At 46.8% G+C, this 142,281-nt stretch overlaps 2 protein-coding genes across 4 annotated transcripts; one reads left to right on the plus strand and one right to left on the minus strand.

The window, feature by feature from the left end:
* Positions 1–439: 439 nt before the first annotated feature.
* ADCY7 (adenylate cyclase 7) lies at positions 440–41,410 on the plus strand. Its single transcript, XM_060000937.1, has 27 exons — positions 440–524; positions 10,502–10,542; positions 13,202–13,639; positions 14,986–15,189; positions 16,316–16,477; positions 17,333–17,482; positions 17,781–17,929; positions 18,965–19,076; positions 22,518–22,645; positions 24,037–24,195; positions 24,413–24,545; positions 27,679–27,870; positions 28,255–28,289; positions 28,785–28,868; positions 28,985–29,057; positions 30,324–30,421; positions 31,359–31,443; positions 31,839–31,964; positions 32,813–32,911; positions 33,933–34,126; positions 35,014–35,101; positions 35,469–35,624; positions 36,313–36,459; positions 37,044–37,148; positions 37,536–37,650; positions 38,261–38,385; positions 38,566–41,410. Exons 3-27 carry the CDS (start codon positions 13,469–13,471, stop codon positions 38,719–38,721), a joined length of 3,246 nt encoding a protein of 1,081 aa, XP_059856920.1. The 5' UTR covers positions 440–524; positions 10,502–10,542; positions 13,202–13,468; the 3' UTR covers positions 38,722–41,410.
* Positions 41,411–44,285: 2,875 nt separating this feature from the next.
* On the minus strand, positions 44,286–82,676 carry BRD7 (bromodomain containing 7). Of its 3 annotated transcripts, none has more exons than XM_060000766.1 (17): positions 82,365–82,675; positions 81,730–81,938; positions 68,748–68,877; positions 68,341–68,398; positions 65,543–65,687; positions 61,649–61,759; positions 57,003–57,187; positions 55,877–56,000; positions 55,143–55,218; positions 52,550–52,657; positions 51,682–51,817; positions 49,458–49,569; positions 47,822–47,878; positions 45,651–45,765; positions 45,206–45,349; positions 44,848–44,991; positions 44,286–44,523 (listed from the first exon to the last, which is right to left on the minus strand). In XM_060000766.1, the coding sequence occupies exons 1-17, from the start codon at positions 82,411–82,413 to the stop codon at positions 44,468–44,470; spliced, it is 1,959 nt and encodes a 652-aa protein (XP_059856749.1). In that variant the 5' UTR covers positions 82,414–82,675; the 3' UTR covers positions 44,286–44,467. The 3 variants fall into 3 exon arrangements, with proteins under 3 accessions (XP_059856749.1, XP_059856750.1, XP_059856751.1); XM_060000767.1 differs by having other exon boundaries at positions 45,651–45,762; positions 82,365–82,674; XM_060000768.1 differs by lacking the exon at positions 52,550–52,657 and having other exon boundaries at positions 82,365–82,676.
* Between the last annotated feature and the right edge of the window lie 59,605 nt (positions 82,677–142,281).

Consider the following 142,281-nt stretch of genomic DNA (forward strand, 5'->3'; position numbering starts at 1 on the left):
TTCGTCCCCATCGCTCAGGTGAGAAATCGAGGCCTGAGAGGCAGGTGACGTGCCAAAGCTCAAGCGGATGGGACTAGGGACCCCAGGGTTGGGGGCCGGACCCTGCAGTTCAGGGCGGGCTGTATTTGACTCAGTTCGTGAACTTGGGGTTTGAGTGTCCGCTATGTGCCAGGCACTGTTGGGTCCTGAAAGCAGGGCGGCGCGTGGCCAGACATCGGCCTTGGTAGAGGCATCACGTGATTGGGCAGTGACAGGCCAGGGGCCCTGTTCTGTGGTGGGAAGTGCAGGCACTGAGTCAAGGCTGGGCAGCCCTCCTGGAGGAGGTGGCAGCTCAGCCTGGCTCTCAAGGGCCGGTAGGAGTTTGCCAGGCAGAGGGGGTTTGGGGGTGGGGAGGTAGGCAGTGCTTTTAGACTGTCTGAGCCTGGAGACAAAAGGGTGGGGCTTGTTTGGGGAACCGAAATAAGTCAAATCACACAGCCGAGAAGAAGGTCTCAGGAAGCCCTGGAGGAGTTGGTTGGCTGGCGGTGAGCAGGACGGGGCTCGTTGTCTTTGGGGTCGCGGACAGGCGTGGGGAGCCCTGGTGGAAAATCCCAGGGGAGGCTTGGGTTTGGGGGGCATGTGGCTGCCGGAGACTGCGCCTCCATCACGGCGACTTCCTGTGCCCGGCGGAGGCTGGAAGGAAGGGGAGCCCAAGCACAGCCGTGGGGAGGGCTCCCGAGCCCCTGTGTTTGTGGTTCCGGAAGCCGGGCTTTTAGGGGTGCAGGGGAGGTCAGCTGGGGCTGCTTCCCCTGCAGAAGGGCTCTTCCGGGCTCTGGGCTGGGCTTTACCAGGTAGCCCTTCCGCCCCTGTCCCCCATGTGCCCCTTTGACCTCGCACAGTCCCCAGGAAGCCTTGGGGAAGGGGGGTCTTAGCATCTTGGGTTAGGGCCGGGCCCTCTTGGTGGCTGGTGTGGCGGGAGTCCGAGGGAGGACCTCTTGGGGAGGCACTGGCTTTGGGAGCCAGACTAGATAGACAGTGATGCCTCACGGGTGCTGGGGAGGCCACGGCCCCAACAGGGCCGGCTGAGCTCTGCGTGGAGGTGCCTCTCCACGTGCCTTTCCCGCTGCCCTCTCTGTGGCTAGCTTCTCTGGTAGTCTCAGTGAGAAGGGACCTCGCACACCCTGGGGGCCTTCCCTGCCCCGGGGGGAATCAGGCCCAGAGAGGGCGAGAGGCGGAGCGGAGCGGGGCCGGACCTTAGGTCTCTGTCCCCCGTGCTGCTTTGCTTATGGCAGGTGGGGAGACTGAGGCAGGGGGCGCTTCGCAGCCCTGTGCGGGAGAGGCAGGAAGTACAACAGGAGGGTCTTTCCTGGTTGGTATTCAGTGCCTTTTCCCACTTTCTCTTCCCCAGGGCAGATTGCTTCCCCAGTTGAAAACTGCCCTAGGGCAGGGCCTCCTCCAGTCTTCCCGGAATGCTACCCTGAAGGCCAAGGTCAGGGCTGGTCCCTGTGCGCCCACGCAGCCCAGCCCAGGGGAAGGTGGAGGCGGGGGAGTCGGGGCCCAGCTTGAGGGAGCTCCCAGGCTCTCAGAAAAGGGGCAGATCGTGGCCTCTGTGGGCCACAGTTGCCCAGGGAGTCTTCTTGGGGGAGGATCCCTGAGCCGAGTCTTGGAGATGCCAAAGTCAGCATTTCCCCAAGAGGATCCCTTAGAGATTTAATGCAAAAAGGGCCTCGTGAGCCAAAAAGACTGGGAAATGCTTAGCTGTGTTCATTAATTCAGCAGCTTGCTTTCCTGCAGGACTTCTCAGAACCTTGAATTTGCTAATGTGCACAGGGTATCTTTAGAGAAGGAGGAAGAGAATGGGAAGCCCAGCACTGCCTGTGACCAGAAACTGGCGTGCGTGTGGCTTTTCATGGCCCTGCTGTTGGGCAGGGCACACCTCAGGAAATGCAGACGCAGTGTTAGGAAGGAGTCTGGGCCTTGGAGTGGGCAGCTCTGAGTTTGAATCCCAGCCAGGAGGCTTTGGACGAGGAGCTTAGGATCCCAGAGTTGGTTCCCCTGGCTGGAAACAGAGGGAGAGCACCCCTAACCTGCCCTGGGGGTCTGGATGCAAGGACCTTGCCTCTTCCCTGCAGGTGCTTGGAGGCTGATGGCAGGGGCGCCTCCCGTCGGGTTTCCTGCCCTCTGTCTCCCAGTTGGGTTCAGGGTGTGCAGAGTGTGTCTGGAGGGCCGGGCGTTGTGTTTCCTCTCCTCTCCTCTCCACAACCCTAGAGGCCTTGGGGTGAGGACCCCGTGCTGCCTGGAAGCTCTCTCTGGCTCAGGCCCACCTTCCCGCTTTCCTTGAGGAAAGTGGACAGCTGCTCCCTTGAGGTCCAGCTAGGCTCTGTGTGGGCGTGTGAGCCCACGCGATGCTGATGCTGCTTGTACCCCAGAAAGCAGTCCCAAGGTGCTGACGCTGCTGTATCCACCCCAGAGGCGAGGCCACTTCCAGGGCAGGGAGGGGGCCGGGGTGCCTTGACCTCGGTGCTGAGGCTCATGACAGAGTGGGCTGAAGGGGAAGGGGCAGGTTCTGGGCCCGCCCACAGCCCTTGAGGCCCTTTCTGCCAACTTGGTAGTACTTGTCGTCTTGACCTGGCGTGTTGTGCCAGGTGCAGCCCCCTCCCCGCCCCCCGCCACCGTGCTCTGCTTGCATCCCCTCCACTGAATCCCCTCAAAGCCCTGGGTGGTCTGAACGTTATTCTCCCTTTCTTTCAAGTGAGGAAAGTGCGGCTCAAGGAGGATAAGTAACTTTTTCAGGGTCATGCGTCTTAGACCTGATGGACCTGGGGCTCGTTTTCCTTTTCTTCTTCTTTCGTTTATAGGCTCTATTTATTTTTTGTGTGTTCACATACATATTTTATAAATTTTTTTAAAAAGATTATTTATTTATTTTTGGCTGCGGTGGGTCTTTGTTGCTGTGCGCGGACTTTCTCTAGCTGTGGCGAGCGGGGGCTACTTGAGGTGCGCGGGCGTCCCATTGCGGTGGCTTCTCTTGTTGCAGAGCACGGGCTCTAGGCACGCGGGCACTAGAGCGCAGGCTCAGTAGTTGTGGCCTACAGGCTTAGTTGCTCTGCGGCATGTGGGATCTTCCCGGACCAGGGCTCGAACTCGTGTCCCCTGCATTGGCAGTTGGATTCTTAACCACTGTGCCACCAGGGAAGTCCCCAGATACATATTTATATATGTACACACACACACACACACACACACACACACACACACACCCCAACAAACATGCCAGGAACACATCTTTCCATGTTAATAAACTTAGAGCGTCACTTCAATGATCAGTCGCTTTATATTGCCCTTTGGGTTTTTCTATTAGGGTCGTTATTTTTTACTTTATGTATTTATTTAAAAAACCCTTTATTGAGGTATGAGTGACATACAAAAAGCTGTGCATTTTTATTGTATACAACTTCATAAGTGTGGCGATAAGTATACACCCGTGAAACCATCACCACAACCCATGCCATAAACCTGTCCCTCACAGCCTAAATTTTCCTCCCCCCTTTTAGTTTATCATTATTATTTTTAAAATAAGAACACATAAAATTTACCGTCTTGAAAAAATTTTTTTTAAATATATTTTTCTTTAGTTTTGGTTGCATTGGGTTTTTGTTGCTGCATGCGGGCTTTCTCTAGTTGCGGCGAGCTGGGGCTACTCTTGGTTGCGGTGAGTGGGCTTTTCATCGCAGTGGCTTCTCTTGTTGCAGAGCACAGGCTCTAGGCGCGCAGGCTTCAGTAGTTGTGGCACGTGGGCTTCAGTAGTTGTGGCTCTCAGGCTCTAGCGTGCAGGCTCAGTAGTTGTGGCGCACGGGCTTAGTTGCACTGCAGCATGTGGGATCTTCCCGGACCAGGGATTGAACCCGTGTCCCCTGCGTTGGCAGGCGGATTCTCAACCACTGCGCCCAGGGAAGTCTCTTGAAAAAATTTTAAGTATACAATACAGTGTTGTTAAAGATAGGCACTATGTATATGGTCGATCTTGTTTTTTCTACTGAAAACTTTAAAAAAATTGCATAAGCTACATTATAACAATAGAAATAGAAACTGAAAATGAGGAGGAGTAAGATTCGTTCACTCTGACAAAGCAGCAGTTTTGGTGTTTCTGTGTCCTGGTTCAGTCCTAATCCATTCTAGGCGTGACCTTCGCCATGTGGATTTTTCACAGGATGCCCTTCCACAGTATGGTTCAGGCTGCTGCATCTTTTTGATAGCTGCATTGTATTCCACTGTAAGAATGTATTATGATTTATCTTCCCCAGACTGATACACATATTGTTTTCAGTGTTTTGCAGTTACAGATAGTGCTGCAATGAATAATTTTGTACATATGTCAAATTTCACACATGTGAAAGTGTTTATAGGATAAATTACTTGATGTAGGTTTGCTAGGTCAAAAGGTGTGTGTGTGTATTAGTGAGTCTGTTAGATAAGATGAAACTGCCTGCCCCAGACGTTGTGCTGAATCACACGCCCGCCAGGGGTGAGTGTGAGTGTCTGTTTCCCCCCTCCCCCCGGCCTAGCCAACACAGATTTATGAAATGCTCTGATCTTTGCCAATTGGGTAGGTAGAAATGGTTTTCCATAGTAGTTTTAATTTGCATTTCTCTTGTTATGGGTGAGGTCAGCTTCTTTCCAAATATTTAAGAGATTTGTATTGTCTTTCTGTGAACTTTCTGTTCATCCTCTTCTCCCATTTTTCTACTGGGTTATTGTTCTTTTTGATTTGTAGGAACTCTTTACATATTAGGGAGATTAGCTCTTTAGGGAGATAAAAATTGCAAATGTCTCCATAATCTCTTGCTCATCTTTTGATTTTGCTTTTGATAGTTTTTACTATGTAGAAAAAGAATTTTTAATTGTAATCGAATGTATCAGTCTTTTCATTGTGGCTTTTAGGTTTTGTGTCAGGTTAGAAAGGACTTACTCACTACAGCATTATATGAGAATTCTTTCATGGTTTCTTGCTCTTTGGAAATCATCCTGGTATAAATTATGCCTCCAGCTTTCTCTCCCTCCTCTGGGCTCTGCTGACTTTTTAAATAGGCAACTTAGCAGTGCAGAAGTTAAGACTTAAACCTAAATCTTTCTTGCTCTTTCCAGGACAGTGGCTACTCTGGGTTAAATCTTCTGTCACCAGCAGAACCACTGTCTGGGTGGGCCATGGGAAGCCCAGTGTTCTGCCATCTTGGGCAGAAGTCGCACCACATAAGGTCCCTGAAGGCCAGCTAGACTTCCCCTTTCTGTTCTTTGTTATCGAGGGGAAAGGGATCAGGAATGAAACATGGGCATGAAAGTTTTCATTCTAAAGGGGGAGCCTAGTGAAGATAGTGCTTAAAGGAATGAATAACTAATGGTGGAATTTCAGGCAAGAGTTGGGGGAAGATATAGCTGTTCTTTCCAATATGGGAACCTGGTTGTTTAGTTGGTCAGTTAGTAAACATTGTTGCCTGAACACCTCCTGTGTGCAGAGCCATTTGCAGACACCTGGGAGAAGGGGGCACCAAGGTCTCTGCCTTCTGAAAACTTGTGCCTGGAGCTGAGTTTCCTCTTGACACATAGAAGGTGTTAGTGCACGTCTGCTGAAGGAGTGAACGTGTGACTCTGTCAAGATGCGTGAATGAATAGATGAACTCTTCTAGGCAATTACTAACCATCATTAGAGTTGGCACAGGAGATGGCAAACTGGATTTATTATCCTTGGCGGCTGGAGCCTTGTGGGGGAGGGGTGACAAGGTATTTGTGTTTTAGAGGAGAGATTGACTAGGGTAATGCCTAATCCAGAGGAAGAGTGGAAGGGAGGATTTCAGGAGCAAAGAACAATTCCCTACCCCACCCCTGGAATGAGCCCTCTGGGGCCAGATGGCAACACGCAGGCTTTTCAGCTTTTCCTCAGTTCTCTTTGTTTTATGATTTAACCTCCGTTCCTAGCCCAGCCCAGAGCTGGGCCTCACAGGTTTGACATAACCATCTCCTTTGGCAGAGGGAAAACCGAGGCCCGGATCAGGTAGGGGTCACAGAACACGTCAGTGGCAGAGCTGGGACTGGAACACAGGTCTCTAGACCCCAAGACTGAGTGACAGCTTGTGGTCCCTAGAGGCTGGGGTAGAGTCAGCCTGGGAGTTCTTGGGGAGCAGGGCTGCCTGGGGGCATATGCTACTGGGGGCTTCGGCTTCTGCTCCTGCCTCGTGGCTTTGCAGACTGTCGCCAGGAGGTGGGGAGATAAAGTGGAGGGTTGTTAGGGGCTCTGCCCCCTGTGCACCTCTGTCTCTCCTGTTTGGACCTCATGGTTGGGCTTCCTCAGCTCTAGGAATTGAGCCGTCCTTCTGGGTGCATTTGCTATTTTGTCCTCACAAACTTGGCCTGTTGGCCGTGGGACCTGTGCCTCGCTCTCCCCCGAACTTGGGTATCAGCACCTCAGTTTACTGATGAGAAAACTGAGGCCCACTCCTATGGCCAAGGGTAGCAGAGCTGGAATTTGAACCCAGGCCTCCTCCCTCCAGGTACAGCTCACCTGCGGAAAGGTGTGATGCAGCAGGTACTTCCGGTTCTGGGGGAGACTGTTTTGTCTGTTTTCATCATCTTCCGCCCTAATGCCCGCCCCCCAGCCCCCTCACCAAAGCTGCCCTGCCTGCTCTCTGCACCTTTCTGCCTGACTCAGGACTCGAGTTGGTTGGCTCATCCATCTGTCACCCCACAAGCCTCTGCCGGGGCCTCGCTGCAGGACACAGACGTAAATCCCACCGCAATTTGGTGAGGCAGGTGCGGGGATGTTTGATAGACGTCTCAGAAGGCCTCCCGAGGGGCGCAGATGTCCAGGAGAGAATGGTGTGGGGAGGGAGGTTAGGCCTCGGCACGAGCTAAGGCTTGGGGAGGCCCTTAGTCCCATGAGGTTTTCTGGGTGCCCCTAGGTGCCAGGCCGGGGCTGGTGGCTCTCCTTCACAGAGCTCTGGATCTCCTGAGGGAGGTGGCATTAACATGAGGCCCTCAGCAAACAGAATGTCTGCCAGTGACCCAGCCCACCAGGCACTGGGCTGGCCTAGGGGGCAAGACAGTGCTGGTGGGTTCCTGGCTGCAGCAGTACGGTCACCTGGGCAGGGCGTGGGTACAGGGTCCGGCCTGAGGGGCTTGAGTGGGTCCTCTCCTCTCCTCAGGCCTGCCTGCCTGCCCCGCTTCACACCCCGAGGCCCCACTTCCCCTTTCTGGGGCCACCAGGCCCTGTACAGCTCTGGGGCCTGCCAGGGCAGGGCCAGAGGAAGCCAGGCTGGGTTCCTGCCAGTATTGCTTGGGTGAGGAAGTGGGTATCCTGTCTGTGTCTGTGAAAGCTGGGGTGGGCTAGAGCTCCCCCAGGGGTGTGGTAGGGCTGGGGGTGCTGCCAGAGCAGCCAGTTCCGCTGGGGAAGGATTTCCTGAGCACCCCTGAGGGCCCCGTCCTGCAGTCATAATTCGAGGTTCCAGCGCCCTATCTCCAGCAGCTCTTCTAGCTGAGGAACCTGGACCCCGCCTGTCAGTATTTGGCAAGAAGACCCCAGTCCTGTCTTGTTGCAGGGAAGGGAGAAGACGGTGTGTATGGGGTAGTTCAGAGGGCTTCCTGGAGGAAGAGGCCCTCCTGGATCTTGCTGGCTTCGAGGAGGCTCCCTGGCATGGCTGCCTCATCTTGCCCCTGGAAGGCAGAGGGAGGTACCTTGATGGAGTCCACTTTGCCCCCCACCCTCTGTCTGGGGCCTTGAAGGGGGAGGGCAGAAAGGGGCTGACATTTTGAGATGTTATGGGCTCTTTGAATGTCAGCATTGGGAGGGTGACGGGCAGGACCCTGAGTGACCTGTATTCAAATCTCAGCTCTCTTTTACTAGCTTTGTGACCTCAGGCAAGTAACTGAATCTCTCTTTGCCTCAGCTCCCACATCCATAAAACAGACACAGCAGTCTCACCTACAGGGCAGGGGTGCAGATTTAGAGAGACTTCAGTGCTGGGTACACAGCAAGCAGTCAGTAGCTTTTGTGATGGTCTGTCCTGCTCAGTCACAGGCCCTGCGGCTGCGGGGAACTGAGTCCACCAGGATCGCTTGGGGGAAGAGATTGATTCCGCCGGTATCAGTTTCTACCTAAGTACATCCCTCCGCTCCCTAATTCCTCCCGCAGCCTTGGGCCCCCTGCTGCCCTGCTTAGTTTGGGACAGGGTGACAGAGGTATGAGCTGGGGTGGGGATGGTGAAGGGTTCCCCTCGCTGGCCGGCGTCCCTCCAGAGGAGGTCTTAGCCAGGACTGGCTGCGTCTGCAGGGGCCCGCTCTCACCTTTGCACTAACTTCTCCCGACTTGGACTCATCAAGGGGCCACGAGGGCTTTCTGGACACAGCGAACTGGGCAGGAGGCCCAACATGGGCCTTGGGACGCGGTTGCAAGTGCCGGAAGCTCCCCTGGCTTCAGCTGGGAGGGTATTGATTATCCCTTGGAGGAAATATCTGGGGGTTGCCTGAGCCTCAGACAGAGCTGGATCTGGGGGCCCCAGCGGGTATGTTCAGGGCTCTGTCTCTCATCAGTTCTCCGTGTGGGCTTCCTTCTCAGGTGGGCTGTCTACTGTGGTGGCTCAGGTGGTGCCAGCGGCTCCAGGCCGCGGGCAAAGAGAACATCTTTTCCTCGTGGGCCAGCAAATGTCCCAAAGAGTAATGTCACTGACATGGTTTTGGTCACATGTGCATCTTGAAACCAGTCACTGCGGCTTGGGAGAGACTGCGCTGATGAGCCAGACCTGGGTCATGTGGCCCCTGAACCAGGGCTGAGAGAGGGGGAGAGGACCGTGTCCAGCAGAAGCGGGAAACACCCTCCCAACTGGACCCTTGGGGTCCCCCTCCTCCGTGAGATGGGACTGCTCCCCTGCCAGAGTTATTGTGAGGTGTGGGTGACGGTGAGGGAGCCCTGGGAACCCAGCCTCTCCAGGTAAAAGGGCCTCGATGTCTCTGCTCTTGGTGTCTTTGGAGTTCACAGAGGACCCACGGGGTGTGGGTGAGGGAGTGACGGGGAGGCAGGGCCTGGCTTGACCTCAGGTCGGACTTACAGCCCGAGCAGCGCCCAGTGCTGGAGAAGACTGGCCCAAGAGGGGCTGAGCTTCCCATCGCCGAGGCCTGCGAGCTGAGCTTGTGGCAACACTTGCTGGAGACCTGGCAGAGGGGCTCATCCAGGGCCTCATGGGGCCCTCCCAGTTATCAGCTGAGTTGGCAGCTGGCAGAAGAACTGGAGATTGGACAGAGGGGCCTTGAAACCTGCCCTGACAGAGGGGCCTCTGGGTCTCCTCCTGGAGAGGAGCTGGCCTGTGCAGGTGCCTCTCGGTGCTGGGTTGTCTGCAGGAGGGAGAAGTGCGGCCCTTCCTCCCAGCCCTGCCTCGTTCTGCCGGAGCTGGACGGGGTCCCTGGGGGGCCTAGTCTCCGTGCCCAGTATTGCCCGTTGTCTGCCTCCTCTCCCGCCTGCCGTTGCCCAGGAAGTGGCCTAATTAGATCCCCAAGAGGAGTGTTTACCAGGCCTGAGTTCCCAAGACTCTCGGAATCTTCCAACTAATCCCTCTCTCTCCATGCCTGGCTCAGCCCGGCTTTGTGTGCCTGGAAGGGCAGGTTGGCATCTGGGGGTCAAAGGTTCCATGGTGTGTGTGTGTGTGTGTGTGTGTGTGTGTGTGTGTGCGCGCGCGCGCGCGCGCATGCGTGCATGCGTGCACACACGTGCACACTTGTGCATGTCCTGGCCACCCACAGCTCTGCTCTGGGGGCTTTGCCTGGGGGATGGAGCAGCTCTGGGGAGTTGCCTTGGCCCCTTGGAGTTTGGGGTTTCTCAGCCTGGCAGTCCCGGTGCACTGGTGTTTGCACCAGGCCGGAGGGACAGGCAGTGTTGTGTATACTTCTGACAACTGGTTCAGTCACTGGGACCTGCTGCTTCTGGAAGGAGCTCCATGGGGAAGCCTTTCTCATTTCAGTAAGACAGTGAGGCTGGGCCAAGGAGCCCTGGTTTGGTTTGGAAGCTGGCAGACTCAGGTTTGAATCCCAGCCCTTCTACCAGCCAGCTCCAGCTGTGTAATCTTAGGCAAGGCACGCTCCCTCTCCGGGTTCAGTTTTGCATCTGGGAAATGGCTGTAACACCTTGGCCTTAGCAGGTTATGAAGGCGAGAGTGGAGGTGGATGTGCAGGCACCTGGCGTGACAGCATGGCAGCTGTTTTACACGTGCCCTGGAGTGGGAGCTTCTCAGGGCAGGGACCTTACCTTGTTTCGTGACCCCTTTAGCACAGGGCTGGGCATATATGGTTAGTACTCAAAAAATGCCTCTTGTGGAACAAAGACTGGTGAGTATAGCTTTAGAGGTGGCAAACTAGTGGGCTGCGCTATGCAAATTTTATAAATTTTTAAAATTGAAGTAATGTTGATTTACAGTGCTGTGCAGATCTCTGCTGTGCAGCAAAGTGAGTCGGTTACACATATATTTATGTTCTTTTCCATTAGGTTTATCCCAGGAGATTGGATATAGTTCCCCGTGCTATACGGTAGGACCTTGTTGTTTATCCCTTCTAAATGTAATAGTTTGCATCTACCAAGCCCAAACTCCAGTGCATCCCTCTCCCTCCCCTCTCCCCCGGCAGCTACAAGTCTGATCTCTATGTCTCTGAGTCTGTTTCTGTTTTGTAGATACGTTCATTTGTGCCATGTTTTAGATTCCACATATAAGTGATATCATTTGGTATTTGTCTTTGTCTTTCTGACTTACTTCACTTAGCATGGTAATCTCTAGTTGCATCCATGTTGCTGCAGATGACATTATTTCATCCTTTTTTATGGCTGAGTAGTATTCCATTGTACATATGCACCACATCTTCTTCATCCATCCCTCCGTTGATGGACATTCAGGTGTTTCCACGTTTTGGCTGTTGGCACCAAGCACATTTTAGAAATCAGCTGGCAACAGTTGGAAATCAGTATTTCACGTAGAAATCAGATTTGTAGCTTTTGTCCAAACACTTTGCACACTTTGGCGGTCCTGGCCCAACCCCCTCAGGGTTGCCTTGGTTAAACAGGTAGTTGCCGAGGCTTGTAGACACCTGCCTGGGCCCAGAAGGAGCAGAGGGGCCAGGACTCCAGGCAGACAGCCCCTTCCTCCCCCACCAAATATGTGGTTTTTCCATTTTGTTCCTGGGGTTTGAGGAACAGGAGCTCCCAGGTGGACTAGTGCCGCAGGTGACTCCCGATCCAAGGTGGCCCCAGGTTACTCAAGGCAGTTGGCACTCACTGGGGGACTTCACTCAGACTCTGGGATTCTGGGTGCCCTGCTATTTTGCCTTTGGGGGCTCTGGACCAACTTTCCTTCACAGCTTCCACCAGTGGCCATTTGCACCCTTTGTGACTGCCCTGAGCCTTCCCATGTCTTACCACCTCCCTGCCCCCTGCCCTGTCCTGGTTCCTATCGCTGATGCAGGCCTGGAGGATGTTGGGGGCCTGGACTCCTGGTCCAGGGCTGCTCCCTTGACACAAGCTTCCTGCTGGGAATATGTCAGCCACCCCAAGCCCCAGTCGCTGCATCTAGGGATTGCACATTTTTTTGGTAACTTTCTCTCCCTGGAGACTGGGAGCCCTAGGGGGAGAGAGAGCTAGCCTGACACACAGGAGATATAATGGGCTTGGTGTGCCCTAGGCGTGGTTAACGAGCTGTTTGGGAATAAACAAATGGGCAAATAAATGAATGGTGCTGGAGAAAGAGGGAGCCCCTCTGGGCTAAGCATTGCAAGCCTGGGGTCCGCTCTCAACTTTGTCATAAAGGGTCCACCGTGTTCTTCTCTGAGGTGCAGTTTCCTTATCTATGAAGCGGAGCTTGCAAGGTTCTTAAATTCTTGTCAGTGGGCCCTTTTAGAAAAATTCAGTCTTACGTGGAAGCTTAACATAACATGAATGCAAAGGGTATGCTCTGAGTGAAGCTGGCGTTAGTGTCTGAGACACAAGACTCACTGAGAAGTTCCAGTAATCGAGTGAGTGAGGTCTTTGCACAAGAACCATTGGAACAGAAGAAAGCCTGCGAACAGACTTCACATGCATGGCCACCTGACTTAGGACAGAGGTGCGTCCACTAAAACTCTTGAAGGAAGGATGGCGGTTCCACGAAAGGCTGGTGGGGTAATTAGATATCCATTCAGAAAAAAGAAGCTTGGTCCCTGCCTCACACCATACACAAGAGTTCCTTGACATGGATCGGAGACCTACATGTGAAAGTAAACTGTTCAAACTTCTAGAGCAGTGCCTTCCAGTAGAAGTTTCTGGATAATGGAAGGGCTCTATCTCTGTGCTGCCCAGTGTAATAAACGCTAGCTGTGTGTGGCTGTTGAGCGCTTGAAATGTGACTGGTGTGGCTGAGGGGCTGACTTTTTTTTTTTTTTAACTTTCAAAATGTTTTAAATGTAATCATCAAGCTATTACTATACTCAAAAAAATTGTCATTTATTAACTTAATCCCACCTTCAGTTCACATTTAGATTTCACCAGCCGTTTCAACATTTTTTCTGTAGTTGCAGCTTTTAAAAATCAAAATCCAGGTAAAGTCCATTATATCACATTGGGTTCGTAAGCCTTTTAGATTTATTTTATTCTGTAACACCCCCACTCTCTCTCATGGTACTGACTGGTTAATAGTGGGTTATTTGTCCTGTAGGCCAGTAGTTTGCAAAGTGTGGACCAGCAGCTTCAGCAGCTTCTGGGAACATGTGAGAAATGCACGTTTCTTCTCAGGCCCCTTCCAGTCCTACTGACACTGGGGATGCAGCCCAGTGATTTGTGTTTTAACAAGCCCTCCAGGATCTCTCCTGGGTACCACTGTTGTTGACTAGCCCACGTCGTAGATTTGGCCGCCTCCTGCCACCATTTGTCTTCTCCACGTAGCCTCTATATGGGACTGAACTTTTAATTTCACTTTTAATAAACTTAAATTAAATTTTTGATAGTCACATGTGGCTAGTGGCTGCTGCATCAGACCGCGCAGTTCTCGGAAACACAGGAGACCAGCTTTATGACCTTGGGGTGGGCCAAGCTTTAAAGACCTAAAAGTTAGGTTTGGTTAAGGTTGATAAATCAGACCTGGGGCTATGAGGCCTGGCCTTGCTCTCGCCCAATGCCAGCCTTCCCAGTCCAGGTCAAATCTTGGTCTGCTTTGTGTCTCTGCAGAGCTGAGGACCCTGCGTGTCTGTTCATTCGGGCCTGGAGGCAAAAGCAGATGCGGGCTCTGCAGTGAGCGAGGCCTGGCGGCTGGAGCAGTGCAGGTCCCGTGTGTCCATGGAGCTGCTGGCTGAGGGGACTCCTGCCCAGCTCCGCCTGCCAGGCTCGGAGAAACCAGAGGCCTAGGCGCACAGGGGTGGGTGTCGGCAGACAGATGCTCCCCAGGCTGCGGGGTTTCCTGCGTGGACTGCTGGGCGGGTGTGCCAGAGGTGGAGGATGCCGGCCAAGGGGCGCTACTTCCTCAACGAGGGCGAGGAGGGCCCCAACCACGACACGCTCTACGAGAAGTACCGCCTCACCAGCCAGCATGGGCCGCTGCTACTCACACTCCTGTTGGTGGCCATCACTGCCTGCGCCGTCCTCATCATCATCGCCTTCAGCTACGGGGTGAGTGGGGGCAGCCCGTGGGCGTTGGGGGCTTCCCTGGGCTCCAGGTCTCAGCTCTGATGCTTTGTACTTGTGAGGCCTTGGGCAAGTCATTACCTTCTTAAAGCCTGAGTTTCTGCATCTGTAAAGTGCTACAGAGCATATTTAGGCTGGAGGAAGACACATTTTTTATTTTAATTTTTAAGTCTGGGGTGGTTTTAGATGTTACATTAATTTGGCCAAATAAATTACCCTCACTTTTCTCCACAATGGACTTTGATTTTACTGAAGGCCTGTGTATCACCGCTCCCACTTCCAGTACCGTGGCAGACATCATGCATCAATCCCAGCACTCTTTCTCACGGAGCCGGCCGGGGTGGGGGGGTGTGTGTCTCAGAATCCTTCTTAAGACAGCAGGCACCACTGATATTATCTCTGCCTTAGGCCTCGTCCTGCTCTAGCCATTACCTCTGCGTGGCTGTTGAGCCCTTGAAATGTGGCTAGTATGACTGAGGAACTGAATTTTCAATTTTATCTTTAATTGTTGGAAATTTAATTTTGAATAGCCACATGTGGCTAGTGGTGGCTGTATGGGACAGTAAAGTTCTAGAAGAAGACATCAGAGACTACAGGCTGTTAACAGGGTGATATGTGTAAGGTGGCCAGCACCCAGTAGGTGCTCTGCCGGTGCTGCCTGTATCTCTGTGGATGTAAATCCCAGGGCCTTTGTTTTGTCATCCGGCACATAGTTACTGAGCACCCACTGGGTGCTGGCCCCAGATTAGTCTCTGTGCTCATGGAGCTTACGGGCCTCTGGGGGAAACCAGGTGCTGTCCACCTGTGAACGTCTTGCCTGTTACCTTCTCCCCACAGTGCCACACTTCTGTACCTTTCCTTCCGCTCTTCCCCTGTCTGGGATGCCTTTGGTCGTATTTCCTCATAAACATCCATTCATTCTTTATGAGTTAGGAGCACTGGCCTCTCCCCCAGGAGGCTTTGCACAGCTTTGCTCCTGTGCTCTTGTACCTGTGCCCTGCAGGTGTGCACAGAGCTGCTGGGGACCCCGGGGGACGCCTGAGGGGGAGGGGTGGGGAGTGAGAACGTCATAGGGCTGGGCCCCACAGGTGACTGGGGAAAGGTGGTGGTGAAGGCACCCCTAGCAGAGGCAATAGCACAAAGCCTGAGGTAAGAAAGAACTTGATGTTTAGAGGGAGGATGGCCACCACCCACGTGGAGGAAGCAGCCAGTGACCTTGCTTAGGGCAGGCTGGACAGGCTAACCTGGCAGGCTTTCTGGAGGAGGTGGCACCCTGCTGGGGAAAGCTACCGCATTTCTGTGTGTGTTCTCCCCCCGCCCCCTCCCCCCAGGACCCCTCCAGACACCAGGCTGTCCTGGGGACGGCGTTCTTCACGCTTGCTGTGTTTGTGGCTCTCTACGCGCTCGTGTATGTTGAGTGCCTCGTCCGCCGGTGGCTCAGGGCCTCGGCGCTACTCATCTGGGCCTGCCTTGTGACGCTGGGCTACGTGCTGGTGTTTGACTCATGGATGAAGGAGGCCTGTGACTGGGAGCAGGTAACAGGGCAGGGGACCCTGGCGCCCCTGGGGGCTGGGGGCTGCCAGCCAGCTGTGCACTCTGGGCATCAGATCCCTTCTGGAGACCGGCCGCATTGGGTGTGCCAGCCACGGGCCCTCCCTCTCTCCGGGCTGTGGTTCTGTGACTGAGATGGGCCCTGGGCTGGTCTTGTTCTCTAGCCCTGTGCTGATGAGATGGGGGTGAGGTGGGAGAAGAGTGTCCACTGAATGTCTGGCTGCGCTCTTTCTGGAAATGACACATCTCCAGCTCAAAGAGGCACAAAGGCACAAAGTGGCTCACGTGCCGGGAGGGGCCCAGGACTTGGTCTGCGGCTTCAGCAGGGAGGCCGGGTCCCAAGTTCTCCCGGCTCTGCTTGCCTCTGTGCTCTTTCATTCCCTGTCAGGCCACCCCCAGCTCGGGACAGAGGTGCCTGCGGCACCTCCGGGCTGCCCGTCCATCAGCCTACCCAGGCCAGCTGAAAGAGACGGCCGTTTCTCAACCAGCTTGAGCTGCGCTGGCTGGCCTGGGGCATGGGCCCAGCCCTGGACGGTCATTGTCACCGGGGAGGGGGGCGGCTCTGACCACTGGGGCTGGGTCCTGTGACTGGGGTGGGGTGAGGCTCGGGCAAGCCATGCAGGTGGGAAGCTCGGGGGAGGGTGCCGTTCCCAGCAGGGGTGGGAGCGGGCGGGTTGGGCGGGGTGGGGGGGGTGGGGAGCAGCAGGGGCCAGCTCAGAGCATGGGCGGGGCCGGTGAGCTGGGCTGCTGGGGGTGGCAGTAGTTACCATTCCTGCGGAGGGAGGGCCGTGGGCAGTGGGCACCAGGCGAGAGCTCGCTGGGTCACGAGGGCGGCGGAGGCGCAGCCTCAGCCCCAGGTGGTAAATCAGCTTGTAGGGGATGATGCTGGCTGGGCGTCGTTTTCTCCTTCTATCCTGTGTCTGTCGCTGCCTCTCGCCACACAGGGTGGGGAAGGGGCCGACCTGAGGGCCGAGGGCGCGGGGAGGGGGGCGTAGCCTCAGAGTTCAGGCTTCCAGGGCCATCCCTGCGAGCCGGGGCTGCGGAGTGACCCCAGCTGGGCCCCGGGCAGGGGCGGCGTGGTGGCCGCGCTCACGACGCCTCTGTGTGCAGGTGCCCTTCTTCCTGTTCGTGGTCTTCGTGGTGTACACACTGCTGCCCTTCAGCACGCGGGGTGCCGTCGTGGCCGGGGTCGTCTCCAGCACCTCCCACCTCCTGGTGCTCGGCGCTCTGATGGGGGCCTTCACCACGCCCAGCGTCCGGGTAGGGCTGCAGGTGAGGGGCGTGTGGGTCTGGGCGCGCAGGGCCGGCTAAGGCCTTGGGTGGGGCTTTGGTTTGGGCCGAGGGCAGCCAAGGCTGGGGCGGGTGAGTTGGAGGCCTGGGAGACAGAGGTGTTTGCCGACGGGTGGCCTCGAGGCCGGGCTTCGTCCAGGTCGGCAGGTGCCCTGCCCTGAAGCCTTTTCTTTGCTGGCCTGGGGTACCCCGGAGGCTCAGCCCCTCCCTCGAGCCCTGACCCTCGGGCCTCCTTCCTGGGTCCAGCGCACCACTGCTGGGTGAGGCCCTGTTCCCGAGGTTTCGCTCGTTCAGCCCAGAGCCGCATCTGCACAGGGTCGGACGCCGCGTCTGGTGTCCTTTGCGTTGAGTGATTATGAACCATTAGTGGTGACGTGCAGATGTGTTTTCCTCCTGAGCAGGCCTGGTGTCTGGTCTGGGAGGTGGGGGCCAGAGCTCTGGGCAGCCAGCCTGGCCCTGTGCCTTCCGTGGCTGTCCTTGGCTCTCCCTCTGGGCTCCGGGCTCTGTGAGGGGCTGTGCTCCTGCCGCCCTGGAAGCGGCTGGCTGCTCTGGTCTCTGGGGCCTGAGCCCTTCTGCACCAGGGAGTGTCTGGCGGATGCTGAGACAGGCCTGAGTCCTGGTCCTGGGGTCACAGTGACCTACTAGGAGACCAGTGAGTCTAGGAGACCAGTGAGTCTGAACCTGTTTCCCTGCCTGCCCACCCCAGGGAGGCTGCAGCCCGAGTGGGTTGGGAGGCCAGGGATCGGGGAGGGGGTGCCGTCACCAGCCCAGCAAGGGGGTCGGTGTCCTGGGGCACGGGCCAGGCCTGATGCTGAGCCCGCCACGGCCCGCCCGCAGCTGCTGGCCAACGCTGTGGTCTTCCTGTGCGGGAACCTCACGGGCGCCTTCCACAAGCACCAGATGCAGGATGCCTCCCGAGACCTCTTCACCTACACTGTGAAGTGCATTCAGATCCGCCGTAAGCTGCGCATCGAGAAGCGCCAGCAGGTGGGACCCGCCTGGCCCTGCCCGGCCCCCCGGCTGTCCCCCGGGCCCCACGCCCTGCATCCTTTCTCTGAGGATGTGCTCACTGAACGGCACGGTGAGGCGCCTGGGGCACCTGGCCAGACACCTGTGCTGGTGTCATCCCGGGGGCTGCTGGGGACACGGGAGGGTGTGTGCCTGCCGGGTTGGTCGCAGGGTGTAGGCCAGCAGCAATGGGGCACGTGGTGGGCAGAGGGGCAGGAGGGCAGAGAGGATGGAGACCCGGGGCCTGACGCCGCCCTGCCTGTGCCCCACGTGCCAGGAGAACCTGCTGCTGTCCGTGCTGCCTGCCCACATCTCCATGGGCATGAAGCTGGCCATCATCGAGCGGCTCAAGGAGCGCGGGGACCGCCGCTACCTGCCTGACAACAACTTCCACAGCCTCTACGTCAAGCGGCACCAGAACGTCAGGTGGGTGGCTGGCCGGGCCCGTATGCACAGTGTCTCCCAGGGCGGCCCCGGCAGGTGGCCCGCTGCCCTCCTACCTGTAGGCCCAGGTCCCAGCCCGCACGGGGACTGGGGAGAGGTAAATCCAGGCGCCTCCCTGGGCCTCAGTCTCCCACTTGTTCCCCCAGGGGGTGGGGGCAGATTAGATTAGTATTGGGGGAGATCCACTGCCCCCTAAAATTGTGAAACTGCGCACGAACGTGACTGTTGGGAAGAAAGGGGTCTTTTCAGATGATTCTCAAAGGGGCACAGGCCCCCCAAAAGGAGATGAAGCCCCACCCAGGTGACCGCCAGGGACCCCCCCAGTCCTGACACCATCTTTGACTGATTTGAAGGGGCTGCAGAGTCTTACTCAGCGGCGCTGACCTGAGCAAGCACAGATGTGGGCGCTGTGAGCTCCACCCTGGTCCTCCGCCTGCAGGCTCAGCGTTACCCCCGACACTGGCCTGCTGCCTCTGGGTTGTGGACGGTCCAGAACTGTAGACTCAGGAGCGGGGAGATCTGGCGCAAAATGCAGCTCTGGCTTCCCAGCAAGTCTTAACCTCCCTGGGACTCAGTTTGCTCGTCTGTAGAATGGGGTTCCTACAAGGGCAGCGTGAGGACTAGATGTGTGAAAGCGCTGGGTGTGGAGCTCAGCTGGAGGGAGCGTGCAGTCACATCTTACCAGGGCTTTAGCGCTGAAGTCTGCGCAGAGGTGAAATCCAGGTATAGGGAAGGGGAGAAGTTCCCAGGTGCCCGAGAACCCACCTGTAAGGGCTCCGTTCAGGCATCTGTGGTGAGGCTCTAAAGGGGTGGGGGTGCCCGAGGGCCCCTGCAAACTGGGGCTTGTTTCATTTTGCTTTGATGTGAAGCCTCTGGAACTTTAATTCATCCTTATGGCGGGGGGTTTCTCTCCCAATCCCTGGCGGCAGAGGGCTCGCAGGGGTGATTGGGTGCAGGGCTGGCAGATGCTCAGGGGCTCTTGGCCCTGACCCTCCTGCTGGCCCCCCCTACCCCCAGCATCCTCTATGCTGACATCGTGGGCTTCACGCAGCTGGCCAGCGACTGCTCCCCAAAAGAGCTGGTGGTGGTGCTGAACGAGCTCTTCGGAAAGTTCGACCAGATCGCCAAGGTGAGCCCACTGACCTGTGCTGCCTCCCCTCCGCTGATGGTAAAGTCAGGAGCCCTTCCCACCGCATCCACAGCGTGTCCTGTGTCCAGCGCTGTGCTGAGATGGGTGTGGGGAGGCCTGGGCTGAATTTTAGTATTCAGTCAGCAAAGCTTTCAAGTGCCCCATGGTCAAAGTGGATGTTGAGCCAGGATCCTGTCCCCCAGAGTGTGAGGCCTCTGGGGAGACTGTCAGTGCACACTGGGGAATGCACTGGGCTTCAGGAGCTTAGAGGGGGACTCCAGAAGGCTGCCTGGAGGAGGAGACGGCTCCATCCTCACTACGCAAGGTCAGCAGCCTCAGCTTCCCCTGGGAGCATGGGAGGACTGTGGGATGCCAGGCCTCGCCCAGAATCTGCCTCTTGACAAGATCGCAGGGTGAATAGTCTGCACATTAAAGTTTGAGAAACCTAAAAAGAAACTGAAGAGGAAAGGGAACAGTGTTATGGGCAGAGGGAACAGCATATGCAAAAACCTAGAGAAGAAAGAAAGCTCTGTGTGTCCATGCAATGAAAGTGGCTCAGTGTGAGTGGGACAGAGTGTGTTGGCGGGGAACATGGTCACAGGGTCAGACATTCAAGGACTTGAGGGCTGAGTTGAGGAGCGGGATTTGACCTCAGGACCCTGGGGAGCATAGCAGGTGGCAAGCAGGGAGGGCATTGGGCAGGGAGAGCCTCCAGGGTTCGGCCAAGGCAGGAGGGGTCTGGAGACCAAAGAGGGCTGAGCTGAGATCTCACTGTTTTGTCTTCACAAGCAACACCCAGCTCCAGGGGTGTGTGTAGGGGGCTGGGGAGGAGCCTCAGTTATTCATTAATTTACCACCTGGTCCGGGAACCTGCTGAGTAGCAGCCCTGGGCTGCCCTCAAGTTGCTCCCGGGCTACGTGCTATGTGGTTGGAAGAGAGGAGTACAGGGGGCAGGACTTGGGGGTGCTCATTTAGCCCAGCCCCAGGTGGTCAGGAAGGCTTCCTGGAAGTGGTAGCCACTGAGTAGAGACCCAAGTGTAAGATTTAGGGCAGTGGCTCTCCATCCTGGCTGCGTGTTTGAATCACATGAAAAGCTTAAGTAAAACCCCAGTACCCATGCCCGCACCCATGAGAGTTTTTCAGAGCCTCCCGGGTGACTCCATGTGCAGAGAATCGATGGTTTAGAACTTGACGGGAACAAGTTCTGGCCTCGCACTCAATCTTGGGAGGGACTACCTCACCAGGAGCAGGCTCCACCTCAGGAGATGAGCTTCCCGTCACAGGAGGTAACCAAATTACAGTTGGACACCACTGGCCAGGGGTGCTCTGGAGAGCTGTCCCCCCTGGGTACTGTGGACTGTGTGACTCTGAGGGTCTGTTTAGCCGGGAGCCTTCCTTTAGGAGCTTCCTTCCTTCGTGATTTCTCTGGTGGAGGTTCCTAGAGGTTGGGCCTCATGTGGGCCCAGGCTCCATCCTCACTACGCAAAGCCACAGCTGGCTCTTCCCCTGCCACAAAGCCAAGGACCTGCCCTTGCCCTTTTGGACACAGTCCGCTCTCCATGGCAGGCCCAGGAGGCAGCCTCATTTTATAGATGAGAAGAGGGAGGCTATGGCAGGTGCCAGTCTTCAGGCCAGAGTGTCCAGTCCCTGGGCAGACACAGCAGGCAGAGCTGGTCCCAGCCTTTTCTCCTATCAGCAATCAGATTCCAGAACTGTAACCTCCTGGCGAGAGCCAGGGCCTCCTCTCAGAGGTGTCCGCATTGCGTCTGGGCTCAGGCATTTTCTGTCCCAACACACTCACACAACTCCTCCAGTGTGTAAGTCTCAAAGGCGCGGGGCAGAGCAGCCTGGGGAACGTGGCCTCCTGTAAATCCCTGACAGCGGGGCTGGATCCAGACTGTTATCCTGCGCCTGGCTCTGGAGGAGATGAGATAAGGGCAGCGGTGCCCTGAGCCTGTGCCTGGGTGTCCCAGCCCTCGCCAAGCTTCTGCTGCTTTCTAGGAAAGCGCTGTCCTCACCCACCTCCGTTAGGCCATTCAGAACTCAGCACGTACCAGACGGAGCACACCGGGAAGCAGCTGGCACACACTCAGATGGGTCATTGCAGGAGGGCTTAGGAAGGGGACTGCTCACAAAGGCCTGGCGGGTAGGGGACCTCGAGGGAGGCGTGGGGCCTGGCCTGGTCATTGGCACTGGGTGGCCACCCACAGGCCTGGTGGGCATGCCAGGGAGTGGGCACTGGATCTGGAGACAGAGGGTACCCTGGTTCTAGGGGCCAGCCCTCTGGGAAAAGGCAGGAGGGAGCTGGGGCAAGGCTTCACTGGAGCCCAGTAGGCAGCTTCTCCTTCCTGTTCCCTAAAACCCCACCCTCAAGGCCTTGATATGTATGGCCACCTTTGCTAAGGGCTTATGGGGGTCGAGTAGCTGCAGCACCACCTCAGATGGAACCTCAGACAGCCTACCTGGGCCTCCCCTTCCCCTCCAGGGGCATTTTTTTTACGTGACCCCACCCTCTCTCCCCACTCCCATCTTTCCCCCACTCCCCAAACCCTGTATCCCTAGCAGCAGAGTCATCTCTTGGGTCACCTTGACACCTGCTGACCCCATAGCTTATGGCACCTGCTACCTCTGTTTTCATCCCTCCTGCTCTCTCCACTTCACCCACACTGACTGCTGTGCTGTGTCTCAAACACCCTTCTGGCCTCAGGGCCTTTGCACATGCTGCGTCCTTCTGCCCAGATGCTCTTCCTCCAGATCCTGGCATGGCTTGCTCCCTCAGTTCCTTTAGGACTTTGCTTGAATGTTACCTTCACTGGGAGGCCTTTCCTGGCCTCCGGGCTTTTGCACGTGCTGCTTCCTTCTGCCCAGATGCTCTTCCTCCAGATCCTGGCATGGCTTGCTCCCTCAGTTCCTTTAGGACTTTGCTTGAATGTTACCTTCACTGGGAGGCCTTTCCTGGCCTCCTGGGAACTTCCTCTTCCTTCCCATTCCTCATTTTTCTCCATAGCACTTATCATGGGTGTCTGCAGATTTTATTTATGTAGCTTAGTGTCCAGCTCTGCCACTGGCTGCAGGGATTGTTTTCTGTTTTGCTCACTGCTGTGTCCCAGTGTCTGGGGCAGGGCAGGGCACTCCGTAGATGCTCAGACATTGCATAGATGAATGAAACGAAGGTAGCGCCTCCCTAGAGGCCCTCAGGTGGCCGCCCTTGGTAACACTTGCTTTTATCCCTGACACCTGCTTGGGGTTCCTCCTGCAGACCCCCCGTGTTCCCCGTCCTTTTGCCGGGCCCAGAGGCAGCTGCTGGTGGCTGGTGCCCCAGGAGAAAGGCCCTGGCCAGAAGAGAGCCTGGCTGACTCTGGAGGGTGTGGGGAGGTGGCCAGCATGCCTGCTCCCTGGCCCCTGGGCCATCTGCTGACCAGGCCTCCCCTTGCCCTGCAGGCCAATGAATGCATGCGGATCAAGATCCTGGGCGACTGCTACTATTGCGTGTCAGGCTTGCCCGTGTCCCTGCCCAGCCACGCCCGCAACTGTGTGAAGATGGGGCTGGACATGTGTGAGGCCATTAAGTAGGTACCATGCACAAGCCTGGGGCACTGGGGCCTGTTCCCACGGCGGGCCCCTTCTGCTCCCCAAGGCATGCTGGGGAATGCACTGTCCCTGCTTTGCATATGAGGAAAGTGAGGCTCCAGGGGCGCAGGAGGCTTACCTGGACCACTCAGCAGTGTGTTTGCATCCCTCCCTCTGGGCCCACTGGGACTCCGAGTTCCAGAGAGTCTCAGAGCTGAGGGCCATGAGGGCGGGCAGCTGGGCTCCGTTTCTCCGGAGGCTGAGCCTTCGCAGCAGCAGGGGAGCTGGCAGACGCAGGGTTGGGCTCCAGGCCTCCGTCTGCTTCCTGTTCGCCCTGTGAAGACCCTAGAGTTGGGGGACTAGCCCTCAGCCTCCTGCGGCTCCTTGCCACCAACATCCCAGCTCCCCACAAGGCTCTCTGGAGCCCGAGCAGCCGTGGTCTGTGGTGGTGGTCAAGCGGGTGGCGGAGGGCCAGGCGGGCTTGGCCAAACGGCCCAGCGTTCGGGGCAGAGCCGGGCGCGGCTGGGCTGCCGGGCAGCGCACAGCTTCCGCGCAAACCCAGCTCCGGCTTGTCCTCCTGAAGTCTCACCAGAAAAAAACCCGGTCAGGGAGTCGGTCCAGGTCACAGGCTGGCTCTGCGTCACCGCCTGTGTGACCTCGGGCTGGTGCCACAGCCCTGGGGCTTCCTTCCCTCCCTGGAGCATGTGGAGGTTGTGCGGGGCCCTCTGCTCCCACTGGCTTTGACCCCGGCAGGCTCGGTCCATCCCTAGCCCGTTGGCGGACACGTGGCACTGGCTGCTGCCCAGGCCCTCACGCACTTATCAAAGGGACCCGGAGGCCTGCTCGTGTTGGGGGTGACTTGGGCCCCAGGGAACTCTGAAGTTGGGGCTCCTTGTACTAAGTGGTGCTGGCAACCCCCAGTACTCCCGGTTCCCAGAGATGGGGGTGTGTAAGGCCCCCCAGGGCTGGCCCCACGTTCCTTGTTTCTCCTGGGTTTGGGGCAGTGTCTGGATTCCTCTGCAGACTCCAGCTGGGGCTGCCAGGCAGGGGTAACACCCAGTGATAGTGTGTTAGGGCCTCCAGCAGGAGCCACCGTGACCAGTGACAGTTGGAATTCCTCCTCCTTTCAACAGCCTTTGAGCTTGGGGCGGCCACATCCATTTGCACACTCCTAGACATGGGGGGCTCATCCCCTTGCAAGGAGGCAGCCCCCTCAGGCTGAGAACGTTCTCTTCTGTGAGCTGGGCCTGCCCTGTTCCCATACGCTCCCCGCACCCTTGCTTTGCCCCCACCCCGTGCCACACCCCCTACCAGGGACCTTGAGCCTGTTCTAGGGTTCAGGGCCCCCCAGCAGCCCTGGCTGGGGTGGGCTGACGGGCCTCTGCCCCAGGCAGGTGCGGGAGGCCACAGGCGTGGACATCAGCATGCGTGTGGGCATACACTCGGGGAACGTGCTGTGCGGCGTCATCGGGCTGCGCAAGTGGCAGTATGATGTGTGGTCCCATGACGTGTCCCTGGCCAACAGGATGGAGGCAGCTGGAGTCCCTGGGTGAGGCTCAGCTGGATGGCGGTGGGGTCACAGGTCTGGGGCTGACTCTGGGCTGCGGTGGTGGGGTATCAGCATGGGGTCAGAGAGGGAATCAGCGACCTGAAGGTGGGGGGAGCCCGCCCAGGGTCCGGCCTGCTCAGCCCTGCCTGCTCTGCACCCCCGGGTGGGTGTCTGCCCTCGCTGGGCCCTGCTGCTGTCTGACTCTCGTCTCCCCCAGCCGGGTGCACATCACAGAGGCGACGCTGAACCACCTGGACAAGGCGTATGAGGTGGAGGACGGGCACGGGCAGCAGCGGGACCCCTACCTGAAGGAGATGAACATCCGCACCTACCTGGTCATCGACCCCCGGGTACGAGGCTCAGCTGTGGCAGGCTGGGGGGCGGCGCTGGGGCTGTGCTTGGGAGCAGGGCCCATGCCCGGGGCATGGCCCCCGTGGAGGGAGAGGTGGGGCCCGCCCGGGGTAGGAGGCAGTGCCCCGTTACTAGGCATGGTCTAGGCCCCAAGGGACAACTTCTCTGGGCCTCAGTGTTCTGTTCTATGAAACGGGGATAACAACGGCGCCTACCTCAAGAGGAGAAAAAGCTAATCTGAGTGAAGCCCTCCCTGTCAACTGGGTGCGTCATAAATGTTCTAGAAACAATAGTCACTGTTAGTTTATTTTCCATGAGGTTGTCACTAATCGTCCAGATTTTCAAAAGACACGTTTTAAAAACACGCTTTGGATGGGAGTCAGGGAAGCAAGGAATGGCCAGGGGGCCAATAGGCAGGAGCCCCTGTGTGTCCTGGGCTCTTACCCGCCGCGTGCACCCGCCCAGGTTCTCGGTTGGCCCCACTCCCTTCAGGACCCCGTGGTGGGGCAGGCTGTGAGCCTGCTTCTGGGCCGTGGGCCCCAGGCCTGCGCCGGCAGGGGCCTTTCGCTCCCGCCCGTGGGAGGCCAGCTCGTCTGGGCCCTCGGTGAATCATCCTTGGGGCTTGCTCAAGAATGTCAGCAGTGGCTGGCTCCTTCCAGCTCCGTCTCACTCTGGCCTTTGCCGTCCTCGGGGCTGGCCCGCCTGCCAGTCTCTGGGGCAGCCGCGGGCCCGCCTGTGAGCCTCCCCCGACACCCTCGGGCTTCATCCTGCTGACGTTCCCAGTGCGCCCTAGGTGGGTCAGCCATGCTGAGCGAGCATTGGGGGAACCCCTCCTGGTACCTTGGGGCTGCTCCCAGCCCACTATCGTGGAAACCACCCAGCCCCTCGCCCTGTCCCTGCAGCTCTGGGCCCCGCCCACTCCTCTGACACCCCCCCCTTCCCCCCCCCCCCCCCCGCCGGCTTCCTTCCTCCCCTGCCCTGTGCCAGCCTCCTGTCCCTCCACTGCCAGGCTCTTTCCACTGCAGAGCCCTTGTCACTGCTGCCCCCTCCGCCCAGAGCCCTCTGTCCCAAATGCTCCTGTTTATCCTTTTTACTGTTTATTGTCAGTGTGAGCTCCACGGGGGCAGGCTCGGGATGGGGGTCCCTATTCTCCAGGCTTCAACCCCCGGTCCTAGGACAACGCCTGGTACAGAGCAGGGCCCCAGATAGCTTGTGAACGAGTGAAGCAGAGCCCTTGACCCCGAGGTGGTGGCAGGCGTAGTCCTGTAACCCACCCCGCAGGGCTGCCGGATCAGCAGGTATGACCGCGGGCGCCCAGTCAGACTCGTGTTCCGGATGAACAAGGGAGAAGGCTTTAGTACGAGTGTCTCATGCAGGGTTTACTGGGCACCCTGTCTTTTATCTGGCAACGCTACCTTCCCCGATCTTTGTTTAATTTTATTCATTCCCATAGTTGAAAATTCAAAAAGCATGAAGGGTGTGCTATAGAAAGTTTTTCGTGCATCCCTGTTCGCCGCCGGCACGTCCCCCCTGACGGGGACCCGTGTGGTGAGAGGTGTCTGTGCGCATCTAAGTAGAGGGGGAAAGACTCCTCTGGCCTCTCTGCTGAGCTGGCGGTAGCGCCTCCACCAGTGTGAACTTTGCTTCACCAGCGACGTAACTTGGAGACCTTGCCTTCTGCGCACAGAGACCGCCCTCATCTCTTCTCATGACTGTGCTGCACGTGCCGCGCCGAGGCGTGGTGGGGAGGTCCTTTCCCAGCTCTGGCTTCTGTAGGCTTACGTGTGTGTGAGGTGCCCCAAGGGATTAGTGTCCAGAGGTGGCTGGTAGGGGGCCCGTGGCTGGTGCAGGTTGCAGGTGCCCTCCCTGGGCCCTGCTTCTCAACAGATGCGTTTTTGCTCAGAACTGATGGATCATCAGGACCCGTTTAATTTTTGGGGACAGTGTCTGGCTTCCCTGCCCTAAGAGGGAAGTGGCAGTGACCTTGAACTTGAAGAGCTGGCTGCCGTGTAGGCAAGAGTTGCTGACGGTGGAGGGGGAGGCAGAGAAATGTAACCTCCCCAGACGCCCAGGGCAGGTCACTCACCACAAGGCTTAGCTCACTCTCAGGACCCCAGGACTCTCTTCACAAGGACTGAATTCCATGCCATTCCCTCTGGCCTGGCAGACAGACATGGCTCAGAGTTTAAGAATGTTTCTGTCCTAGGAGGAGGCAAGAAGTTTCCAGGAAAGTTGCTGCAAACGAGTGTTTGTGGCAGTAGGTGTCGGTCTGTGTGGGTGTTTGTGGGAGCCGCCAGAGACTGGGACTCCTGCAGGGCAGGGCTGTGAGGGGATGAGGGGGACTCAGCAGGCCTCGAGCTTGTCCCTGGTGGCCTCGGGGGTCTTTCTCTTCCCTCCCCCTTTTCCAGTCCTGTCCGGCCTCGCCAGCTGAGGATGGTCCCAGGCGGGTTGTTGTTCTTGGCGGGGGGTTGGGGGAGAGGGAGGCAGGGCTGGGCCCCTCCTTCAGGGCCTGGCTAAGCCACCGTGTCCCTGGCATGGCTGCGGCAGGCTTGTGGCAGATACTGGACCCATGCTGTGGTTTGGGGGCTGTACGAGTGGAACTCCCTGGAATGCTGCCCCGTGGGGAGCAGCCCTGGGTTGGCCAGCATTCCCCTTCCTCCTGGCTGCTCCCACACGAATGATGTGTGCTGCCGCATGTGGGTGGGCAGGGCAGGATGCCTGTGGCTTCTTCCCTGGGTGCCATCTCCCTGGGGTGCGTCCACCGGGAGGGGCCGATGGGCTTTCAGACCCAGGGAGCTTCAGGGGCCAAGTGGAGCCTTCGGGCTTGGGGCCTGACCCCACCTCTTGCCCTGGGGAGGCAGAGAAGGGCCTGAGGGGCTGTGCACAGTTGTGCCTGTGGCAGGGACAGGACCCCAAGCTGGGGCCTCCCCGGTGCCCGGCCAGGGAGAGCACTGGGCTTCCGCCAGTCCCCGAGGGGCTGCAGACCCAGCAGCTGTTTTGCCATTTTCCCTTTTCGCCAGATGGGCCAGCGTTCTGGGCAGCATCGCGCTTCTGGGGGAGCGGGATGGGGGCGGGCCGTTCCCGTGCTGAGAGGGGAGGGGTGGGACAGGCCGTGTCTGCGTCTGCCCGCAGAGCCAGCAGCCGCCCCCGCCCAGCCTACACCTCACCAAGTCCAAGGGGGACGCGACCCTGAAGATGCGGGCCTCCGTGCGTATGACCCGCTACCTCGAGTCCTGGGGGGCGGCGCGGCCCTTCGCACACCTCAACCAACGCGAGAACGTGAGCAGCAACGAGACCCCTGTGCCCCACGGGCGGAGGCCCAAGGTAGGACCTCTCCTCCCAGAGAGCTGGGAGCAGGGGCCGCGGGCAGGGGCGGGACAGCACATGCTACGGGTGTCCTTCCGCTAAGGGTGTCCTTCCGGCCAAGCCTCACTTTCCGCATCTGCAGGATGGTTGCAGGCTCTGCCCTCCCTCGCTCCCTCCTGGGGCCCTTGGGGAAGTGAAGGCATTTGGAGAATGCTCCAGGGTGGCGGGGGATGTCCCTGGCCTCCTGGTTCTCCAGACCAAGTTCAGTTTCAGTTCTGGGTGCCTGCAGCTTGGACAGTCCTTGCATCCGAGAGTGCCAGAGATGATAGATCCAGTCCGGTGAGGCGCCATCAGGGCCCCGGGTCCTGGAGAATAACCGTCTCTCCCTCCCTTCCCTTCCAGGCTATTCCCCTACGGCGCCACAGGACCCCTGACAGGTTTGTGCCCTGTCTCCTGCCTCCCTGGCCAAGTCCTGCCCCAGTCACCTCCTCCAGGCAGGCTGCCCTGACCAGCCTCTGTCCAGGAGGGCAGCTCCACAAGGCCCAGCCCTGACTATGGGTTTCGCCATGGCTTGGGTCAGAGTGTTTTTAGGAACCAAAACTTCACAATGATCGAGTGGCTGTTGTATACCCACCCTGTAGTGGGGTCAGTGGGGTTGGTGTGATGGAACCCTGGGGTTTAGTGGGAGAGACCTTGGACCGGGGCCTGGGGGGTCTGCCCTTTGCTTCTGGCTGGGTGATGCTGGGCCTTCGCTTGTCCTCTCTGGGCCTCAATGGGACCCGCCTGTCCCTCCTCCATCCTGCACGAGGCTCTGGGACCTCCTGCAGGCACCTGGGAACCCCACTTGGGTGAGCCATCTCGTCCACACCCCTGCCTCTGGGCAAGTAGATGTAGGTTCCTGGGCTGATGCCGTTGCGGGTGTCTGATTCCAGAAGTGCATCCCCCAAGGGGCGGTCAGAGGATGACTCATACGATGATGAGATGCTGTCAGCCATCGAGGGCCTCAGCTCCACGAGGTGAGGCTCCGAGACCTGTGCTCGCCTTGTGCCTCGTGCCCAGTGGCTGTGTCCCCACGCCCTCCCCCCGACTCCTCCAGGCGCCACCTCTCACTGCCTGTGTCTCCACCCCACAGACCCTGCTGCTCCAAGTCTGATGACTTCTACACCTTTGGGTCCATCTTCCTGGAGAAGGGCTTCGAGCGAGAGGTGAGGACCTCTGAGCAGCCCCAGGAACAGGGGCAACAAGGCCTGGGGTGGGGGGCGGGTGCTGGCCACAGGGCAGCCAACACCCCCAGAAGGCCTGCTCAGGGAGGGCGCCGGGGAGGCGCTCCAGCTGCCACTGGGGTGGGGACGGGGCTCAGTGCAGCCTGTTTGGGTTCTCTTCTTGTTGGCCTCGCCCCTGCCCCTGACACCCCCGTTAGTGGTTCCCCGACTTGGGTTTGGGAGACTTCGCTCCCTTCAGATGCCAAGCCTCAGCCAGTGCTGTCAGGGGCCAGCGTGCACCTTTGGCTCTGCACTTTGTAGGAAAAAGCCCCAAACTCAGGATCAGTTTGACGGGGCCTGACCGGTTCCCCCTTTTGGCTGCTGTAACACCATGCTTGTGTCCCGCTAGTGACCATTCACTTATTTTTCGAGAGCCTACTGGTTCTGGCAACGTCCGAGGCACGCGTATGTCATTCTGCCCTCACCTGCAGGCCAAGGTGGGCGACGGTACCCATGTCACGGACCCCAAGGTTTGGGGCGTCTTGGCCTCAGATGTGGCCTGAGAGAGTGACCCAGCCCACGGCCCTCTGGTGCTGGGACCTCTCTGCCGCTTCAGCCTCCAGGACTGGGGGTCTCCCTGAGTTGGGGGCTCCCTGTGTGGGGAGCTTGGGGTCTGGAGGCAGGTGTGGTCACCAGCAGAGCCGCCTGGCGGGCCACCTGCTGGCTGTGAGACCTGGACAGGCTGCCGGGCTCCCTGAGCCTCGGTTTGCTCATCTGCGGCAGGAGCCCCGTGGGCTGAGATCTTGAGGTGGTACCGGGTGTGGCGGGGCGGGCAGCACAGGCCCCCCGCCCGACGGCGTGGGGCTCAGGCCTGGCGGTGCTCCTCGGTTTGGGGTGAGAACAGAAGCCCCATAGCCCCAGTCGCAGCAGCCCCAGAGCTCCCATTTGGTTCTCGCCCACGGACTTGGGCTGCGGGCTTTACAGGGACCTTGGAAATGAAGTCAGAGACCTGGCCGGGGTGGGGGAGGGGAAGGTAGCGCCTCTAAACATAAAAGAGAGACTGCAGAATGGAAACAGATGAAAATTGTTTGTTCGGTGATGATGTAACAGTCAAGGAGGGGAGGAAGTCAAGGAGGGGGTGTAAGGCTTTTCTTAGAGATGATTAACTCGAGCCAGGGTGGAGCCCAGGAAGGGGTCAGAGCAAGGAGCCTGCCCTGCGGGCGGGGCCTCGGCCGCCCGGCCACCCCTCACAGTCTCTGTCGCCCCCAGTACCGCCTGGCACCCATCCCGCGGGCCCGCTACTACTTCGCTTGTGCCAGCCTTGTGTTCATCTGCATCCTGCTCGTCCATGCCCTGCTGATGCCCAGGTCAGTTGGGGGGTGGGCCGGATGGTCAGGCACACTGGGGTCAGGCTAGGAGGGGTGGTGACCTTGCAGATCCCACCAGAAGACCTGCAGGAAGGGGCTGGCTGTTAGAGTTAGTACCTTTAGTCCCTTTAGGCGTCAGAGCCCCAGAAACTGGACCTGGCACCGTGGCCCCCATACCTGGATTTGCCAACGTTTAGTTTTAGTGTTAGTTGAACATGCTTGCGCGCTCAAGCCGCAGGCCTCCCCACTCCCAGATGCCTCTCGCCTTCAAAGTCACCTGTTTTCTGTGTGGCCCTTCAGGCATTTCAGTGTTTTGTGACTGTTGCCTTAGGTGTTTGGAGTCCTAGAAGGGCAGACTCCTAAAACCGTAGCTGCTGCCACCTCCCTCTTAGGTGTGGGAAATTGAGGCCCGGGGGGCTTAATGCCTTATCCAGTGTGTGTGGCCAGTACACAGGAGCCGCTGAGATTCACGCTTCTGCGAAAGGGCTCTGTTGCTGGGGGCGGGGACAGGGGGCTGAGGTCCCAGGGAGGTAGGAAGGTCAGCCAGTTGGAGGCTTCTGGAAGGGTAGTTAGGCCAAAGGATCCACTAGGATCGTGGTTCAGGACGTGCTTAATAAAGATGAAATAGGGAACGCTTTTCGATGGTGCTTGTGTGCCGGGCAAGAGTCTGAAGGCTGTATGATCAGTTATTTCTTGTATACTTGGCCTGGAAAGCGGGGCGTGATGTTGACCTTGGTCCTCGTGTCTCGGCCGGGCCTTGTGTGTTGTTCGTGGGGCAGCTGGACCACGGTGTGCAGTGTGCCCCTTCGGCTGAGTGCAGAGTAGCCGTTCGGGAGGGGGGAGAAGGTGAACTGAGGTGCTGGGGGTGGGGAGCATGCCGGTGGCTTGGCCCCGGGCAGAGGGTCCCCCAGAACTTAGGTTTCTCCTTCCTCTCCAGGATGGCGGCTCTGGGTGTGTCCTTTGGGCTGGTAGCCTGCGTGCTCGGGCTGGTACTAGGCTTGTGCTTTGCCCGTGAGCTCTTGGTGAGTGGGGAGGCCCCTGACTGGGTGGTGGGCAGGCCGGGCCCCCCAGGTGTCGGGACTGTGGTGGTGCGAGCCCCGGCCCCATGACCCCTGCCCCTCCGGCCTGGAGCGCCGTCTGGAGGCTTCTCCCAGGGCTCTCCGTCCTATGTGCTAGTAGTCCGCAAGCGGCTGTGGCTGTCCCCAGCCCCAAGGGTGGGGCTGTCCCTTCTGTCTACGCACCACACGTGTCCTGAGCTCTGGGCCGGGCGGGCACAGCACCCCTGACTCCCCAGCAGAGCTCTCAGAAGCTCTCGCTCTGCTGGGCCCTTGGGCTGTGGGCCCCCGGGCCAGGCCTCCTGCGGGCTCTCCCTGCACCTTGGGTGTGGGTGCTGGGTGATGACACTGTGATTCCACAGAGGTGCTGCCCAGCGCGGGGCGCGCTCCGAGCCATCTCCGAGAGGGTGGAGACGCAGCCCCTGCTGCGGGTGTCCCTGGCCGTCCTGACCATTGGCAGCCTGCTCGCCGTCGCCGTGGTCAACCTGGTGGGTTCTGTGGCGGGGACGGCAGGCCTGGCAAAGACCCCTCGGGCCCTGCATGCTTCCGGGGAGGAGGGAGCAGTCTTTGACCCTGGGGACCTCCGGATTCTAGAATCCTATAATCCTGTTGCCTAAAAGCCCATCTGGTGTGACTGTATCCAGAGCCCTGTGAGGTTCCCATGGCGGCTCTGAGCTCCTCACCCTGTGTTTGTCACATGAGGACTTGGGGGCCCCCAGAGCGTTCATGTGGCCGACCCCACAGGGCCACCACGGCGTCCTGACGTCCCGGTCTTTCTTTCCTGCCCCTGAGGAGGTCCTGTCTCAGCTTCTCTGAGACCCAGTCTCCTCGCTGGGGATGAGCAGCCCTGGGCACAAGCTGGAGGGGACGCCTGGGCCCTGCTTCTCGGGCCGGGCTCGTGTGTTTTGGGCTCAGACAGCACTTGTCCCACCCGGTCCTCCCCCGCTCCGACATTTAGAGCCAGAGTCTCTCCCATCTCCGTGTCCCCTGCACTAGGGACTCTGTGACCACCTCCCTCAGCGTCACCTGAGGAGAAGGGGGCTCACTGAAAACGCTGCTCCCAGCTTCTGCCCCCGCCCCGAGTCAGGCGCTGGGGTGGCATCCCTGTGCCTTCCTTGGGCTCCCTCTTCCCGCAGTGAAGCTGCCAGCTGTGGTGGGACGTCGGGGGCACAGAGGCTCCGGCCAGGCTTAGAGCCAGGCCTGGCAGGAGATGCCCATGGCGCTCTCGGAGGCCCCGGCCCTGCCCTCTGCCCGCTCCAGGTCCCCAGCCCCGCTCAGCCGGGGCAGACCCTGGAGCCCCTGGACCACCCTTCACGGGGACCTGTCTTTTCCGTAGCCGCTGATGCCTTTCCCGGCCCCAGGGCTGCCTGCTGGGAACGAGACGGGCCCGGGGGCCGTGAGCAGCTGGGAGAGGACCCTGTGCAAGCTCCTCCCGGTGAGTGTGTCCCTCGGGGCTCCTGGTGCCCTCACTAGGACTGTCCCTGCGTGCTCAGAACACACTGAGCACCAGAGCCCATGGGCATGGAAGAGCTGAGTCCCCCCCCTCCCAGGCGAGGCGACAGAGCAGGGCCGGGTGGGGCTAAGGGGTCCAGGTGCTGGCGCCTGGGTCCAAGGCGAGAGGGTGGGAGCGCCCTGCGCTGGTGGTTGTCTCCTGACCACACTCGTCATGATCTCCACTTCATGGATGGGGGAGTGGTCGCGGGGAGGCCGATGGATTTGCTTCATAGGCGGCGGAGCCAGGACTGGGCCCAGGTGGGCTGACACCAGAAGCTGTGCCTGAAGCACCCTCCCGGACAGGATGAGGGCTGTGGGACTTGAGGGGGGTGGTGGTGAATTTGAGCTGGTCTCTAAAGGGCACAAAGGTTATGGGACGGGGGTTGGAAGAGGGGACAGCGAAAAAAACCAAGGCAGGTAGTGGGCACAGTAGGTTTCAGGTGGTCGTGTCACGGGGAGGGGGTGGGGGAGGATTGGGAGATGAAGCCAGAGGTAGGTTAGATCCAGCTCCAGTAGAGCATGAGTGCCAGGGTGAAGAGCTTGGTCTTTATTCTGGGGGCAGTAGGGAGCCACAGCATGCTCTTGAGCAGGAGAGTAACGTGGGCAGAGATGCACTTTGGGAGGCACCGGCTCATGGCAGAACTCAGATCACTGCCTGGACCTTGTCACAGCCTCCCCAGCACCTGCATTTTTATTTACTGCGTTTCTTTTTCCTTGAGTTCACTTGCCATAAGTGGAAGTAAAAATATAGTAAGAACAACACAATATAGAAAGTTTTAGATTCCGTTGCCTGCTCTTTGTTAAGGGAGGTCAGTGAGGCAGGAGGGTGGTGCTGAAGACACACTGGATCTTCACGGATTCCTCTGTGGCTAAAGGTGTCCGTCCCTTGGGTGACCTCTGATCCGGGAGGTGCCTCTTGGTGACAGGAGATGGTGGGATGACCGACGTCCCTGTCTCCCCAGTATTACACCTGCAGCTGCATCCTGGCCTTCATCGCCTGCTCTGTCTTCCTGCGGATGAGCTTGGAGCTGAAGGTCGTGCTGTTGACAGTGGCCTTGGTGGCCTACCTGGTGCTCTTCAACATCTCCCCGTGCTGGCAGTGGGACTGCTGTGGCTACAGCCTGGGCAACCTCACCAAGACCAATGGCACCCTCAGGTGGGGCCCAGACCCCACACTGCTGGGACCCCTGCCCACTGCCTGTCTTGACTGTGGCCCATTGTAGCACTTTTTGTCTCGTCTTAGTGTCATTTCAAACTAAGGTGCTTTTGCATTCACAGTCCCCTCTGGACCGGACACCCTGTGGGCTGGACCGGCAGGTGGCATGGTTTCTGCTTTACAGGAGGGGAAGTGATGGGCTCAGGCCCTGGGTCTGCAGCACTCAGAGCTGAGTGTGACTCATGTGCAGGGGGTGTCCCCGGCCCCAGGAGGCCACCTGGGTGATCCTGTCTCTAGGCCAGCCTGGGGGCGGGAGGCGGAGGCTTCAGCTCTAGCCCAGTCCCCTGCTTTGAGCCATGTCCTGGGTCTGCAGAGCCCTGGAGAGAGCAGTTGGCTCTGATCTCTTCCCAGACTGATGCGAGGCGCTGGCGTGTGCGTGGTTCTGGGGGCTCTGGGCCTCAAGTGGATTGAGGAGCGGGGACTGGCTCCCCTTGAACTAAAAGGCAGGAGCCTGGGGACCCAGAACTAGGTGTGCTCCCGTGGATCTGGCCTGCACCTGCACCTTGCTTCTGCCGACCTGCAAGGCCTGTGGCCGCTCCCCTGCCTGCCTAGAGTGCTTTCCTTCAGACTTCGCCATGAATATCCCTTGAGACCCAGGTGTGAGCTCAGATGTCACCTCCCTGTCAACTGTACGTCCCCCTTTTCTTTACAACCTGAAGCGTCCTGTTTGCCAACCCCGAGAATGTGAGCTCCGAGGGCAACGATCTCCCATCTTGTTCACTTTCCCGTGGGCTGGCCCTGCGTCTGGGCCTCGTGCCATCCCCTGAATGTGGGGGACTTTGGGCGGAAGTGGAGATGACGCCTGCCTTTCCCCTCATACCCGGCAGCTCCCCGTCCTGTTCATGGGATCTGAAGACAATGATCAATTTCTACCTGGTCCTGTTTTACACCACCCTCATCATGCTCTCCAGACAGGTACGGCCCAGGAGGCGCCCTCTGCGTCCCTAGCTCTACCTGGCTGCTTGTACCTCTTTCTGGAGAGGCTGGGGGTGGGGCTGGGGCTGCCTCAGATTTGGAGCAGCACACAGGACTGCAGTCTTTCGGGGAGCTCCGGTCCCTGGGTCGGGGTCCTGGGCAAGTGTCCTTACCTCCCATCAGGACACGAGTGACATTTAATCCTGTGGGTCACTTGGCTGACTGGGGAGTGGCTGTTGAGTTGGGGACGTTTGCCAGGGGCACAGGCTGCAGTGCTGATGGGCCGGCTCCGTAGCCCCCAGGGTTACGAGTGCGCTCTGCCCTCGCTCACTGCTGCCGGGACACCGATGTTCCCTTCTGTCTGCAGATTGACTATTACTGCCGCTTGGACTGTCTGTGGAAGAAGAAGTTCAAGAAGGAACACGAGGAGTTTGAAACCATGGAGAATGTGAACCGCCTTCTTCTAGAGAATGTCCTGCCAGCCCATGTGGCCGCCCACTTCATTGGTGACAAGTTAAATGAGGTGTGGGTGAGAGGGGGCTCAGTCACTAGGACAGGGAGACTGAAGGTACAGATGCAGTCCCGTGGAGGGACGCACTATAGCTACAAGGTGCTTTCTGCACTTGGTTTCCATGGCTCTTGGCCTCACTGATGCGCCCAGGAGACCATGTGTGGTGTTAGCTGTAAGAACACAGGCTTTGGATCGGAGACTAGGGTTCAGGTGTGATTGTGGACAAGATCGCTCACTGCCCTGGGCCTTGATTTTCACATCTATAAAATGGGGCCGATAGTACTTGGCTGGCAGGATGGTTGCAAGGATCAGATGTCCAGGTATTTGCAATCTGGACCATCTGTTGATGAAAACATGCATTTTTACCAGTTCTGTGTAGCAGAGTTTTTTATCTGTGGAAACTCAGGCCCAGTGGGCATGGAACCCAGGCCTCCTGTTACCTTCTGCTACCCACGGGTTCTCAAGCCCAGCTGTACAGACCCAGGGTACTTAAAGGAGCCCCAAACCAACCTGAGTCTGACCCTCCCCAACGCATTGATTCAGAATCTCCTATTTTGTAACAGCCCCCACTTGAGTCCCATGTACAGCCAGCATCTGCTCCTGGAGCGCGAGGAATCGCCTCCCGTCTGCTTCCCCCCACCACCCGCCCCAACGAGGTCTGGTGGCCACAGGGTCGTGTTTCTACCCACCCCCAATCCAGGACTGGTACCATCAGTCCTATGACTGCGTGTGTGTCATGTTTGCATCCGTGCCGGACTTCAAAGTATTCTACACGGAGTGCGACGTCAACAAGGAAGGGCTGGAGTGCCTGCGCCTGTTGAACGAGATCATAGCTGACTTTGATGAGGTGAGGCCTCCCTCCACACAGCCTGGAGAGGGCAGGCTGGGGCCGCGGGCACCCTGCGCCCACTGAACACGTGTGCTGCAGCGCCCTTGGGGAGAACACGTGGCACACAAATTATAAGAAGTACCTACACGTTTGCTTGCTTGTCACGATGTAATTTATCTCCTCTGTGAGGGGCAGCTTCCTTAGATTTAGGTTGTAGAACAGTCTGATTTCCTGCCAAGCCCGTGCTAGCAACCTGTTTCAAAGGAAGTCACTCAGTTTGGGCTTAACTCTTGGCTGCAAATAATCGACATTCCTGTGTAGATACTGTCGGGCGGGGTGTTTGCTCCTTCGCAGGCATGAGACCAGATGAGAATGGAAGAGACAGGGAATGTCAGGGAACAGAGACGAGGGAGCAGCAGGGAGAGAACCCAGAGGCTGTGTCCCCACCTGTACGGAGGTGTGAACTCAGGTGGGAAGGGCCCCCGCATGAGAAATGTTTGCATTAGGACTGGTGGTGGGAGAGAATCCTACGCCCTTCTCAGAACCTGGGACAGGCCTGGGCTGCAGCTGTGTTGTATGGCCTGCTTCCTTTCGTCTTATAGCTGCTGTTAAAGCCCAAGTTCAGTGGTGTGGAGAAGATCAAGACCATCGGCAGCACGTACATGGCAGCTGCAGGGCTCAGCATCCCCTCAGGGCACGAGAACCAGGTACCCAGGCAATCTGGTGGTCTCATGTCCCAGCCCCAGATGAGGGGAAATTCAAGACAGCCCCAGACCGACACCTCTCCGTGCCCCCTCCTTTGAGGGAAGGGCAGAGGAGCTCATGGCTCAGCCTGAGGGAGCCTTTTGGTGGAGGGGTTGGGGCAGGCGGCCCCTCACCAGGAGGGGAGCTTAGGTGGGGGAGCAGGTCCTAGACCCTCTGTGGAGGAGCCTGGGTACATCTCTGCCCATCAGTGGTCCCCCATGGGTTTCATGCCCAGGCTGGCACACAGCGCTCAGCAGGTCAGGGTGTTGGAGCGTCCATCTGACAGCCGGTGGAGGCAGGAAGACGGGGTGTGATTGGCCCTGGCCCCAATGGAGTGCTCTGTCCTGCAGGACCTGGAGCGGCAGCACGCCCACATCGGCATCATGGTGGAGTTCAGCACCGCCCTGATGAGCAAGCTGGATGGCATCAACCGGCACTCCTTCAACTCCTTCCGCCTCCGAGTTGGTGAGGCCCTGGGAAGACGGGCTGGGCCTGAGCTCCGGGTGGGACTGTGCAGCTCCCGCCTCCTGGCAAATCCACTCTCAGTCCGGTGTATGTTGTCATCTGCCATGAAAAGTTTTAGAAATCTCTTTCTGATCTTAAAACCCCAGTGACTGGGTAATAAGAATTCTTAGCGTACTATTTATGAAGTTACCTTGGCAAGTTTTAAGTAAACAGGAATATATCACTACGGGGACTGGAAAGCCCAAATCCCTGGCTGTAAAGAGGTGACCTTAAATACACTGAGAACAAAGCAAAATCATTAACCTAAGTAGTCACTGTTAGCTAACAGGGTCAGCGCTCAAAGCCCATTTACTGTTCAAGAGATTAGCAGATACAAGAAGTGTTAACAGTGGACTCAGGTTTCACATCCAGCACAGTCTGAAAAAGAACTGCCCAGGGAGCGCTCTCCTCCCATCGCAAGTACCACCTCCCGTCAGACTCAGGAAGCACCCTTCCAACCTTCATTGCAGTTGTTCTGTCAACGCTTTCTGTGGTTGTCGGGTGGATTCTGTGGCCTTATAAGCCCGAGGCTTTGCCTCTATGATCTGCTAACTGCAAACATGTTCTTTAGGCATAAACCATGGGCCCGTGATTGCTGGAGTGATTGGGGCACGAAAACCTCAGTACGACATCTGGGGAAACACGGTCAATGTTGCCAGTCGAATGGAGAGCACTGGGGAACTTGGGAAAATCCAGGTAAAAGCTCACCTGGGGAAACCTGTGCCCAAGGGGGGAAGAACTTCCCAGAGGTGAGGGAGCCTGGGCATCAGTCAGCTGCTTGAGGGAAACCAGACCCCATTGGCCGATTTCTCTTCATCCCTCCCACAGCAGATTTTCTTTCTGCTTCTGAAGACTTAGGTTTCTTTTCCTTTTCAGGTTACTGAAGAGACATGTACCATCCTCCAGGGACTAGGTTATTCTTGTGAATGCCGTGGACTGATTAACGTCAAAGGCAAAGGCGAACTGCGGACTTACTTTGTCTGTACGGATACTGCCAAGTTTCAAGGGTTGGGGCTGAACGGAGGGCTTTAGGTAGGTGCAGAACGTGCCGGAAGCCGATTTCCTTCCCTGAAGCAAGCCAGGGGGAAGGCTCAGCCCCACGGCGGTCACAAAGGCAGTCCAAGGGTTTGGCCATTACCACCCCTAGCAGGTGGTTGTGCATGGCTTCCTTGAACTGGCACTAGAGGATTTCTCAGCTTGAGGCGACCACCAAGCCTTACACACAGGCAGCCAGAACCTCTGTGCTGTCGGAGTCTGCAGCTCGGCCTCCAGCACAGCAGGGAACGGCTCATTTGTGAGCTTTAGACCCTCATCCCCCCAGCTGCTGTGGATGAGACCTCAGAGCGTGACCTGGAGACCCCTGCTCACCCCTACTCCCCCTTGGCCTGTGAGCTGCACAGGCGAGACTCGTCTTTCTTTTCTTGTCCAGGATGGGTGGAGACTCCTTTCTCCCCAGCAGAACAGCTACAAGAGTCCACGTTTCTCATACAGGCATTCTGGTAAAGAGTTGAAAGCGTGCTTGTTTTAAATCTATAAATGGTTTCAAGCAATTGGGAGAAAACCCCACAGTGGACACTTCTTACTTCTTGTCATCTTTGGTATGTGTCTGTTTTAAATGGATACATTGTTAATGGAGGTATTTCTTATCCTTTAAATGACTTCTGAGATGCTAGACAAATTATCTTCTCTGCAGCGTAGTCTCTGCCTTTGTAACCACTGACACGTAAGTGGGACCACTGTCCAGTGTGAGCATATGAGATCAGCTCAGCTGTGGGATGGAGCTCAGAGGAATGCGGCTCATAGCAGGAAGGCACGAGTGTCACAGCCTTGGCTTTGAATCAAACAACTTTGAAGCCAGAATTTTGAGATTAGGTTTAATATGAGAAAAGCCTAGAAAATTAAGGTATAAGCTCTTAGCCCTTCCTTGACTCCTCATGCATTTTTGAGCACCCGCTGCAACCTTCAACTCTGTCTTAGCTTTATACTGGAAAGGAATGGAGTCTGTGTGGAGAGAAGCTGGACAGCCTGTAGTTCTTTCCTTTCCTTCAGTCCTCATAGCTAGCTCTGAAGAGCTTCAAAACTGAGAGCATCTACTCAGCATGAGCACGTGTAGAGCTTCCTGTATCTGGGAGGCCAGCCCTCTCACAGGTGCTCAGATGTCCTTGTTCTCAACTCAATGAATCAAGGCAAGGGAAAACGCCAGGTCTGTGAGGTGGTGTCTTACAGCACTTTAGCTCTAAAAGAATGGAAAGAAGTCTACCTATGTTGTTTCAAGGTGAGAAATAATAATAACCAAACTGCCCGTTCCTTTTTCTGAACTGACGTCATTGCCTCATAACCACAGTATCCCTGGGGTTTCTGATAAATACAGCTGAATTTCACTATCTAGCAGGAATTCTTAGCCAGAAGTCATCCATGAACTCCCCTGAAATTATACAGAAAATCTTGCATACGTGAGGCTTCAAACGATTACACAGCGTTGCGGACAGGTGACTAAGCAGCCAGGTCTGCCTGGGACGGAGGGCTGTGGGGTGCGCTGGCACCCCAGCCACGGGCAGGGAGGGGACTGCAGCCGAAGCTGCTGCCTGCTGGTGCTGTGTCTTGTTGGGGGCTGGGTGGGCTAGTGGCAGCTCTGATGCTCTGCATGAAACTGGAATAGGTAGGAATCAATCACAAGAACTTGCTGGCCTAAAGGAATTTCATTGTGAAAACGCTGGTAAGGGAAATAAGCCGTACTTAAATTGCCCTTTTTACACACCAATTCTTCATCTAAGTACTATGCTGAAATCTATACCCTTAAAATCAGGAGTGACCAGGGCTGCTCAATAGGGCTCTCCTGGGAAGTCAGGAAGGTTCTGCCACGGATATGGTGTAGACACACATCAGTGTGCTGGGCCTCTCTGAGGTGGGCATACTTCTGCTCTTGCAATATGCAAATTACTTTCTTCCTCTGGCAAAGAAATCCCAGTTGGGAGTTTTAAAAAATAATTGGTTACCATTTATGTATTTTTCTTTCACTGTGCTCAGATAAGAATATTGTTTTGAGGTGTTTTGTTTTGTTTTGTTTTTGCGGTACGCGGGCCTCTCACTGTTGTGGCCTCTCCCGTTGCGGAGCACGGTCTCCGGACGCGCAGGCTCAGCGGCCATGGCTCACGGGCCCAGCCGCTCTGCGGCATGTGGGATCCTCCCAGACTGGGGCACGAAGCCGCGTCCCCTGCATCGGCAGGCGGACTCTCAACCACTGAGCCACCAGAGAAGTCCCTAAGTTTTGAGTTTTTGATGATCAGATCATAGTGTATAACTGACCATAAAAATCACTTATTTTTCAAAAATTTGTTTTCCAATTACCAAGTCATTTCTTCACAGGTGTCATTTTGCTTTATGACAAGTATCTTTCCTAACACTGACCTTCTCTCTATGGGTCAGGGACCTGCTTCAGATTTCTACTGAGGTGGCCTCACTGATGCTAGTGAAAATCACACCTGAAGTTTTCTGGTTTACTTATTAAGAACATTTCCTAACAGACAAGATCATTAACCACTGTATACATTGTGTATATGTACAGAAATATGCTTTGAGAAAGTACATGCAAATGACTAGGGGTTATTCTATATACTGAATATTTATAGACCTGTAACATTTGTTTCAAAATGTTATAATTTCATTTTTATAAAGCACCAGTGTTTCTCCTTTGTTTAGCTTTTCATAGATTAAATTAGCAATTTGGAAAACCTGATGTCCTAAGGTTTTTTTTTTTGTCAGTTTTTTTTTAACATCTTTATTGGAGTATAATTGCTTTACAATGGTGTGTTGGTTTCTGCTTTATAACAAAGTGAATCAGTTATACATATACATATGTTCCCATATCTCTTCCCTCTTGGGTTCCCTCCCCCCCACCCTCCCTATCCCACCCCTCTAGGTGGTCGCAAAACATGGAGCTGATCTCCCTGTGCTATGCGGCTGCTTCCCACTAGCTATCTATTTTACGTTTGGTAGTGTATATATGTCCATGCCACTCTCTCACTTTGTCACAGCTTACCCTTCCCCCTCCCCATATCCTCAAGTCCATTCTCTAGTAGGTCTGTGTCTTTATTCCCGTCTTACCCCTAGGGTCTTCATGACCTTTTTTTCTTCGATTCCATATACATGTGTTAGCATATGGTATTTGTTTTTCTTTCTGACTTACTTCACTCTGTATGAGACTCTAGGTCCATCCACCTCACTACAAATAACTCAATTTCGTTTCTTTTTATGGCTAATATTTCATTGTATATATATGCCACATCATCTTTATCCATTCATCTGATGATGGACACTTAGGTTGCTTCCATGTCCTGGCTATTGTAAATAGAGCTGCAATGAACATTTTGGTACATGACTCTTTTTGAATTATGGTTTTCTCAGGGTATATGCCCAGTAGTGGGATTGCTGGGTCATATGGTAGTTCTTAGTTTTTTAAGGACCCTCCATACTGTTCTCCATAGTGGCTGTATCAATTTACATTCCCACCAGCAGTGCCAGAGTGTTGCCTTTTCTCCATACCTGCTCTAGCATTTACTGTTTCTAGATTTTTTGATGGTGGCCATTTTGTCCGGTGTAAGATGATAGCTCATTGTAGTTTTGATTTGCATTTCTCTAATGATGAATGATGTTGAGCATTCTTTCATGTGTTTGTTGGCAATCTGTATATCTTCTTTGGAGAAATGTCTATTTAGGTCTTCTGCCCATTTTTGGATTGGGTTGTTTGTTTTTTTGATATTGAGCTGCATGAGCTGCTTGTAAAATTTGGAGATTAATCCTCTGTCCGTTGCTTCATTTGCAAATATTTTCCCCCATTGTGAGGGCTGTCTTTTGGTCTTGTTTATGGTTTCCTTTGCTGTGCAAAAGCTTTGAAGTTTCATTAGGTCCCATTTGTTTATTTTTGTTTTTATTTCCATTTCTCTAGGAGGTGGGTCAAAAAGGATCTTGCTGTGGTTTATGTCATAGAGTGTTCTGCCTGTTTTCCTCTAAGAGTTTGATAGTTTCTGGCCTTACATTTAGGTCTTTAATCCATTTTGAGCTTATTTTTGTATATGGTGTTAGGGAGTGTTCTAATTTCATACTTTTACATGTACCTGTCCAGTTTTCCCAGCACCACTTATTGAAGAGGCTCTTTTCTCCACTGTATGTTCTTCCCTCCTTTATCAAAGATAAGGTGACCATATGTGCATGGGTTTATCTCTGGGCTTTCTAAGCTGTTCCACTGATCTATATTTCTGTTTTTGTGGCAGTACCATACTGTCTTGATTACTGTAGCTTTGTAGTATAGTCTGAAGTCAGGGAGCCTGATTCCTAAGGTGTTCTGAATTTAAATGTTTTCTTGGTCTTCGGGAACTTACCTTATTAGCTAAGTAGATCTAAAGTTTGAGTCGGTTACTGCCTGAATTATGTTTGAGAGACAAACTCTAAAAAGACTTGATAAATACATATTTGAACTGATTCTTTAATTCTCTTGGCATATGATTTCAAGTATGTTTTTGAAAGATTAGGTCATCTTAACTCTCTTGAGAGATTCAATTTTCCTTCACCCTACTTGTTAAGTGTTAGTTTTCAAAGTCAAGAAAATAATAAAAGAGCTTCCTGCCTGGATGTTTTATAGAAGGGCTCCATGCAGTCTGAGTAGGGTCTTAAGCTTAATTTGTTCACTGAACTAGGCTACAGTCTAGTGCCTGGTTATAGAAGAGGACCACATCATCGTCTCCTACTTAAGTAATCAGACTGCTCGGGCACTTGACCTTTGCATTTCAGGTAAGAGTAGATGAGTATTAGTTTAGGGCGTACGGCAGAGGCATAGGTAACCTGTGAGAAACAGTAAACAGAAACGTAAACTTTCCTTTAAGCTTGGTGATTTCCTTATCTATTCATGGATGATTTAGTTTGTTATCTTATTTGGCTTATCCTTTTACTGTAGTTCCAAATAACCCTCTGACAAATGGCAAAAACAAACCAAAAAGGAACACTAGACAAGTTAGTACTATGAAACTCCTGATATGTTCTGTTTGTTTTGTTTTGTTTTGTTTTTGTGGTGGTGGGAAGCCCCTAATCCTTCTACATAAGGACATCATTCCCAACAGGTATACAGGGGACACACTAGTAAATTCTAAAGTTATTTTAAGTGTATTTGTTTTCATGGCATAACAATGGAAAATCTCATTGGATGGGGATTTTAAAGAAGAGTTTCTCAGTCATGGTCCTGCCTGTGAAACATAAGGAAGCAGCACTATCACTGCTCTGCAAGAACTTTGCCCAGGTCCACTCCCACCCACTTTCTGCTCAGTATGGCAACAGGTCAAAATCATTCATTCCTCACAAGGCCACTTTTTGAATAAATCATCAAGGTGAAATCTGGTAAGTCAGGAACCATTTGGTTATAATTTCCTTAATGAGAAGTATGGCAATGTGGCAAAATGAGGGATTTCAGTTATTTGGGGAACTTCTTTTAATGGATGGTCATAAAAAGGCTGTTTTATTTTTTGAGCTTTTCTCTATCATTTCATCCTCAGATTCAGCCCCAGGGAAAGGTGAAGGGGTAACTTAGCTGATATGCACAATACAGCTCACAGTCCCAGGTTCAGCTTTATTACCTAATAGAAGTCCAATCTCTGGAACATTAAAATTAATTGCTCCAAAGTTTAATTAAAAACACAATTTACAAATATTTAATATCTTCTGAAAAAGCATTTCCAAGTTAAGAATGAAAAAAATATATACATAATATATAATCAAATACCAGTTAGCTTCAAATCCCATCAGGTCCACACTCAGTAACATCAGTCTTTTTAGGTTCTTCAAAATCTGGAAGAAAAAAACCCCCTTCATTCAGTACTTTTTTCCTTTTAATTAGAAAAGGTATGTGAAGGTAAAAAAAAGGGTGACTTGCTAGCCCTTCTTTACTATGTTCCAGGTTACAGACTAGGTGCATCACTGTGGCTTTTTTTTTTTTTTTTTTTTGGCAAATGTATGAAATCTTTATTCCTTAGACAAGATGGAAAGAAAATAAATAGTTTATATGTTAACAGCAGAAACAAAACCTTTCAGATGTTACTTGGAGGGGGAAGACCAATGTTTACTTTTACTCACACTTAGCCCTCCACTCTCCCGGAGACACAGGGCACGTACCTTCTGTTAAATCTACAAAGGTGTTTTCAACCACCGGGGAGGGGATGGAAATCCCCATTGCTTTTCGGACTCCATACATGCTTACAATATCACCCGGAGTTACTTGCTGTGCAAGTTCTTTAAGGTTATTGGTCACTTGTTCAGCTGGAAAGAAAAATCAACATAAAGACAGTTCAAGGTACTGAAATGTGGCTCCTTTAGATAACTTAAAAAAAAAAAAACAAAAGCCCAATAAATATATAAGTGGCAAAAAATAAACTGTCCATGGTATTCACTTCAGTGTTACTTTATTGTGGTATCACTACTCAGAAATTTTCCCTTTAAGCACCCTTATTCTCCTACCAGAGGTACAACATACCAAGATGCATTTCTCTGTATGAGGGACCCAAGAGACAGATCATGTTGGGAGGGGGTCTGGTGCTCAAACGCTCATTCTGGGCTTCCTGGAGCTCTCTGAGCAGTTTGGTGGTCTCATCAAGTTTCCTCTGGAACACTTCAGCTTCTGTGTGGTAAGAAAAATAACTTACTAAGGACAACATGGACATACTTGTATTTGATCTTGTGCAATAAATTGAGTACTATGCTCTGGGGTTTTGCTATTTATTGGTTAGTTTTCTCTCCTCAAAGGGGTAATCCCCCTCAAATGAAATCAACACCACAGACATGCTTTACTATTCCACTGAAGCATGGCCAGTCAAGATGTTCCTGTAGTGAATGGCTATGTTAATCTGTGCTACTGTGACATTAAATCTTGACTGCCTGTGTCATGAAGTATTTCCTTCAAACCCTCTGGAGACACTTACCTTCCGAGTCAAAAACTTCAACTGGAGCTCCAAAGTTTGCTACTGCTTTCAGTGCTGTAAGCCTGTCTTGATTATTGGAGTCTAAATGCCCTGTTGGTTCGATTTCCGTAATCTGCTTTAAAAAAAAGATTAATTGAGCTTGCTAAGCCCTGACAGTGCTAGAAGGAGAAATTAAGAAGATGGCTTGTGTTTGTAAGCCAAGCTATAGAGTTATAATTCTGATGCCTATAAAAACCTTTAAAATGCCATTCCCAAATCCTGGCAAAAGTGTCCATAAATCACACTTCTTGGTAATGGAATGGTGTGTCTTACACAATCTGCATCACTTGTTTCATCACCACTCTAAAGATAAGCCTTGTTACTGCCGACACTGTGAAGCGCTTTTGGTGACTGTGACAAGGCTGCAGTTTCTGAGGTTCACAGGCAGTGTTTCAGTCTATACACTTGCACTCCCCTGTGGTAGATCTTGAACATAATAAGATACTTCCTGGGTCTCCTCCAGGCCCCAAAGCCAGGCCGTAGTATTGCATGGGAGAAACAAAATCCTAAAAAGGGTGGAATTTTATTTTTGGAATCACAAGACTCGGAGTTTTCCATAACCCCAACACTGCTTTTTAGGAACAGATCAATCCTGACAATGAGTAAACAAAAGTTAATGGTTCCTTTTATACTTTGGTATTGCACTCTCAGCTCGGACAGTCTGAACATCCTATTTCTCTACCGACATACGGGCTAAAAGTGTGTGGCGGAGAAAACCGTATCGGTACATATTGATACTTATGGTTTGCCATTTCGGCTGGGCCCTTACTTCTCTATTCAACAAACTTCTTACCCAGCTTTCTTTCCCATTCTGAAGTTTTCTTTCATTCTTGCCTGCTCACCAAGTACATGACCTTGCTTGGCTCCTCTTTCTTGGAAAATGACAGGATTTTGTCAGTACCATCTACACTACCATCTACATTTGCACCTGTCTTTACTTGATCTCACATCTTCAAGTTTCCTTTCCCTTCAAAGAGCTTACATCTCTCTGATCTTCAATGTCCCAGTTTTCCTCCAGTCATTTAACTCACGGTACCTTTATCTTGTCCCCACCATTTTACTGAAATTACTCTGATTAAGGTTACAAATGACACCTGCTGGTCTCCTCTTACTGGGCTTCTGTGCAGCATCTGACACTGCTGGACTCTTTCCTGCATTAGTCTTCCATGGTTTTCCCACCTTAACTACTGGTCTCTCCAAGGTTCTGTTCTTTGGCCTTTTCCCAGGCTACGTGTTCTGCCTGGACAATCTCAGTCACCTAATACCTACAATAATTCTACCTTGACACCAGTGACTTCCAGATCCACACCTCCATTGATGTCTCAAATCACACTCACCAGCCCCGAAACCAAGTGAAATTTCTTTCCCTGCCAAAGGTGTGCTCCTTTTCCTGTATGTCGAATATGAGCTAACAATACTAATATCTACCTCGTGCAGGTCCTGTCAATTTTAGTTCTACTGTATTTCTCTTTATTGTACATCTTCATTCTCTTCCAATGTATTGTTATCTAAGCAAAAAATTAACTAGCGTAAGTCCCATAGCTTTTCACTGGTCCCCTCCCTCCAGCCCCTCTCTCGCCTCCACATTTGATCACAGCAGTCTAACTTCTAAAATCTCAACTTCTTAAGCACTGCATATATGACTCGTCATCATTTGGTCCTCAATACCTTTCCTCCTCTCTCCAGGTACCCTGTGGTCACTCACTTTCTGGGTGCTCTGCACATGTGCCTTGCCTGCTCAGATCTATTCAGGTCATTACACATGAAGTTCTACCCACTTCACACACCTGGCCCTGTGCTGCAGGAACCCTGTTCATCCTTCTAGACCCAGTTCATCTGGAAGTCCCTCTGTGAGGATCTCCTCAGCTGTCCAAAGCAGCTGGTTTCCCCAACCTGCGTTCCCACAACATGTACATTTATTCTGTACGGTAACTGGCTTTGGCTCCCTTGTTTACGTGCGTGCTTATCTACTGCACTCGCTGCTACTACATTCCCCACAGGCAAAAAAAGTTCTTCGATCTCAGGAGACACTCGATAAATATTTTTCTTTTAAAATAAAAGCTTTATCATTTAGGCTTTTTAGCTTATTCGCCATTTAAATATTTCTTATAAAGAGTAAAAAATATAATCACCTCCATTTCTTTTGCTGTGTCAAGCATCCTAGTTTGGCCTTCATCTTCAGGAGATGACTATAAGGATAAAGAAAAACACTTTATTAAAAGACATATAAAAAGGCAATTATCAAGGAAAATAGAAAAACATCAAGAGTTTCACGGCAAGATAAAAGGAATAAGAATATGTATTATCAAAATATAATTTTTTAAACCAAAAATGAATTAGATATAATTACTAGCATTTTGAGAGTATTTTGTGAGCCCAGAGTACGTATTACTGGTGACTTTAAGACTGACAGTTCTATGACCAATCAAGAAGCAACATACATGTTTAAGAAGATACTTGGTAAATAGCATACAAGGACCTAAATAAATGGAGCCTTATTTTCAGCAATAGGTGGTTGAAATCTCTGACAAAAAGATAGGAGTACTCCAGGGTGTATTCTGCATAAAAAGAGGCAACACTTGCAGACAGCAGAGAATGTAAAATATTCAAATGCTACAGAGAACATGAAAACTTCCCATAATCCTAGTCTTCAGAGATACTGCATATATGAACAATACATGTATCATGCAAAAAAAATCAATCACGATCTGTTATCTTTTCTTGAAAGGTTATACAGTGATTTAACTGATTCCCAGTTTTAAAAAATTATAAACACTGTATTGCTTATATATCACTTCTATCTTAATTTGCTAGTATAAATTCTAAGAGGAACTGCTGGATCAAAGGGCAGAGGAACTTTAAATTTGAAATATATTGCCAAATCAACAAAATGAAAGACATGCAATTTTAGTTCAAGACTTTTAATTAATTCAGGTTAACTGCTGGGAAGGGTATAGTAAAAATATTTGTGAATTGATATAAAGCTGAATGTTTTTTAGGTCATGTGAATGCAGTTTATGTGCTAAGATATAAGACTGTACAGCAGTTCTCACTGAATTTCAAGCGCTGACTCAGCTTTGCAGACAGGTCACCCAAGGACCAGCAGCCACAGGTACAGCGAGGGCAGAGGACAAGGCAACTACAGTCATAGCCACCAGGAAGAGTTATGACCCCCAGGAGATACAGGGTTCCTCTAACTATGGTGACAAGGACATTCTGGAGACCAACTCTCCTCTACACTGAAGGAACACTTTCTGGTTTTAATCTTTGAGCCAGGTCTCTGAATTATCCCAGATTATGAACTATGTCCAACTGAACTGGAGCTAGTTTACAAGTGTTAATACAATACAGCAATGAGGAAGCTTGTTACTTTTTAACTTGAGGCTCCACCACTGTATTATTACTATGTAATAAGGAAAAGGACATTCCCTATCATTTTAGTCAACTTAATGTCAAGCCAGTGAGCAAGACTTCCTTTTTTGTTGGGGCACAGAACACGAGCTGACTTCTGAGTTATAACCCCGTTTTTGATTCCTACGTTTCCAAGATGAGGAGATAAAGACAACCCTCTGGCCCTCACAGACCCTGGTAGCTGAGTTACGCGTTTCCGTTCATTGTCCTCCACCCATGGTCTCCACCCGGGCTGGGCTGTCTTTTCAGCGGAATGGAGTTCAGCTGTCACACTGGTAAATCCCATGGTTTCATAACACTGATGACTAACACCTGAGGGCCAATGATAAATCACTGTTTCTTTAGCAGTATTCTTACCATCTCCAACTCCTGCAGGGTTCTAGAATGTCCTCCTTTTGTTAAAACATCCAGTAAACTATCTGCCATAACATATGGATAATCTTGGCATGTGGCCAAAAACTCATGGATGCTGAAAGAGAGTGTGTTGGGAAAGTCACTTTCATACAAATCATCTCCACTGGCGTAATCTTCCTATCATAGCCAACTGTTTCATTAGATGCCCTTAATTTATACCCCATGATGTGAAACTTTCCATCTGGACACAACACTGTATTTACATATTTACCAGTGATCAAGTTATCATCACAAGAGAATTAAACAATACCAAGAACACCATGAAAAGGAAATGCTCCTGGGGAAAACTTCAAAGAGAAACAAGACCTCAGTGATGGAGGGGATCAGGGCTCAGCCTCTGGAATTCTTTGCTTCTCCCCTTCACTTCCTCCCTAAGGTGATCGTATTCACCTCAGGACTCTCACATATACTAAAAGACTCTAAAAGTCACACCTCCACTTTGGACCACACTCTGGACAGCTCCATTTGGAGGTCTAATAGGCTCAAAATGTCCAAAATTGAGTTGCTGGATCTTCCTCCCGAAGTAGTCCTAAAATCTTCCCCTTCTCAGTAAAGAGCAATGTCATCCTTTTAGGCTTGGTCTAAAACCCTGGAGTCCTCCTTGACTTTGCTCTCTCACACCCCACTTCAGTGAGTCAAGAAATCCTCCTGGCTGACTACTGATCCCTTCTCAGCACCTCAGCCACCACTCCCACGGTCCAGTTCTCATCTGGATTATGACAGCTGTTACTCTGTTTCTTCCCTTGCCCCCCTGCAATCTGTTTTCCACAGAGCAGCCATAGTGCGCCTTTTAAAATTATAAGCCAGACTTGGTCACTACTCTGCTCAAAAGCCACCAATATTTTCCCATCTCACTTAGAATAAAATGCCAAGTCCTTACAAAGATCTACTCCCACCAGTTATTTCCCCTACTCTTCCTGTCCCTTACTGCTCTTCTTGGTCTCTAAATGTGTCAGGCAGGTTCCCACCTCAGGGCTTTCGCACAGCTATTCCACTGGCTGGAATGTTCTTCTTTCAGATGGCAGCAACGCTTGCTTCTTTACTGCCTTCAGTTTTGCTCAATGTTCACTTAGCAAAGCCTTCCTTGACTACCCTATTTAAAACAGCACCCCTCTCCCAATCCTAGCACTATCTTCCTTTACTTCTTTACTTTTCTTCAAAACACCTGTTACCACCTGACAGGAGGGCATGGGTCTTTGTCAGCATTGTTTCCCAGGGGAATCCCCAGTATCTAGACGAATGCCTGGAAAATAAGGCACCTGCAATGCCTGTATGTGGAATGCATGGATGAATAATCCAGAAAGAATTTATTCAAGCTGGTGAGAAGAGGTCTAAAGGATATACAAATGGCTTGATCTTAAACCACAGTCACTGACTAAGGACCCCTGCCTTATAAAAACACTGCCGCCACTACCACCATACATATATAGAAGTGAACAATCCCCCCTTTGTCAGAACACCAGGAGACTGGTTAATCTATTGAGTTAAATTCTTACATATGACGAAGTTAACAAAGTGCCAGGGCCCAGGAGGAATAACCCAAGCTCAGTGTCCCACCCCAAGCCAGAATCCCAGTAAATCAGGACATTTCATTATGTTGATGGGATGCAAAGTACCCAACATCCTAAATAAGAACACAAAGTTATCTTCCCACAGAAACAATAAGGGATAGTTGAGTGTAACTGCAATGGTCTACTGGTACGTGACAGGTCAAACAGGCTTGGATGTGGGTTGCGTTAGGAATCGAATCATGTCCTACCTCTGATCTTGGGGAAAATGGGTTGTGGCTTCCCAAACTGATCAAATTTGGAACAACTCACTGATACACAAAACTGTTACAGTAAAGCAGGTGGCACGTCAACATTTTGAAGCAACAAGCTCCTGAATTTTAGTAAGAATCTTTAAAAAGATATTTTTGTAAGAATTAAAATACTACAGATGCCAACATCAGAAAATATTAGGGAGATACATTCTTTCTTTAAAATATATGGTCTCTATTAAAGAACGATGATAACTAAGGGTCTATTTAATTACTGTCAATTAAAAAAATTACTGAACACATTTTCTACCAATTGAATAACTCTGTAAGTCTATCAATAGATCACTTATGTATATCAGTATTTTAGGACAATGTAGCACTCAGAATACTGACGAACTGGTGACTCACCTGAAATCACTCGGGAGGTCAGAGTCTTCCCCATAGGTTGAATAGATTAAATCAGAATCGTCCTTGCTGATGTTTGCAAATGTGGAGTCATAATGTGGTGCATAAGAACTGTAGGGTCCATAATTCAAGTATAACACTGTTGATAAAAACACACACACACAAAACCACAATACCATTCTTTAACTTGTATGTCAATCTATTTTTTTGTTTATTAAAGATTATTCCCTTCTAACTTTGCTACTTTATTGACTGGCATACAAATTTAGGGTAAACATTTTCTCCAAACATGTATTTGTGAAGTCACAACTCAGGTGAATCTTTGCCCACAAAGCAGAGAGGAAAAAAAAGAAATAACAAAACTCATTTTGAATACTAACACTGATTTTTTCAGGGGCTTCCCTGGTGGCACAGTGGTTAAGAATCCACCTGCCAATGCAGGGGACACGGGTTTGAGCCCTGGTCCAGGAAGATCTCACATGCTGCGGAGCAACTAAGCCCGTGCGCCAGAACTACTGAGCCTGTGCTCTAGAGCCTGCAAGCCACAACTACTGAGCCCACATGCCACAACTACTGAAGCCTACACGTCTAGAGCCCGTGCTCCGCAACAAGAAGCCACCGCAATGAGAAGCCCAGCACCACAACGAAGAGTAGCGCCCGCTCGCTACAACTAGAGAAAGCCCACGCACAGCAACAAAGACCCAACGCAGCCAAAAATAAATAAATTTAGGAAAAAAAATACTGATTTTTCAGTTTCTTAATAAAATAGCTAATTAATGTTGCAAAAATACCATAAAGAGAGTGCTTCTTTTCCTCAGCTCCTTGAGAAAGAGAGAAGAGAAAAAACTTGACTACCATGTGGGAGCCTTACCTGGAGTTACCTTGTTCCTTTTATCTTCTTTGAACCCCTGCAAAGTATTCACTCCAGACTGAAGTCTTCCAGTCGTCATTCCCAGTCTCACAGGGCAGTAGCCTGGTTCTAAAACATAAGAGTGAGCACGGTGGAGGCAGCTCATGTGGCAGTGATCCAGATGGCGCTCTCACTCAGCGTCTGTGCGCACACTGCTTCATGCCATTCACGTGACTCTGGGCAGCCCTTGCTCTACCCATTTTTAACATAAGAAAATCTGAGCTTAGAAAGGCAGGAACGTACGCGGACCAAAATCTGGTCCTTTTCATTATACTCTACTGCATCCTGGAATTCTTTATAATCATGTTGCACTTCACTTTAAAAAACATGTTTAAAGTTTTTTAAACATGGACTTTTAAAAAATTTTTCTTTTGGCCACACCCCGCAGCATGTGGGATCTTAGTTCCCCCACCAGGGATCAAACCTGTGCCCTCTGCATTGGGAGTGTGGAGTCTTAACCACTGGACAGCCAGGGAAGTCCTGAAGGTCGGATCTTTTAATGTTAAGATGATGCAAGTAAACCAGTAGAAAAGGTCAAGTAAAAGACTAAGGGAAAATACATGATTAAAGACAAGAACTCATAATATATTCAGGATAAGTTAATCTGAATTAATCTGAGGCAGACTTGCACTGCAGGGAAGAATAGTCTTTAAAGATGTGATGTCTGTAAACCAGGAACGAACCCCTGTAATGATGCTAGAAATCTGTGATACAAGCATAAGAACTGAGAAGGATGGTATCAGGAGAAAACGTGGTCTCTAACAAATTTCAACAGAAAGGACATTTTCTCTTGAAGAAGAGACAAGATGATTTTTGTAGCAATGACCACCCTGGAATAGAGTCTACTGCCACATGTGATCAGTGTGATAAAATAAACGCACTTGAGAGAAACTTCAAACACCTAAATCAGATCTTCTGGAATTTGGTGTCCTAATTGGTACTAGTGCCTCCAACCAGGAGGATGGAGCTGAGACAGGGACATCTTCTGCCTTAAACCAGTAAACTGGCCTCCTGGGGGAGCTGCTGTGTGTGTGAGGAGTCAGGTCAGCGCTGGCCACATTTGATAATGCCTACAGAAGCAGGAAATCCAGAAAACCAGACCAAGAGCAGAGACCAGACCCCAAGTACAAAGAAAGGGGCAGATCTTAAGGTGTGACCTAAATCAACTTAGCTGCGTCACCACATTTTCATCACGGCTATACTACAGAGAGCAATACTCTCAATCCTGTGGCATTTTCTTTTTTATTTTTCTCCCCTGTGGCATTTTCTTTGACCCAAGACCCTAAAAAGTTCGTATGAAAAGTTCATATAAAAGTAAAAAATGAGTTTTGTTCTGAAAACATAGCACCAGTTCCTTTTCTTCTAAGTAAGGAGGCTATTAATGTTCTCCTTCAGCATTTCAAGAGTGGAATGCAATGCTCAAAGAGAACACTGACAGGCTTGCGTCAAATGCATCAAGCTCTTCTCTGCTTCAAGGTGTTTTTTTTACCTGTTATTCCCCAATCCCTTACCCACCATTTTGGGATCAACCTAAACATCTCTTAAGGAAGCCCTCTCTGACCCCCAGACACGAGACAGATATATCCTGTTACTACTCTGCCGCTCTTTTCCTCTGATGTACTGATTCATGGTGGACAAGTTGCCATCTCTTTACATGATTCTTTTTGTTTGTGTCCTCCTTTCCCCAGTCCACAGAACGTAAGGGGGACTTGTCTCTTCTTGTGTTGCTCCCTTTTTACACCTAGCTCCACCTCAAGCTTCTAAGACAGTGTCTTGCTCATGGCAAACAATAAATAATGGAGACTATTTCCTGAAGTGCAGGAATTTTGTCATTATTCATTTTTGTATCTCCAATTAACTCTCTCCTAATGGTAGTATGAAAACAGATATTTATAAAATATTCTCATGCTTATCACATGATTTTCCCCTCAGATGAATGACATAAATTTCCCATTCTTACATCAAGGTTTAAAATATTCCCTATACTACTTCCATTAAAATATCATTTGAGAAAATGTAAGTATGACTTGAGTTTCTAAAATAGTGATCCCCAACCTTTGTAAACTTTCTATCAACCACAGTGAAAGATATGTCATTAACTATATATTATTCCATTCCCATTAAAGTACTACATGGCATATATATTCATTTGATTCCCTGAAATTAAAAAGTCAAGTTAAATTTATTATGCCATAGTCTGAGGGTTTTGAGATACTTCAAGAAATAACTGAGCCTTTATACCAGAGTCTCTTAAAACCAGGGCTAGAAATGACTGCCTAATATTTTGGCTTTGTTAATGGTGGGTATGATACTCCAGGCACTTTATATTTTAAAGAAAACTTGATCTGTAGTGTACTTATTTGGGATGAAATAAAGTTAGGCTAGCTGTTAGCGTGAAGTACACCATGCCTAGCCAAGTTCTTTACGGATGATGATACAGTTAGGTTTATCGATATTCAGACTTGTTGCTTTAAAATGTTAACCCGGGTTACTGCTCTTTTCCAAATTAGCATCAAGTTCAAAGTTCATGCACAGTCTAATTCTGTGAACTTACCTCCTACAACAGGATCCACAGGATGGAGAAGTCCCAATGTTGTTGTTCCATCTGGTTTCCTCCTTTCAAATTCACACTGCAATGACCCAAAGTATTCAAATGGCATGAACAGTTTTATATACCATATGTACATATGCTGCTCATCAGAAAACCTTACCTTAGTTTAGTCAAGCTAATATTACAGGTAGCGATCATCACTATACTCAGATATCAACTTTCACACCTGTCTCCATGCACACAGGTGTTGATGGGTTAAAGAAATGAAGGTTAGAGAAATCTCAGAATTTTGAAGAGCTGTGTGGGTCCTTAAGGTCACCGAGTTCTGTTCACTCTATTAAAAAAGGATACTGAAGGCCAGGGAAGGGGAGTGACTTGCCCAAAGTCATGTATTAATTCATTTGGTTTTAGAACCAACGTGCTATACAATATGACTTGAAAAGACCAGTACATAAATGTTTTCTTTGTAAGCTTTAAGTCTGTGGTTCATTTTCCAACTTTAGAACACATTAACATCACTTAAAAAAACAAACAAACCCAAATCCCTTTATCCAGTAACAGAGGACAATACTATATACTTTACAAACCAAGTATATTATTACTTTTTCTTTTTGTGAGTGTTCTCCTTAAGAACTCTATGGCAGATATGGATTAAAAGGACACAAGCAACTTAAAAACTGTAAGTTTCAGACAACCCGAATCAGTAGGTAACGAAACGAAAGGAAAAGCTTGATCACCTGACTATTAACGAGCCGCCTGGTCAGCTTTCCTCCAGATTCCTTAACAATGCGGTCAATCTGCTCCTGCTCTCTTTCTACATTATTGCTTTTAAATTTATCTTCAAGTACATCTTTGTCTTTCCTGAAAACACACATTAGTACTAAGTAAAAAAAAAAAAAGATAAGATGAAAACATTAAAATGTAATTCCAAATATGAATACAACTAAAGTGGAGAAATTTGCGCTACTGACACCAATTAAAACTTTGTTCCTTAATGACCTGGTAAGGGGCCCTAATAACACACCAACAGTAAGGCAAACCAAGTAGTTGGCTAGTTCCCTCCCTTTTTGTGTCCAGTGTTACTTGCTCTAAACGTTTTTCTTAGAAGATTCACAAAAATGAAACTCCACCTCAAATATGTTTTAAAAGGGGAGGGGCATACAATTTGTATTTATTAAGTTCAATATTTAAAATTAAAATAAATGTACATTTAAAATGTATAAATCTTAGAAATATAACAAAAACTTGTCACAAGTTTACTTTCTTTGCATTATGACAGCAGAAATCGCACACTGCTAACTAAACCCTTCTCCCAGAGTTGACAGCGAGGTGCTGGGCATCAGAGTAGGCAGTGGTGTGAGCAGGATATACACGACTGCGTCCGGCCATGCCAGCTGCTGCCCAGTAGGACCAGTGGCTCATTACTGCTCCTACCAGCTGACACTGAGTGGAAAACATGCACACATCTCAGCGATAGCCCATCTGTTTAGAAGGTAGCTTTAACTGTGCTTAGGCTTAAGTACGGTCTGAACTCCTTTGTGGAATGAAATAATGAATACACTTTTTTCTTAAACAAATAGTTCTACTAAAATAAACTCACAGACAATTATGAGTCCCTAAAGGTAATTTACTGGTTTTAAAACTACTTTCATACAGAATAGACATTCAGAACTATTTTCTGAACTGTGTTTGGACAATTCCATATAATGCTTTGCATGAGAAGAAGGGTATCAAATCATCAAAATGGACTTTCAGGACAAAACCCAACCAACCATGGACCCAAGGCAGGCCCCCAATCAGTATTTTCTCCCGATACTGGTGTGAAAAAGACACCTTAACCTTAATATTCCAAAGATTCTTTACTTTTTATTTTCCTTATTGGGACTCTTGAAGCCTTGTGCCTCAGTGTCTCCAGAGTCTTCCCTCTCTCTTGGCCAGCAGCCGCTGTCCTCCCCACTCTGCGAGGTGTCTGTTCTATCTTTCTGCTTTCGACTTTTTTGCAAGTCTGCCATGAAGTCTATGCTCTGCTTCAGGCTCTGAATTCTCTCCTAAAAATATTCAAGAATATTCTTATTGAATGTTTGTCATTCATTTTGAAAGTAATGCATTTTTTCCCCCACAAGAGTTTGCACTTATCCTGTTATTAACTAGGGAAGAAAAACAATTGAATGTAATCATACCAACAGAGTAGAATATTTAGGAACCAGGACAATAAAGTCTATTCCTTCAATGCAGATAATTTCCAACATAAGAGAATGCTCTATAACTTTGCTGCATTATCAAAAAGTTCACAGAAGAGAAAGTGTGAATAAATACTAAGTATTCTTTGCAGTACTAAATTTAAAAAGTAAAATTTAGTTTAATAGGATGTTAAAGTTTTATATTTAACAGAATGGTTTTATCTTCTGAAATTTAAGAATTATCAGGTATTTAAAACCTAGAGCATGTGAACATGTGAAGATCCCTTACATTCTGGTATCCTGGGATAATCAATGATGATTCTGGCATTTTTCTCTGTGTGAAAACATGCCTCAAGGAGAATAAAAAGGCTGCTAGCATAGTTTCTTTTTCAGAGTGCATAATGTTCTAACCAAAGAAGTACTGTTTCTGTTTTGTGAAACATGCTGAATTTTCCACTGCATTGATACGCTGTGAAATTTTCATGGTGGTTAAGGACTTGAGGTTTCTGGACAAATGTTAAAGAGGCAGATTTGTTCCCAGTGACTGTTCTGCGTTTTATTTCTGAGTGTTGTCACTGGATAAAATATGGACTGCAGTCTCCTCAGGGCTGCACAGCAACAGCAGGGAAGACTTCTGTGGAATAATAGAAACTAGAACTGGAAGGGACCAGAGGTCATTCAAATAAGAACAGTGTAGCCCAGAAATGCTAAATGACTCACCTAAAGTCACAGAACCAGTGACCAAGACCAGGCCTCTTGTCTCTCACGATGGGGACTTTCCTCATCATACTCTGCTGTATTAGCAGTACAGACTGAGAGCCTCAAGAAATGAACCCTGCTATTTTTACTGGACTATAATTTTAAAATAATCTTAAAACTATTTAAGCAATATATTTTATGGTAGACAAAGACATGGGTAGAGGAGAAAATAAATACCTTGTTAATTTATTATCCGGAGAGGAAAAGTGTTAACAGGTTTAACATTCTAGTATTTTTCTAAGCATTACACATATTAGCAAATCGGAATTATAATGAACATTTTGTAACAAGCAAAGTTTCTTTTTTTTTTCAGTTAATAAACTGCAAGTATCTCCCTTCTGTATCATAAAATATTCTTAACAACTGTATAGTATTTCATCCCAGTGCGTCTCATGGTTTAATTAACGACCCTTACTGGACATTTAGCTTATTTCCAAGTTTCTCCTATTATAAATAAAAGTCTCCAGGAATCTCTATCTCTTTAGAATAAATCCTAGGAGTAAAAATACTAGGTCAAAGGGAATGAGTATTTTTAAGGCTTCTGATGTGTACTACCAAACTGCTTTCTAGAAAAACTGTAACAATTAATAGTATTTGAAAGTTTCACCAGTGTTGGAAATTTTCTCTGAATCCCTGGCAAACTGATTAGTACCATTAAAAAAAAATTACTAATTTGATTTTTAAAAACAGGTTTTATTTTAATACACACTTAAAAAATACTAGTGATTCTTTCTGTGTGCATTTACTGGCCATTCGTGTTTCCCCTTGTGCATGTCACTTAAGCCACTTCTTAACTCATCTATTTCTAGCACCTGAAACGGAGGTTGGCACATAGTAGGCACTCAATAAATGCTGGTTAAATGAATGGGCTTAGATCACAAAGTTCTCAGTAACCTATTTAATTTCCATTCTAGAGTTTTATAAAGCAGAACCTACATTTAATAATGTTTTCAGATTTTTAGAAAAACATAATATGCATAAAATTAAAATAATTCAATTAGAGAAATTTTCTAAATTTCAACACAAGTCATGGAAAAAAATTGAGTTTAATTAATTTTAATTTGAAAGCAATGTCTTTCTTTTTTGGTAACTAAAATGTCTCCAAATCAGCATACTGTTTATTAATTCTCAATTTTACAAATGTCTAAAGGGTTTGATTCTTTGCCATTAATAACAGCTAACACCTACTGAGTGCTCACTCACATAGCGGGTATAATTTTATAAGGTAAGTACTACTGTTATGCCATTTTACGTGATGGGAAAAAGGCTGAGAAAGGTTACATGGCCTGCGTAAGATCACACAGAGTCTCAATAACACAGCCAGGACCTGAACCTTGATTAGTCTGATCCAAAGCCACTATGCTATGAATAGTACTGTTTATACTATAATGCAGCATTTAGTATTTGGGAGATCAAAAGAATTATTCTGCGTATGTCCACTTTTTATAAAAGTAACACATCTAATAGTCACCTAATAGTCACTACTTGTGTGTAACTGAAAAAATGATGAATGACTGCTCTACAATCTTTACACTGAATTCAAAAACAGTTATCTTTGAAAAGACACCATTCACGGAAGGGTGTACTGGGCTCTCTTGGGAGATGTACTATTAAAAGAGTAATTCAGAAGGTCTAAATTTAAACATTTAAAAATCACTACTGTAAGGGTCTCTCCCATCTAGGGTGGAGAGAACAGTCAACAGGAAGCTATAACACAGGATGCGTAGGGCTCCTCAACAGGAAGAGATCTGAAAACAGGGAAGACAACAGAGAGAGAAAAGGGAAAGTGGAAAAGAAAGGTTTTCTTCCTGTGCTTCCAGCCATCCCATCCCCAATAAAATACAAGAGATACTGGAGTCGTTTACATGTTATATTAACTACATTATTTAAAGATGAGAAAACAGTGGTAGATCAAAGTTGAAAATTTTACTTGTATATGTTATGTTTGCGAATTAAACTTTATCCTAAATATTCAATGTACATATTTTGGAGTGACTAAACACTGCATTTGTTGGGTGCACTTTTACTTCAAATACAAAAACAGCAAGTATTTGCAGGTTTTTAAAACTGGAATATGGCTTGGTTCTGGATTCTGAGTTTTTCTGCAAAGAATGGGATAAACATTTTATATTCTCCTTTCCTCTGCATATTTTGCCAAAGATGGGTAACTGGCTTACATTACAGTTTCCCAAGTCTCTAGGAAAGGGTGGGAATTGATGTTGTCTAAATATTAGGAGTGCAAGAATGAACACCAGTCCAAATGTTTTTCTTTCCTCCGTTAAGTGGATACAAGAATCTTTCAGAGCCAAGCACACAGACACTAAGACATCTGCGCACCAAGGCAATTCTTTAAATGTAAAACTGTGATACAAATGATCACATTTGATATAAAAATTGGAAAACCATGTGCATCTACACATGACTCATTTCTACTATTCTCTAATTCCCTTGAATTTGAACCCGAGCCCTTGATTCTGATTTCTTTCTCCTCATACCCACTCATTTCTCTTTGCAAAATCCCCCTCACATCTTGTTCTTCTTGATCTCCTCCTTACTCTAGCTCTTTCTAAAATCAGCACATTAATGCTAGCAATTATCTTTGAGATCTCAGATTAAACCTTCTTCTCTACAGATAAGAACACTGAGGCCCAGGGTGGTTAATGGGCCCAGGGTGGGCCAAGGTTCAAAAGTTAGTGGAAAAGAGCTAAAACTAGAACTCAGTCTTCTGACTTCCCGCTGTGATAAGGTGCCAGGTTTGTCTCAGTTAATTTTCCATCCTATGCAGAGTTGTGAGTAAAACCTCGAAAGACGTGATTTATCTTGTGAGCTCTCCTCTTCTCCCAGCAGATGCACATGATCACCTCAATTTGCCCTTCAAGGTCATTCATCAGCCATCACTCTGAGATGAGACTCCCGTCACTTTCTGCCACTATCTACAGTATCTCTGTTTTGAATAAGTTATCAGATTAAGCTCCCTCATGAAGCTTGATGATGATGATGTGTCTGCGTCTCTGCACACGTTTCTCCCATGTCAAATGCCTTACTATGTGCAACAGTTCTTATCCTTCAAAGGAAAGTCTGCTCCTGTGGGGAAGTGGCTTTGAGACAATTCCAAATTATCGTTCATTTGTGTATTTTGTTTCTTTCTACTCGAAGAAGTTCCTGTGCTTCACCAGAACATTAGATTCCATCCCTACAAAGGGAAATAGAGAGCTTTCCTTCTAAAAGGTCTCATAATTCATGTAATCTATCCTGTCCTGGAATTCATGTTGATGTTTGTTTCACAGCCAATGTAAGTCTATCTGGTGAATACCAACTCAAGAGCCTCTTAAGTAAATAATTACAAGTGACTGCCAATATTTATTTCTATCAATTCCAAATGAGAATCTTCCTGCTTTAATTTTCTTTTCTATGTTAAAAATTTTTTTTCATTTAATATTTCCTACTTTTAATATCATCTGCCTATAAAATAAAACCAGTACTGTATTGGATCTGTATCACTATAACCAAAAAACAAAGGGATATAGATTTTTATAACAATTATTATTTATGACAAAGAATTTCCTTTACCTGGCTAAGAATTTTCATCCCTGAGTGCAATAGCTTCTTTGCAGCTTTATAATAAATGGTCTCTGGTTTGTTGTAAATCATAGCATTAGTACACATTAGTTTGAAGTTATCCTGCAGAGAAAATATTAGGAAGAAATATATTAAAATGAAACAAAGTACCCTCCTGTCCTGTTTGAAATCATGCAGGTCTTCAAGAAATTAAAAACAACCACCACCACCAAAAAAACCCCCCCAAAACAAAAACAAACCAACAAAACCCGCTCCCATCCTTTTACTGTTTACTAAGCAATGTTAACAGCAATTTATTAAGTTTTAAAATTCACTAACAGGGCTTCCCTGGTGGCACAGTGGTTAAGAATCTGCCTGCTAATGCAGGGGACATGGGTTCGAGCCCTGGTACGGGAAGATCCCACATGCCGTGGAGCAACTAAGCCCATGCGCCACAACTACTGAGCCTGCGAGCCACAACTACTGAAGCCCACATACCTAGAGCCCATGCTGTTCAACAAGAGAAGCCACCACAATGAGAAGCCCGCACACGGCAACGAAGAGTAGCCCCTGCTCGCCACAACTAGAGAAAGCCCACACGCAACAAAGACCCAACGCAGCCAAAAAAAAAAAAAAAAAAGAAAGAAAAAACTTAAACTTAAAAAAAAATTAAAAAAATAAAACGCACTAACAAAACGAATACTGCTAAATTAAATATCCTACTTCCTACTACATTCCTTTCCAAATTCTTAAACATTCTATAGTAACTATATAAATTTTAGATCCCGAGATAAAATTTTAAAATCGGTTTCTTCAGTACAATCTTATTGCACAAAAAAAGAATTAGAAGAAAATACTTCTATCTTATATTTAATAATTTTAACTGTGTACTTCATTTAATTAAAAAATATTCTTAGTTTTAAAACAAACATCTTAATTCTCCAGTTATGAGTTAAATGTTTTACTTCAGATCCTGACTGAAAACTGGGACAATATTAAATTATCACAATATTTCCTACCAGATTCAAATTAACTGAGCAAAAATGGCAAAACATTTACACTAATTTTCTTTTAAGTGTTTGGATACTGTTATAAGCTAAACATAATTTGCAGAATGTTGCAAAATCATGCCAACCTGAAATAAACCATACAACCTCAAAGAGTTACAACATGTAACTGCAGTAGGCAAATTACCAAAACTGTACTTTTGGTTTAAATTTCAAAGTATGCACATGTGCTGGGGAACTCAATCCCACTGCATATTTTCATGGTTAAGTAATTTTTACATTGTATAAACGTGAGGGCAATTATGCCAAGGCCTTGCTAAGTTAAAATGATAAAAACCCAACAAAAAATAATCTGAGCCCCAAACTCCTCCTCTGAATTTAAAACGAAACATTCAAGCCCCATTATTTAATAACTAGTGATGACAGCTTAGAACACTTAATGTAATGAAGATAGGTAGACTGAATATTATTTAAAAGCATATGAGAAGACTGTTCAAGGGTCACAATAAATTTGATATTAAATTTAAAGGAGATGAAACGAAGTATATGTGGCTCCTCAGTTCTTGGCCAAGTCTCTAATCAGTTAGGATTTTGCTCGGTCCTGGATCCCTAAGAATCTGATGAAAGCTATGGATCCACTCCTCAAGCACATACAAGTAATACAAAGGTGAACACAAAATTTTCATGTCATTTTATAAGGTTCCTGGTCCCCCTAGAGGCTCATCCATGGCTACCCAAAGGACCCCAGGTTAAGAACCCTTTTACAGATATTCTGAAAAGCTTCCATTCCATTAAGAATTATTAAACATATATTTGGGGGTAGGAGAAGCAAATGAGGGGAGACACTAGATGACTATTACACTAAATGACCATTGGTCTCTAACTGGCAAGAGAGTCCTGGACTATTCTGATTGCAGGTCTGATCTGTTAAGGCAATTTGTAGATTCCATGAATCTTAACTGCCACGTGCTAGGCTTTACTGGACTTTTGTGTAATGGCACTTCATCATTCATAAAGCTGAATGACCTTTCTGCATACTTTTCATGTAATAATAAAAAAAAAACCTTGAACAGCCTAATGAGCTGGATAAGCTAATAAATACTACATTGGGCTATTGAATTTTCCTGAGAAAAAAGTGTAGTAATGTAGAAAACTCCAAAAAGTTAAAAATACTTGTTCACTTCAATTATGATAAATCTTGACCATAGCTCAAAAACACTTAGGGGGCATATTTCTAGTCCCTCATGTCATCATAAGGAAAAGATCCAAGGAAAACTATTCACAAAAAGGAAAAAAAACTGTGAAAAAATTTCCATTAAGCAATATATAAGGTCCGAAATATGCTGAAATAAACAGTTCTAGCCTAATTTTCACCAGATGAAAAGTTGAGAAAAGTTTCCATTTCTTTGAATACAAGAGAATACAATTCAGGTTTTTCAGAGTGAAATATTATCTATACATTCAAGTTGATAGTAAAGACAGAACTAAATGGTAGTGTTATAAATTTCAACCGATCAACGTGGATGAAAAAAAAAAGAGACCAAGTAAACGTTTACTGTCTTATTTTCCTTCTGTAACTGATTAGGGTCTAGCCCTTAGGTCAGGTGAACGCTACAATGTTCAACCAGAAAAAACAAAGATAGAATAGATATTATCTAAACCAGTTAAGTTTGTAATGGTTTGGTGCAGAGCAAATTAAAAAAGAAAACACATGGTTCCTTTTCTTCGGATGACTAAAATGTAAAGTATAACTCTGAAACCAACATATATACCAAGGCTATTTAAAGATGGAAAAAACTTCAACTATAACATTAGGCATATGTATCATCTTGGTAGCTTGTAGGTTCTTTACTTGTAATTTATAAATTTCTCTCTTCTTAAAGTTGAAGAAAATATGCTAAACAAGTATAGCCGAAGTGAACACAGGGAGCAACTGACTTTCATCAAACTAGAGAATGTAATTAAACTTATTTATTTTTTATTTTTATTTTTGGCTGCGATGGGTCTTCATTGCTGCACGCAGGCTCCCTCTAGTTGTGGCGAGCAGGGGCTACTCTTCGTTGCGGTGGCTTGTTGCGGAGCACAGGCTCTAGGCGTGTAGGTTTCAGTAGTTGTGGCACGTGGGTTCAGTAGTCGTGGCTCGTGGGGTCTAGAGCACAGGCTCAGTAGTTGTGGCTCACGGGCTTAGCTGCTCTGCGGCACGTGGGATCTTCCCAGACCAGGGCTTGAACCCGTGTCTTCTGAACTGGCAGGCAGATTCTTAACCACTGCGCCACCAGGGAAGCCCCAAGAAAATGTAATTAAACTTCTGTTTAGTATTTCTAGACAAGCCAATTTATTCTGTATTAGGAAGATGTCTAGAAATAGAAAAAGAAACTACTCTAAATCAACTTCCATTAAAATACTGACTATTCAATATCTTGTTAATAACCTATAATGGAAAATAATCTGAAAAAATATATAACTGAAGCACTTTGCTGTACACCTGAAACTAATACAATATTGTTAATTATACTTTAATTTAAAAAATCCATTTTACCTGCATTGATCTGAAATTAAAAATCAAACATCTTTTCATTTTAAAGGTTGAGAAAATATTTTATAGAATGCATGAAATTAAAAATTTTACCAAAACCCACAAAATAATAAAAGACAGCAGATGGCTTATTTTGTCTGGTTTTTTAATCACCAAGCTCAAAGATGTTTTCTAAGACAAAAAAATACAGATTTTAGGTATTAAAATAAACTTGAGAAAGATTCTGAATACCAGACGTGCAGATTTCTGCCAGGATTTTTGTACATACAGGATCCAAAAGTTTGACTCTCAATTGAATAGGTATGTTACTTTGTAGCACAGCTCAGTCTATTTCTCCAACACGAGGTAAGTAGCTAGAGTTACCTTTAGTTCTTCTATGGACTGGTAATCATTGTTCTTGATCTTTTCTTTCATGGTACTAAAATCCATTGGGTGTTTAATGATCATGGAGTAGCCGGGAGCAATAAAATCAGTCACAGGAAATGAAAAGAAAGCACTTGGGTCTTTCCTGTGAAGACAGGAAAAAGGCAATTTTATTTCTACCACAAACAAATCTACTGGTCAAGGAGCATGAGTCAGAGGAAACCCTTCAGATGTAGAATTTGTAGTAGGCTAATGCGTTTTTCACTGAAAACCGAAGTAACAATTTTAAAGACTACTAACTATTTAATAAGGTTAAGATGCTTTACATATAAATTGTACCCTTAAGACAGAGAATCTTTTAAAATATGCAGCTTAATTAATTCACAGCATCTCCAACACAGGGAAAGATGAAACAAAATAAGAAATCTAGATTAACTAACCAATATCTTGTACTCTGGAAGATTAGTACTATGTATTTTTATCAATCATAGAGGAAAAAGCAGAAACAATAACAATGAATGCACACCTGCAATCTTCCATGTTGGTTTCTAATTAGGCTTGGACTCTTGGGCCACAGAGCTGTTGCCTCCTCACGAGTACAGCTGGCCCTCTGTATCCGTGGGTTTCTCAATGTGGATATGGAGGGCTGACTGTATTCACTGGACTGCTGTCATTTTATATAAGGGACCTGAGCATCCTTGGATTCTGGTATCTACGGGGGCTCCTGGAATCAATCCCCTGTGGATACCAAGGGATGACTATATATATTTTCTTAATCAATGGATACAACTTCTATTGTGTGTGTAGGTGGGGGGGGGGTCTCAAAAAACTGACATTAAAAAGGTCCTCATAATACCCCCATACTTGAGACCCAGTGCTTTCCATCATAGGTTCTTAACTCTGGCTGTGCATGAGAATCATTAGAGGAGCTTTAAAAAAATTCCAGTGGGGTGGGAGGCTTACCCTAGACCCACTATATGAGAATCTCTTATAGGAGGGTGGTCCAGGCAATGGTTTTTCTAGGGTTGAATTTTGATATTTCCAGGACAGACAGGGTTGAGAACCACTGCTCTATAAGATTAGTTCATTAGACTGTTATTTTCCTCTGGAACTCTGGCATATCAAAGCTTTCTTACTCCAAATAATCACATCAATAAAAATGGTTATTATTAAATAAATATATTTATTATTATTTAAAAATAAGAATAGCAACAATTTAAAAGATGTATTTACCACATGCCAGGGCTAGTGGTAGGGAATTGAAGTATTTTATATCTAATCCTCACAAAAGCCATCAAGGAGGTGGTATCCTCACTTAGAGATGAGAATACTGAGGCTCAGAGGTCAAATGATTTGTTCTAGGTCATAAATCTGATAAAATACAGAGATGGAATCTGAATTTAGGTGTGTGTGAATCTGCCTTTGTTCTTCCCAGCAGGACGCCTAAGCAGTGAGATTAAAAAGTACCGAGAATAAGCAAAAAAGTCCAGTCTGGAACTTATACATCCAAATGCATATTATCCATGAAAGCTACTGTGAATAACACCATGAAGCATCTCTGGAGGGCCTCTTCAGAGCAAATTATCTATACCTCCTAAAATCAGTCACTTTAATACAGAGTCCCACTTGGTTTGACCAAAAATGCTATTATTAAACTTGGTCAACTATATTCTTTACCAGCATTTGAGCCTCAAGGATGAAGAATCACTGAGGCTATTCCAAAAAAATGTGGCTCTGGATTCTAATTCCCAAAATGTCCTGAGCAATGTGAACATCCTTAGACTAAGAGAGACCCTGATAAGTAGATTTCTTTTAAGGAGACGTCATTACCCTACATTCCGGTCTTACGTTGTAAGAAACAAAATTAAAAGGTAGCCAAAATGCTTTATAGTCATACATTCTAATTGAGTTGGAATGCTTAATACTTACCTGTTCACTCCTTTGGGACAAGTAATGAATGATTTACTCAAGTGTAAAGACTTGAGATGTAAGTATCTCAATTGTTCTGTAACACCAAAGAGGAAGAGAGACCACTAATTTCTGATTTTCACTGCAAAGCTGAATTGGTGTTGAAAACAGATAGCAGTAGAGGCTTATTTATGATATGTTCTGGGGTTGACATACAAGGCCAACATGGTAAGAAGAAAACTCACTGTGAGAATGCATGCCCTATACCCATGAATCCTCTGCCAATAATGTAAATGTCTTTGAGCTGAGAATTCAAATTCTGAGTAAAGAGAGGTATCAAAACAAATATTTTAATGAAGATCATGTTATTCTTTTCTAAGAACTTATCATTAGTGTTATCAAGATACTGTAATTTTTAGAACAAATTTCTGCATTTAAGAGAGGGTCACAAATCTTATTTATGGCATTTTGTCTCTTCTCCCAGACTTGGGAATTGCTGAATATTGACAGCAGTGATAAGCACTGCACAAACATACAGAAGGTGTGGTTATGCACCAGCACATGGAAATATCTATATTGTTTAATCCTGGTTTAAAGCTTTAACATCAGAAGTTACTTTAGATTAAGGAGAAATTTTCCATTAAGAGTATTAAGTAACACTCTTCAAGCTGCCATTTAAAACAAACCAAATGAGAACATCTAGAAGTCAGCCTCTTGGAGTACTTCTATTGCCAGGCAAAATATTTATCATCCACTTTAAAATCAAGTACATTTGGATACAGGCCATAAAATATGGCTTTAACAAATAATAATAATAAAAAGACGTGGTTTGGATCCTGTATTTCCCATTTCAATTTCCATGTTATAAAAATGTTGGAAAAAACATTCACCTCTGCAGTTGTCTCATCAGTTGATTCAAAGCTTCTTGAAGGGGTGTCTGTTCTACTTCTAAAGTAAAGAAGAAAGGAACAGTGTTTTAAAAAGGAAGATTCTAGAGAGTATTGTTTAGCTTATTTTCTTTCTATATATGACTTATCTCATACCCATCATTAAACATCTCAGAGAAATTCCATTTATCTTTCAAATATGGTAAAGTACGAGAATATCAAGTTTAAAACTGAAGCTAATTTAAAGCTCTTAAGCAGTGATATAAATAAGAAAACTTAAAAGAAAATTTAATTTAACAGCTTTTAAACTTTAACTTAAAAGCTAAAAACCCAGTCACTTTCCCTGGCTACCATCTTTAAAATAATTTCAGCCTCCTCATTCAGAACAGTTAATTCAGAGTTATTCCAACCTTCTTGTTTGGCTAAAGAGCTTGCAAGAGGCTTCTCAGGAGGCAAGTCTAATCCTACAGGGGCCTGACACTGGAGGTCTTTTTCTGCCTCATTGTCCACGCGGTCCCGATCTCGCTTCTTTTTATCTTCCTAAATGGAACAAAGGGAGATAATTTAGAAATACTCCAGAATCAATACCTCTAAAACAAATCATTTTAATTTCAGTGGAAAAAAAGAAGACACCACTGAAAAGATTATTAATAATGAAATCTTAATGTATTTTACTGCCATCTGCTGGAAAATGAGAGAATAATATGTTCATAAAGGGGGGAAAAAAGTGCTTCTATATGGTAGAAACAACCAATTAGAAAAATAATACTATTCACAAAAGCAAGATAATATACCCAGGAGTAAATCTAATAAAAGATGAGCAATACCTTTTAGGAAAAATCATGAAACATTACTGAAAGGCCACTGTGGAAGATCTGAATAAAGGAGATATACCATGTTCATGAACTGAAAGATAGTCAATTTGCTCCAAAGTAATCTATAAATAAAATGTAATGCCTGGGGCTTCCCTGGTGGTGCAGTGGTTGAGAATCTGCCTGCCAATGCAGGGGACACGGGTTCGAGCCCTGGTATGGGAAGATCCCACATGCCGCGGAGCGGCTAGGCCCATGAGCCACAACTACTGAGTCTGTGCGTCTGGAGCTTGTGCTGCACAACAAGAGAGGCCACGACAGTAAGAGGCCTGTGCACCACGATGAAGAGTGACCCCCGCTCACCGCAACTAGAGAAAGACCCAACAAATAAATAAATAAATAAATAAAATTTAAAAAAAAATGTAATGCCTATCAAAATTGTAAGACAGGATTTTTCATGAAATTTGATAAGCCAATTGTATAATCTATCTTGAAGAGTGAGTCATCAAGAATAGAACAGTTTTGAAAAAGGTCACAATAAAATGTCTTATCAGATATTAAGTATTTGTATAAAATGATAATTAAGACAACGTGGGTCTGACACAGGGACAAACGGACCTATAGAACGTATCATAGAGCCCAGAAACAGACCCATGCACATAGAAAAGTCTTTGATGTATCACAGATTGGCATTATAAATCAATGACAAAAGGGTAGTGCTGGGACAACTGGTTATCTACATATAAAAAGAATATGAAATTAGATCTCCACCTCATACCACGTGTAAAAGTAAATTTCAGATAAATTAAAGACTTAATTTTAAAACTTGAGATAAAGTAAAAGAATCTTTATGACTCAAGAGGAGGGATTTTCTTATCTATAAAGCTAAAAGACTAGCCTATTGACTGAGAAACACAAATAACTCAAAGTATTAGCAAAGATTACATAAAGAGCACCTACAGATTCATGTAAAAAGGTAAATAACCCAATAGAAAATGGGTAACGGGTATCATAAGTAATTCCCAGAAAAAAAACTGGAAATGTTAAGAAACATGAAAACTAGCTTCAGGCTTCCTGGAACTCTGGGAATTATGAATTTAAAAACTGGAAGGCATTTCACATCTCTATGATTGGTAAAAATTAAAATGTCTAAAATGTCAAGTTTTGATGAAAATGTGGAGAAATGGGGCTCTCATACCTTGCAGATGGGTGAGTAAATAGGTACAACCATTAGGAGAACAATAAACAATATCTAATGAAGCTGAAGCTACCTTTATCCTGCTTCTCAGCTATTCTACTCCTGGGCATATACCCTAGAGAAACTTCCTTTCACAAGTGTACATGTAGACATGTGCAAGTTTATTACAGGACTCTGTGAAATAGTAAAAAATTGGGATCAACCTACTAAAAGGAATATGGATTAATAAATTATGGCATATTTACATAGCAAGTAAAATTAATAGTCTAAAGTTACACTGTATCAGCATGTATTATATTCAGAAACAATTTCTGGAGGAAAAAGTTGAGAATTATTACAAGATTAGTTATGCAAGTTTTGAAAATATATTAGTGTATTTTACAAACGTATGCAGGAGTAAAATTCTAAGAACAAGTTTTCATGTGATGCACACCAAATTCATGGTCCTCTGTAGGGAATGAGGAAGAGGAATGGATTCTGGCAGGGTACACAGAAAGTTTCATCTGTGTCTGTACTCTAATTTCTTAAAAAAAACAAAACCCAAAAATACGAGCAAAAGGCAAAATGTTACGATTTGTTAAAGCTGAATGGTTGGTATCCAGGTGGTAGTTTTTGTTTTTTTAATTCTCTGTTCTTTGAATTTTAAAAATTAAATTTTATAGTAAAATTGTCCCAAAATGTCTATTTTATGCTCAAGATTCTCAATAGGATCTTAATTTTCTTGGCCCATGTCCAAATTTCTTGTTCTAGTATCTAGAGCAGTGGTTCTCAAAGTGTGGTTCCCAGACCAGCAACATCAGCATCATCTGGGGAATTGCTAGAAATGCAAACTCTGAGGTCTCATTATGGTTCTCAAGCTTCAGTGTGCATCAGAATCACCTGAAGGTCTTGTTAAAACACCAATGACGGGCATCCCTGGTGGCGCAGTGGTTGAGAGTCCACCTGCCGATGCAGGGGACACGGGTTCATGCCCGGGTCCGGGAAGATCCCACATGCCGTGGAGCGGCTGGGCCCGTGAGCCATGGCCACTGAGCCTGCGCGTCTGGAGCCTGTGCTCCGCAACGGGAGAGGCCACAACAGTGAGAGGTCCTTGTACCACCAAAAAACAAACAAACAAAACACCAATGACTAGGCCCTGTCCCCAGAATTACCGATCCAGTAGGTCTAGAGTAGAGCCTCTGAATCTGCATTACTAACAAGTTTCTAGGCTATGTGGGTGTTGCCGATGCAGTGATCACACTTTGAGTATCACTGATACAGAACTTCACATTCGATTCTCAGAGCCCAAAGCATCTAATACAGAATATATGACTGACTGAAGCTCCAGAGAACAATGTTATAAACTGTACTCATTGTGCACTTGATGTCAGTTTCCATTAAGTTGACTGCTATCTTTTTTATGGCCTCATATTTTGGAGCAGCAATTTTTTTTTTTTTTTTTTTTTTTTTGCAGTACGCGGGCCTCTCACTGTTGTGGCCTCTCCCATTGCGGAGCACAGGCTCCGGACGCGCAGGCTCAGCGGCCATGGCTCATGGGCCCAGCCGCTCCGCGGCATGTGGGGTCTTCCCGGACCGGGGCATGAACCCATGTCCCCTGCATCGGCAGGCGGACTCTCAACCACTGCGCCACCAGGGAAGCCCTGAGCAGCAATTTTTGACTCAGGAAAGTTTTGTATCTTTTCCCCAGAAAAACTAGTATGAATCTTTTATAGGTTGGCAGGTTTAGAACAACTGTTCAATGGAAAAAAGACCCTCAGAGACAAGATCTCTTCCTATTAAACATAAATTGTGGATAGAGGACAGCCTGAAAAGGCAGTAAGCACTCTCCTAGGTGGAAAGAACTAAGGCCATAGTACAAGAAGTCTGGAGTAGGGGCTGGCAAACTTTTTTTTTTTTGGTGAACAGCCAGGTAGCATAATTTATGCTTTGTGGTCCATAATGTCTGTCGCAACTACTAACCTTTGCTGGTATAGCAAGAAAGCAGCCACAGACAATATGTAAATGAATGGGTGTGGCTATGTTCTAATAAAACTTTATTTACACAATCAGGTGGTGCTTGCTCTAGTTTGCTGACATATGGTCTAGAGGCTCAAGTTCTTGCTCTAGCTTCATCCTTAACACACTCTGACCTTCTCAGGCACTCATTTACTCTCACTAGGCCTCTTTATCACCTGCAAGATACAGATTCAACTGTTGATTCTTATTTTAGAGTTTATGAGATGGTGAAATGACCATGAAACAGAAAAGCTGAAAAAGTACCAAGGGAAGGTATAATGTGTCTCTGTACTACCCCTATCTGGTAACTTTATCTAGTTAGACTGGTCTACAGTGACCACTTTACTATTTGGTACGGCAAGAGAATACTGCCTTCTGGGCCAGAGTCCAAAAGAAAAAAAGAATATAAAAAACATATACTTGGAAACTACCCTAAAGTGAAAGGAGATATTGTAACATGTTATTGCCAGACTAGATATTAGGAGATCTAGCTTCTAATTTACCAGAATGTAAACCTGAACAAGTTATTCCACTGTTTTAGTCTGTTTCACCTGTAAAACAAGAGGCTCTGATCTCTACAGTTCTCTCTCCACCTAACATTCTGATTCCTACCTTCCAATTTTTTTTTTATGATTTCAAAATACTATAGAACCCTACTGTTAACGCCACTTGTAATAGATACGTAAAACCGGAAGTTAACACAGTTCTGGTTAAGAGCGGTTTATTTTTCTAATTACATAGAGAAAACTGAACAAAAATACTAAAGCCATTTAACTTCAGGTAGGAGGGTTTATAATTTCAGTTTATAAAATGGGTTCAAATTCTGGCTTTGCCACTTATTAGCTATGAGATCATGGATCAAGTGCATAATTTTTGTGGGGGGACTAATTTCCTCATCCCTAAAATAGACACAACAATACCTACCTCAGAAGAGTGTTTTGAGGATTAAAGAAGATAGTGTATCTGAATGTTTAGCACAGTGCCTACCTAGCACATGGTGAATACTCATTCATTCATGCATTCAATAAATAAATGAGGTTCTACTGTGTGGATATTTACTGGTGGATAAACAAACACAGTCCTGCCCTTAGGAAGCCAACAGTGTAAAAAGCCACAGACATCAAACAACTTAGTAAAAGAAACCCAAACAGATTTCAAGGAGAGGATAACTGTTGGGTGAATCTAATTTAGACTGGAGAAGTAAGGGAAGGCTTCTATGAAGAAGTAACATCTGAGTTGAGATCTGAAGGAGAGAAAATTTAGCCAGGTTGAGGGTGGGAACAGAATTCTAGGGAGAGTAAATATCCTGTGTGTATGAAGGTCTGAGGCAGGAGAGAAAAACAGTGGCTATTTCCATAACTACAAACACATTGCATTTATGTCAGACTAGATTCTAATTTATCCATGACTCAACGGCAAGTTATTTTATTAATTCATAACACCTCTGAAGTAAATCTTTGCTCATATTATTAATATTATAACACTCATTGCATGTCATAGACACATTTGCCTCTTTCTGGAGTTCCTGGTGGGCAGAGGCCCAAGTCTTATTCAGCTCTGTACCCCCAAGCTCAATAATACCTAATACATAATATTTGTAGAATTAATTAATCACAAGAGACAGCGTGAAACGGTAACGTGAAAGCATGAGAAGTAACAGCTGAAGTTCTAGGTACTATCCTTCACATTGGTCACTTTTGTAGGAGAGATATATATACATAGGTATCTATGTCTATATTCAAATAATGCTTCCAGTGTACAAAACAATTTCAGAACTTTGCTTTGTTTTAACAGCTGATTTTAGAATTCAAATGAAAATATCAGTTTTATTACTTTGAAGCTACACCTCATCTTTGGCCCTCCGTTGCATCTGCCACATAATTTAGCTCTTACCTCTATGATGCTTTCCCCTACTTCCCCAAGGCATAATGAGAAACACTTTCCTCTGGACTCCCAGAACACTTTATTCATACCTCTATTAGAACTTGCCAGGCCATGAAGTTTATTTATCCTTTTGTGTCTGATTTCCCAGCCCAACTTTGAGCTCCTGCAGAGTAGGAACTATATTTTATTTATCATTTGAGTCCAGTGCATCATAGGTTTCTGGTAGATATTTGCTGAATAAACAAACCAATAAATAATCCTTCTATCAGAGGACCAACACTACTCTTATGCCCTTAGTCAGAGTCCTTTCTTCTCTGGGAAGATCTTCTGTGATTAAGAGGACCACCTCAGAGGGCTTCCCTGGTAGCACAGTGGTTGAGAATCCGCCTGTCAAGGCAGAGGACACGGGTTCGAGCCCTGGTCCGCGAAGATCCCACATGCCGTGGAGCAACTAAGCCTGTGCGCCACAGCTACTGAGCCTGCGCTCTAGAGCCCGCAAGCCACAACTACTGAAGCCCGTGAGCCTAGAGCTGTGCCAGCAACAAGAGAAGCCACCGCAGTGAGAAGCCTGCACACCACAATGAAGAGTAGCCCCTGCTTGCTGCAACTAGAGAAAGTCCGCGCGCAGCAATGAAGACGCAATGCAGCCAAATAAATAAATAAATTTATTAAAAAAAAAAAAAGAAAGAGGACCACCTCAGGAGGGAACAGCAAAATGGGAAAAAGCAGAGAGGATTTTCTGCCAGCCCAAATAAGCCATAGCAGCCCTGAGACCTTGGGTATGGCAGATTCATACAAAAGAAGTCAATGAATTGTGTTTTGAGAGAATTCCCACTTTGCTCAACAATTACAGTCATTCATTTCTCCTCTCTAGTTGTAAGCTACTTTACAGTTAACTCAGCAACAAAATGAGATACTAATAGTACCTACCCCATAAAGCTATTATTAAAATAGTAAATATAAAGAAGCCAGAACAATGCCTAGCATATAGTAAACACTCAAATGTTAGTTTTTATGAGTATGTATGCCCCTTGGGACCTAGTGTAGTGTTTAATAAAAATGGGAATTTATTGTATATGAATAAGTTTTAAATTTTCATTAGAAGTCTTACTTATATTGGGACTTCCCTGGTGTCCAGTGGTTAAGACACCACGCTTCCACTGTAGGGGACGTGGGTTCGATCCCTGGTCGGGGAACTAAGATCCCACATTCCACATGCCGCCTGGCGCGGCCGAAAAAAGTAAATAAATAAAAAATTTTAAAGTTTTACTTAATTTGAAAAGATATATGCACTCCTATGTTCAGTGCAGCATTATTTATAATAGTCAGGATATGGAAACAATCTGAGTGCCTATCAATGGACGAATGGAAAAAAGGATGCATATATACACACACACGTGTGTGTATATATACATATGTATACATACATGATGAAATATTACCCAGCCATAAAAAAAGACGAAATTTTGCCATTTGCAACAACATGGACGGACCTTGAGGATATTATGCTAAGTGAACAAGTCAGACGGAGAAAGACAAATATTGTTATGATTCCACCCATATGTGGAATATAAAAAACAAACAAGAAAACAAAATAAATGAACAAATCAAACAAAAAAACCCTGAACACATAGATACAAAGCACAGAGTAGTGGTTACCAGAGGGGAACGGGAGGAGGGTGAAATGGGTAAAAAGAATCAACTGTATGGTGATGGATGGAAACTAAATTTTTGGTGGTGGGCATGTTGTACTGTATACAAAAGTAGAAATATAATGCTGTTCACGTGAAACTGATATAATGTTATAAACTAATGTTACATCAATAAAAAATAAATTAAAACAAAATTTTACTTAACTCTAGCATTGTGAATAATATCCTATATATTTAATGCTCATGATTTTAAAAAATTTAAAGAAAAACACCTGTCATTTTATTCTGATAACATCCCTAGCAACGGGACTAGCCTAACTTCTTTGAGCATCTAAACCTGAAGCTGACTCGCAAAGCTGTTAAGACAGAATTCGGGTTAGGATTATGCTTTTCTGAAGAACAAGTCTGAGTTTCAATGAAAGAATTTAGACCTCTCATCTGAACTACTTCAATAAAAAGCCTTCTAAGTAGGTCTCCTTACACCCAGTCTCTACTCTCTTCAATATCTGCTAGATACTGTTAACAGATTACCGTTACTAAGGCTCAACATTTTATCATTCTTCCACTCAGAAAGTTTTTGACTCTCTACTGCTTATACATTCAAGTTCAAACTCCCTACTGTGCCATCTCAACTGCCTCTCAGATCTTATCCCATACTCCTCTTCACGTATTCTGTGCTTCAAAAACAGAACTACTTTATGTCCCTTGTACACACCCTCAGATCTACCCACTTTCATGCTATTGTTCTTAGTTCTCCACATGGTGTGCAAGCTTCCTTACTTCTGCAGTAATGTACCATTCTGTTCAGGTATCAGCTTCTCAAGTCAGCATATAAATGAAAAGTGGGTTGTCAGGTTACCTCTGAAAATATCTGAAGTAGCCCATAAAGTATAATACTCATGGCTTTATACATATGATCCTTTATGTTTAATAGTATGATATGAAAAGAATATTTCTACTATACTACAGTAATAGCTCAGAATACATAGTTGACCCCATGTTGACTGTAGTGTTAACATCACTGTACCCTGATTTCTAAAGACTAGAGTTATGCCAGCAGGCAAATTCTTTGCCAACTGCTTGGCATTCAAATGTTTAAAAGAAAAAAAAGCCAACACACTTCGGTGTTGTGCAGATTATGGTCTGATTAAAACTAAAGCATGGGGACTTCCCTGGCAGTCCAGTGGTTAAGACATCACCTTCCAATGCAGGGCGTACGGGTTCGATCCCTGGTTAGGGAGCTAAGATCCCACATGCCTCGTGGCCAAAAAAACAAAACATAAAACAGAAGCAATATTGTAAAAAATTCAATAAAGACGTTAAAAAATGGTCCACATCAAAAAAATCTTAAAAAAACAAAAAACAACCCCCCCCCAAAAAAAAAAACAAAAAACTAAAGCATGGTGTGCTTTTAATGCTATGGTTGGTATTAAATACCACTGCTCTACAGGGAGAAACAATACTGATACTATCTGTTGGGGCATTTTAAACTAGTATAATCAGAGCCTTCCTACTCAAAAGAAGAATATTACTTAACTTTATATGACATCTTTGAGAAATTACAGGGTTTTGTGTTGTAAACATCTGTGCTTTCCTAAAACTTTATCTTCTCCTTATTTTCCTAAGTAAAAGATTCCTGATTTTTATTAGGATTTAATGCCCCCAACCCTTTCCCTAAACTAAAAGACATTTCCCAGCCTCCCTAGCAGCAAGGGTGGCTAAGTGATTAAGTTCTCGCTAATGAAATATAAGCAGAAGTTATGAATGCCTTTTAGAAAAACACTTTAAAAGGGAAAGGGCATGTTTTATCTTTTTCTTGTGCCCTTCCCCCTTCCTGCTACATGAACTAACAGAAGAGTCACCAGTCCCTCAGAACCACACATACTCTAGCCTCTTTCAGGCCCACAGGTGTCACATGGCTGACTTTCCCCAAGAAAAGACCAGAAGCAACTGCTGTTCCTAAAACTCTCTGGAGATCCAGAGTACAGCTCAGAGAAAGGTGTCCTTCTGAAGTCTCCCTAGCAAAGGAACCCCTCTTCCCCCTCCCCAGTCCAGCCTGGAGAAAAGGGATAACCCAAGCAGGCTCTACAGAACCAGTGACACCCCAGAAGTATCCCACAGTCCCTAGCCCTGAGTCCTGGGGAAGTGGGACCTTGGGCAAATTCACTTCAATTCTGAGTTTCCACTTTACCTTCTGTACAATGGAAATCATCCACCTCCCTGCCCTACTTTGGGTGTTATTTCCAAATGAAACTGTGGATAAGAAAGCATGTTAATTTGCAATGAAATAAAAATATATAGGTGGCTAATGATACTTAGAGCCACCGTCAAGAAAGGGCAGAGGGGGAGACTTCCAGGAACCTATCCTGAAGATATCCTTATAAAAGTATACAAAGCGATGTGAACAATGAGGTTCAATGCAGCATTATTTGTAACATTCAAAAGTTATATAAAATAAAATATGGTACAGTAATATAACCAAATACAATGTAGTTAATAAAAAGATGAGATAATTGATAAAACAAGAAATGAGGAGTATGAGTATATCAGCTGGCATAATGGTAGAAACTGCCAGAACTAAACCCAGAAGTGGTTAAAAGGGGTTCAACTTCCAGTTAAACGAGATGATGGTGGGAAAAAAGAGTACAGAAGAGATGACAGTGGGTGAAAGATATCAACACACTTGGGAGATGAAAGGCAAGTGGAGGAGTCTGCAGATCAGAGAAAGCAAGATACCTCCTGCATGCAAGGAGGGAGACACCGCTGAGAAAAGTTCTAACCCCAGAAACCTGGAAAAGCACAAAACTTTGGCGGCTCCCAATCAAAATGATCAGGTCTCTGTTTAGTGATGCCCACAGTGAAGTCCATCAGCTGACAAACTTTGTCTAGGCACAAAGCATATAATCAGCCTTTTTGTGCTTCACATTTAAATACAAATAGATTACAAACACTCAACAGATAACTAAATGATGCTTTTAACACAAAAGGAAGAGACCAAATAAAATGAAGAACTTGAGGGGAAATAGAGACAGTGCAAGGAGCAAAAAAAAACTTAGAAGAAAAATATCAAAAAAACTCATCAATTAATATTTCAGAGAAATAAAAGATCCTGCATGTAAAAACAAGAACAGGATGTTATTAAAACAAGGACAGTTAGAAAACATGAAAAAGTTCTTGGAAATTCAAAATACAAGGTCTGAAATAAACTTCAAGAGCAGAGCCAGAAGACAAAGTTTAGGAACTCTCTTTGAAGGAAGAACACAAAAAACAAAGAGGAAAAAGAGGAGAAAAAAACGTAAGAAAATTAGAGAATCAGTCCAGAAGTCCAACATCTAAATGGCAGGGGTTCTAGAAAGAGAGAAGAGAGAGAACGGAGGGAAGGAAGCTATCACAGAAATACTTCAAGCAAACATCTCAGACCTGAAGGCAAGAATATCCATTGTGCAACAGACTACTGAAGATAAAGGGGAAGATTCTAAGCATTTTGAGAGAGCACATACTGGTCATGTACAAAGGACTAAGAATCAGAAGGCAACAGACTTCTCAACAGCAAATCTAGAAGCCAGAAAACAACACGCAATGCTTTCAAAATTCTTGGAGAAAATAATTTCCAATTTGGAGTTCCATGCTGAGTCAAACCATCAATCTACATGAGGAGAGTATATGGGAGTAAAATAAAGATGTTCAAACATGTAAGAACTTACAAAAATCTACCTCCTATGAATGCTTTCTTAGGAAGTTCGTAGAGTTAAGACTCCACCAGAACAAAGGAGTAAATCAAGAAGAAGACATGGGATCCAGAAAGAATGCAAAGGAGGCCTAGAGAACAACTAGTCCAGATTAGAGCAGGAAGGGACAGAGGGCTGCAAGATGGATGTTTCCAAAAAAGGGGAAGTGTCTGACCATGTGAAAAACAGAAATCAGATGGGTTTTACAAATCTGTTAGAAGTTTGGGAAGAATTAGTACATGATAACTAAACAAATGAAAGCAATTAATTAACTGGTCAAGATCAGATCTGTATTTGTATATTCCATTTGTCTCCAGTGAACAATAATTAGAAATAAACACTGAATATTGAGCTGTATCTACACTGGGAGAATGCAGGAAGGGAAATTGGGGGCGTGGAGCAATATAAGGATGCTAATTTAAATTCTCATCTTTTGCAACATGATGTCAGTAAAAGATGTACACATAAATCAGTAAACAGCAATATAAACCTACATTTAGAAATGGAGATAAACATCCAAAGAAAAAAAAGTTTGGGAAGTAAAACTCCAGGATGGAGCAGGACACCGCTTTTATGTTAAAAGCCTTGTAGTACTCTTGACATTTTTTTTAATATAATTTTTTTCAATTGGAGTATAACTGCTTTACAATGCTGTGTTAGTTTCTGCTGTACAACGAAGTGACTCAGCTATATGTATACATATATCCCCTCCCTCCCCCCTCCCCCCCATCTAGGTCACCACAGAGCAACGAGCTGAGCTCCCTGTACCGCAGGTTCCCACTAGCTATCTATTTCACACATGGTAGTGTATTTATGTCAAACCTACTCATGAATTACCTTACTCCTAACAGTAAATAATTTTAAGAAAACGAAACAAAACTGGTTACCTCTGAAGAGGAAGATTAAATGAGGTACCTGAGTGAGCAAAACTTTTTCCCTTCCATTTTGTTCACTTCTGTATTACTTGAATTTCTTTTAAAAAAAAATCATAGGCATATATGGCTTTTATAGTTTAGGGAATAAAAAATTAGACAGTTCTATATATTGTCACAATCTAGACAAAGGCAATAAACACTGGGGCAGAAAGGCATATAATTAAGAAATTCCAAAAAGAGAATCTCTAAGATTTAGTGACTTACCCATGTGTTTCATCACACGGACTAGAACATTTCTGTTGTGTATATAAATATTAAAAAATTATAAAACTAAACCTACAGAAATCTAGCTTCAAGATCCAGTAACTGATTAAACAAGTCACTTCGTGACAGGTTAAATTTGGGAAGTGCCGAAGAAGCCTAGGACAATTCCAGGTATGTATGTGATCATCCTTGGAAGGAAAGTTAATTATTATTACTATTTATATAAAGATGGCAGCTACTTTCTTTTTTACGTTCTATTAGCTGCAAATGGTTAAGAAAATGCTTATTTTCATCACTGGTGTCATATCCCTTAAAGGTCTCTGATCAAATTATCTCATCAATAGACTCAAACTTTGTTCTAAAATATGAAAGTTGTTCATTATGTATTTGGAATTATAGTATTTATTTCAGAACAAAACTTGAATCCCAATAGATCCCATTTACTTTTTTTTTTTTTTTTTTTTTTTTTTGCGGTACGCGGGCCTCTCACTGTTGTGGCCTCTCCTGTCGCAGAGCACTGGCTCTGGATGCGCAGGCTCCGCGGCCTGTGGGATCTTCCCGGACCGGGGCACGAACCCGTGTCCCCTGTATCGGCAGGTGGACTCCCAACCACTGCGCCACCAGGGAAGCCCCCCATTTACTTTTGAAATGACTATTTTCCACAAACCTCGAACACTGAGGCTTTCTTGAGCATGACTTTTACCTTTCCTAGATGGTAGGAAGCAGCTCCTGAAAATCAGGACTTAGCTGCTCACTCACCTGATGTGTGAGTACAACTAAGACTATAATTAAAGACAGAGCTGTTGAAACTCAGATGATTCATGTTTCTATTCTGCCCTGCTCCTGCTCAAGACAAGTCCGATTTTACAAGCGTTTCAGCACCTCACTAGTCACAAAGAAAATAAAGCAAGGTTGACAGCGGGAGGCGGCAACCCTCAGAAACTGGTACCACCTGCAGAGCTGAAGCAACGCAACGACCTTTACCTTTATTCGTCTCCGTTTTCTCCCCTTTTCCTCCCCTGGAACCTGTTTCTCTCCTTTCTTTCTCTTTTTCCGCTTTCGGTCCTTGTGTTTGTCGTGATCGTTTTTGTCTTCTAAGAGGGTGGAGTCGTGCCCGGAGCTGCCCGTGGAGAGTTCGGTGACTTCGTTCCCTCCCACTTTGAGGACCAGCTTCAAAGGCTTCTCTACATACTCTTAAATGAAAGGAAAGGGCTTCAATTAAAGGAGGCACTCGCGGGGCAGTATCCACAACGAAGAGTGACCGCTGGACGGGAGAGAAGGAGGCGCACAGGCCGAGGCGGCCCGGGGAACGCAGTGGGCGCCCCACGAAGCACCTGTTGAATGACGGGCACTCGCCGAGTGGACGCCCCGAACGTTCCCGGGCCGCCTCACACCCCTCAACAAGAGACCCGCCCGGACCGGGGGTCCCGGGTTCGAATGCCGCCCTAGCCTGGGGTATGCGCGGCTCAGACGGGTCGCGTCCCCTTCGCGGGTCCGGTCCTGCCCGCGGGAGGCGTGGCCCCCGGCCCGCCTCGGACGCTCGAGGGTAGTCTCGAAGGCACGAAAACCCCACCGAGCCGCCGCGGGCTCGCCACCCTCCACCGCGGCCCACTCCTTACCCTCGTAGAGGTGTTTGTCCGACTTGTGCTTCTTGTGCTTCTTGCCCATGTCCGACCGGGCCCCGGTGCCCGCCCCCCGCGCCAGGCCCAGGCCGTGCGGCGCCGCTTCCGGTCCGGGCCAGGCGAGCGGAGGGCGGGAGCGGGGCCCACGAGACCCCGCGCCTCGAGGCAGGGGTACGGCGTGCGCCGAACGGCGCGAGGCCTCGCACGAAGAGACCCAGCAGCGGCCGAGCGCGCGAGACCCAGCCGGAGCCCGAGAGCGGCTGCGGGTCGGCGAGCGGCCGGCGGAGGCGGGAGAGAGGGCCTGCCGCGCGCGCAGAGAGCGGCCGGCTGCGCGTGGCGGCCCCTGGCGGCTGGAGGTAGCGCTGCAGCCTGCGGCCCGGGGGCGGAGTCCGGCCCGGGGGCGGGGCCAGGGTGGGATCCACCACTCAGAAACTCTCTTTTCTCCGTCACTCTCCCTTCCTTCATCTTCATCTCTCTCTCTTCCTTGCCTCCCTTGATGCCTTCCCTCCCTCCCTCCCTCCTCCTCGCCCCCTCCTTCCTTTTTCTTTTCATCACCCTTCCTCCTTTCCTGAATCCTCCCTTTTATCCCACATTCCCTAGCTTCTATCTTCCCTTTAACATTATTTGTTGAACCCTGTACTGGATGCCAGATCCAGCAAATCCAGCACCTTGGTAACTGAAGGATTGTAACTTAAAAAACAACAACAACAGAAAACTTATGTGATGATATGTAAAGGCCTCCAAGACCTTAATTAAAACAACATCAACAAAGTATGGAGCAGAGTGTATTTGGTAAGATGCATGTATGGAAATAAATGTTGTCATCTGGATTAAAAGGCTGTGATGGATACACAAGAACTGTTAACAGTGGTTATCTCAGGTGAATAGGACTGGAGGTGGAATGGATTGGTTTAGTTTATGCTTCTCTGTACGGTTTGAAAAGTTTCTCATGTGCATGTTTAATTTTTTTGAAATAAAAAGAAAGAAAATTTAGAAATTAGATTGAAAAAAATGATGAAAATATATCTGGATCCACACCAAGTGGGGGTCCAGACTAACACTATTGCTCTGTAGATGGATGTCCACTCCTCAATCCTGTTTTAAGCCCTTCTTCTCATTCACTTTTATCCTTAGATGCTGAGCCTTACTGGTGAGATGAATTATTCACATTTTTGCTCACCGGCATTTACCTGAATAAAATGTTAAGGTGTGTTTAAGATAGCACATCCAGGGATTATGGCTGCAGGGAAACAAAATGATGTTGATATTTTTCTACATGACAACCTTGTAAGGTAGGAAGGGCAGAAATATTCTTATTCCCATTTTACAGATGAGGAAATGGATACCCAGAGAAATTAAGTAAATTGCCAGTTAGTGGTAGAGCCAGGCTTCAAATCCAGGTTTTCTGAATCTGAATCATAAGCTTGTGAACCTGATGAAGGAGGTCTTGATTGTCTCTACCTTTAGAGTTACAGTGCCCTGTTTGTTTTCAGATAAACCTATAATCACAGCTTGCTCTCAAGAAAGGAGCTGACATTAATCATTTATACTTGAGTAAGAGTTTGGACCTTGGGATTACTTCTCCCAGGAAAATCTGTAGCTTTAACTTGAACTGCAGTGGTGAAATGGTAGACTTGTAATTCAGAGCCCTATGCTTATGGTTGGAAAATGACAGAAATCCAGTTTGAATTATTTCAAGTAAATAAAAAAGATGTATTGGGTCACATGTCCAGGAAGGACAGGAGTAAAGGTCGCCTGAAGAAAGATGGGAACCAGGGATTTGATGCTGTGACGTCTCTCTCTCTTTCTTTGTGTCATCCCTTGGGCTCCATTTTTTTGGGCTCCAGTTTTTTCCCCCTACATGGCTGAAAACACTGTTACCAGCAGCTGTATCCTGACCAATTGGGAAACGGGTCTCTTTCTTTCCTATCAGCTTCACCCAGGAAAATGTTTCAGGGGAGGGCTCTGTCTGGCTTGGCTTGGGTCACAAGTTTTATAGGCAAGGGAATGGGAGATTGATCCAGCTTGGATACCAAGTGATCCAGCTTGGATACCAAGTCCACCCCTATGGCCAAGAGGAGTTAAGAGTCTATGACTGGCAGTCCCCACCAGACCCCAGTGATTAGTCAGTGAAGATGAGCTTCCTTTAGAGGAGGGGAGCTGCTTTTTCACAAAGGCTAAGAGTTTGTGTCTGTTAGCTCCCTGTAACACGCCTCTCTGGCATCTGTGAGGTGGATGTCAGAGTGAAGCAAGAGAGGTGCTGGCGAAGGGAACCTCTGTTGCTCTGAAATCAAGCCACCAAAGCCCCCTAAGTATAGAGCAAAGCTTGGTTTCAGCTTTTCAACTACTGGCTGTAACTGTTTTTGCTTTAAGGAGAACTGCTATGCCAGCTCCCTCTATGGGTCTGGCCTCACTCCAGGCTGAACCTGTGAGTTTTCCGGCCTTCTCCTCATCACCTAGTATGCTCCCCCAGGGCAGGGTTTGGTCTGGGGAGCACAGGACCTTTGTGTCCTTAGCACCCAGCACAGTGACCACTACTCTGCAAAGCCCCTCAGAACTAGCTCACTGTGTGTGTGTGTGTGTGTGTGTGTGTGTGTGTGTGTGTGTCTTCCCTCTGAGCGCCCTGTGATGGAGGGAAAGGGTCCAGTTAACTCATTTACATTAGGGAGTTAGTAATTTCCCTCCTTTTCTCAACAGAGATCTTACCTAGGTCCCAAAGTATTCCCAGCAGTGTAAGAACCTGAAGCAGAGAACACTTCACAGAAAAAAATTCCTGGGAGATAGAAACCTCAACTCATCTACTTTTTTATTCCCAGCCCAAGGATAGTGCCTGGCGCCTAAAAGGCACCAGAAAATTCTAGTTGAAGTGAACGTTGTAGAGTCAGGCAGAGTCTAAAATGACCCCTCAAAATTCCTGCCTCCTGGTGTCACTTCCTCCAATTGACCATGGACTGGCCTAGAGACTTACTTCCAACCACAGAAAATGGCAAAAGTGATGAGATGTCACTTCTGTGATCTGGTTCCAGAAGATTGTGGCTTTCGTCTTGTTAGCCAACTGTGTTGTCTTCTTGGCTTGCACGCTTCGGGGAAGCAAGCTGCCCTTTTGGATAGGCTCACGTGCAAGGAATGGAGGGCATCCTCTAACCAACACCCCTAAGAGCTGAGGCTGTCAGTCCAGCAGTCCTTGAGCCATTGGTCCTGCCAACAATCACCCGAGCTTCAAAGTGAATCCTTCCTCAGTGGAGCATTCAGATGAGACCTCTGCCCTGGCTCACACCTTGATTACAGACTTGGAGAGACCCCAAAGCAGAAGACCCAGGGAAACTATGCTCAGACTCATGACCCACAGGAACTGTAAGATGATAAACGTATGTTTACTTAAACCACCAAGTCTTAGTGTAATTTGTTATATGGTATTTGTACAAAAAGTTTATACAAATAAGCTTTCTGAGCCTCTTACATATGTCAATAAGAAGGACTGAAATGACAGAAACTGAGCAATTGCCTGTGCAGGGGACTTGGCTGGAGTGTTGCCCACGCTGCCACCCGCTTTTAACCTCTTCTAGGTGGGTGAGAAGAGCACTCTTATCCCTGTCCCACAGGTGAGGAAACTGAGGTCTGGAGAGGTCAGGTGGCTTATGCAAGGTCACACAGCTTGCCTGTCTGGGATCTGAATCCTTGTCTGCCCACCTCCGAACCCCACATTCTCACCATTCGTTCACACTGCTCTTCAAAAAGAGGGTCAGATAATCTCCAAAGTCCCTTCCTGCATGTTTGGAGTAGTGTTAGATGAAAACAAATTCCAGAAGAAGATGCATATACTCACATAAACGTGTAGAAATGGATGTTTGTGCCTTGAAAAGGATCAGAAGGTAAGTTGAAGAATGGAAATAGTTTTGCTGTTATGGAACAAGGGGAAGTTGACCAATAAAAGATGACTGCTTGGGTTTCCCTGGTGGCGCAGTGGTCGAGAGTCCACCTGCTGATGCAGGGGACACGGGTTCGTGCCCCGGTCCGGGAGGATCCCACGTGCCGTGGAGCAGCTGGGTCCGTGAGCCATGGCCGCTGAGCCTGCGCGTCCGGAGCCTGTGCTCCGCAACGGGAGAGGCCACAGCAGTGAGAGGCCCGCGCACCGCAAAAAAAAAAAAAAAAGATGACTGCTTGACTTGATGTACCAGCTCTCTAATGGCCAAACTTCAGTTGTTTTTTCTTTTTTAGTATTTATTTGTTTTTTTGGCTGCATCGGGTCTTAGTTGTGGTATGTGGGCTCTTTCCTTGTGGCGCGAGGGCTTCTGTCTAGTTGTGGCAAACAGGCTCTGGAGCGCGTGGGCTTAGTTGCCCCGCAGCATGTGGGAATCTTAGTTCCCCGACCAGGGATTGAACCCGCGTCCCCTGCATTGGAAGGGGGATGCTTAACCACTGGACCGCCAGGGAAGTCCCCAAACTTCAGGTTTTATGAGACCTGTGTAGGGGTCTGGTTCTGACCTGGGCTGCAAGGGGAGGCTCCTTGCCAGCAGCTGGTCACCCCTCATAAGGAGAGGGAGCTTCTCTCTCGTGCATCCTTATTGGTGGAAAAGGAGGAGCACAGTGGGAGAGGACAAGGCTGGCTCTGTACCTTGCTTAGTCCCACCCAGCACCTTCCTACATCTGTGGGCCTCTGTCAGTTCCCTTGCAGCCTGGTTTGCCGCACCTCTGTCGTGGAGGCTGAATGGATGCTTTCTCTTTCCAAGGTGGACTGGCCTGATGCATTTCACCAGATTCCTAGAACACAGCCCCTGATGCTTTGGGCATGAATAACTGCTGTGACGCCTGTTGAGCATCTGCTGTGCACTCACCAGCCTGGACCCTTCCTCAGTGTCTTCCCTGCAACACCCAGAGGAGGAGATAGCGTGTCCATCTTACAGAGGCAGCATCAGGACCAGACAGGAGCCACCTATGTTACGCAGCTAGAGGGTGGAAGTCAGAATCAAAACACCGAGAGTGAGACCTGGTGTAGAGTAAGTGCTCAGTAAATGTCAGCTGCTAGCATTAATTTTTTAAAATAAATTTATTTATTTACTTTTGGCTGCATTGGGTCTTCATTGCTGCGTGCGGGCTTTCTCTAGTTGCGGCTAGTGGTGGCTATTCTGTTGCGGTGTGCGGGCTTCTCATTGCGGTGGCTTCTCTTGTTGCGGAGCACGGGCTCTAGGCGTGCGGGCTCCAGTAGTTGTGGCCCACAGGCTCAGTAGTTGTGGCTCGCGGGCTCTAGAGTGCAGGCTTCAGTAGTTGTGGCGCACGGGCTCCGTTGCTCCGTGGCCTGTGGGATCTTCCTGGACCAGGGCTCGAACCCATGTCCCCTGCATTGGCAGGCGGATTCTTAACCACTGCGCCACGAGGGAAGTGCTAATTTTAAAATATTCTATGATCCTTTAAAAACGTGATTCAGATAATGTCACTCTCCTGCTCAAAACTGTCTCGTGCCTCTTCATCTTTCTCAGAGTCAAAGCCAAACCCTTACCTTGGCTTTCAGGGCGTGATCTGGCCTCATTATCTCTCCAGCCCCACTTCTTGCCCCTGTCACCGTGGCTGGGCCACACCGGCCTCCTCACTTGTTCTGACACACCCAGGACCACAGCCTCTGCTCTTCCCTGTTCCTGGAATACTCTCCCCTCAGCTCCTGGCCTGGCTCCTGCCCTCGGGCCATCCTGGGCTCCAGAGTGACTGCCTCAGCAGCACTTCTGACTCCTCAGCCCCCGTGGCTTTGCTTCTCTTCATGGAGTTACGTGTCAGTTACCCGTCTGCGTGCGTCTTTGTCCACTCTCTCCACTGGACTCCCAGCTCCTTGGGGACAGGGACTGAGTCTGTCTCCCTTACACTGTGTCCTCTGCACCTAGCACAGTGCCAGGCTCAGCGCAGGCCCTCAAATATTTGTTGGATGAAGGAATGAATAATTACCACTGTTTTGTGAGATGATTCCGCCCTCTCTGTCCTCTCCGAGGGTCTTTTAGTTGGGGACAGGAGGTAACTGGTGGCCTCTGGGAGAATCTGAGAATGAGGAGGGGGAGAAGGGGCACTGGGGAAGGCTGGCCACTGGGGGGTGTGGCATTCCCAGGAAATGGCCTCTGACCGGCTCTCTCAGGCCCAGGCCTCTCTGCAGCTGCCCAGTGGGCCTGAGGCCGGGGCAGGCCAGGCCCTGAGCAGACTCATTACCTTGAGGTGTGCCAGGCTCCCACCACAGCTGGGCCTTCTTTCTGACCTTGGCGCCTCTGTGGAGAGGGCGCCCTGGGACACAGCTGATGTCCCGGACACCTGACCCTGGGATAGAGTGTGGTCTCCCTTGGTTGGGACAGTTCTGGGAGAGCTGGTGGGGACCCTTTACAGGAATCCCCTTATAGCTGCCAGACGAAAAATGCTTACTGGGAGCCGACCCCCTGATCTAGACACACTGAAAGCCCTGAACATCAGGGGCTCCCACGACCTTCCCCTCTGCCCTGCTGTGTTCGCCAAAGCCCCCTAATGCAGCAGAGAGGCAGGACAAAGATCTCCCATCACCTGCTGTCCTCGGGCTACTACTTCTTCTCTAGTCTTCCTTTGTCTGAGCCTCAGTTTTCTCCTGTGAGGAATGGGCAGAACCTGCCCTGTGCATCCTGTGTTGTTGGCATGAGGGTCAGGGTAAGTGAAAAGGCTTCTTGCACAGTGAAAGCCTTCCCAAGTAAATATAATGGAGCAGGAAACTGCTGTTCTCCCAGATGCTCTGGGGGTGCCCTGCACTCTGTCCCCAGGGGTAAAGGGGGAGGTGGCATTTCCCGAGCTCAGACCCCCAGCAGCTGGAGCATGTGCCCCAGTTTGGCAGCAGGGATGGGCCTACCTGGCACCAGCCTGTTTGTGCTGCTGGGAGAGCCCCAGAGGGGGCCGAGGCTGGGTCGATGAACAGCTCTTTGGGGATGCAGCGGCCTGAGGTGATTCGCTGTGACAGGCTGTCGATGGTGCAGCTTCCAGGGCTGTTCATGAGGCCCCAGCCGCCTGCCTCTGTGTGAACAAAAGAGAGGTGGCAGATGACAGCTGTCCATGTAGATATCCTGGGCTGCCTCTGCCCTTGTGGCCCCGGAGCCGCTTGCTCAAGTGCAGTAAGTCCAAGCCACGGTGCCCATTGCAGACAACCGCAAAGTCATTTGGACTCAGATTCTGCCATGATAAAGATAAACCTGGAGCCCTCGATCAAATAGGAAACATGAGTTAATCTTTGCGAAGGGTGTAAGGTTTCTGTCCTGATTCATTTTTTTACATATGGATGTTCAGTTGTTCCAGGACCATTTGTTGAAAAGATTCTTTTCTCCATTATACTGCCTTTACTCCTGTCAGTAGATTATATTTATAGGCAGCTATTTCTGTGTTATCAATTCTGTTCCACCGATCTATTTGTCTGTTCTTTCATCAACACCACACTGTCTTGATTGCTGTGGCTTTATAGTAAGTCTTGAAGTTGAGTAGTGTGTCTTCCAACTATTTTTTTAAAAATATTTATTTATTTATTTTGGCTGTGTTGGGTCTTAGTTGCAGCACGTGGGATCTTTCGTGGCAGCGTTCGGGCTTCTCTCTAGTTGTGGCTTGCGGGTTTTCTCTCTCTCATTGTGACGTGCAGGCTCCAGGGCTCTGTAGTTTTGGCGTGCAGGCTCCAGGGCTCTGTAGTTGTGGAGTGCGGGTTCCAGAGCGTGTGGGCTCTGTAGTTTGCAGCATGCAGGCTCCCTAGTTGAAGCATGTGAGCTCAGTAGTTGTGGCGTGCGGGCTTAGTTGGCCCACAGCATGCGGGATCTTAGTTCCCTGACCAGGGATTGAACCTGCATCTCCTGCATTGGAAGGTGGATTCTGGTCCAGTAGTAACTGGACCACCAGGGAGGTCCCTGTGTGTTTTCCAACTTTGTTCTTCTTTAGTATTGTGTTGGCTACTCTGGGTCTTTTGCCTCTCCATATAAACTTTAGAATCAGTTTGTCAATATCCACAAAATAATTTGCTGCAATGTTGACTGGGATTGCACTGAATCTATACATCAAGTTGGGAACAACTGACATCTTGATAATATTGAGTCTTCCTATCTGTGAACATGGAATATCTCTCCATTTATTTAGTTCTTTTTTGATCCCTTTCATCAGAGTTTTGTAGTTTTCCTCATATGGGTCTTGTACATATTTTGCTAGATTTATACCTAAGTAGTTCATTTTTCTAGGGGCGGTGCTAGTATAAATGGTATTGTGTTTTAAATTTCAAATTCCACTTGTTCATTGATGGTATATAGGAAAAGGATTGCCTTTTATATATTGACCTTAATTCCTGCAACCTGCTATGATCACTTATTAGTTCCAGCTTTTTAAACAATTCTTTCAGATTTTCTACACAGATGATCATGTAATCTGTGAACAAAGACAATTTCTTCTTCCAAATCTGTATTTTCTTGTCTTGTCTTGTTGCATTGGTTAGAATTTCCAGTATAATGTTGAAAAGGAGTGGTGAGAAGGGACATCCTTGCCTCGTACCTGATCTTAGAGGGAAAGCTTCGAGTTTCTCACCATTAGGTATGATGTTAGCTGTAGATTTTTTTGGTAGCTGTTCTTTGGGTTTTTTTTGCAGTACTCGGGCCTCTCACTGTTGTGGCTTCTCCCGTTGCGGAGCACAGGCTCCAGATGTGCAGGCTCAGCAGCCATGGCTCACGGGCCTAGCCGCTCCGTGGCATGTGGGATCTTCCCGGACCGGGGCACGAACCCGTGTCCCCTGCATCGGCAGGCGGACTCTCAACCCCTGAGCACCAGGGAAGCCCCTTATAATGTTTTTGACTGGTGTTGGTATTGGGCTAATGCTGGCCTCATAGAACGAGTTAGGAAATATTCCCTCTGCTTCTATCCTCTAAAAGAGATTATAGAGAATTTGTATATTTTCTTTCTTAAATTTCTGGTAGATTTCAGCAGTGAACCCATTTGGGCCCGATGCTTTCTCTTTTGGAAGGTTATTAATTATTGATTCATTTTCTTTAATAGATATGGACCTATTCAGATGGTCTATTTCTCCTTTTGTGAGTTTGGCAAATTTCATCTTTCAAGCAATTGGTCCATTTCATCCAGGTTATCAGGCTTGTGAGCATACAGTTGTTCATTGTATTCCTTTATTATCCTTTTAATGCCTGTACAAGCTGTAACGATATCCCCTCTTTCATTCCTTTTTTGTTTTTTTAAATTAATTTTTATTGGAGTATAGTTGCTCTACAATGTTATGTTTCTACTGTACAGCAAAATGAATCAGCCATACATATTCATATTCCCCTCTCTTTTGGATTTCCTTCCCATTTAGGTCACCCCAGTGCATTAAGCAGAGTTCCCTGTGCTGTACAGTATGTTCTCATTAGTTGTCTATTTTATACATAGTATCAATAGTGTCTATGTGTCAATCCCGATCTCCCAATTCCTCCCACCCCCTCTTTCATTTCTGACACTAGTAATTTGTGTCTCTTTTTTTCTTAGCCTGACTAGAGGCTTATTGATTTTATTATTTTTTTTCAAAGAACTAGCTTTTGGTTTCATTGATTTTTCTCTATTGATTCCCTATTTAACCAATTTTTACACCTTGGAAACAAACACATTGAAATTTAGGTCGCTGATTATTTTTTTTTAATTTCTTTATTTTTTTATTTATTTACTTTTGGCTGCCTTGGGTCTTCGTTGCTGCGTGCAGGTTTTCTCTAGAGGGGGCTACTCTTTGTTGCGGTGGCTTCTCTTATTGTGGAGCACAAGCTCTAGGCACACAGGCTTCAGTAGTTGTGGCTCGCGGGCTCTAGAGTGCAGGCTCGGTCATTGTGGCACATGGGCTTAGTTGCTCTACGGCATGTGGAATCTTCCCGGACCAGGGCTTGAACCCGTGTCCCCTGCATTGGCAGGCGGATTCTTAACCACTGCGCCACCAGGGAAGCCCCTAGGTCATTGATTATTAAAAAAGTAAATGTTAAAACTTTTAACTTAAAAGATAAGATACATTTGCAGTAAAGAGACACTGCTTTTATTTCTTACACACAAGAGCTCTGCTTAATATTTCATTTGAAATAAGAAGTTGCTAAAAATCTTTGAAAACCACTCAATGATATGATCTCCAGGGATCCTCCCATGGCTCTGTGATTCAGTTAGATTAAATAATGTTGTGGTCAGATGTTTTTGTTTTAAAAATATTTCTTTTAGTAAACCGTAAAACCATACAGATTAGTCAAGTTTGGATATGTGGTTGGATAAAGTCACCTGGAACATGATATAGGGTAAGAGCACCGGACTAGAAATCAGAATGCCTGGTCTTCATCCTTGTATCGTAGCCTTCATGTGAAAGTCAGAATGCTTTTTTTTGACGGTGTCAGAAACCCACCCCTAATGAGGTTGAGCTTTAGGTATGGCTCCATTCAGAAGCTCAAATGATGTCAAAAATTCATGCTTTCTCTATCTCTTGGCTCTGCACTGGTCCTATTCTCAGACAGGCTCTAATGGCCTCCAGCAGCTCCATGCTGACATCCTCAGAGATCCCAATTCAGAGAAAAGAGAATGCTCCTTCCCCCAGGGGTCCAGCAAAAAGTCATGGGGTTATCTGATTGAACTGAGTTAGATCATGTGTCCACTCTGAACCAATTACCATGAAGGGGCGGAGTCAGGGGGGAGGTGGCCCTGAGTGGTGGATTTGAATGACAAGCCAAGTCTAGATGTAAGTCCACCCTGGAACTTGGGTGGGAGGCAGGTGCCACCTAAACCATGTGGCCTAAGTTGAGATCCCCAAGAAAAATTAGGGAGCTGTTACCACAGGATTGGAGAGTGGATGCTGGATAGGCAAAGCCGTTTAGTAGAAACAAAAACAAACCAGTTTCTAAACTCAGTTTCTCTCCCTGCCTTGAGGGGACCACGGTTGTGAGGGTCCAGTGAGAGGAGGATGTGGACAACAGGGAGGACTGGTCCCTGTCCTGAGATGGATGCAGCCTGGAGGCAGGTTGCTGTGCGAACTCGGCTGGCAGGCAATACCTGGTTGAACAGAAGCATACGGTATTTAATGAACACAACAGGCTTCCCAAAATGTGAGCTCTTGGCTCTCATGAGGCTGGTCACCAATGAAGGGCTGGCAGAGAGACTCTTCCTGACTAATCACATTCTGATCGGCTTCGGTGACACTGCCCTGCTCATCCCAGAGGCGAATGTGCCCATTTGCTCAGGGAAATGCAACCAGGGAGGCTTTTTCTGCCTCTCTCTCTCCTGTGATCTTGTCTTTCAGAGGCCAGCGGGGATCAGACTTGGAATTGCTGACGTTGTCAGCCCCAGGACAAAATCTGTGAGGCTCAGCCAGGTCTATTTATGCCAAATTTGATAATGTCATTGGGTTATTCTCACTTGGAACCGCCGATGGTTTGTTATAATTGTTGTTTAATCCTCCGTGTAGGTGATTTGGAAGGTACTTATTGATGAATGCTCGTCTCTTTCTAGTTTCTGAGGCAGAAAAAGGAAAAACAAATTTTCCCTTTATTCAGGAGGAAAAAGCTTGGAAGGGGGAAATGCAGCCTTCTCCTTTGTTCCTGCCTCTTGAGCTTTCACTTGGGGAAAAATGCCCTCCTCAAAGCCCTCCCATATGTCCCCATTAGGAGGGAATAGCCCCCTCATCTATGTGTCCTTGACATTGACTTAGCATGAGCCGCCATGTTTCCCAGCTTCCACTCTGCCTCACTCTCCATCCACTCTCCCCATGACAGCCAGAGTGACCTTACAAACACAGATTAGCTTAGACCATAACCTCACCCTGTTCATAACCCTTCGGTGGCCTTCCCTCACACTCAGATAAAACCTGAACTTTGGGGGAATTCCTGGCGGTCCGGTGGTTAGGACTCTGAGCTTCCACTGGAGCATGGGGCACGGGTTTGATTCCCCGGTTGGGGAACTAAGATCTTGCATGCCACGCAGCACAGCCAAGAAAATAAAAAATAAAATAAAATAAAACCTGAGCTTTTTAAAAATCGAAGTCTAGTTGATTTACAATGTTGTGGCAATCTCTGCTGTGCAGCAAAGTGACTCAGTTATACACGTATAGACATTCTTTTTTTATGTTCTTTTCCATTATGGTTTATCACAGGATATTGGATATAGTTCCCTGTTCTATACGGTAGGACCTTGTTGTTTATCCCTTCTAAATGTAATCGTTTGCATCTACCAACCCCAAACTCCAGTCCATCCCTCTCCCTCCCGCCCGCCTTGGCAACCACAAGCCTGTTCTCTGTATCTATGAGTCTGTTTCTGTTTTGTAGATAGGTTCATTTATGCCATAGTTTAGATTCCACATATAAGTGATATCATTTGGTATTTGTCTTTCTCTTTCTGACTTACTTCACTTGGTATGATAATCTCTAGTTGCATCCATGTTGCTGCAAATGGCATTATTTTGTGCTTTTTTATGGCTGAGTAGTATTCCAGTGTATATATGTACCACATCTTCTTTATCCATTCATCCGTCAATGGACATTTAGGTTGTTTCCGTGTTTTGGCTATTGTGAATAGTGCTGCTATGAACATAGGGGTGCATGTATCTTTGAATTATAAAAACCTGAGCTTTTGTCCTGGGCCCTCCTCTCTGACCCAGTCTTGTGCTGTAATCCATTTTGACCCATTGTACTCCAGATATAATATCCCTAATTTTCTTTTCTTTTTTTTTGTTTTGCGGTACGTGGGCCTCTCACTGCTGTGGCCTCTTCCATTGCGGAGCACAGGCTCCGGACGCGCAGGCTCAGCAGCCATGGCTCACAGGCCCAGCTGCTCCGCGGCATGTGGGATCTTCCCGGACCGGGGCACGAACCCGTGTCCCCTGCATCGGCAGGTGGACTCTCAACCACTGCGCCACCAGGGAAGCCCAAGATCCCTAATTTTAGTCTTAAACATGCCACATGCTTCTAAATGCATGGCCTTCATACATGCTGTTCTCTTATTCTGGAAAGCTGTTCCCACATTCTTCATACAGCAGGTTCCTTGTTATCATTCTCAGAAAGGTAACCCCCTAAACCCTGCTGACATGAGCCTCTTTTATCAATAGTTTCTTTCCTACCACTCTGTGCATTTCCTGTTTCCTTTAAATACATCACATTTGCAACTGCATTTTCCTGTTTCCTTTAAATACATCACATTTGTAACTGCATATTTATTTATTATCAGTCTCCCCATTGGACAGAGAGCTTCATGAGGGCAAGAGCTGTCCTATTTTTCTTTTGTGTTTACTGCTATATCCCCTGCACCTGGCACTTAGCCTCTGCATAATACATTTTTGTTGCCCAAATGAGTAGAGAGCTGGGGTTCTCTCTTAGGGTGGGCAGGACTTCCTCTGTGTTCTTCCTTCTGGCTGCGGTGATTTTTTCTTCCAAGAGGGGACTAGGGATTGTGTCACACTTACTGCTATCTCCCTCAAGCCACTTCCCTGGTGTTTGGCTCACAGCGGGAGCCCAGTGGGGATTGCTGAATGAATTCACATTACCTGTGCTCTTCCCCCGCCCCCTCAACTGCATAGCCAGCAACTCTTGGAAGTGGCAAAGATAGCAACCTACAGGATGAGACTTCAGAGTTGCCAGGCCATTGCAAAATGTAAACCTCTCTCTTCCACTGGTGAGTTGTGGATCCTGAGATTCTGACACAACAGAGCCAGGACAAGCTCTAAGAATCATTGTCCAAGAGACAGCACACCTAGATGAGGTAGTGCCTGAACTAAGCCTAGTGATCTCCTTCAGGGGCAGGGATGAGTGCGGGGGTGGGGGGAGGGGGGGAATGCAGCAACAGCCCCTGAGCCCCTAGGCTCTCACTTTAACAGAATTCATTAAGCAAATAGTGATTGTGTTAGAGTCTGTGGGGCCTCAGACAAGAACAAGACACAGCCCCTGAGCTCAGGAGGCTTAGACTTTAGTAGAACAGATACATGACTTACGCCTTTCTAGTTGTATGACCTTCGACCCATTACTTAACTTTTTCAAAGCCTCAGTTTCCTCATCTGTAGGACGGGGTAATAAATGTACCAACCACATTGGTGATAATTCAGTGAGTTGATGCATGGAAAGTGCTTAGGACAGGGCTGGGCTTAGTAAGGGTTGGCAGTAAGTATTATTATTTGCTATTCTGAGGCAGGGATGGGAGTCACTGGCAGCCCTCTAGTGTTAACCTCCTGTTTACCATTGTCTCCAGGCAGAGCTGCCCTCTGGTGGTAATTGTGCGGCATGACCATCTGTCCTGGGACCTTGCCTATTCTGCCTTCCTCCCAGCCCTGGTTCTCAGCCTGGGACCATTTAGGCATATGTGTGAGGAAACTATCATAAAAACCTTTAATAAGCAGTTCTAATTGAAGATATTCTCAGGAGTAAGGGTTCTGGGACTGGAAATATCTCAAGCTTGGGCAAGTGGGTGGGTGGTAGCAGAAAGAGGTGGTGCTCGCTGGGCTGCCTGTCAGTTTTGAGCAGCATGGAAGCAGAGGTGGGAGGAGTCGACATCTGGGAAAAAGAAGAACCAGGATTCAAAGAAGTTTGCCAGGCAGGGTTGATGGTATCCTGGTTCTGCAGCTACAGACCTGGGGTGGAGTCTTGTTCTGACCATTTAGTAGCTTAACGACCTTGGGCAAGTCACTTGACCTCTCTGAGTGCATTTTCATGGAATGGAAATAGCAGCGATATTACCCCTGATACGTTTGTAGAAAGCATCTAATGGGATAATGCCTGGGAAAAACCCTGTATGAACTATAAAAATATTACTGTAATCCATCAGTTCTAAGATGGGCTTTTTAAACATTTCCTATTTCTGAAATTGGAAGGAATTACAATCCGTGGTGTAACATAATTTAATTGGTGGCTTTTAGTTTTGCTTGGTGGTTCATAAAAACTGTGCAATCAGGGGCATCTCATGAACAGATATGATGAGATGGTAGTTGAAACAGTAGTCATTGTCTTTTCCTCCCCCACTGCTACCCTTGCCCAGGAGCTTTCAGAGAATAGAAGTGACACCTTTTTGTGTGTGCCCCCTCAGAGCCTGGCACAGTGTCTGGCACAAATCAGCACTCAATTAATGCTTTATACTCTGATAAGGGCAAGCGGCCAGCTCAAATGTTCGACCAGAAGGGCTTTTGACAAGCCAAACACAACCTTCTCACCTTCCAATTAACTTGGCGATTGAGGAGTGGTCCTTTGCGTGCTTTGTTTTTCTGGCCACCTAGCATCCATCAACCTTATTGCTGAGGGCTGCTGTGGTCCACCCTCACCCATTTAAATGAAATACAGAGGGAACACCTCCTCACCACCTTCTCATGTCCCTGCCCCCCCCCCCCGACCTCCCCCCTCCCCCCCACCCCATGCCTAATATAATTAGCATAGCACATCACTCTGGCCTCAGTGATTGGTCCAGGGATAAACATATGACCCAATCAGAACCTTTGAGATACAATGAGACTTTTGTCGGTGTAGCTGCTGTCTGTGCCTCCACCATAGCCCCCTGGCATCTGCCATTTCCATGAACGCTGGCTGAACTTCCAACTGCCAGTGTTTGGGACTCTGCCTGAGGGCTCTCTCAGGCTGCTGGAGCCCACTGTGCTCATGCGTGCAGCAGGCCAAAGTACCAGAGTCAGTTCTACCAGGGACCGCCAGGGCTGGGATTCGGGTGAGGAGAGTGGCATGCCTCGGGTGTAAAATGTAAGGAGTCCTAGGCCCAGCCCTGGAGCAGCCCTCAACCGATGGCTGATAGGAGCTGGTAGATAAATGCTACAATTCCCTTTTGGATGCATGCTCTACCCTGTTTCTCACAGCTCCTCAGTAAGATTAGGCTCTGGACGCCTGCAGAGATAACTAGCTCAGTAATACATCCTTTATTGGCTTCTTTTCTCTCCCTGGCTCACTTTCTCATTCCCCAACCAGCATTTCCTGTGATCACTTCCTAATAAATGACTCGTATTCAAATCCTTGTCTCGAGGTCTGCTTCTGGGGGAACCCAAACCAAGACACCTGTTGGTTATGGTTAAGGGATGATGCAGCTCTAGGAGATGCCGCAGCAGCTGTCTTGCCAGCCATGGGGGGCAGACCCTTCAAGAATGGAGCCGACATGGAGGTGAGCAGAACCGAGCTGGCAAGTGAGGTGATTTTTTTTTTTTTTTACATCTTTTTTGGAGTACAATTGCTTTACGATATTGTGTTAGTCTCTGCTGTACAACAAAGTGAATCAGCTATATGTATACATATGTCCCCATCTCCCCTCCCTCTTGAGCCTCCCTCCCACCCCCCCATCCCACCCCTCTAGGTGGTCACAGAGCACTGAGCTCATCTCCCTGTGCTATGCAGCAGCTTCCCACTAGCCATCCATTTTACATTTGGTACTGTATATATGTCCGTGCTACTCAAGTGAGGTGATTTTAATGAAGTTTTGCTATTAGGATCACACACCACAGTTCAGACACTTTATGAAATTCCCCATGAGATCTCTCTGTGCACCGGTATTTTCTCTCCTACAGCCAGCCACCTCCTTTCTTCTCTCTCTGCCTTCTCCAAAAATTCTATTGTCCAGAATGATTGATCTCCGTCTCGCAGCTTTTGCACCCACTCAACAAAATGAGTCTCTTTTGAGATTTACCATTCTGGAAGTTGCTCAAATGTGGGAGGGAATTGTCGAGGAAAAGTAAAAAGGAGTGCGTGAACGTTGGTAGGATGGGGTATGGTGTGTGTGTGTGGTATGTGCACATGTGTGTACTCTTCTTGTGTTTGTGCACATGTGTTTGTGCTTCTTGGCAGGATTCATCTCACAGGCTCCAAAGTCAGGAGTTACGGAACAGATTTGTCTACTGGGATATCACGTGAGAACCCCAAACCGGGGGCTCCCCCCCATCTCTTCCTGTCTCTTAGGAACCTTTTGTTTCTCTCATCTCTGCTGTTCTCAATTTTCTGTATCTTTCTCCTCCTCTCTGTCTTCTTCCTCTGTTCATCAGAGGACCATCGATCCACACGACCTAACAGACTGACCCCAGTTCAAATTCTCCACGGAGAATCTGACAGGCTCTGCTCAACTGTCAATATCTAGCTTCCCTTGGACCAGGTCCCACCTCTTGTCCAATCAGCTGTAGCCTTGGTGCTGGGGGCGAGGCCTTGGAGGTGGGTGGCCAATGAAATATCCCCAACAGCTCCACCCCTTTTAGGTGCCCGCTTCCTGAGCCTCAGGACAGTATCTGGGAGGGAAGACAATGATAATAAGAGTCAGTAGTGACTGAGTACTTCTTTAAATCAGGTACGGGACACATGTTACCTCTTTTTTTTTTTTTTTTTTTTTTGTGGTACGCGGGCCTCTCACTGTTGTGGCCTCTCCCGTTGCGGAGCACAGGCTCCAGACGCGCAGGCCCAGCGGCCATGGCTCATGGGCGCTCCGCGGCACGCGGGATCCTCCCGGACCGGGGCATGAACCCGCGCCCCCCACATCGGCAGGCGGACTCCCAACCACCGCGCCACCAGGGAAGCCCACTTCACCTCTTTCATAATGAAATTTTATCAGAGTATAACAAGTGCACGAATATAAAGCGTACAGCTCAATACGTGTATTATTTCTTGCAATTCTTCTAGCAACTCCATGATTACGGGTGTGATGATTATTATCTTTAATGTACAGGTATGAAAACAGGCTCAGCAAAGTCCATTCACTCGCCTAGAGAGTGGATCTGGGATTTGAACTTAGGCAGTACAACTCTAAAATCGGAGTGCATGACCACTACTGTACACTGCGCATGTCACCAAGTCACCTTCGAGGATAAGCATGACCTGTGGTCCCGGGCAGTGACAGGAAGACAAACAGGTGACATTCATTTACAAAGCGTGTCAGGTGCTGGGTGGAAGAACTGCAGCCCAGCTTTCTCCTCTTGGCCATCCTTCCCCCTCTCCCCCTCGTGGCCACTTGGTACCTTCCTCTGCTTTTCCGGGCAGCACAGCCTCAGCTGGAGACAGCCTCTGGGAACCACCAAGAGGCTTTATGATGTGCAGATGGCGTTTCCGCCGACCCCTCTCTTTTCATGTCGGTGGCCTCTGGGAGCTGGGCCAGCCCAGATGTCCCTGATCTTGAGAAAGGCTCCCGTGGCAAGCCTGGCATAAGATGCCAGCGATGGGGGCCTCGGGCCAGCTCTGGCTGGGATCCTCTGGTGAGGGGCCTTGGCTGGATGCTTGTGAGGCAGACGATTCTGCGTCATTTGTGTCCAGCCCTGTGGATTAGGACGGTGCATCTGCAGAGCCAGGAATATCACTTCTGAGGCTACAGACAAACAGAGACACTGCACAGCTAGCTTTTCAAAGGGACTCTAGATTGATCTCTTCTTTCCATGCATGTTGTTTTATCTGACTCTCAAGCTATCTATGGGCACAGACTGCCTCTCCCATCAGAGGAGGTGCCCTCCTGTGACAGGAACAATCTCATCCCCATCAGTGATACACTGGGCCAAGATTAGGAGCCACGTGTCTCCTGCATCACACTTGGAGTTCTACAGTCCAGGGATAAATATGTCTCTGCCATCGCGGAAAATGAGAGTCTGCTCTCAGCTCTCAGACTAGGGTTCCCCAAGTCAGGAAAATGTGACTCTCTCATCAGATTGGGCGTTTTCAAGGTTGAGAACTATGTATTTGTCTCTTCTATTAGGCTGAAAACTCCCCAGGGATGAAGTGAGTGTCTCCCGCATCGGACCAGGAGCTCCCTGAGAGTGGGGTGATGGCATTTCTTCATCTCTCTCTTCCAAGAGTGTTCAGACAAGAATCTGTCTGCAACGGATGTCTAGTGTCGGAGAAATGTCTGTGGACAATCCTAGTGGGCAGGCAGCTTTCATCCTGGACTCTGCAGGCCTGCCCTTAGCCAACCGCCTGGGAAGGGTGGGACAGCGTCAGCCAAAGTGGGTGCTGGAGATACATGGAGAAGAAGACCAACTGTGAGATTGATGGGCGTCCAGCCAGTGTCTGTCTTGCGACCTGCTGGAGAACCTAGCTTTTGGCTCAGGGCTTGCTCCTTGTCAGGAGCTCAGTGATGATGGCTGAATGATGAATGAATGAATGAATGAAGACCTGGTTTCTGCCCTTGAGATGCTCACCCTCTGCTAGGGAAGGAATGAAGCTCACTTTTCTTGCATACCTGTATGCACTGGACACAATTTCAGGCTCTTTAATGTATATCACCTTATTTAATCCTCAAAACCACCCTAGAGGAAAAGTTTTATTTTCTCCACTTTACAGATGAAGAACTTGGGGCTCAGAGACCTGTCCAAGGTCTCACAGCTGATAAATAAGGGAGTTGAGATTTGAACTGTGGTTCTTTGATTTCCAGACATAGGACCTCTTTGTGGAAAAATTACTGTCATTTAATTTCAGAGCTACCTAAGACAGGTGTGTATGAAGTGGCATGTGAAATGAGGGAGAGAAAGGCTTCAAAGAATGAGTGACATTGGATATGGGTTTTGAAGGATGAGTAGGAGTTCACCAGACAAAGAAGATGGGGAGGCATGGTTAGAAAAGGAGAGATGTTTTGTCTACTTGGAAGACTCCCATATGGGGTTTTTGGGCAGCTGCCCCCTCCCTCATGTGCTCTTCTGTGGCCCTGCCTTTCCGGGAGCTGGACTTCCTCCCTCTTTTCGAGAGGACACACAGCCTAGTCTTATGCTGCCACATCACTGCTGAGATGCCAGGAAGTCTCTGCTGTGAGCCTCCACCCTGGCGCCAGGGCCAGCTGGGCTTCTAGGAAGAAGGAAGGATGGTTGAGGGCCAGCTCTGATGAGAAGTTTCCTCTTGGGTCCTCTGCAAAGGGCAGGGCAGTGGAGGAGGAGCTGGGACCCAAGTCCTGCATCTGGTCAGAAGGAGGAGGTCAAGGAAGATGGGGATGGGCGAGTTGTCCCCCAGACCCGTGACCAGTGGCCCTCTCTTTGTGGTTTCAAAAACAGAGGGCAGTTTATTGCATCCCCCTGTGAGTGTGGCCATCCCTTAGATATCTTTTCTGGAGACAGGCAGGTGCTACATTCTCCTGGGTGGAAGTACAGAGTAGGTCTTCCATAGATTCTTGGTTGTTGATCAATGGTCAGACTTTGCGAATTCATCATTTTTCTAAAACTGGGTAGAATGAAGTGTAGCTCTTAGTTGAGTTCATCAGGGTCCAGTTAGAATCACAGCTTCAAGGAGGTCAGCAGGAAGGAGCGGAGACCCTCTAGATCTGCGCCTTTTAAATTATATGTGTGTTTTTATCAGCAGGACCTTGAAACAAGCCTGGAGATTTTACCGGAAGCCTAATGTGTTGAACAGATAAAAGCAGGGAAGCAGGGACCCAGAGGACTGCCCGCTCAGCTTTCTCTTGACCCCACCTTGGCCCCCTGAGGAATGTTCATAGAACCCCATTCTTCCCCGCACCTGAATGTCTCTGGTGAACTCCAACTCTCAGGTTTTACTAGGATAACCGAGGCACTGAGAGAGGAATGATTTGTCTGAAGTTGCATCAGTAATGGGTATGCGGGGTGATAGCTCCCAAATTCCTGGACTGAAAGTCAGTGTGGATGGGGGTGTCTATTCAGCTGTACTACTGGCTGTGGTACCAGCTCCTCCAGGCTCCCCATCCGGGCCAGTGGAACACCCGTGACCAAGGCTTTGGTCTCTGGGCACTGCTACCCAACAGGATAAGAGAAATTCTGCCTGTGAGGGTAGGCCCTGTCCCTTTTGCAGGAGGGCCATCTGAGATCCCAAGAGGGCCAGCCTCTGGATTACGTGGATGGCAGCCAGGGTGTCAATGCAGCACTGGGTCAGAGTTGCCTTTGGTTCTGTTCCTCCAGATTTTCGTTTGTCCCAGGCTCAGTCAGCCAATGGAGACCCTCCCAAGGGCCCTGGCAGACAGCCATCTGCCCGGGCTTCGCCCAGCCAGGAGCTGTGTGAAGCAGGTTCCGATGTGGAAGCTGCCAGGGCGTTACTAACGGGCTGTCGGTTGCAATTAGGGCAGCGGCCTTTCATCTCCCTGCCACTCCCCTCCTGCTAAGGACAGCCTCGCATCAGCTTCCCGTCCTGTCCTGACCCTGTCTGGCCGGTGGCAGGCGCCCCTCCTGAGGTGGGACACCAGAGGGGGGCCCGGATAAGCAGGTCTAACTGGAAACCATTGCCAGGGCCTGGCTCTGGATCCAACTGTGGAGTCTCCCTGGGGGCGCAGGGCCCACCTCCAGCGGCCTTCCATCCATCCCTCAGTCCCGCCCGGCATGGCCAGGCCCGTCTCTGAGCCTCGGCCTGGAAGGCTCCATCCACTGCAGTCAGGCCTGCCTGAGATTACCTAGGTGTTCTGGTGACTTCTGAGGGCCTCGCATGAAAGATAACGCCCAAATCAACAAATCTGCCATTGTGGCTTTGAAGAGACTGTTTCAATCACTTTATTTTGTCTTTATGTCAGGTTTGCCAGATGGCTTGGGTCTTTCTGAGGTCCTGTACCGAGGGGGCGCAGAGAGAACTGGTGCAGCTTCAAAGCTCCTTTTTAATCTTTAGCAACATCACAGCGGCTGGGAAACTGCCTCGGCTCCCTCAAGTCTCTCCCACAAAAGAGGCGCGGCCGAGGCTCTAATGAAAGCCAGATAAAGGGATGGCTGGAATCAGAAACAGAGGGAAAGGAGCAGTCGTTAGTCTTTCTTGTAGCTGTTTCAAAAGAAATTCTAAGACAAATTATGGCTTTGGGTGTTTTTCTAAAAGGACTGAAGCAAGGAGAGGAGCTGGGGGAGGATGCTTTGACCCCTCAGCACCCTTCCCCTTGCATAAAAGGCAGAGGAGACTGAAAAAAGGCCGCAATACAACAATAAACTTTCCGCGTGCGCGTGGGGATGAAAGCCTGGCTGGCATAATTATGGGCGAGGGTGCGCCGGGCGGGTGCCTTTACCTTGCCGCCAGCGCTGTTAATGATGAAGCTTCCTCCTCTTTCTTCTCTGGAAGGGATGCCTTTGGTTTTTGGGAATGGGGGCGGGGAGCCGTGCCACGTGCCTGACATTTGGCACAGGCTGTGTTGTGTGATGCGTCGTTCCATCACATGAGGGTCCGAGCGCCCTCGCTGGCCGCCAACGCCCGTCATCCGTGAGAAGAAGGCCAAGGTGCCCACGGGCCAGCCTCCCTTCCCGCTCGCCCTTCTTTAAGGTTTCAAGGTCTGTCTCTCAGGACCCGGGGAGGGGTTTTCTGACCTGCGATTCTGCCCGCACACGCTCTCTCAGCTAGGGATCAGCCCTGTTCTAGGCCAGGGGTCCCCAACCCCCGGGCTGCGGACCAGTAGCGGTCCTCGGCCTGTTAGGAACCAGGGAGCCGGGCCGCACAGCAGGAGGTGAGCGGCGGGGAAGCAAGTGAAGCTTCGTCTGCACTCGCCGTCGCTCGCATTGCCGCCCGGACCCCCGCCCCCGACCACCACGTGGAAAAATTGTCTTCCAGGAAACCCGTCCCTGGTGCCAGAAAGGTTGGGGACCGCTGTTCTAGGGGACTCAGAGGGGTGGGGGAGCCTATAGACGTCCTTCCACGGCACGTACTGTCTTAAATGCCCACCATCAGCCTGTCCTGTGCCGCCGCCGTGTTCTCCAGCAGGGGGTGCACCGGGCTACACTCAGCTCCTGCCTCCCCTCCCATTTCCCCACGGGTCATCTTAGCTCCTGTGGGTGGTTGGTCATCTCCTTGGCAAGCCCTGTGGGAATGGGACAGCTAAGATTTGATAGGCGGGGAAGGAAAGAGGCAGAAAACTGGACTGTGTAAGGGGGCTTCCAGGGGAGGGGCCGGGTGGACATTTGGGGGATGCCCTCCTTGTGAAGGCATCACTGGCTTTGAAGGTTGGTGAAGGCCGACAGACTCACAGGCCCCCCAGAATGCCAGCCCTAAAAGGGCCCTCACTGTACAGGTGGCGGACTGAGGTCCTGGGAGGGGAGGGTCTTAATCAAGGTCACACGGCAGGTTAGGGACAAGCAAGCCCTCAAGTCCATGTTCCACAGGAGGACTCAGATATTCTGTGAGAATGAGGGACTTGTGTGGCGTGGGGTCAGAAGGGGGTTCAGAGCCTGATGAGAGAGTTGGACAGGGTCTGGCACGTTCCCTCCACACTGTCCCCCGCCTTCTCCCTTTGCCACTTGGCAGGGCTCAGTGGCCGTGGGCTTTGGCCTCTGGAGCCTTGGCCGAGAGGTGTTCCCGGGGCTCCCTGCGCATCAGGTCCCTTGCTCAGGGTGCGGTCAAGTGAGGGACATCGCCCCGTGGGCGTGTCTTTGCTCACTTCTCCTCTGGAGGCTCTTGCTGTGCATCTGAGACTTGAGGAGAATTGAAACCAGAGAAAAGTAGCCGTGCAACGTTTACCTGCTCATGTTAAAAGGTCTTCCTTTTTCCCCATCTCGTTCTCAGCCCCAGCGAGGGGAGAGTTAGATGTGTGGACAGGTGGACGAGGGAGGCGGTAGTCCCATCTCTTTCTCTTACTTTCTGCCTTTGCTCTTTCCCTGTGTGTCTCCTACTTTGTCTGTCTGTCTGTCTGCCTGTCTCTTCCCCATCCCTCTCCCATGATGTCCGTGGGGCTCTGGTATTTTTTTCTTGGCACTGGGGCCTCTGTAGCCTCCTGTGTCCCCATAACCTCCCAGTACTTCAGGTGCCTCATCTCCCTGCTGTGCCTGTTGCTGAGTGAGGAGCTCGGGGTGCTGAGAGGTGGAGAACCTCTGGATACTGAGGGGTGCAGGCTCGCTGGAGGGGGGAGGGGTGGTGCTGGGGAAAGGGCTGGCATGTCACATCGCTCTTCCTCCCTTGGGGCAGAGCCAGGCAGAAGTGGCCTGCCAGGCCCCTGGGCTATTTTAATGAAGGAGAATTTGGGCAGATTACAGGTTCTAACTGTGTGGGGGTGGATTTCTCCTGCTCTCCTGTGTGTATGGTGCACACCTGACACCACCAAGCTCCCCTTGTGGACAGTAATGCACATTGCGGGGGTCACAGGCTCTGGGACCACATTCCTGAAGTTTGAATCCTGGCTCCTCAACTTCTTAACTGGGGGACCTTGGGAAAATGACTTACCCCTTTTGTGCCTCACTTTTCTTATCTGTAAAATGGGACTACTAAATGTACTTACCTCATAGGGTTGTTATGACGAATAAATGACTTATGACATGTAAAGTGCTTAGACTAGTGCCCACACACTGGTACTCAACAAATCTGAACTACTGTTGTTGTTGTCCCCATCTAAATCTCTTCAGCCATCATTGTCAGCAACAACCCAGTTGGCAATCCACACTGTGAACCAGTTCTCCTGCTTGGGTGTTGTTGGGTTATTGGGGTAAGTCAACTGTCTTCTTTCTCTCTCTCCTTGTCTTCTGACAACAGGCCCTCTTTCCTGGGGGCCTATTCCGTGTAGTTCTAAAGGGGGTGTGGCACCTGCTGGGCCCATGTGACACAGGCCTGGCCAATCAGAGAACCTTACTCCTCAGGCCAGAGTGATCGACTGGCTTAAGGGGGTCATAGGATCCAAACCAGGCAAGAGTCCTCCCCAGAATTTTGCTGCCAGAATTGTCAGGAAAGATGGTTTTCCATCTTCTGAGACCCATGTTCGAAGGATGCTGTAAGCTGGAATCCCTAGAAACCACCTTCTCCAGCTGCATGAAGGAAGCTACAGTAGGAGGAAATGAGGCCATCTGGTCAAGGAAAGGAGAAACAACACATGAAGAGAGGGGAGAGAGAATGAAACCCTGAATCCAGCCATGCAGGTGTCCCCATTTTGCATGTGTGTGTGGCTGAGCCAATTGCTGTTGGCTCTTAAAGCGTTTGACTTGGGTTTCTTGCAACTGAAAGAGTCCTGATCAGTGGCAAGGCTGGCTTGATTGCCTAGGAGGCCTGATCTCACGCTCACGCTACTGTCACTCACAGGAGCTCATAGCTTCCTCAACAGAGAAGCTACACCAGGAGACGAACGCTGAGGAGGACCAGAGGATGAAGGGCTGGGAGTCAGAAGCAAGGGTGGCTGGGCTGGAGAATCGGAGTTGGCATGGATTCAGCAGAATATGGACCCTCCTGATGGGCTTGATTTCAGGGTCTCAGAGAAACGAAGAGGGGAACAGGTGAGCATTCCAGGGGAAGGGCAATGCATGAGCTATAAAGGCTCAGAGGAGAGCAAACATGGATTAGAAGAACAGCAGCTAGTTTGGTTTGGATGAAATGTCAGGTAAGTGGGGAAATGAAACCTGGAGGCAATGAGGCTGGAGAGTTTTGTTGGGGTCAGAGCAGGGAAGGTCTTGAGCTTCAGGTCTAGGGCCTTGGATTTTTTATGGGTTAGACAACAGTGAGCCATTGAAGTGTGTGTTTGTTTTTTTCTTTTGGAGTGAGGTGGAAAGATGCAGAGCTGTGTAGAGGACAGTTAAAATGGGGAGGATGAAATCAGGGACTTGTCCAGAAGACCGGGTGAGAAATGATGGCTGTCTAGAGTTGGCTGGTGACCTAGAATGGATATGGATATCATGGGAATTTGTTGTTTTTATGTTCAGCAATCATTCTTGCTTCTTCTGGTAAGAATGTCCCCATTTTCCTTGGGGAAACCACTCCTCTTCCAAACTCAGTCTGTAGAGTGTGGGTGGGACTGACCTCACACCCAGACCTAGGGCATAGATTGTGACCCTGGCCTAAGCTAACTCATATATCCATCCCGTGATCACAGGAAATGGTTTAAGTATGCCCATTGTCCCAATCTGGGGCAATGAAGTTCAGGCCCACTATTTTTGTGAGTTAGGGAAAGGGAATTCTATCTTCCAGTAGACCTACGGCCGAGGGGAAGTAAGCCTGGAGCTTTGCGGGCCCCCATGAGGCAGAATGGCTCAAGTGGATGACCTTAAGGCAAGTTCCTCTCCATGGCTCAGTTTGCTCATCTAAGAAGTGGACACAATGATGTCTGTCTGGTAAGGTTGAACTTTTCTATAAAGTGCTTGGCACATAGTTGGTGCTCAATAAAGTCTTGTTTTGTTACTGTTATTATTTTTTAAATTATTTATTATTATTTCTCAAGGCATGGAAGCATGGAGGAGCATGAGGGGGTGTGTATTAATCAGTCTTCTTTCAGTTGCAAATAAAAGAAAACCAAATCAGACTGGCTTAAAAAACAAAAGGAAGTTGTTGGCTCACATGAGAGTAAAGTCTAAGGGCGCTAATGAGTTTCAGGCACGGCTTGATCCAGAGGCTCAAATAATATCACCAGGATACTGTCTATCTCTCCATCTTTTGGCTCTGTTTTCCATGGTATAGGTTCCATTCCAGGCGTGTGCTGGAGCCAACTGTAAAACATTCAGGAATTTTGGGCAGTGTTGTTAAATCATTGGTAGCATGAAATTGGCCATGGTGAGAGTATTTATATCATGGAAACTGGCAAATGCTGCAAACCAGGGCTTTCTTTCCTTCTTCTTTTTTCTTTGTGGGAGGAGAGCTAGTTCACAAGCACACAATGGCTCCATTCTCCAGAAGCCACTTCCTTTGTAGTGGCAAGAAGTCTGCCCACAGCAGCTGGTTAACATCCCAGCACCTATGCAACCCCAGTGGGAAGCAAGTACCTCTTTTGCAGGAGTCCCAGAAAATGTCCCAGGGTTGGGTCTCATTGGCCTGGCTTGGATCACATGCGCTTTTGTGAAATAGCAACTGAGGCCAGCGTGCTGGGGCACAGAGTGTACTGATTGGTACCTGTCCTTTCTGGAGCTGGGAGATGGGGTCAACTCTCTCTCCCCCTGAACCACGTGGACTGAGAATGGGTGGGGATGGTTCCCTACCGTATCAAACAACCACAGAACCTGGTAGCCTGCAACAGGAAATGTTTATTTCTCGCATGTCTGTGGTTTGGCTGGAGGCTCTGCTTCAGGCTGGGCTTATCTGAGGCAGTTAGGTGGGATGCCTCTGTTCCCATTCTCTCTTCTTCTCCTCCTGGAACCAGCTGAGCAGCCCAGAATGTCCTCCTCAGGGTGACAGCAAAGTCACAAGATGAGAAACAGTGATCCCTCATAAGGCCTAGGCTTGGACTGGACACACCATCAGTTCTGCCTCATTTCATTGCCCAGAGAAAGTCACAGGACTCTGCCCAGATTCCAGGGGTGGGAATATACACTTTGCTTCTTTAATGAGATAAACTATGAAGTCCGAAGGTGAAGGGTTTAGATGTGGAGAAGGGAAAAGAATTGGGACCATGGAAGCAAATCAGCACCTTCCCTAAAGAAAACCAGGGCACTGTCAGTAGCAGAAAGAGAATGGTTACTGAGTGAGTATAAACAATAGATGTCCACTGAGGGTGTTGGGAGGGAGGGGGCTGGTTGTGGCTGTGCTGGGTGTGTGGGTAGCAGGGAAGGAGGGCCTGCAGGAGAAGAGGCTGGAGTATAATGTAAGGACTGGAAAAAGGCCTCCTGCCTCTGTGACACCACTGTGTGACCCAGATGACCATTCTCGGTCTCCAGATTCAGGGGAGCTGTCTTCATTTTCGTTTCCCCAGGAGCAGATCCTGAGCAAGGGTTTGGGTGCAAGTTAATTTATCTGGGAGGTAATGCCAAGAAACACTGATAGGGGAGCCATGCTGTGCTAGTAACCTGGCTCTCTGGAAAAAAAACAACCACCCTGATTTCCAGCGTCTGCCAATTTTCCTGGTGTAAATGTTTCCACCATGGTTGATTTCAAGCTACTGGCATGATGTACCTGAATGAGGAGCTGGGAAGAGATGGGGGAAATGGGTTCTCATGGGCTGGTCTGAGCTGGCTTCAGCACACCTCTGTAAGTGAGGCAGGGAAGGAAGGTGGCCGGAAGCCAGCTTCCAAGGCGAGCCCCTAGAGCTCGGTACCACTGGGACGGCTGGAAATGGCGTGAAGCACAGGCCTCTGTGTTACCTCATGGGGAGAAGGGCTGGGGTAACCACCCACCAACTCCCCGTCCATTGTTCGGGGGGGGGTATTCCCTAGGGGATGGTAATTCTCTGGCACTTCTGGCCGGGTCTCTGGTTGCACAGGGGCTGGAAGTTGCCAGTTGGGCCACAGCGGATGTGGAAATGGTAAGGTCTGCCATGGGGGCCACTGGAGAATTGCGAGCAAAGAATGCAGCATCCTGTTTTTCTTAAGCTACTCTTAATTTTACAATGACTAGGTGAGCTACACTTCCGCGGCTATAAAATAGAGATTTTCCTCTTTGCAAAGCTAATTGACTGCTGAAGGGTCTAATTTGGCCTCATTAGCATGATAACTGCTTTGTGCCTCGGTTTCCTCATCTGTAGAATGGAAATATTAACTACATCGTAGGATTTCTACGAGGGCTTAAATGAGATAATACAACCTCTTTAGCAATATGTACTCTTCAACATATGGTCCTTAGACAGGTGTCAGTTACTGGTGCACGGGGAGATAAGTATAGCATTAAGAATAAGCATTGAGAAACTTTGCTAGCAATTTGCCAGAGTAATTGTATATCTGTTAAATCTAACAGTTAAAAAAAACCTTGAATTTTGCATTTTTATTTAAAAAATTTCATTTTTCTAAAAATAAAATAAAAAAAAAAGAATTAAGCGTCCAACATGCCAGCCTCCAGGGTCCCCTCACCAGCTTCTGGACCCCGTTCTCCCCCAGCATACTATTCCTTCGTTGAAAGAAACATTACCTGCTTCCCTCGAGCAAGAAATGTAGTAAACATCTTTAACACATTCAATGAAACCATTTTGTTGTTCTCTGGATGTGGAGGTGTTTCTCTGGAATATTTTCAGATGTGTCCCTTCTCTGGGCTTCTGTCTGGCCCTCGATGGGGTGGAAATGGGGTCAATTATATTTATTTCTTGCTTTTTCTTATGCCCTCTTGTATTTCCTTCTTGTGGTTGGGGAGTCTGGAGAAAATGCTCTCCGTAGTTTTTTAAATTTTAAATAGCAAAAATCCATTCATTTATTGGGAACTCACTCATTTTGGTGATTTGCTGCCTGCAGCAGACATGGTGGATGCCCTGCTACTCACAGCTCTCACTTCTGGCTTCTCACCACAAAGAACTGTGCAACTATCTGAGCTCATTCTCTGAATGCCAGAGGGTGAGTGGCCCCACGTGGGACGGGCCCGAAGTGTCCCAGGAGCAGCCTTAGTGGAGGACTGTTGGCAAATGGTGGATGAATCTCTCAGCTTCATTACGCCTTGGGTGGGACACCCCTCAGGCAGGTCCCAGGGTCCTGGTCGGGATGGAACCCATTTCGCCCACAGCAGCAGTCACCTGCTCAGTAACCCCTCTTGTATTGGCTGGCTTCTCCTCTCGTCTCGCTTCCCCACGTCCCTACCGGGGCTTCCTGGGACCACTTCCCTGTTAGTCATATTCTTGTCTCAGGCTCTGCTTCGGGGGAACCCATCCTGGGACACAGTGTGTCATGCCTCTTGGCTTCTGAACGAGACTAATCTGATGGGGTGGGAGTTGTGTCTGATGGTGCTTTTTGATTCCCCTCAGGGCTTGGCACAGTGTGAGGGACTCACCAGGGTTTCAACTTCAAAGTCCAGATCCAAGGAGGCACCATCTAAAGGCTGAAGGGCAGACAGGGACGATGCGGTCTACAGGTGCTGCGTCCTCTTAAATCTGCATGCCCAGGCCCCTGTTTCCTGAGCTCCAGACCCAAGCATCCGACCAGATGCCTCCACCTGGGCCGAAGCTCAAAATGTAATTTATCATCCCTCCCCCGCCTCCCCACCCAGCATGCCTCCTCTCAGGCAACGAAGGCAGACACTGCAGCCAACCCCTCTCTCCCGCGGTCACACAGGGTCTTGTTTTGGTCCTCTGTGCATCCTTCCCAAAGCTCTCCACTTCTCCCCACCTCCCCTGACACCTCTCTGGCCCCTGCCAGCATCACCTCTCATCTCCAGTCTTGTGACCCTGCAACCCCTCCTTCTGAAGCAACCTTGGCCACATCGCTCCCCGCTGAAAGGCCTCGACTGTGGCTCCCCATCTCCGTGAAGAGGAAACTCAAACTCCTTGCTGTGGTCTAACAAGCTCCCCACTGCCCCCATCCCAGGAGCTGGTCCCTGTCCAACCTCCAGGCCCCAGGCTCTCCCCTCCCCTTAATACCTGGAGGCCCATGCCCACGGGGCAGAAGTGCTTTCAGTTCCTTGGACTCACTTTCTTTCACCTGCTAGCCTAACGCTTGCTTTCTCTCTGCCCCCAACACTTCCTCCCACCTCCCCTGGCCAACCTCGATTCATCCTTGAGGTTTAGCTTAGATGCCACTTCCACGGAGCGGGTGCCTCTGGGTCCCTGGTCTGGATTACAGGAGTCTGTTTTCTCAGGAACCCCTGTGGTGATGTAATCCCCTGGATTATAACCTGTTGTTTAATCACGTTACTCTCATGCAAGGTGAACTCTCTTCGAACAGGGGCCGCATCTGATTTGTTCCTGGTCGTGTCCCTGGCCTTTGGGGATGTTGTAGTGTCTGGGGAGTGACTCAGGCAGTGGAAGGGTGACTTTTCTCTGGCCTGGCCCGGAGGAGTGCATCCAGAGAGCTTGGCTTCAGGCTTTCCTGGAGGAGACAACTTTTGCTTGGCGGCCTCTGTGTTCCCCAGGACATCTTATTCAGGTCCTTAACGGGAAGAGAGGGGCTCGAGGAACGGAGAGGAGGAGGGAGGGCAGGAGAAGAAAGGAGGCCCTAATCCGTGGCCCAGAAGAAATGAACATCTCCAAGTTTCCCACATCCCTCATCTAAGTAGGTCACACGGAAGAACTCAGAGTTCCTGTCAAAGTTTCAGGCAAAAACAATAACTTGGTTTTGACCTTGCTCTCTTCAAAAAGCAAGTTGCTGCTGAGCTGCAACATCAAAAAGAATAAATAATTGTTTTTCTTTTTTGTTGTTATGATATGGATCATCTGAGCGGTTAGTGGTAAGCAAGCGGCTTTGATTCGGCTCTGGCTCCCCAGCGCTTCAGCCCCTCTTTATGCCAGCAGGCTCCTGTTTCCACCCCAGGACAGCAGAATCCCTTGATTAAATTCATATTTGTTTTAATCTTTCCCTGTGTCTGATCTCGAGCTCAAAGATGGTCAGGAAAAAAAGCTGGCTGCCCCGCTGCGGCCACGGGGAAGGCCCGTGTCAGGCCCCACGCTGTTTGTTCTGTCCGGCGCGATAAGGCAGCCAGCCCGCCAGGCCCCGTCAGGCCCCTGTGCCAGCCCCAGTTCCCGCACTGCTGGTGGCTGCCGGGACGGCCCACCGAGCTGCCAGGCCGCAGGTGAGGGCGAGGAGGGTGGGAGACCAGGCAGCTGGCAGCACAGGGCACGGTCTGCGATCGGACCCTCATGCTGGACTGGGAGTGCTAGAATTCTCTTTAAACATCTTAAAGCTGAAGACAGTATGGATCTCAGGTGCGCCGAATGGAGTCTCAGTCCGTAGCAGGCTACTAGCGTTTGTCTGTGTTTTATACCCCCTCCCCCGCACCCTGTCACGTCACTTTCATCCCTTCCCCCATTCTGCCAGCAGGGAGGCAGCCTTCTCAGTGTGTTGCGTCAACATCCTGAATACATAATGTTGCTTTGTATGTGGATGTGTGTTTCTTTTTTAATTTTTAATTGTGGTTAAATACACATAAAATTTACCTTTTTGGTGTACGTAATTTTAATATAGAGAGAAGTACTGTGTTCTGTACAGTGTAGCAGTCAAGAGTACAGGCTCTGGACTCAAACTGCCTGAGTTCAAAACCCCAGCTTTGTCTCTCACTAGCCGTTTGGTGGCTCAATGTCTCCATCTGTGCAATGGGATGGTATATTTGTTCCCACGTCATAGAACTATCTGGAAGATTAAATGAGGTAATACGGAGCACTCAGAACACTGCCTGGCATATGCTAAATGCTCAAAAAATGTTGGGCTTCCCTGGTGGCACAGTGGCCGATGCAGGGGATACGGGTTCGTGCCCCGATCCAGGAAGATCCCACATGCCGCGGAGCGGCTGGGCCCGTGAGCCATGGCCGCTGAGCCTGCGCGTCCGGAGCCTGTGCTCCACAATGGGAGAGGCCACAACAGTAAGAAGCCCGCGTACCGCAAAAAAAAAAAAAAAAAAAAAAAGTTAGCTATTTTCATTATTCTATTTCTCATTTTTTGGTTTTCTATCACTCAGCCCAATATTGAGAAGCACCCATACTGCTGTATGTATATCTGGTTCTTTGCTTTTAATTTTATTCCACATTGTGTATTGCCTACATTTTACTTTTTGAGTCCCTAGAGATGGACCCCCAATCGGCAATGTAACAGTGAGCACCTCGTGCAGATCAGCAGGAAGATTTCTCCCTGCAGGAGTGGGGTCAACGTGTCCTAGGTCAGGGTTTGCAAATTTTCTTTCTTTTTTTTTAATTTATTTTTTTAAATTTTATTTTATATTGGAGTATAGTTGATTAGCAATGTTGTGTTAGTTTCACGTGTACAGAATAGATACTTATATCTATTGGCAAATCTATACTTATATCTATTGGCAAATTTTCCATAAAGAGTGAGATAGTAGATATTTTTGACTTTGTGGTCCATACAGCTCTGTTGCAATTACCCAACTCTGCCGTTGTAGCATTAAGGCAGCCATAGGCCATATGTAAGTGAATGTGCATGGTTATGTTCTAATAAATATTTATTTACAAAGACAGGGTCTGGCCAGATTTGGCCTGCAAGTTTGTAGACCCCTGAACCAGGTCATAAGTAGACCTAATGTTGCTGAATCCCTCCAGCTGCTCTCAGATTGGCTACACAGTCTATTCTCCCGTCAGCAATGCCCATGAATTCCTGTTTCCCCATGTCCTCCTAACAGAATTCTCCAAGTCATTGATTCAGAGGGCAAGGAGGAGGCAAGGGGGCCCGTGCCTCTGTCCTCATCCTCTGGCTAAGACTTTCTTTCACTGTGACATTTGGGCTGTTTACATCTGTTGTTTGAGACCTTTCCCTATGAAATTTAAATTAATGTATATCTGGGACATTTGAACCATTGTCACTACCATTTAGTGTGTGCCAGGTGCTGTGCTAAGCACTTTACATGTATTAGCCCCCTTGGTAATCCCAACGACCCTGTGAAGTAGGTACCAGTGGAATTTTCTTTACCAGATGAGGGAACAAAGGCTCAGGTAGGTGGAATGGCTTGCCCAAGGTCACGTGGCTAGGACAAGGTAGAACCAGTGCATGAAACCACATCTGTTTAAAGCCAAGTTGAATTCCACTCCAATCCCTCTTCCTGGGGGTGTGTGGGGAGGGCTGGGCCCAGCAGAAGAAGGTCCAGGAGGTTCAAGTGGGGGCTCGTCCATGTAAAGTACTTAGCACAGCGCCTGGCACATAGTAAATGGGAGGTAGGAGGGTGCAGAGCAGGAAGGGGAAGGAGCTGATAGGAAACTTGGGGGTGTCTCTGGATAAGGGGCCTGCTCTGACAGTTCTGATACTCAAGCCCATGGTGGAAAACTCCTCTGTGGAATCAGCAACCTGAGACCCAGGCCTGCGACGAGGGAAGGACTTGAACCAGAGAGAGCAGAGGCTCAATCCCATGTGCCGTGTTGAGGAGTCAGGGCTGTGTCTACGCCACCTTGGATCCCCTCTGTGCTTAGTGCTGTGCCTGACATTTTTTTTTTTTAACATCTTGGAGTATAATTGCTTTACAATGGTGTGTTAGTTTCTGCTTTATAACAAAGTGAATCAGTTATACATATACATATGTTCCCATATATCTTCCCTCTTGCGTCTCCCTCCCCCCCCATCCCACCCCTCTAGGTGGTCACAAAGCACCGAGCTGATCTCCCTGTGCTATGCGGCTGCTTCCCACTAGCTATCTACTTTACATTTGGTAGTGTATATATGTCCACGCCACTCTCTCACGTTGTCACAGCTTACCCTTCCTCCTCCCCATATCCTCAAGTCCATTCTCTAGTAGGTCTGTGTCTTTATTCCGGTCTTACCCCTAGGTTATTCATGACCTTTTCTTTTTTTTCTTCTTAGATTCCATATATATGTGTTAGCATACAGTATTTGTTTTTCTCTTTCTGACTTACTTCACTCTGTATGACAGACTCTAGGTCCATCCACCTCACTACAAATAACTCAATTTCATTTCTTTCTATGGCTGAGTAATATTCCATTGTATATATGTGCCACAGCTTCTTTATCCATTCATCTGTTGATGGACACTTAGGTTGCTTCCATGTCCTGGCTATTGTAAATAGAGCTGCAGTGAACATTGTGGTACATGACCCTTTTTGAATTATGGTTTTCTCAGTGTATATGCCCAGTAGGGCATGGGATTGCTGGATCGTATGGTGGTTCTGTTTTTAGTTTTTTAAGGAACCTCCATACTGTTCTCCATAGTGGCTGTATCAATTTACATTCCCACCAACAGTGCAAGAGTGTTCCCTTTTCTTCACACCCTCTCCAGCATTTACTGTTTCTAGATTTTTTGATGATGGCCATTCTGACCGGTGTGAGATGATATTTCATTGTAGTTTTGACTTGCATTTCTCTAATGATTAATGATGTTGAGCATTCCTTCATGTGTTTGTTGGCAATCTGTAAATCTTCTTTGGAGAAAAGTCTATTTAGGTCTTCTGCCCATTTTTGGATTGGGTTGTTTGTTTTTTTGTTATTGAGCTGCATGAGCTGCTTGTAAATTTTGGAGATTAATCCTTTGTCAGTTGCTTCATTTGCAAATATTTTCTCCCATTCTGAGGCTTGTCTTTTGGTCTTGTTTATGGTTTCCTTTGCTGTGCAAAAGCTTTGAAGTTTCAATAGGTCCCATTTGTTTATTATTGTTTTGATTTCCATTTCTCTAGGAGGTGGGTCAAAAAGGATCTTGCTGTGATTTATGTCATAGAGTGTTCTGCCTATGTTTTCCTCTAAGAGTTTGATAGTTTCTGGCCTTACATTTAGGTCTTTAATCCATTTTGAGTTTATTTTTGTGTATGGTGTTAGGGAGTGTTCTAATTTCATACTTTTATATGTAACTGTCCAATTTTCCCAGCACCACTTATTGACGAGGCTGTCTTTTCTCCACTGTATATTCTTGCCTCCTTTATCAAAGATAAGGTGGCCATATGTGCGTGGGTTTATCTCTGGGCTTTCTATTCTGTTCCATTGATCTATATTTCTGTTTTTGTGGCAGTACCATACTGTCTTGATTACTTTAGCTTTGTAGTATAGTCTGAAGTCACGGAGCCTGATTCCTCCAGCTGCATTTTTTGTTCTCAAATTGCTTTGGCTATTTGGTTTCTTTTGTGTTTCCATACAAATTGTGAATTTTTTTGTGCTAGTTCTGTGAAAAATGCCAGTGGTAGTTTGATAGGGATTGCATTGAATCTGTAGATTGCTTTGGGTAGTAGAGTCATTTCCACAATGCTGATTCTTCCAATCCAAGAACATGGTACATCTCACCATCTATTTGTATCATCTTTAATTTCTTTCATCAGTGTCTTATGATTTTCTGCATACAGGTCTTTTGTCTCCTTAGGTAGGTTTATTTCTAGATATTTTATTCTTTTTGTTGTAATGGTAAATGGGAGTGTTTTCTTAATTTCACTTTCAGATTTTTCATTGTTAGTGTATAGGAATGCCAGAGATTTCTGTGCATTAATTTTGTATACTGCTACTTTACCAAATTCATTGATTAGCTCTAGTAGTTTTCTGGTAGCATATTTAGGATGCTCTATGTATAGGATCATGTCATCTGCAAACAGTGACAGCTTTACTTCTTCTTTTCCGATTTGGATTCCTTTTATTTCTTTTTCTTCTCTGATTGCTGTGGCTAAAACTTCCAAAACTATGTTGACTAAGAGTGGTGAGAGTGGGCAACCTTGTCTTGTTCCTGATCTTAGTGGAAATGGTTTCAGTTTTTCACCATTGAGGACGATCTTGGCTGTAGGTTTGTCATATATGGCCTTTATTATGTTGAGGAAGTTCCCTCTATGCCTATTTTCTGCAGGGTTTTTTATCATAAATCGGTGTTAAATTTTGTCAAAAGCTTTCCCTGCATCTATTGAGATGATCATATGGTTTTTCTCCTTCAATTTGTTAATATGGTGTATCACATTGATTGATTTGCATATATTGAAGAATCCTTGCATTCCTGGGATAAACCCCAGTTGATCATGGTGTATGATCCTTTTAATGTGCAGTTGGATTCTGTTTGCTAGTATTTTGTTGAGGATTTTTGCATCTAGGTTCATCAGAGATATTGGCCTGTAGCTTTCTTTCTTTGTGACATCTTTGTCTGGTTTTGGTATCAGGGTGATGGTGGCCTCGTAGAATGAGTTTGGGAGTGTTCCTCCCTCTGCTATGTTTTGGAAGAGTTTGAGAAGGATAGGTGTTAGCTCTTCTCTAAATGTTTGATAGAATTCGCCTGTGAAGCCATCTGGTCCTGGGCTTTTGTTTGTTGGAAGATTTTTAGTTACAGTTTCAATTTCAGTGCTTGTGATTGGTCTGTTCATATTTTCTATTTCTTCCTGGTTCAGTCCCGGCAGGTTGTGCATTTCTAAGAATTTGTCCATTTCTTCCAGGTTGTCCATTTTATTGGCATGGAGTTGCTTCTAGTAATCTCTCATGATCCTTTGTATTTCTGCAGTGTCAGTTGTTACTTCTCCTTTTTCATTTCTAAGTCTATTGATTTGAGTCTTCTCCCTTTTTTTCTTGGTGAGTCTGGCTAATGGTTTATCAGTTTTGTTTATCTTCTCAAAGAACGAGCATTTAGCTTTATTGATCTTTGCTATCATTTCCTTCATTTCTTTTTCATTTATTTCTGATCTGATCTTTATGATTTCTTTCCTTCTGCTAACTTTGGGGGTTTTTTGTTCTTCTTTCTCTAATTGCTTTAGGTGCAAGGTTAGGTTGTTTATTTGAGATGTTTCCTGCTTCTTAAGGTAGGATTGTATTGCCATAAACTTCCCTGTTAGAACTGCTTTTACTGCATCCCATAGGTTTTGGGTCGTCGTGTTTTCATTGTCATTTGTTTCTAGGTATTTTTTGATTTCCTCTTTGATTTCTTCAGTGATCTCTTGGTTATTAAGTAGTGTATTGTTTAGCCTCCATGTGTCTGTATTTTTTACAGATCTTTTTCCTGTAATTGATATCTAGTCTCATAGCATTGTGGTCTGAAAAGATACTTGATACAATTTCAATTTTCTAAAATTTACCAAGGCTTGATTTGTGACCCAAGATATGATCTATTCTGGAGAATGTTCCATGAGCACTTGAGAAAAATGTGCATTCTGTTGTTTTTGGATGGAATGTCCTATAAATATCAATTAAGTCCATCTTGTTTAATGTATCATTTAAAGCTTGTGTTTCCTTATTTATTTTCATTTTGGATGATCTGTCCATTGGTGAAAGTGGGGTGTTAAAGTCCCCTACTATGATTGTTACTGTCGATTTCCCCTTTTATGGCTGTTAGTATTTGCCTTATATACTGAGGTGCTCCTATGTTGGGTGCATAAATATTTACAATTGCACATTTATATCTTTTTGTATATTTGTATATTTACATTTACAATTTATATCTTCTTCTTGGATTGATCCTTTGATCATTATGTAGTGTCCTTCTTTGTCTCTTGTAATAGTCTTTATTTTAAAGTTTATTTTGTCTGACATGAGAATTGCTACTCCAGCTTTCTTCTGATTTCCACTTGCATGGAATATCTTTTTCCATCCCCTCACTTTCAGTTTGTATGTGTCCCTAGGTCTGAAGTGGGTCTCTTGTAGACAGCATATATATGGGTCTTGTTTTTGTATCCATTCAGCCAATCTGTGTCTTTTGGTGGGAGCATTTAATCCATTTTCATTTAAGGTAATTATCAATATGTATGTTCCTATTCCCATTTGCTTAATTGTTTTGGGTTTGTTATTGTAGGTCTTTTCCTTCTCTTGTGTTTCTTGCCTAGAGAAGTTCCTTTAGCATTTGTTGTAAAGCTGGTTTGGTGGTGCTGAACTCTCTCAGCTTTTGCTTCTCTGTAATTTCTCCATGAAATCTGAATGAGATCCTTGCTGGGTAGAGTAATCTTGGTTGTAGCTTTTTCTCCTTCATCACTTTAAATATGTCCTGCCACTCCCTTCTGGCTTGCAGAGTTTCTGCTGAAAGATCAGCTGTTAACCTTATGAGGATTCCCTTGTGTGTTATTTGTTGTTTTTCCCTTGCTGCTTTTAATATGTGTTCTTTGTATTTAATTTTTGATAGTTTGATTAATATGTGTCTTGGTGTGTTTCTCCTTGGATTTATCCTATATGGGACTCTCTGTGCTTCCTGGACTTCATTAACTGTTTCCTTTCCCATATTAGGGAAATTTTCTACTACAATCTCTTCAAATATTTTCTCAGTCCCTTTCTTTTTCTCTTCTTCTTCTGGACCCCTATAATTCGAATGTTGTTGCATTTAATGTTGTCCCAGAGGTCTCTGAGACTGTCCTCAATTTTTTTCATTCTTTTTTCTTTATTCTGCTCTGCAGTAGTTATTTCCACTATTTTATCTTCCAGGTCACTTATCCATTCTTCTGCCTCAGTTATTCTGCTATTGATCCATTCTAGAGTATTTTTAATTTCATTTATTGTGTTGTTCATCAGTGCTTGTTTCCTCTTTAATTCTTCTAGGTCCTTGTTAAATGTTTCTTGCATTTTCTCTATTCTATTTCCAAGATTTTGGATCATCTTTACTAGCATTATTCTGAATTCTTTTTCAGGTAGACTCCTATTTCCTCTTCATTTGTTAGGTCTGGTGGGTTTTTACCTTGCTCCTTCATCTGCTGTGTGTTTTTCTGTCTTCTCATTTTCTTTATCTTACTGTGTTTGGGGTCTCCTTTTAGCAGGCTGCAGGTTCATAGTTCCCGTTGTTTTTGGTGTCTGTCCCCAGTGGCTAAGGTTGGTTCAGTGGGTTGTGTAGGCTTCCTGGTGGAGGGGACTAGTGCTTGTGTTCTGGTGGATAAGGCTGGATCTTGTCTTTCTGGTGGGCAGGTCCATGTCTGGTGGTGTGTTTTGGGGTGTCTGTGGCCTTATTATGATTTTAGGCAGCTTCTCTGCTAATGGATGGGGCTGTGTTCCTGTCTTGCTAGTTGTTTGGCATAGGGTGTCCAGCACTGTAGGTTGCTGGTCGTTGAGTGAAGCTGGGTTTTGGTGTTGAGATGGAGATCTCTGGGAGATTTTCGCTGTTTGATATTATGTAGAGCTGAGGGGTCTCTTGTGGACCAGTGTCCTGAAGTTGGCTCTCCCACCTCAGTGGCATGGCTCTGACGCCTGACTGGAGCACCAAGAGCTTTTCATCCACACGGCTCAGAATAAAAGGGAGAAAAAAATAGAAAGAAAGAAAGAATGAGGATAAAATAAAATAAAATAAAGTAATTAAGATAAAAAATAATTATTATGAAAAAATTTCAAAAAGTAAAAAAAAAAAAAAGAAAAAAGAACGGATGGACAGAATCCTAGGACAAATGGTGAAAGCAAAGCTATACAGACAAAATCTCACACAGAAGCATACACATACACATTCACAAAAAGAGAAGGGGAAAAAATAACATATCTTGCTCCCAAAGTCCAGTTCCTCAATTTGGGATGATTTGTTGTCTATTTATGTATTCCACAGATGCAGGTACATCAAGTTTATTGTGGAGATTTAATCCGCTGCTTCTGAGGCTGCTGGGAGAGATTTTCCTTTCTCTTCTTTGTTCGCACAGCTCCCGGGGTTCAGCTTTGGATTTGGCCCTGCGTCTGCATGTAGGTCGCCTGAGGGCATCTGTTCTTTGCTCAGACAGGACCCAGTTAAAGGAGCTGCTGATTCGGGGGCTCTGGCTCACTCAGGCCGGGAGGAGGGAGGGGTACGGATGAGGGGTGAGCCTGCGGCGGCAGAGGCCGGCGTGACGTTGAAACAGCCTGAGGCGTGCCGTGCGTTCTCCTGGGGAAGTTGTCCCTGGACCACGGGACCCTGGCAGTGGCGGGCTGCACAGGCTCCCGGGAGGGGAGGTGTGGATAGTGACCTGTGCTCGCACACAGTCTTCTCGGTGGCGGCAGCAGCAGCCTTCACATCTCATGCCCGTCTCTGGGGTCCGCGCTGTTAGCCGCGGCTCGCGCCCGTCTCTGGAGCTCCTTTAAGCGGCGCTTTTAATCCCCTCTCCTCACGCACCAGGAAACAAAGAGGCAAGAAAAAGTCTCTTGCCTCTTTGGCAGGTCCAGACTTCTTCCCGGACTCCCTCCCAGCTAGCCGTGGCGTACTAGCCCCCCTTCAGGCTGTGTTCACGCCGCCAACCCCAGTCCTCTCCCTGCACTCCGACTGAAACCCGAGCCTCAGCTCGCAGCCCCGCCCGTCCCAGCGGGTGAGCAGACAAGCCTCTCGGGCTGGTGAGTGCCAGTCGGCACCGATTCTCTGTGCAGGAATCTCTCCGCTTTGCCCTCTGCAGCCCTGTTGCTGGGCTCTCCTCCGCAGCTCCGAAGCTCCCCCTTCCACCACCCATAGTCTCCGCCCACGAAGGGGCTTCCTAGTGTGTGGAAACCTTTCCTCCTTCACGGCTTGCTCCCACTGGTGCAGGTCCCGTCCCTATTCTTTTGTCTCTGTTTATTATTTTTTCTTTTGCCCTACCCAGGTACGTGGGGAGTTTCTTGCCTTTTGGGAGGTCTGAGGTCTTCTGCCAGTGCTCAGTAGGTGTTCTACAGGAGCAGTTCCACGTGTAGATGTATTTCTGATGTATCTGTGGTGAGGAAGTTGATCTCCATGTCTTACTCTTCCACCACCTTCTCCTCTCTCTATGCCTGAGGTTTAATGGGGAGAAGCAAATAAGCTGCTTAAACATGAACTAATTAAAAGCAATGTTTTCCAGCCATTTTAAAAAAGTAAATCTTTATTGACGTGTAATGTACATACAGAAAAATACACAAATCATCAGAGTATGATAAATTTTCACAAAGTGAGCATACCCATTAGCACCCAGATCAAGAAATAGAACTGCACCTGCACCCCAGAAACTCCTTTCATGTCCACTCCCAGCCAGATACCTCCCACTCTCCTGGCTTCTAATAGCATAAATTAGTTTTGCCTGGTTGTGAACTTGAACTTTCTATAAATGGAATCATCAGTGAGCATTCTTTGGTGCTTTCTCGGTGTCTTTTACTCAACATTATGTTTGAGATTCATCCATGTTGTTGGTTGAGCATAGTTTTAGTTTGCTTATTTTCATTACTGAAGAAGTGTATATATATATGTGTGTGTGTGTGTGAGTGTGTGTGTGTGTGTGTGTGTGTGTGTGTATTTCCTCACTATATATGTGAGACTGTATACAATACTATATATACATAGTCTCACATATATAAATAATTAGTAATTTAATTTAAATAAATAAATTCAATTGTGATATCCATCGATAGATAGATAGATAGATAGAGATCACAGTTGAACTTATCCGTTCCACTGTTGCTGGGCATTTAGGTAGTTTCCGTTTTGGGGGCTATTGTGCGTAACGCTTCTATGAACATTCTTACATGGGTCTCTTGGTGGCCACATGCATGAATCTCTGTTGGGTGTATATGTAGGTGTATAACATTTGAGTCCTAGAGGAGCAAATGTTTAGCTCTAGTTAGATGCTGCCAAACAATTTATGTTCCCATCCCAGTGCATGAGAGTTCTGTTTGCTCTAGACTGCATTAGTGTTGCAACCAGCTGAGTTTTCAGGTGTTCTGAATATCCTTAAGCGTCACCAGCCTGTGGGTTCAAATGATGTCACCCTAACACATCTAGTGGGCTTTCCCTGATTGGCTAGCTCCTCCCTTCCTGCCTTCCTCCATAGAACCATAGATACTAAAAGAGTGCATTTATCAATCACTCCTAATGACAACATTTACTGAGTACTTGCTAGGTATGTGGTACAAGCACTGAACAAGAATTAGTTGATTTAATCCCCACAACAACCCTTTGACGCAAGTACATTTAATATTGGGTTGGCCAAAAAGATCGTTCGGGTTTTTCCGTACCATCTTATGTAACCCCGAACGGACTTTTTGGCCAATCCAATATCATCCCATTTTACACATGAGGAAATGGAGACACAGAGAGGGGAAGTTACTTGTTCAAGGATACACAGCTGGGAAGTGGCCATGCTGATATTAAACTCCGTGAAGGCTGTCTCCAGAGCCTCTCTCCTTCACCATCAACTCACACCACCTAGTAGCTCAATCTTCTCGTGCCATAGCCTCTGGGCCACTACTTCCTCCTCTCCTGGGTCCTCTGCGAAAGCCACGCTCCCCCTGTTCTACTCAGGCAGCTGCCCTCAAGGGTATCCTGTGTCTTCAGGCCACTATCTGGTGCTGGTCTGGGCCCCCCTTCCCTGGCCCCCCTTGGCTGCCACCCAGTGAACGGCTGGCCTCATGTTCCACAGGAAATGTGTAGGGGAATCAGCCCCTGGACTGAGTCAGAGGGACCCACAGCAGAGATGCTTGAGCCCCTGGTGTCTCAGCTCTTGTTGCCACAATCACTGGCTTTGAAGGAGCTTGAATAAGAGCCAGCAGCGTAAGAACCATTTTTCCTCTCCCACTCTCAGGCTCAGTTGCCAGGTTTGGCTTATAACAACAGAGTTTTCTTTCCTTCAGGAGGATTTATATTTTCAGGGTCCCAGTTCAGTCTGCGTTCTGGTTTCATACAACAGAAACGGGCGATGACAAACTTAAGCAGATGAGGAATGGAAGGGAAGAGCGTGGGTTGCTCATAGAATCAATAGAAGGTTGGAGTCCCTTGACGTAAAGGGCAGAGTCCAGGAACAAGGATGTTGTTTCAAAATAGGAAGGACATTAGATTCTGGGTAGGAAGGAGTTGGGGAAGCGAGAGAGAGAGAGAGAGAGAGAGAGAGAGAGAGAGGGAGAGAGACCCTTCTTGTCTCAGGATTTGGCATCTGCCACAAACCTCTCAGCCTGTTAACAGCCTGAATATGCCCAAACCTGGATTCTGGCTCTCTCCTAGAAAGCCCTTCAGTCCCAACCCTGACCCCATGTAAATTAGCTGGCACAAACAGGAGGTCCAGGAACGCTGCTGCAGGCCCCACAATGCACTGCAGGGTACCCTTAGTAAGTCTCATCTTGAGTGATTTTTTTCACAATAGTGACTTTGCTGCTTGAAACAAAGAATAGCTAAATGAAGGACTCAGTGCTTTTCTGACAATGATTTGTCCAACTGTAGTCACAGCACCATTCAGCAGTGAGGAACACGCACAGGGTGGGAGCTACAGGCACGCCTCCGACGAATGGAACTTGGAAATGACTTATGCAGCGATTTCTCACCTCTTTATTTCACATTCCAGTCTTAGGATAACATGTGAAATATTAAGGTTGTTTTCAGGAATAACCAATAAAAGAATTGTTCATGCCCTTGTCACTGTTGGAAGTTTTGTTTTTCTTTATGGAAACCACTTAAATACAAAGTCAATATGGAATAAAAGTGTGAGACATATTGCTGAATATATAAAGTAGGCAGTATTTGATTTAAATGCATTTAAAAAATTTAAAGGCAAAAATAGATTGCAGATAGTAGTCCCTGAAATAAGTTTTACAAAGCTGTAAAAAAAAAAATCACCATTGGGTGTAACCAAAGTTATTAAAGAAAATGCTCATTTTGACCTTTCATTTTGGCACTAGAGACAAATTTAAAAATTTATGACAACATTGTAAAGCCACTGGGGCAGCCAAGACTGCCTGAAAATGATTTTGAAGTCTAAAACTTTAAAGCTGAACAAAAAGACCGACGAGTCCTTTTTAAAAATGTTGTATGAGAGTAGAATTTAAAGAAACCAAAAGCCCACCAAATTCTGAAAACAGCTGAGTGAGCTTAAAGTGCTGTCAAACTATTCAATAGTGAAAAAAAGTCAATCCATGAGATATTAAACAAAAGAGAAAGAAAGGAAAATCAGTGGCTACTTCTGACAATTTGTTGCCTTGACCATTGTTCCGTCTACCAATTCATCTGGAGCTGTAGACGTCTATCAAACAGATGAAGGACCCTGCTGGGTCTTGGGTGCACCCACCTCCCATATACTCCCCTCCCCTCAACAGTGCCAGGTCTGGCTCTGCCCACTGAGCCACTGCTGGTGTCCCGTCTCTGCCTCTGAATTTTCTGTCAAGATTATTCACTATGTTTGAACATTTATCCTGCTTCTTCTTTAGGAACTGTGTTTCATTGTGGCCAAATAGCCCCAGTTGAGGAGGGAAATCTCTTTATGGAACAATTCTGGCTAATAAATGGAGGAATGAGACAATTAGAAACTGGTCGTTTCGCAACTATCAGTGAAATAATTGATTTAGGGAAGCATCATCAATGGATGTTGGAAGCATTAGGTAAAAAGTTGACTGAGAACTGGAGTTTTGCACAATGTCAGGGTACCGACCCCTCGAGTCCACTTGCAAAGGGAAATATGTAATTGTATAATGGCAAGATCCGTCTGTTGCCACCTTACCCAGGAATCAAACTGAGCATCACTAATGTGGGAACTCTTGTTTCTCCTGGTGGGATGCCGTGATAAAGTATGAGCTTTACCTTTGAGGTGTTCTTGTCAATGATGTTGAACACGCTTCTAATCAACTCTTTAGTCCTAACTCTGATTTATAGAAAATATAGAGAACAGAGGGACAAATTAAATGATACCACAAGGAAACAATCAGATTGACAAATACAGAATGTGCCACATTCCTTAAGATAAAGGGTTTAGTATCTTTAACAAAGTCAATGTCATAGGTTAAAAAAAAAAAAAAGACAAAATAAAAGGGATTGTTCTAAACTAAAAAAGACCTAAGAGACATAACAACCAAATTCAAGTATGACCTTTGTTTGGGTCCTAGTTTAAACAACCATAAAAGACATTTTTGGAACAAATGAGGATTTGGATATGGACTGGTTATTAGATGCTATTACAGAATTATTGTTGGTTTTGTTAGAATAGGTAATGGTATTATGGGAAAATAGTCTTATTTTTTGACAATGCAAGCTGAAGTATTACTGTCATGATGTCTGCAATCTACTTTCAAATGGTGCCGCAAAAATACAAAATTTGGTTGAAGCAAATATATTAAATCCAGAGGGATTTTTATGGATGTTCATTTTGCTGTTCTATTTTTCAGTATTTCAAACATGTCTTCAAAAAACTTAAAAATATGCCAGTGCATATGAAAACCTTTAAATCTCTTTAATAGTCTGGTCACAAATAGCAAAAATATAGAGCAGTGACTGATGTAGGAAAAAAAAAAGGGCTAATGCTATAAAATGCTGACTTTATGGTCCCCACAGCAACAATAACCTGAGGGACATGTGGGTGGTGAGGCCTGGGAGTGGCGGGGTGACTTTGCCACAGTGTGTGAGATCCCCCATGCTGGTGGCCCGCCAGCTCCTATGGGAGCCATTGCTGGGGTTATGGCTACGTTTACAAAATTCATTCAGTACTTTGGCTCCTGCACAAGAAATACACGTGCCCTTGAAAAGGTAAGTGTGCCCTTGGAAAATATTTTAAAAAACCTCAGAACCAACAACCCACCAGGCTGGTAAAAACTAGATGGAGTCTACAAATTGTGTCTCACTCTCCCCCATCCTCCTGATTTTACTGTCACCTCTCCTGAGGTTGGGGCAGCCATGGCTTGCCCTTAGATTCAGAAGCTGATTCTTGACCTTGGCTGCTGAGAAAGGCCTGTGTGACCTTGAACATGTTATTTGCCTCCTGGGGGATTAGATTTCTCACCAATAAATAAAGAACAACAGAGTTTGTCTCCCAGGTTTTTTTTTTTTTAAGTGAAATTTACATAACATAAATTAACCATTTTAAAGTGAACAACTCAGTTGCTTTTAGTACATTCACAATGTTGTACAGCCATCGTCACCATCCATCTGCAAAACGTTTTCATCTTCCCAAATGGAAACTCTGTATCCCTTAAACAACAACTTCCTACTCTTTCTTTCCCACTGTCCCTAGAAATGACCAATCAGCTTTCTGCCTCTGTGGATTTACCTACTCTGGATATTTCATATAAATGCAATCATATAATATGTGCCCTTTTGTGTCCGGTTCTGTCACTTCACATGGTATTTTCAAGGTTCATCCATGTTGTAGCATGTGTCAGTGCTTCATTCCTTTTTAGAGCTGAATAATATTGATTGTGTATATCATAATTTGTTTATCCATTTGCTTGTTCATTTGCTTGTCAATGGGCATTTGGGTTGTTTATACCCTTTGGCTATTGTGAGTAACGCTGCTATGGACATGAATGTACACGTATTTGTTTGAGTTTCTGTTTTCAATTCCTTTGGTTTCATACCCAGGAGTGAAACTGGTCATTTGTATGGTGATTCTATGTTTAATTTTTTTTGTTTTTTTGCAGTATGCGGGCCTCTCACTGTTGTGGCCTCTCCCGTTGCAGAGCACAGGCTCCGGATGTGCAGGCTCAGCGGCCATGGCTCACGGGCCTAACCGCTCCGCGGCATGTGGGATCTTCCCGGACCGGGGCACGAACCCATGTCCTCTGCATCGGCAGGCGGACTCTCAACCACTGCGCCACCAGGGAAGCCCTCTACGTTTAATTTTTGAAGACCTGCCAAACTGTTCTCCACAGTGGCTGAACCATTTTACATTCCCACCAGCAAAGTTTGAGTGTTCCGATTTCCCCAAATCCTCACCAACACTTGTTATTTTCTGTTTTGTTTTGTCTGTTTGTTTTTTTAACATAGCTCTCTAGTGAGCGTAAAGTACTGTCTCAGTGTGGTTTTGATTTGCATTTCCCTAATGACTAGTGATGTTGAAATCTTTTCATGTGCTTGTTGGCCATTTGTATGTCTTCTTTAGGAAAATGTCTGTTCAAGCCCTTTGTCCATTTTTGAGCTGGGTTGCTTTCTTTTCTGTTGTTGAGTTGTAGGATTTCTTTGAATATTCTTGATATTAATCTCTTCTCAGATATACAATTTGCAAATAATTTCTCCCCATTTTGTGCTCTGTCTTTTCACTCTACTGATAGTGTCCTTTGATGCACAAAAGTTTTTAAATTTGATGAAATTCAGTTTATCTATTGTATTCTTTTGTTGCCTGCACTTTTGGTGTCATATCTCAGACTCCACTGCCAAATACAAGGCCATAAGTATTACCCCTGTGTTTACCATGAGGATTACAATTAATAAATATCCTAACTTTATAACAATTTAGTTTGAGCTGATTTCAAATTAATTTTAGTAGCATACACAACCTCTGTTCCTATACATCTCTGTCCCCTCCCTTTTTTGTTATTATTGTCAAATTTGCATCTTTATACACGTATGCCTATTAACATAGATTTTTAGTTATTGTTTTATGCATTTATATTTAAAATCAGATAGGAAACAAAAAGAGGAGTTAGAAACAAAAAATATAATAATACTAGCTTTTATATTTACTTATGTAGTTATATTTACTGAGATTCCTTATTTCTTAATGTGGATTTGAGTTACTGACTAGTGTCCTTTCATTTCAGCCTAAAGGACTACCTTTAGCATTTCTTGTAGGTCTGGTCTCCTGGTGACAAACTCCCTCAGCATTTGCTTATCTGGGAATCTCTTAATTTCTCCTTTTTTTGGATTGACTTTTTATTTATTTATTTTTATTGTGATAAAATATATATAACATAAATTTACCATTATAACCTTTTTAAAGTGTACAGTCCAGAAGGCGTTAACTATATTCACAGTGCTGTATAACCATCGTCAGTATCTATTGATATTTTCAGAACTTTTTCATCATTTCAAACAGAAACTTTGTACCCATTAAGCAATAACTCTCCATTCCTCCTCCAACCCCTGCTCCAGCCCCTGGTAACCTCTGTTCTTTCTGGCTCTAGGAATTTGCCTATTCTAGATACCTCATTTAAGTGGAATCATGCAATATTTGTCCTTTTTTGCCTGGCTTATTTCACTTAGCATAAGGTTTTCAAGGTTCATTCATTTTGTAGCATGTATCAGAATTTCATTCCCTTTTGGCTGAATAATATTTCATTGTATGTATAGATCTCATTCTGTTCATTCATTCATCAGTTGATGGATAATTGACTCGTTTCCACCGTTGGGCTATTGAGAATACTGCCACTATGAATATATTTTTTTGAATTTTATTTTATTTTTTATACAGCAGGGTCTTACTAGTTATCTATTTTATACATATGCCACTATGAATATTGATGTGCCAAGTATCTGTTTGAGTCCTGCTTTCAATTATTTTGTGTTATCTATCTAGAAGTGGAACTGCTGGATTATATAGTAATTCTATGTATAACTTTCTGAGGAGCCATTAAACTGTTTTCCTCAGTTGCTGCACCATTTTACATGTCCACCAGCAACGTTTGAGAATTTTCTCTACATCCTCACCAATACTCGTTGTTTCCTCTGTTTTAAATTTTAAAAAAAAGCCATCTTTGTGGATGTAAAATGGTATTTGGTTTAGATTTGCATTTCCCTAATGACTAGTGTTGTTGAGCATCTTTTTATGTTCTGTTGGTCGTTTGTATATCTTTTTTGGAGAAATGTCAAGTCCTTTTCCTATTTTTGAATTTGGTTATTGTCTTCTTGTCGAGTTTTGGGTTGGTTTTTTTTTTCACTCTCTTGATAGTACTTTTGTTGCACACAAGTTTTAATTTTGGTGAGGTCCATTTTATCTATTTTTTTCTTTTGTGGCCTGTACTTTTAGTGATGTGCTTAAGAAACCATTGCCAAATTCAAGGCCGTAACGATTTTCTCCTGTGCTTCCTTCTAATAGTTTTATAATTTTAGCTCTTAAATTTAGGTCTTTGATCCATTTTGAGTTAATTTTTGTATATGGTATAAGGTAAGGGTCCAACGTCATTCTTTTGCATGGTGGACATACAGTTTTCCCAGCACAATTTATTCAAAAGATGGTCCTTTTCCCATGAAGCGTGTTAGCACCATTGTCATAACTCAACTGACTATATATGTGAGGGTTTATTTATGGTATCCTTATTCTATTCCATTGATTTATATGTCGATCCTGTGTCAGTACCACAGTGTTTTGGTTATTGTAGCTATAGTATGTTTTGAAATTAGGAAGGGCAAATTCTCTAACTTTGTTCTTTCTCAAGATTGTTTTGAAAATTTAGGGTCCCTTGAAATTCCATATGAATTTTAGGATGGAGTTTTCTATTTCTGCAAAAAAAACACTGTTGGGATTTTGATAAGGATTGCACTGAATCTGTAAATTGATTTGGGTAGTATTGCCATCTTAACAATATTAAGTCTTCCAATCCATGAACACAGGTGTCTTTCCATTTATTAGGACATCTCTAGTCTTTCAGCAATGTTTTGTAGCTTTCAGCGTACAAATCTCTCACTTTGTTGGTTAAGTTTATTCCTAAGTATTTTTTGTTTGCTATTGTAAATGGAATTATTTTATTAATATTTTGATTGTTCATTGCTAGTGTATAGAAATATTGTTTGTGTGTTGATTTTATATCCTGCAACTTTGCTGAATTTGTTTATTAGCTCTAACTTTTTTTCTCCCTGTATAGATTCTTTAAGGTTTCCTATATATAAGATCATGTCATCTGTGAATTAGAGATAATTTTATTTCTTCCTTTCCAACTTGGATGCCCTATAATTCTTTTTCTGGCCTAATTGATCTGGCTATAACTTCCAATACTGTGTTGCACAGAAATGATAAAAGCAGGTCTCTTGTCTTACTCCTGATCTTAGGGGAAATTCCTTCAGTCTTTCACCATTCAATAAGATGTTAGCTGTGGGCTTTTCATATATAGTTTTTATCATGTTGAGGTAGTTCTATTTTATTTGAAGGATGTTGGTTTTTGCAAATGCTTTTTCTGCATCAATTGAGATGATATGCTTTTTCTCCTCATTCTATTAATGTGGTATATTACATTAATGGATTTTCTTGTGTTGAGCCATCTGTGCATTCCAGAGATAAATCCCACTTGTTTATGGTGTATGGTTCTTTTAATATGCTGCTGAATTTAGTTTCTTAGTGTTTTGTTTAGGATTTTGCATGTATACACATAAGAGATATTGACTTGCAGTTTTCTTATACTGTCTTTGTCTGGTATCGGAGTAGTTCTGATCTCATAGAATGAGCAGGAATTATTCCTTCCTCTTCAATTTTTTGGGAAGACTGTGAGAAGAATTGGTGTTAATTCTTCTTTAAATGTTTGGTAGAGGGCTTCCCTGGTGGCACAGTAGTTGAGAATCTGCCTGCTAATGCAGGGGACACGGGTTCGAGCCCTGGTCTGGGAAGATCCCACATGCTGCGGAGCAACTAGGCCCATGAGCCACAGCTACTGAGCCTGTGCATCTGGAGCCTGTGCTCCGCAACAAGAGAGACCGCAATAGTGAGAGGCCCGCGCACCGCAATGAAGAGTGGCCTCCGCTTGCCACAACTAGAGAAAACCCTCCCACAGAAACGAAGACCCAACACAGCAAAAATAAATTAATTAAATAATAAACTCCTACCCCAATATCTTCTTAAAAAAAAAAAAGTTTGGTAGAATTCACTAGTGAAGCTGTTTGGTCCTGGGCTTTTCTTTGTTGAGATGTTTTGATTACTAATTCAATCTCCTTACTTGTTATAGGTCTGTTCAAATTTTATATTTCTTTTTGAGTCAGTTTTGGTAGTTTGTGTGTTTCTAGGGTTTGTCTATTTCATCTAGAATATTCAATTGGCTGGCATATAATTGTTCATAGTATTCTCTTATAATCTGTTTTCTTTCTGTAAAATAGGTAATAATGCCCCCACTTTCATTTCTGATTTAATTGAGTTTTCTTTCTTTTTTAGTCATGTAGGTTAAAGTTCATCAATTTTGTTGATCTTTCCAAAGAACCAACTTTTTGTTTAGTTGATTTTCTCTATTGTTTTTCTATTCTCTCTTTAATATATATTTACAGATAAATAGATTCTATATATCTCCAATCTAATCTTTTTTTTTTTTTTTTTGCGGTACATGGGCCTCTCACTGTTGTGGCCTCTCCCGTTGTGGAGCACAGGCTCTGGACGCGCAGGCTCAGCGGCCATGGCTCACGGACCTAGCCGCTGTGCGGCATGTGAGATCTTCCCAGACTGGGGCACGAGTCCGTGTCCCCTGCATCGGCAGGCGGACTCTCAACCACTGCGCCACCAGGGAAGCCCTCCAATCTAGTCTATTATTTCCTTCCTTCTGCTATCTTGAGTGTAGTTCATTCTTCTTATTCTAGTCCCATATAGTGTAAAATTGGGTTATTGATTTGAGATCTTTTTTCTTTTTTAATGTATATGTTTACAGCTATAAATTTCCCTCTTAGTACTGCTTTCACTGCATCCTATAAGTTTGGTATTTTGTGTTTTCATTTTCATTTGTCTTAAGGTACATTCTAATTTCCCTGATGATTTCTTCTTCTACCCATTGGCTGTCTAAGAGTTTGTTGTTTAATTTCCACATATTTGTGAATTTTCTGTTATTGATTTCTAGCTTCATTCCATTGTGATTAGAAAAGATACTTTGTGTGATTTAAATCTTTAAAAATTTTTGTTAATTCTTGCTTTGCGGACTAACATTTAGTCTATCCTGGAAAATGTTCCCTGTGCACTTGAAAAGAATGTTTATTCTGTTGTTGTTGGGTGTAGTGTTCTATATATGTCTAATAGGTCTAATTGGTTTATAGTGTTGTTCAAGTCCTTTGTTTCCTTACTGATTTTCTGTCTGGGTGCTCTATCTTTTATTTATTTATTTTTAATATTTATTTATTTGGCTGCATTGGATCTTAGTTGTGGGTCTTAGTTGTGGCATGTGGGATCTTTGTTGTGGCATGCAGGATCTTTCATTGTGGTGTGAGGGCTTCTCTCTAGTTGTGGCATGTGGGCTCAGTAGTTGCAGTGCGTGGGCTCTAGAGTGTGCGGGCTTAGTTGTCCTGTGGCATGTGGGATCTTGGTTCCCTGACCAGGGATTGAACCCACATCTCCACATTGGAAGATGGATTCTTAACCACTGGAACACCAGGGAAGTCCCTCTATCCTTTATTAAAATTGGGGTATTGAAGTTTCCAATTAGGGTATTGTAGAACTGTATACTTCTCTCTTCAATTCTGTCAATTTTTGCTTTATCTTTTTGGGTCTTTTTGTTAGGTTCATGTAGGTTTATAATTGTTCTATTTTCTCACTGAATTAAAACTTTTATCAGTATATACTGTCCTTCTATGTCTCTTGTAACTTTTTTGACTTAGAGTCCATTTTGTCTGACAATAACATAGACACCTCAGCTCTCTTTTGGTTACTATTTGCATGGAATATCTTTTTCCATTCTTTTACTTTCAATCTTTTTGTGTTGTTACATCTAAAGTGAGTCTCTTGTAAACAACATATAGACGGGTCATGTTTTTTAAATCCAATCTGCCAAGCTCTGCCTTTTAATAGAAGAGTTTAAACCATTTACATTTAATACAATTACTGATAAAGAAGCATTTACATCTACCATTTAGCTCTTTTTCAATGTGTTTTATGTTTTTTTGTTCTTCATTCCTCCATTATTGCTTTTTTTTGGGTATTTAGTTTATTTTTTGGTAGTAAACCATTTTGATTTCCTTCTTTCCTTTTCTCTACACATTTAATTTATTTTATTAGTTACTACTTTTGGGATTACAATTAGCATCTTTTAAGCTTATTAACAAGCTACTTTGAACAGTGCTAACTTGGTCTCAAAAGTATACATACTCTGTTTCTGTATATACCTGTTCCTCATTTTAAATTTTGTTATTGTCACAGAATACATCTTTATATATGTTTTTCCACTGACATAGATTTATAATTGTTGTTTTATGCATTTTCCTTTTATATCACATGGGAAAAAAAGAGTTACAAACCAAAAGTACAGTAACATTTGACTTTTATATTTAAATACATAGTTACCTATACCAGTGTTATTTATTTTTTCTTATGGCTTTAATTATGGTCTCATGTCCTTTCATTTTAGACTGAAGGACTTCCTTTAGCATTTCTCATATGGCAAATCTGTTGATAACTCCCTCGGATTTTATTTCTATGGAGATGTCTTGGTTTTTTCCTTCATTCTTGAGGGATAGTTTTGCTGTATATAAAAATCTTGGTTGACACTTTATTTTTTCTTCCAGCATTTTAAATATGTCATTCCACTGTCCTCTGGCCTCCATGGTTTCAGATCAGAAATCAGGTGTTAACCTTATTGAGGATCCCTTGTGCTTGTCACAAGTTGCTTCTTCCTTGCTGCTTTCAAATTTTCTCTTTGCTTTGGGTTTCAACAGTTTGATTATAATATGTCTTGTTGTGGATCTTTTTTGACTGTATCTTACTTGGAGTTTATTGAGCTTCTTGGTGGTATATATTCATGTCATTCATCAGATTTGGGAAGTTTCTGGCCATTATTTCTTCAAATACTTTTTTTTTTTTTTTTTTGGCTGTACGCGGGCCTCTCACTGTTGTGGCCTCCCCAGTTGCGGAGCACAGGCTCCGGATGCGCAGGCTCAGCAGCCATGGCTCACAGGCCCAGCCGCTCCACGGCATGTGGGATCTTCCTGGACTGGGGCATGAACCCGCATCCCCTGCATCGGCAGGCGGACTCTCAACCACTGCGCCACCAGGGAAGCCCTTCAAATACTTTTTATGTGTCTTTCTTTTTTTCTTCTCTATCTGAGACTCCTGTAATGTGCATGTTGGTATGCTTGATGATATATCACAGCTCCCTCAGGTTCTTTTCATTTTCCTCTTTCTTTCTTTTTTTCCTTTGCACTCAGATTGGATAATTCCAATTGTCTTATCTTTGAGTTTGCTGATTCTTCCATATGCCTGCTCAAATCTGATGTTGAATCCTCTTGCACTTTTCATTTCAGCTCTTTTTACTTTTCAGGTCCAGAATTTCTATTTAGTTCCTTTTTGCCATTTATCTTTTTGCTGATATTCTCATTTTGATCATACATTGTTTTCCTGATTTTCTTTAGTTTTTTTGTCCATGATATCCTTTTACTCATAGTTGATTTAATATTATTGACTAGTAATTACAATGTCTGAGCTTATTCAAGGATGGTTTCTATCAAATTCTTTTTTTCCTGCTGATGGGCCATACTTTACTCTTTCTTTGTATGTTTTGTAAATTTTTGTTGAGAATTGGACATTCTGAATATTATACTGTGGTACATCTGGAAATCTAATTTTCCCACTCCTCAGAGATTGCTGATTTTTACTAGTTTACTGGAGCCATCACTTTTGTTTTATTTGTGACATTTCCAAACTAGTTTGGCAAAATGTGTTCCTTTTTGTGCATGGTCACTGAAGCTTCTGTTCCATTATCTATGGTCAGCCAATGAGCTGACAAAGATTTCCTTAACATCTGACTGCAAAAATGGAAAAAAGAAAGATTATATCTCTAAATCTACAATAGGTCTTCCCAATAGGCACTGAAACTAAGAGGGCCAAAGCAAAAGCAAATATCTGTGCTGGTCCCTCAGGGATCTACCAGACTGACCAAAATGCCCTACCCCCAACTTCTGGAGAATAAGGACCACACTGCTCATCCTGGCACCAGTCAGATGCTCCAGGAATGTGAGCCAGTATCCCCACAGTATGGCAGGGCTTTGTGATAGAGGATGGTAGGTATTTTATACACGCTGGCCTCTTACCAAAGAGCAATAGCCTCTCCCTTCATCAAGCAAGCCCTGGCTTTTATAAGTGTCCCTTCAGGACTCCGAGGTCTGAGGTAGTTGACTTTGACAATATTTTCCCTCAGTTTACTGGTTGTTTGGCTTAAGGACTGAGCCCTAGTGCTTCCTTCTCTGCCACTTTGCATGGTATCACTGTGGTTTCTCCATTTTTGAAGGAAAATTTTGCTGGATATAAAATTCTTGGTTGACAATTTTCTTCCAGCACTTTAAATGTATCATTTCACTGTCTCCTGGCCTCCATAGTTTCTGATGAGAAATCAAGTGTTAATCTTGTTGAAGGTCGTTTGTGCTTGTCACAAGTTGCTTCTCCCTTGCTGCTTTCAAAATTCTTTGTCTTTGGGTTTCAACAGTTTGATTATAATATGTCTTGTTGTGGATCTTTTTGACTGTTCATTGGAATTCACTGAGCTTCTTGGATGTGTATATTCATGTCTTTCATCAGATTTGAGAAATATTTGGCCATTATTTTTTCAAATATTCTTTCCATCCTCTTTCTTCATCTGAGAATTTTATGATGTGCATTTTGGTATGCTTGATAGTATACCTTCAGGTTCTGTTAATTCTTCTTTCTATTTCTCAAACTGTGTATTAATCTGTTCACTGCCATAACAGAATACCATACAGTAGGTGGCTTAAACAACAGACATTTCTTTCTCACAGTTCTGGAGGCTGAGAAGTCCAAGATCAAGGTACCAGCAAGGAGTATTTCATTCTGAGGCCTCTTCTTTGGCTTGTAGGTGGCCACCTTCTCACTGTGTGCTCACATAATCTCTTCTTTGTGTGCATGTGGAGAGAAAGATCTCCCTCTCCTTATAAGGACACAAATTCTATCAGATTAGAGTCCCACCCTTATGACCACATTTAATCTCAATTACTTCCTAAGGCTCTATCTCCAAATACAGTGTCATTGAGGGTTAGGGTTTCAACATAAGAAATTTGGGGGGGACACAATTTATTCCATAATAGCCTGGATAATTTTGATTGCCTTATCTTCAAGTTTGCTGATTCCTTCATCTGTCTGATCCAATCTGCTGTTGAATCTCTCTAGTGAATTTTTCACTTCAGCTATTGTTCTTTTCAGCTCCAGAATTTCTATTTGGTTTCTTTTTAATATTTTCTATCTCTTTATCGATGTTCTCTATTTGTTCATATATTGTTCTTCCAGTTTTCTTTAGTTCTTGGTCCATGGTTTCCTTTAGCTTATTGAGCATATTTAAAATAATTGACTTAAAGTCTTTGTCTAGTAAGTCTAATATCTGGGCTTCCTCAGGGACAGTTTCTGGCAATATCGTTTCTTTTCCCCTGTGCATGGGCCATACTTTCCTGTCTCTTTGTATTACTTGTATTTTGTTGTTGTTGTTAAAAGTGGACATTTTGAATATTATAATATGGTAACTCTTGAAATCGGATTTTCCCCAGGGATTGCTATTGTTGACTTTTGTGGGCTGCAGCCATAGTTCGTTTAATGACTTTTCCAAACTACTTTTGCAAATACTGTATTCCTTGTTATGTGTGGTCACTGAAGTCTCTGTTCCTTTATCTCAGAGGTTAGCCAGTGACCTGGAAGATTTCCATAAATGCCTGGAGCAAAAAAGAAGAAATATACTATTCTGGTCTTTGCAGATTGGCTCTATGCTGGGTTACTCCTTCAATGCTATGCCAGGTATACACAGTTCTGCCTTAGCTTTCACCTCCTGTTTGTGCAGATTCCAAAGATCAGCCAAAGGTGGAAGCCTAGAATCCTATCATATCTTTTCTGAGTATCCAGCCATGGGCATGCACGTTGCACTCCAGATTCCCTGGTATATGTGATAGTCCTTTGAAATCCGTATTGCCCCAAGAATGTTTCTCCTTAGCCTCTTCCTTCCCAGACTTATGCATCTGTCTACTGCTTGCTTGTCTGTCACACCCAGGTGGCTATAGGTAGTGTAATGCCTCCTACAGATGCCACACAGAAAGCCACTCCAGTATGATGGAGACAAACAAAGGTCAGCTTCTGTTCTAATCCCTCAGGGAACTTCCAGACAAATCAAAACACACCATTACAACTTTTTGAGAACAAGCTCTGTATTGCCCTCCAGCTCCAGCAAGCCACACCAGGAATGCAGACTGCCATCCCCATGGCTGCCACTGATCTAGAGAATGGGGGATGATAGGCAGGTAAGCAAAATGCTATACATTTTCTTATTAGAATTTAGCAGACTGTTTATTAAGCACTCCCCTAGTTGCCATAATTTTTTTTTTTTGGCCAGTTTAATGATTGCTTCTTTTTTTTTTTTTTTTTTTTTTGTGCGGTACATGGGTCTCTCACTGCTGTGGCCTCTCCTGTTGCAGAGCACAGGCTCCGGACGTGCAGGCTCAGTGGCCATGGCTCACGGGCCCAGCCTCTCTGTGGCATCCTCCCAGACCGGGTCATGAACCCGTGTCCCCTGCATTGGCAGGTGGACTCTCAACCAGTGCACAACCAGGGAAGCCCTAATGATTGCTTCTTTAGAGTTCCTTACTCCTTCATTTCTGTAACATTACTCAACCTTTCCTGGGGTTTTTAAAAAAAATTTATTATTGAAAAATTTAAGTATACACAAAAGTGAGGAGGGTATTTTAATGAATCCCTATGAATTTATCAACTAGGATCAAAAATTATCAACTCATGGCCAACTTTGTTTCATCTATACCACCAGCCATTGACTGAGAACTTACTAAGTGCTGTGCTCAGAGCACTTCATGCATTATCTTATTTCATTTTCATAATACTCTATGAGGTAGGGATTAATATCCCCATTTCACAGATGAAGAACTGGAAACTGAGGGGTTTAGTAATTTTATCAAGATCATATGCAGCTTCCTGGAACCAGGACTTGAACTTGTATCTATCTGGGATCAGAATCATGGCTTAAGCTGGTTCCCCAATCACCTTTCCTGGGGAGCTCATTTGATGCTGACAGCAACCTGAGAGGCAGGTGTGGTGGACATGGCTAATGTTCATTCAAATCCACTTCTTATCTGCTTCTTGGTAGACAGGATTATGATTCCAAAACTTTGTGGAATTAGGCAGGATCCTGTGGCAAGTTCTGCCCAATGAAATGTAGGCAGAAGTCACATGTGTCATTACCAAGCTGAAGCATTTAACTGCTGGTGCTTTACTCTCTAGCCTTCTCTACACCTGCTGCAGAGAACTCTGAAGACTTGTCTTGAGATGCTGGTTGCAGGTTGTAGATGAGGAAATCCTTGTTTCCCTGGGTCCCTGAAGGATGAGTACTGCAGTAGAGCACAGTTCTTTGCTGACAACACACATATAATGTGTACAAGAAATAAAACTTGGTTGTGGCAAACCACTGAAATTTTGGGCTTGTTCATCTGTGCAGCACCACCTAGCCTATCCTGACTAGTAAAACAGGCAGTGCTGTAATTCCTTTATACAGAAGGAAACGTAGGCACAGGAGGTTGCCCATCTTAGATTCTTTCCTACTGTCTTCTGACAGCATGATAGCTTTCTGAAAGGGGCTGACTTGACATGGGGGGATCCTCATGTGATGTCAGAAGGATCCTTTTTTCCAGAATAACTCTTTCTTATCCCATAGTTCCTACTATTAGGCCACATTTTCATAGCATCATTTCCTGTAATAATGCAGATCCACTCACTGTGGAGATGGGTAACTGGTGGTGTGTGGGTACAACCTATTAGAGATTTCGCTGATCTTCACCATGATTTTAGAAGATGGGGCTTTTCTGGCAATGTTTTTTATAAGAGGGAGCATGAGTATGGCCTGATGGTACTGTGCATGGTTTCAGGTCTGGGAGACCCAAGTTTGAGTCCCACTTACTAGCTCTATGACCTCAGGTAAACCAGTTAATCTTTAAGCCTCAATTTTCTCAGCTCTAAAATGAGGCCAATAAGAAAGAGGTTGTATTAAATGAGTTAAACCATGCAAAACACCTGACATATAACTGAAATATAGCAAGCCACAACAGTCACAATTATTAGGGGAAGACTGGAAGTTTGAATGCGAAGATTTTGGTCTAGTAGGTGAGTTAAGAGCAGCAGAATGCTTTAGGAAGATCCAGCTAGTGGCCACGCACAGGGTGAAGGAGGGCAGAGGATGGGGATCAGTTGCAAAGCAGTTGTAGTAAGGCAAGAGGTTGTCAATGTAGATTCAGGGCAGTGGAGGGACAGTGGGTGTGAAAGGGAAGGACAGTCATGAGAACCTGGGGAAGGAAGAGCGGGCAGTGGTGACAGTTGCATGACGCCTCTCAGCGTGCCTCAAGTCACCTGTGTTGACTGATCCAATACCCTTGTTCTGATCAGCCGGCCCAAGTTCTGCATGTCTATTGTGGCCTCCAGACCAGCTGGTGGGCTGGGACAGTGGGGCAGCCTATTGGCAGTCGGCTGAATGCTGATGTCCACAGCTTACCAGTTGTTACTTTGAACATCCACCCTGCCTGCAGCCATCTCCTCTCCCTGAGAGCATAGAAAGGCAAGCTCTCGGGGACCATCCCAGAGGGCAAGGGCAGGTGCTGGCAGCTGCGGCCATGCTGGGAGCTGACTCTTCCCTTTAAAGTGAAGCCACCGGCTTCAGGCTTACTGACCCTAGGCACCACTGGGACCCCCTCCTGCTTCCACTGGAATCAAACCCTCCTGGTCCCTTTTCCAAGTCAGCTGAAAAGTTTCTAATCTCTTTGCAAAGTGTCAAGTATCTTCCAGTGTCTTGAAAGGTGATTTTCTAAAAGCAGATCAAACACTTTTGACATTTGCCGCCAAGCCATTTAAAGTCCTGCTACAGGCTTGCCTCTGGCCTTGGCGGCTCGACTGGCTGCAGATAAAGGTTGAAGCGGCATCTCTCGTCACAGACACGAAGAGCCTGCTTGTGGGAGCTGCATCCTGGAGAGAAAAATATTCTGTAAAAGTTAATCTGCTGCTTTGTCTTGGCCAACAATTTATTCTTTCATGAAAGCCAGGCCCTGTCCCCCAATTGAATTCTGCACACACATTTTTTTAATTTGCTGGAATTTGCAAAAACACATCAGTGGCCCTGCTGCCTTTGGCTTTTTATGTTCAGCCGAATAATCCCACGGCATTGCCTTCAAAGGGCTCTCAGCATCACACTCTCCCCAGTTCTCTTCCAGCTTTCCAAAGAGGGAGCCGAACTGTGCTTATGGGCCCGTGGAGAGCGCGGGGCCAGGGGTCACTCGTCCACTGTGCTGTGAGGCGCTGCCAGCCAGCCCCATCCAGAATGGGCTTGCCGACTCGGATGCCTGCAAGGGATCAAGGAAATGGGCCAAGTGAACTGGGGGCAAACATTGAGGAG

The sequence above is a fragment of the Delphinus delphis genome, chromosome 20 (genome assembly GCF_949987515.2).
Source record: "Delphinus delphis chromosome 20, mDelDel1.2, whole genome shotgun sequence".
Lineage (NCBI taxonomy): Eukaryota > Metazoa > Chordata > Mammalia > Artiodactyla > Delphinidae > Delphinus > Delphinus delphis.

Bases quoted from the DNA above. Each gene is read 5' to 3' on its own strand.
- ADCY7 (XM_060000937.1), top strand. From the start codon at position 13,469: ATGCCGGCCAAGGGGCGCTACTTCCTCAACGAGGGCGAGGAGGGCCCC. The intron at 13,640-14,985 runs GTGAGTGGGGGC...CCCTCCCCCCAG, and splicing joins TCATCGCCTTCAGCTACGGG to GACCCCTCCAGACACCAGGC. The intron at 34,127-35,013 runs GTGGGGCCCAGA...CATACCCGGCAG, and splicing joins AAGACCAATGGCACCCTCAG to CTCCCCGTCCTGTTCATGGG.
- BRD7 (XM_060000766.1), bottom strand. From the start codon at position 82,413: ATGGGCAAGAAGCACAAGAAGCACAAGTCGGACAAACACCTCTACGAG. The intron at 68,399-68,747 runs GTTGGAATAACT...TCTTTACTTTAG, and splicing joins CTCTTTAGCCAAACAAGAAG to AAGTAGAACAGACACCCCTT. The intron at 47,879-49,457 runs GTAAGAATACTG...TTATCCTTATAG, and splicing joins CCCTGCAGGAGTTGGAGATG to TCATCTCCTGAAGATGAAGG.